Genomic DNA, 144,179 nt, shown 5'->3' with positions numbered 1-144,179 from the left:
GATGAATGCTGCTGCTACTGCTACATCAACATCTCCAGCCCCTGATGTATCAGTGTCATACACTGCTGGAGACCAAACACCACCACCCACATGTGAGGCACATGAAACATCAGAGGACCAAGATGAGGATAAATCAGCACTCATATCCGCCATATGGCTTGTTTCTGCTTGGTGCTGCCCTCTGCATCATGCCCTGGAGGAACACCTTCCACCGTCCCCCGATACACTCTGCGACACTAAACTTGGCCCTCGGCATAGACTGCCCTATTTTATTTGCTTAACAATGACACAGCAATCAGCCTGTGGACTGGACTCTTTCCCTTTCGAGCTACATCACAAAGGACTCTGGCCCTCCACGGGGCAACATTGTAAAGTGTTGTCTGCATGGCCCAATACAAAGACAGCTTCTACACACCACTGAAAGTGAACAATACATACTAATACACACATATGTGTCATGTCTATGATTAGTCAAGTATGAAAGCATGGAAAAATGTTGGGGCAGTGATTCCCCCTTAAGTCCATGTTGCTCACGTTGTGGGACTTGTGTCACAGGATGCATCCCTGCATCATGGTGGTAAATGTTGGACCCCAAAAGAAGACCTGTTGTCAATTCTAGTCACAAATGACAGCCTATATGTAAAGATTTGAGACATATGTGAAACGCTGATGAGTGAGATTCCGTACTATATTTGACACACAGAAATGGCATTTCGAATACGTGACACCCCAAACAACTTCTCTGTACAGAGGTGACACACCCACCATCTATTTTCAAATGATGAGACTGTTAGCACTACATGTTGCACTTACACTTGTCAGAGTGACATGCCTGTACAGAGGATTGACATGCAGTCAGAGAATGTGTGTTGGAATGAATACATGCACATGCTGTGCATGTGGTCATTTTGTACTGTCCCATGATTGATAAGGACTGTGACAATGTGACGTGCTCACGTGAAGAAATTGTCAATGATGGTGTTCCTACAGGCTATTCCTGCTGCGGCTGCAGTGGGGTGTGGTCCACCTGCCTCATCTTCTTCATCATCTTCCAGTGCATCTGGCACTTGTATACATGGGCCATTGGTACGTACACATATGTTGTGCAACACACAACATGCAACGATCACCTTGACCACAATGTATGGACTGTACAGGAGCCTTCCACCTGTGATGTTCAGGCACCTGAGATGTGTCTTCAACACGCCAAATGTGTGTTACACGATGCCCCTGGTGTATTTGTGGGCCGCATTGTACTGCCTCTGGGTGTGTTCGGGGCTCCGAGGGGTGTCATTATTTAATGGCAGAGTGCATATCCTTGATAACCTGTGACAGTGCAGAGAGACATGTGTCACTAGTTGGTTCCGCATGATGTGTTGGCAGGCTCACTGGTTCATTGGTGTGTGATATGTTTGACATAGTGAATCCTGTGTGACAAGTAATGCTTGAAGCAAATGAGCTGCATCAATGTGTATTACATAGCCTCACTGCTGCTCCTCCCTCCCTCGAGCCTATTTACTAGTGGGTGCAGCATGGTTGGATCACTTGCACTCCTACGGCACATCATTGCCCAACGACACTGTGATGATGTGCAGTGAAGGTGGGCAGCCACGTATATGTAGGCCTATGGTAAGGATAGGGTGCACACAGATGTAGAGTTCATGGAAGGCTGAACTCGCGATGGGGTTGGGGTAGACCTTTGGCTTATGCTGCGGTAATAGCGCCACACACAGCAGTTGGCATGTATGATCCCTGACCCAGCGCGGTCTTGAACTCCCTCATTTACACCTTCGTCTGAGCCTGCACTCTGGGGCATGCTACATTGCAACATTGTCCATTGCGGTACAGGTGGCGTCGACACTACAACAAAGAAACATGCATCAGGTACTTCCTTGGAAAGGCCAAAAATTAACCACGCCCAGAGTCCCGGTTTGATGAACCACACCCCTACTCTGGACTGCTATTCGTCAGTCCACTCCGCTTACGCTTACCGGGGGTACAACGGAGCTACATGTCCCAGGTCTGCCTAATGTGACATGGTTGCATCCACTGTACACAGCACAATGTTATGTGGTAGGACCCTCATGCATTTATAATGACCACACGGACACTCTAAGATAGTTTGTGGAACTGGCTAGGGGCACATGTTGCCAGGGTCACATGTACAGTGATACCTGTGCTGGATGGGTGTGGGGTGAGTGTAAGCCAGCCCTCAAGGAGTGGTTGGTGTTGGCAACAACTTGAACAGTGATCACTATTGAAGCGGACTCAGAAAACACCAACATAACACAAACAACTGTGCAGCAGCATGGTGGTAGCCGAAGCAAGTCCAGAGGTCACCCAATGTGCAATCTGAAGGGTCCATGAGTTGCAGTGCTCTGAGGTAGGGGCAACTGAGCTGAGTGTGCTCATGTGGGGAAATTGTCTAGGATTGTGTCCCTTCGGGATATTCCTGCTGCAGCTGCAGTGGGGTGTGTTAAACCTGCATCAGCTTACTCATCATTGTCCCAGGTCTTCCCCACTGCCTGGGGTGACTTGCTGCGTGGGCTATTCACAGCACAAAACTCAATCAGAAAAGGTCCATGAGTTGTGGTGCACTGAGTTGGGGGCACCTGAAGAGCTGAGCAGGTCATCAAGCTGTTGATGACATCCACGACAGTTGTGAGCAACTCCTATAGTCTGGCTGTAAGACTTTTTGTACTACGGCAGTTGTTGGTTGGAGGTGGTCCTGGCGGTGGTGGCATGTGCAGTCTGCAGTGATGCGTCATCCGAGCAGGTCAGGACTCGATTTGATGTGAAAGCCATGGTGGATCGCAGTTGAGGCTTGAGGCAGCTGTCTGTGCAGAGCCACTGACACATGGCGTTGATGACCCCTAGGCCATCGACCCAGAGGGCATCCAATATTCAACCAGACCTGGCCCATGATTTGTGCTGCTCAGAGTTAGGGCCCCCAGATGCACTGCTGTCGTCACAGGTACAGCGCCATGGGAAGGTGGCTTGCGGTGCACTGAGGTAGGGCCACAAGAGCTGAGCGGGTCCTCGTCGATGTCCAAGGTGAATGTCGCAGAGTGTTTCAGGAGACAGTGGAAGGTGTTCTTCCAGGGCATGATGCAGAGGGCAGAACCAAGAAGGAACAGGCAATATGGAGGAGATGAATGCTACAGACTCATTCTTAACACCAAGTCAGTATCAGCTACATGATGATGAAGACAACCCCCAGGCCATATACTCAGACACCACCAAAGTACAAGCAGAGAGTGTCCATGAATTTCGTGGCACAGAGTTAGTAGCACCAGAGCTGAAAGGGGATGCAGTCTGCGATGAGGACTGTACAATGATATAAACTCAGCAATAAATAAATATTTAGACTCGGTTCCAAATTAGTAACCTACTCAACCTCAGTGTAGGCCGGATGCAGAGGTCAGCACGGGCCCACAGTCATGTGTCCTTGGCTTGTGATGCACAGAGTTAGTGGCACCAGAGCAGTTAAAGGTAGTGTTCGAACACCTCTGTAACGATCATCCTTTTTTCCTCCGGACTGAACCGCGTCTTCCTTGTACTCCTCTCCTTGCGTACAATGATATAAACTCTGCCATAAATAAATGAATACTCAGTTCCAAATGTGTGACCTACTAGACTGCAGTGTAGGCCAAAGGGAGTAGTCAGCAAGGGACCACAAGCAGGTGTCGTTGGAATGCTATGCACAGAGTCGGTGGCACCACAACGAAGGGAGTATAGTGATATAAAAGCGGCCATTGACATATGAACTCGGCCATCATGATATCAAGACTCAGTTCCAAATGTGTGACCCACTAGACCACAGTATAGGCCGGATGCAGCGGTGGAGTATGTCAACGGGAAAGGAATACTACAGGCCTGTGTCGCGGAAGCCGTGATGGTTGAGGCGGCTGCCTAGGACACAGGCCTTAAGCTTGGAGCTTGCACCGGCACATGGTGGGCCCTGTTTGAAACACGCCAGTGTAGGACGGTGAGCAGTGAGGCCTATGTGTGCAGGGGTGGGCAAGACGGGTCTGGGGACCAGCGGCCTGGGGTGCAGCAGGAGCACAGGATCTCAGGCAAAACCTCTCACGGTGTCGGCCTCCTGTGCGGGTGAGAGGCGCCGCCCTGGCAGACACGTTGGCTATTCTGGAAGAAAGCCATGCCCAGAGCTACGTACTTTTAATTCACACTCATATGCTAGCCTGGCATACACTGGTCACGCTTACGGGGGGCGTAATAAGCTACTTTTTTGCAATCCTCCCCACTGCCTGAGGTAACATTGTTGCGTCCACTGTCCACTACACTCCAGACACCAGCAGTGTATGTCGACATGGATATGTCTGTGATCTGCATACTGCTGTCTGTCCAGCACATCCACGCCACAATTGGCATTGTGTATATTCTCATTCATGGGTCACTTGCCTCCTTCGCACATGCTGGTTCCCACCTCACCCCACAATCTGCTATTGTGTGGCTGAGGTGCCATGCCGTTAATGGCTTATGTACATGGCTAACCCAGTTTACCACAGTAAGGTGTGCTGAAGTGTCTGGTATGTGGGCATGTTCTTTGGCACATTGTGTGTGAGTTTGTAACGTGTGCATCCCCAGAGTTGTGAGTTGCATGATTGTGGAGTTGCGGTGTGTTCATTTGGTACTTACCAACGAGCAGTGCATTCCCATAGGTGCCGTCCTGGAAGCGCTGGTTGATGATGGACTGTTAGAAGATGTAGGAATCATGCACACTGCCTGGGTAGTTGGCGCAACATTAGTGAAGAGTCCCCGGTGGTCCACTATTGCCTGCACATTGATGGAATGCGTGTGCTTTCTGTTTCGGTAATTGTGTGCCATGTTGGCAGGGGGCACAAGTAGTACATGTGTGCAGTCAATTGCCCCAACACGTGTGGGAAGCCAGCTTTGGCATAGAGGCCTTGCTTGGTCTCCAGCTGTTCACGCACATAGTGGGGGAAGTGAAGGTGCTGGGGTACCAAGCTGATGATGGAATCCAAGACAGTTGTGATTAACTTTGATAGGGCTGGCTGTGAGACTACTCCGGCTCTGGTGGGTGTTGGTTGGAAGGTATCAGAGGCCAACAAGTGCAGCACAGCCAGCAGCTTTGTCTGAGGTAGGATGTTGGTTGTCCACTATGTTGCTACCGTCAGCCTGTGGGCAATGATGTTCAGGATGCGGAGGATGGTTGTCCTTTTGAGACTGACATCCTTTGGTGTTAAGTCTGTGAGACTGGTGTGTTTTCTGAAGGTCTGCTGTCTTTGTCTGTGCTGCCTCTGTGGTATTAATGGGGGGCATAGGGAGGGGTGTCGGGCCTGAGGGTGGTGGCGATGGGTGTTGTGGCCCTCTTGGGGCACCGAACCGCATGATCAGTAGCTCCATGGCATCTGTTGTTCTTCTGGTGTGGCTCTCGGCTGGGCTCCCTTTTATGGTGCAGGTTGTCGTCCGACTTGACCCCAGGTAATAGGAGGTATTCAATCCCTGCTGCTAACACGTCTTATCGCCTGTTTTGTGATCTTATCGCCGATCTGGCTGGTTGTTGAGAATGTTGTGAAGTGGTGTTGTTGCGTTTTTTTGCACGTGAACGCCTACTCTGTATCTCATTAGCGATAGTTGCCGGTGTCTGGCAATGTTTTTTACACCTGCTATCGCGTGAATACTGGTGATATCGGCTGTTAACACCAGCTTATGAATGGGGCGATACATATATCACCACTTTGGCTGAGATGAAGTGCTGATAACTCACTGATAAGTCCTTGAGTATATGCCCCTGAGTCTTCTATACATAATCAAATTATATGCATTAAAAAGTAGTAATTTACCTACGGTTTTCTTCCAATTCCAGTAGATGGTAACCTTTGTTCAGATCAAGGCGGGAGAAAACTTTGGAAAAACAAAAGAGGATAATGGACGGAGCGTTGACAATACAAACACTCACCCCCAGTCAACTGATCTGGGTTTAATCCATCATCGTTCTTTAGCTCACTCCGCCACCCCAGTGCAGACATGGCCATATGCAAATTAGTCTGACCCTGTGCCTCATGGGAACAGTCCAGCCCGAACTGCCAGTCATATCTTCCCTGGACTGGAATCAAGCTTCCCAGGACCGGTTTCTGGCATTACAGCCGTCTTCAGCCAGGCTTGCTTGAATACAGTGGCAAAGTGAGCAAGAAACTCACGTCTGAGCATACCCTGCCAACTTAGGGCGAACAAAGAAAATCCAAAGGGGATGATGGACGGAACGTTGACAATACAAACACTCACCCCCAGTCAACTGATCTGGGTTTAATCCATCACCGTTCTTTAGCTCACTGGCCACCCCAGTTCAGATATGGCCATATGCAAATCCGTCTGACCCTGTGCCTCATGGGAACAGTCCAGCCTGAACTGCCAAGCCATGTCTTCCCTGGACCAGAATCAAGCTTCCCAGGACCGGTTTCTGGCATTACAGCCGACTTCAGCCGGGCTTGCTTGAATCCAGTGGCAAAGTGAGCAAGGGACTCATGTCTGAGCATACCCTGCCAACTTAGGGCGAACAAAGAAAAACCAAAGGGGGTGATGGATTAAACCCAGATCAGTTGACTGGGGGTGAGTGTTTGATTGGCTCAAACGCTCCATCCATCATCCCCTTTTTTATCGCTTTGTTCGCCCTAAGTTGGCAGGGTATGCTCAGACGTGAGTTCCTTGCTCACTTGGCCACTGGATTCAAGATAGCCTGGCTAATGAGGATTATGAATCCGAAACTGGTCCCAGGATGCTTGTTTCCGGTCCAGGGAAGACATGGACTTCTTCCCTGGACTTAGCAGTTTTTCTAGTTCTTTCTAAATGGCTTTCTGTAAGGGAAAAGTAATATTGCAATGTCTCTGTGCAACTGCGCAAATATCTTCATTAATGTGAATCTGTAGTTTCATTGTTTTAATTGTACTAACTCCATGAGACAATTTCGGGAACTGACTCACTATTTCGGAACAGCCATTCAAATAATAATAATAGTTATACTCATAATAATCATAATATAATAATAAATCTTCATTGCATACAGTTAGTTAAAACCATTACAGTCATTTAAGGCAAAGAAAAAGAAGAACTTACTTACAATTATGAAATCGCAGATCACAACATAATGCTTTCTCCAAGATGCATGTTGAAAAAGTAAGGCCGACATTCATTTTTTTGTAACAAAATACAGATGTGAAGTTTAAGTTGACAACAATGCAAAATAATAACAATATAAAATCTCAAATCAAGACATAATACTTTCTCAAAAATGCAAGTTGCAAAAGTAAAAGGACAGGCATGTATTTGCTACAAAATATAAATTGAACTTTTGAGTTAACCCTTTCTGTGTACACGAGGACCAGGAGCTGTTGTGCGTCACACTGCTCGTTTGTGCAGGAAGGCTCCCAGCCGTCCTGGCACATAGGACCCGAAATACATCTGGTCCAGGCACCAGAGGGATTCCTTTTTCTCCCACAAATCCTTGGGAGATGGAGAAGAGCTTCCCCAGCTCCCGAGGCCCCGCCCCTGGTTTCTATTAAATCAAACTTCACACTGACGTCATTTCATAGAAACAGAAACTGGACCAGAAACTGAAGTGAGCCTTTAGGTTATCTTAGCCTCCTGAGCACTTAGAAAGACGGGAGGGGTATCATTGGAAAGGTTTCACCCCAGGAGGGTGATCCCCAAGCAGGGATCCACCCACTAGACACCAGGGAGGGGGGACCGACCCCTTGGTCAAGGGCTTTTGCTCCCCCAAAACAATTTGGCTAATGGCAGTCTTTCTGCCCCTCCTGGGGGGCAAAAGGGGGAAGAAAGACCACCAAACGCCAGGGACTTTTTTAGGCAATTTGAATTAGGGTGTGGCTGCCCAAAACGGGCATGTCAATGCCCCCACCCCACACACATTACAGCCTTTCTGTCCCCCCTGGGAGTCAGATGGGGGCAGTGGATCCTGATCTGCTCCCCAGGAGGGCAAAAAGCCCACTATATGCCAGGGATTTTTTTGCCAATTTGAAATAGGGATGGGGGCTGCCCAAGATGGGCATGCCAATGCCCCCACCCTGTAAAAATTCTAGTCTTCTGCCCCCCCTTGGGGGCAGACGGGGGCAAAAAGCCCACTAGAAACGAGGGATTTTTTTGTATTCATGTAGGGGGGGGGGGCTGGCCAAAATCGGCATGACAATACCCCCACACCCCCAGAGCAGATGTGGGCAGTGACCCTTGATCTGCCCCCCGTAGGCAGAAAGCCTACTAGGCGCCGGCGATTATGCAAGCTTTTATATGCGTTGGGGTGGGTAATACCCAGAATGTGCATACCAATGCCCCACCCCCCAAAAAATAGCCACCGTCATTCTACCCCCCTTGGGGGCATATCGGGTTAAACCCCCCCTATATTCCCCACTAGGGCGGCAGAAAGCCCACTAGGCACAGACTTGTTTTTAGCAATATGCCTACCTCTAGATTTTTGGCCCTAGCACAGCTGGCAAATAGGGAAACCTAGCAAACCTGTACATTTTTTAAAACGAGACACCAAGGGAAATCTAGTATTTTTTTTCAAGGTTCTGTGTGGGGAAGTTCTGTAATTTACATGGACCCACTAATATCCTACCACCCAGCATTTCCCCAGGTCTACCGAAAAAAATTATACCTCACTCGTGTGAATGGGTCAAGTACCCGCAATAGGTAAGTCCCAAAACGAATTGAGGAGACTTAAAAATTACCTATCACAATCTGGTTTTGCAAGGGGGTCACCTGGGATTTTGGCCCCGGGTTCGGTGGCCATTTTGGGAAACTACAAAACCTGCACATTTCTGATACCTAGACGCCCAGAGGAGTCCAGCGAGGAATGGCTTGCATGGATCCCCAAATGTTTTTCTAACCAGAATGCCTTGCAAACCTTAAATTTAGCTGAAAAAAACATATTTTCCAGATATTTTTGGGTGGAATCAATCTGCCAGCATAAATGTCCTACACCACAGCGTTCCCCTTCAGTCTACCGAGTATTATGATACATCACTTGTGTGGGTGGGGCAAGGGCCTGTGACTGGGAAGAGCCCAAAACATAGGGATTGAGGGTATAGCAATGAGAATTTTAAGCGGTATATTTTTTACAAATACGCTTTTAGCCGATTCTGCATAATACACCCATACATGTGAGGTATAATTTTACTCAGGACACTGAGGAGTATGCTGTGGGGTAGGACATTTGTGCCGGCACGGTGATTCCACACAAAAATATGTGGAAAATATGTTTTTTTTAGCTAAATTTGAGGTTTGCATGGGATTCTGGGTATGGAAATGTTGTGGGACCCACACAAGCCATACCTTGCTGGACTCCCCCGGGTATCTAACTTTCAGAAATGTGTGGGTTTGGTAGGTTTCCCTAGATTGCCACTGAGCCCGGGGCCAAAAACTCATGGGACCCTCCCTTGCAAAACCAGGTTCTTTTGTGATAGGTAATTTTGATGTAGCCTCAATAGGTTTTGGGGCCTTGCCTGTCACAGGTACTTGACCCACCCACGCGAGTAAGGTACCATTTATGTTGTGATACATGGGGTAATGCTGGGTAGGAGGAAATTTGTGGATCCATGCAGATTCCAGAACTTTCCACCACAGAAATGTGAGGAAAATTAGTTTTGTTGACAAATTGTGAGGTTTGCAAATGATTCTGGGTAACAGAACCTGGTGAGAGTCAGACAAGTCACCCCATCCTGGATTCTAATGGGTGTCTAGTTTTCAAAAAAAGGGTCAGTTTTCACTGCGAAAAGGTGGTTTGCCCACGTTGCGTTCTGGGCCGTTTCCTGTCGCGGGCACTAAGCCTACCCACACAAGTGAGGTACCATTTTTCTCGGAAGACATGTGGGGAATGCGGGGTGGGTGGAATTTTGTGGATCCATGCTGATTCCAGAACTTTGCACCACAGAAATGTGAGGAAAATGTGTTTTTTTAAACACATTTTAAGGTTTGCAAGGGATTTTGGGTAATAGAACCTGGTGAGAGCCAGACAGGTAACCCCATCCTGGATTTCCCTTGGTGTCTAGTTTTCAAAAATGTATAGGTTTGCTAGGTTTACCTATGTGCCAGCAGAGCTAGCATTCAAAATCTACAGCTAGGCACTTTGCAAAAAAAGGATCAGTTTTCACTGTCAAAATAAAGTGTGTCCTTGTTGCGTTTTGAGCCGTTTCCTGTCACGGGTACTAGCCCTACCCACACTAGTTAGGTACCATTTTTATCGGGAGACTTAGGGTAACACAGAATTGTAGAGCAACTGCTATTACCTACTGACGTTCTATGCTTTCTGCCTTCCAAATAAAAGACAATGTTTAAAAAAGTCTCTTTGAAAAATGTCCTATAAAAAATGCAAATATCTACTGTTTCTAAACTCTATATTTTGTTCCAATTTCAGAAATGCATAGGTGTCTTTCATACTGATTTTTCCATGTATATATTTTCCCAAATTAATTGCCATGGGCCAGATGTAGGTAAAATAGATTTACCGATTTTTATTTACCGAATCGATAATTAAAAATCGGTAAATCTAAGGGGTGGCTATGTAGGTATTACAGATGTGCTGGAATACCGATTCGGAAGATTTCACTTTGACACCCTCTATCACCCCCAAAACAGGCTCGGGTGCCATGTGGCAGGCATACATGCCCTAAGGGCAGGTCTGCCTGCCACATGGCATAGGTGTGCATGCACACATGTGCATGCACACCGGAATCGGTATTTTACCATCAAATTGGATTTGATGGTAAAATACCGATTCGGTAAGGCCTCTGGGGCTCTGAAGAGTCCCACCTACATCTGGGTGCCTCAGATTCGGTAAATTTACTGAATTTTTATTTTACCGAACCGGTAAAATTACCGATTCTGTAATTTTACCGATTCGGTAAAATAATGCCCCCTACATACCTGTCACCCATTTACCGATCGGTAACGGCCAAAATCAGCCGTTACCGCTCTGTAAATGGCCTCAAACGGCCACCTACATCTGGCCCCAAATAACTAGCACATAATAAAAAAACATTGCAAGACGCTGCTCAGTTATTGGCTCTGGGTTCGTCGGGATCTTGGAGAACCTACAAGTCCCCACAACCAGAAAGGTCCAGCGGATGTAATGGTATATTGCTTTCAAACAGTTGTCATAATTAAAAGAAATTACCGGTGAAAACGTAATGGCTGTTTTTTTTCAACTAATTTAAAAATGTTCCTATATTCAACTGTTACTTTCTATGAATAAACCTTGAAGGATCTACACAAATAACTCCATGCTGAAGTCATCATTTTCTCAACTTTTCTAAAATGTAAAGCTTTCCAAGATCCATTATTGCTTTCATACCCATTTCTACTAATAACTGGAAGAAGGTTGAAAGCACAAAAAATAGCAAAAATAGGCTATGTCCCAGTAAAATGTCAAAACACTGTAAAGAATGTTGGTTTTCTGAAAAAAGTCTGTCAGTTCCGAAAAGCTGGGAAGATGGTGATTTCAACCCCACAAACCCTTTGTTTATACTATTTACAGGGGAAAAAACAGATACTTTCATTTGCAGCATATTCTTTCCCATTTTTCCCCAAATAAACAAAATGCGGTTGTATTTTGTGTAATTTCTGGGCCCCCTCCAAGGGAATCCAAAAACCTAGGTACCTTCAGAATCCCCATGATGTTGGAAGAAAATGACTCAAATTTGACATGGATACATATGTGGTCAAAAAGTTACAGGGGCCTAAGCGCGAACTACCCCAAATAGCCAAAACAAGACTTAGGACAGGGAGGGGAAAAGGCCTAGCATTGAAGGCGTTAACAACAGTAAAGTGTCTGGTCAAATGAGATAATAGCAGCATTGTATTTTGTTTAAAAGAAGCTGTTGCACCTAAAAAGCACATATTGTGTTAGAAATGTTACAAATATTAAAAAGCCCAACCGATTAAAAGACACTCATTAGTGGATGTATTGCGTGATAGAGCTGTTATAAAAGCATAACAAGAAAAATTGTACAGGAGATACATTTATCTAAACTAAAAGACTTATGAATCTGCTATGGCTACGCGAGGTTCAGTTATAAGAACTAGCTAATAGTTTTTACTTGACACTGAGATTACTGACAGAGAGCAACGGCTTGAACGACTCACTATGTGTCAAAGTTCAGACTGAGTACACAGTTGTGAGTATGACAAGACTGAGGTTATAGTGTATAAAAAAGTGCTTGTGCAAACAGTTGTGTCTGAAAGTGGGCTTGACTAGTTTTTCAGTTTTGGGACTACAGAGATTACACTTATCTGATTTACAGAAAGTGCTAGTGCATTTATAAGAGATTGCCACCAATATGTGACTGACACAGAGGTCATTGACACATTTTAAACAGTGATCACTGGTTCTAAAGTGCTTGTGCAATTGTTGAATTCTGTGGGTGATTTGTTAGAGGCAACTATCCACCCCAGACACAAAATGCTGGAGACGCCTACCCATATTGCAAGGTGCTCTAAAAGCCTCAGGTCTCACTGTTTTTCAGATATCAGAGCAAGTGCAGAAAGAATTCGCCGATGGAGACTTTACAATAGGCTAATCTAAAATTTTGAAAGTGCAAATGCAAAAAGTTCTAGTGCGGTTGCTGATGGTAACAGAGTGATCATGTCATCTGCGCCAACTTATGACTGTATAGAGGAGGGTCAATGATGATAAGTTTGAGAAATTATCAGTGGCAAGGATATCAATTTCGCAAACCTGTTAGTATTCCAGTGTAAATTATGTATAATTGTACTATGCTCCAAAGGGAAAGGGTAGCCACCTATACCCTCAAAATGTGAAGTGGACAAGGTTCAGAAACAGAACAAATATATAAACCCCCTGAGTGACACCACATTCAAACAATAATGCAAAACAAATTTCGTGTTGTAGTCCTTTATCTTTTGATTCTTCCATCAACATAGTAAGTTGAAAGTCACATCTGGATTCCAGAATTCCCTCCAGTTACAATTGTAGCCAGCACTTTACCTAATGTATTAAGCTTTATTTTTCAATTACTTAAAATCGTTACAATATACTATCATTATTAAAACGAAAAGAGTTAAAATCCCACACCTGTTGCTACAAACTGGTAGGGCGTAAAACCTTAAAACTAATATCAAAACTAGTTATAAAGTGCAAGTGCAAATGCATTAGACTTAGAAGGGAGTTTTGTCGAAGTCTCTCTTGCTTGCTGGCCAACTGGTTTCTTTTTGCAACTCTATTTTTTGCGTCAGTGCGGCTCGGATTGATTCTGCAAATTTCCCCAGCTGCGCAACGGTTTGGGCTGTTTTAGCCGAGAAACACAAGTATTAGACTTCTCGGCTTCGTACAAGACCCTGGGCTCTGCAGATAGGAAGAACTAGTCTGTGCCTCTCGCTGGCTAACTGGGACAACAGCGCAGCAGATGGAGCCAGGATTCCTGATGGTACTTACAGGGACGAGATGCAGCTAAATAGTCCTGCCGGGCCCATCCTTGGTTAAAGTCCACAAGGGCAATGCAAGAAGTCTCATGTAGGTGATTTTGTCCCGGGCCAGGACTGTTAGTGCTTACTCTAAAGAAGGATGTGGTTTTTCTCACTATGTAGGAGGCGTCCAATGATGAGAGATTGGATTGATGGTGTAAGCTTTCCAGGTCTCTATGATTTGATATTTTCTTGGTATGTCTATTCACTGATCTTTTCCATGCAGCAACTGGAATGTTTGAGTTGTGCATATTTTTCACATTTATTTCTAACAATTTTGTGGCTGCTTTCAACTGCACCTGCCATGGGGATCCACCTTCTTCAAAAATTGTTTTAATATACACTTTCAAAGATGTTGCTGGAGCTCGCAAGGTACTAATGTAATATTTTAAAATGTCCCCTGAGCAGGTAATATCCGGACCGGTAAGCCCCAGCTCCAGCCTTACTCTTGCTCTTCTGACCTGTCGTGGGATGCCTAGTACTTTCTTGTACACCGAGGTTTGGTGGCTCATAAGGAAATTAGTGAGAGCACCAGGCAAGATTAGATGGCCATAGTTAATGGAAGGTACTACTTTTCCTTTTAAAACTTTCAGAATGGGTTCTGCAGTCGGGCTGTGTATTTATATTTCTTAAATGTTTCAAATGGGCTGATGGTTTGGCCCTTTCGAAAGCCTGAGACCCAAATAATTATAGCTTTTGCAGGTTCCATTTGCAGGTCACCTAGGCCCCATTGAGCTGTCTTCTATCGATGGTACTTCCCAGGTTGGGTGTATAGATATTAAAAATGAAAGGGGCAAGAACGCACCCTTGTTTGAAGCCATTGTTGGTTGGAACCTTAGTTGTTACTGACATTTGGCTGGTTTTAATACGCTCCCAGGGATCCTTCATAGAGAGCAATAAATGCCTTTAACAGCTTTTGAGGAATGCACCAGTTGATAAGTTATTTTCATAGCTTACCATGGTCGACTCAGTCAAAAGCTGCACTGTAATCCACGAAACTGCAAAACAAAGGTAGTTGTGATGGCTGGGTCGCACATAGTTACAAGTGTCCCAGTACCAGGATGTAGTCTATGTTGGATCTTATGATCTTTTGCCCATTTTTGTAGTTCCTTCAACAATACTCTGGCATATGCTTTTGCTTCTATATCTAATAGAGCGACAAGCCGATAATTTTCGGGTTTCATGCGGGCCCCTTTTTTGTTAATCGGGAAGAGTATTGAGCCTTTCCACGATGTTGGAACGGTGGAAGTTTCAAATGCATACTTAAAAAGTGGTGTTAACTGATCTGCCCAGAATCCATGAGTGACTTTAAACACTGCAACTGGGACTCCATTGGGGCCTGGCTCGCAGTCTGACCTCATTTTTTTAATCAGGTTGGTTATCTCAATCTTGGTGATAGCAGGAGTTTTGCCATTTTTATGGGTTACTGGAGGAGTTTGTTGTATTTGGGTGTCAGTAGTGTTCTGCTGTGTTCTATACAGTTGCTTTGCATATTTGACCCACTCGGAGGCTTCCACCCCGTTTTCCTTGCTCTGACCAGTGTGGCTCTGTGTTCTGATATATCTCCAAAGTTGTATGTGACCCTTTTCCTTGTAAAGATTAAATATTTTCAGTCACTCTGCCTCGATTTCCTTTAATCGTATTCCCATATTTACTTCATGTGTTCCCTGCGAAGCACTTTTATTTCTAATTTATGGGGATGTGTGGCTCCTATTCTGCTTGCCTTCAAGGCCTTTGAAAGACTCCACTTGGTTTGCGCTAGGGCCCTTGGTTTTAGTTGTGATTATAGGCTTTGTGGATAGGAGTCCTGTGCTTTAGGGCTTCCAGTGACACGCCCAAGAACATTTTTTAGTTAATCAAGTAATGCCTGCAGCGCTCCAAAGGGGATGCAAAGCTTCTGTCTGTTTGGCTCAACTCTTTGGGTGTGATCCACTCAAAGAGTTTTGGACCTAGATTTGTGGTCCATTTTATTGTGCTCAATTCTTCATGGTACTCTCCTCAAGTTGAAGCACCCAATGTTTCCGGTTGTTTTGCAAGTTTCCCATTTAGCTTAAGCGTTACCCTCAGTGGTGTGTGGTCACCCTCATCCCTGTTTCCCACTTTAAAGTTGTTAAACTATGTTTGCAGGTTCTCAGAGATAAAGATGAAATCGATTGTTGACTTATCCCTGAAGGTGGGAAGAGGATGCCAGAGAGGGTCCACCGCTTTTTTAATGGAGTGGGCAGAAACCATATTTCGCGAGAAAAGGAGCCATTGCAGAGGAGCCAATTCGGTGTTCATGTCCCCGATGATCATTGGAAGATGTGAACCATATTTGTATACAAGGTGGTCCATTTTTGTTATCAATGTTTTTAGTACTTGCTTTGTTTGCCAAGTGGTGGGGTTCACATAGCAATTACTTATCAAAAGACGGATTGAGATGTTGTTAATTTTAAATCCATAGATCACTACTGCTTGCAAGCTGGGAGTGTATGTCGTTGATGATATTGCCTCTATTTTACGAGCATGATTTATAAAAATTGAGAGCCCACCAGATGCTCTCCCAAAGATGTTGTGTTTTATAGCTGCACTGTGAAACTCTTAAAAACCAGGGTGAATTAGGAGTTAAATGGCCCATGTCTCTTGTAAGCACAGGATGTCATTTGCTCAAAGGTACATAAATACAGCGTTGCAGCTAAGCAATCTTTTTAGCCCTGCGACGTTCCAAGATATGATAGACATGTATGTGTTGTTACCCGATGTTCTATTCATGTTAGAAGTGCCGTCGTGGGGGCTGGCCTCCAGGAACGGTCCGAGTGCCTTGCGTGGCGTGGTGCTTTGGCCCGCTGTAGTGGACTGACCTTTGATCGAGTGAGCTTGTTATCCTGTAGGCATTATAAGGTCTAGGCTCCACAGCTGAGCTTTTCCCTGGTTGATTGCACGCTATCCCCCTTAACACCAAGTAAACCTCCTTTGTTGGTGATGATGCTACTAATACGTGTAGTTATTTCTCGGGTTTGGGGAAAGCTATGTCAATGCCTCAATCAGGTGTGAGTCTCACCTGGGAATGGAGACTCAGCCCTATCAAAGTTAATTCCCTGTGAGAGTCGCTGGAAAGGCTCAAGAACTTAACCCAGACTAGGTCGTTTGAGTGTGTTTTAGTGAGTGAAGGAATATGCTTGAATAGCCTGAGTATATTGACCCTATTTAGAATATAATGTTGACCTTTGATGTAGTATCTAGGGGTGAGAATCACCTCATGCATAGTTTTACTAACTTGGTTTGCTTTAGGCTGGGTGCTTAGATCCGTCTGCAGAATACTTAAATTGCGGCTTGGGCCAGAGTTCCGTTGGCGTGGTTCTGGTCGATGGATCGGGCTTTGGGATGGCTGAACTGCTTGATCACCGGGTCTTAGCGAGCCCGGGATTATGCGTCCCTGAAATGTGTTATCCCCGGTGCTGGGTCCTTGTTCCTTGATTGAACCTTCTCGTCTTCTTTGGTCTTCCTTCTTGATGTTTGCTGAATGAGGTAGTTGCGCTATTGTTGCCCGGGCCTGATGGACTATGCAAGACCCCCGCTCGGGGAATTGGCTGTGCAGGCCTGTCAGACTCTTTTGTAGCGACCAAAGAAGTTAGTGCTATGGGTACTGAATTGCTTGGGACGTGATTTTTGGTGAAGATAGTAAAGAGCTGTATTTTGTCTTTGTTAATTTGTGAAATTTGAGTATGAGTTGGTAGTAGGAGGGCGAGTTTTTTTGATGCCTTAGCTTTTTTTTCTTGTTTCTTTATTTTTTCTTAGCCCTCCTTGAAAGAGGTTCCTCCTTCCTTTTCTGGGTGGAGATGTTGCCCTCAAAGTGCCTCCCTGGATTTAAGATTCGAGAGCTGGAATTGCAACTGAGTGGACTGGTAAAAAGTTAAGTGGATACTAAAAGTTCTTGAGTATCGGACTTTGTTAGATGGTTACCCGTATTGATTCCAGCTGAGTTACCCAGAGGGATGTCGGGGTTTAATGTACCTGAGATACTTACTATTATTCATCGGGCCCGTCGTGCCTCCTGTTTAAACTTTTAATGAGTCTACCAAGCCTTTTAAGATTTCAGGAAGATTTGCCCATGTATCCATGAGAGCTGTGCTTGTTTTGTTATAGGTACATAAACCCAAAATGACTTCATTAAGTCTTCAAGAGAAATTAACCATATTGTTTCTCGCATAGATTACACCAAAACATAGTTTCACTAAAATACCGCAACATGTAATGCTCCATGTTGTTTATGCTACAAGATTATAAAAATAGAAACTACATGTCCAGACCTGTGGTGAGTTAGTTCTAAAAACACAAAGTTGCTCATTCGCAGATATCACCGACTCATTGTAGTCCCTCCGAAGTAAAAAGTAGTGCCTCATGTTACTGTTCAAATGCTGTTAGAGATTTAGTATAAAACCATCATCATATTCCATATGATTAGCAAAATATAAGTGCTACAGGACAAATAGTGCTCCCGAGATATATGCATACCAGCTCACCTGTATATACGTAATGTCACACTGAAATGCGTATCCAGTAAGTTCAATTACCCATCCTCATTCATCTGTTATTTAAGAAAAAGGGTATAGTCAATAAATGATGGTTGTTATATTAATAAGCTGCATAAGAATCTCTCTGAAAATCGCTCACCAATTGTATCTAGAAAAAGTGGCCTCCAAACTTGTCATAACGATCCAAATTCCATTTACGGGCAGAGTAGCACCCTGTATTTAAATATAGCAAGATGTGTTGTCGTGGTATGTCCGAACCCGAATATTCTGCCGCTTACTTTTAAATGCAGAAATTATCACCCTAAGGCAGACTATGTACACGTACCAAGATTATTATACTAAAACCATTTGGCTATCATTGTCTCTAATCCTCTCCTCTCTGTTCTTTACATTGGTTTGAATCACAACATCATAGTGCATAGTGCAACAGCAAGTACTAAAACTCCACATGACATCTTATTTCCCACATTATAAGTAAGTAAGGGCATCTTGTCAAACGCTCAGTAAATAATACTCCTACACTGTACCAGTTTCATTATTTTGTAATACATTATGCTAGATCTTTTGGACATTGGGAGAGTACTCATACAATTTGTGATGATCAGCTGTATGAGTGTTTGCCCTACACAAGGATGTGATATTTTCAACATAAAAGTGGACCTGTATAGCTTTGTCAGACACTTGAAATTGAAGACGTTTTTTGCCATTAAAACACAATAAAGCAATCTGAAATACACTATACAGCTATTGGAGAAGTCTCTATCCAGACATTACCTTGTTACTCTCGATTACTGAGACTGAGAATGATCCGATTGCTTTCTATGAGATGCTTAAGGATTTAGAGTTTAGCTCAGATTGGAGAGAGGATAGTGGTCTTAGACCTAAATTGAAGTGGACACCACAATTGCTTGATGGTAATAATTTGGATTTATTTTACATGGCTGTCTTGAATGATATTGATAGAGGGGACACAAAGCCACAGCAAAGTAGAGGTACACTCAGGAAACATAACATTACACCAGGAGAATGTGAAGCTCTGCGAACACTATCATCTGACCAGGACTTAATTGTTAGGAGGCAGACAAAGGGGTTGCATGGTAGTTATGGACATAATGGAATATTACAATGAAATACAAACACAGTTAAATGACACCAGGTGCTATCAGAAGTTACCACACAACCCTACCCCAGAGATAATTAAATCCAATATTGGTCAATTGAAGAAATGGCTAGGACTAAGACTGTTGAGTGAAGATGAATACCTTTACCTGACTATTGATCGCCCTAGGTACCCATGTATTTCCACCTTACCTAAGGTACATAAAAACTTGTCCTTCCCCCCGACCGACCGATTATATCAGGCAAAGGAGTCCCCACAGAGAGGCTTTCAGAATTCATTGACATCTTTCTCAGACCTTTTGTTTCCAACTTGCCAGCTTACATCAGAGACACAAAACATATAATTAATATTAACATATAATTAATATATTGAGTGATGTTAAGTGGGAGTCTGATATGACTCGAGTATCCCTTGATGTTGTATCTATATACACAAACATTACACACAGTGGCGCAGTTGGGGGTTTGAGACATTTCCTGTATAAAAAAACAGTCAAATATATGAAACAATAAGAAATTTCAATTGTAATATCAGACATGATCTTGAAGAACAATTGTTTTTTCTATTTAATGGTGATTGGTACAGGCAATCATACGGAACTGCAATGGGTTCCAGGTCCGCTCCCTCTTTTGCCAACGTTTTTATGGACTGGTTCGAGGGGGAGTGCATCTGGGGTACAGGTGAGGAAGGTATATTTACGATTGTTTGATGATATGAATAGGCACTAACTCTGGATTGATGGAATTTCTAGACTACATGAATAATAACACATACAAAAAGAAGTTCATGATGGAATTCAGTAAAGAAAAACTAGTGTTTCTAGATGTAGAACTGTATATCCAAAAGATAAGATACAGTATGTATAGGAAACCTACCTCATATAACTCAATACTAAATGCTGATAGATCACACCCAAGAAGCCAGATTAAATATATTCCATTAGGGGAAATGTTAAGAGCAGGGAGGAATTGTAGTGAGGATTGTGAGTATGATTCAAATTTGATTGATATAAGACAGAGATTTTTGCAGGGTGGCTATAATAAGGAAGTCATTGCATGAGCTGGAGAAAGGGCATGATGACTTAAATGACTGGAGACACTTAAGGATAAGACAACCAATACCAGGCAGGGACAATAAGAAACTGGTCCGACTGGTTACTAACTACCACTTACATGCCCACAGAATTTATAACATACTTAAGAAACACTGGTTCCCTCTGTGGGCGGATAAATCTTTACAGCCACACATTTAAGGTTGACCGAGCATTACATGTCGAAAGGGCAAGACCTTACGACATACGATAAGCCCTAGGTACCCCACACTACAAATATATGAGACATTTCTACATATGAGAGCCAAGGGCAAATACAAATGTGGGCACTGTAGTATGTGGATACTGGCCATCAATGGTATTACCAAATGTAAGTACACTGGCCCAAAGGAACATAAGATTAGAACACATATTGATTGCAGTACAAGATATGTTGTCAATGTACCTGGAATGGGTTGTTGGGGACAGAACCAGTCGGTGTATAACATATCACAAAAAGGTCTCTATGCCAGGTTGGGGTTTCTTGTGCATTGCATGGCAACGAGGGTGCATAGATAAGGTAAGTGCCCCTTGCGTACATCAACCAGATGATAGATGTTGGCTTGTAGCCTTATATTTAGTTAATCTAAGTCAGAGAGTTTATTATAAGTAGTTATGTCTGTGTACCTCCTCTCACTCTCTCTTTAGTATGTTAGCTACCTAAGTTGTACTTGTTTTGCATGTATAAGAGAATCGTCTGCCACCTGTCCTTTATGTAGCCTTTTTTGTTGCTGTCCATGTTGTACCTTTATTGTGTTCTGACGCTAGGTATAAATCTTTCCATTGCACAAAAAATAAATCTATCAGCATTGCCAATGTTTCTTTTAATGCATGGTGTGTCTGCATGAAAGAGTGAACACAGAATTTGTGAGCAAAGTAGACTTTTGACTTTAGGCACAAAGAAGCAGCTTTTTTAACGGAAGAGGCGACTTTGTAAAATGTTAAAAGATTGCTGAAAAGTGGCTCTATGTCATGTATAATATCTCAAGCCAGGTCTGCCATTTTAGGCATCAACACTTTGCACGTTGAGGTTTTAAGCCCATAATTTAACTGTTAAAAGCAAAACTATAAGCCCCACAAAGTAGCATGCTGTTGGCTGAACCCTCGCCAAAACAATAGTTGATGGTGTCCTGTGTTGTAGTGCCAAAGCTTAGAGTTATAAAAAGAAATTTAGTTCCACCATTTCTGCCTTTTTTAGGTCGAGCCTGGACAGCACATACACTGCTATGCCAGCTATGCTGTATTTGAGTATGGACTTGAAACCTTGCCCACTCTCCCCCCATATCTGTCATTGGCTTGTGTCATTGTCTTTCATAAATGCTAACTTTTGATCAGTTCATAGGCTTGTTAGTCCCTCCCTAGTACCGCCTCGTCTTCATTTGTAACCTCCCATGAGGACTGACCCTTTTACTTTGGTTGTTATATGATACGTCTTATTTAGTCTGTATCTATAGAACACAATGTCCCAATAGGTACCAATAAATAGGGCAATTTAAAGTATGCATGCACCAAGCATTACAGACGAAGGACAACAAGGAGTCTCAATTCATTAGTGAAAGGCTTATTAATCACCGTTTTTTCATATGGGAATACAGTTGTAAAGCAGCACTGTACATGAAAGCATTCATGTGACAACCCAAATGGCACTTGGTGACAAGGTGATAATAAAGTGAAAGTGACGACGCAAGTGAACGGGGTGAACAGCGTGGACGGCGCAGAGTGACAAAAAAATTATTATATACAGTGTAGGCTCAAAAATAAATTCAGATTATTTCAAATTGCAAGTAGGACACAGTTCTGAGACAAAAGTAGTGCGCCAGAGAATTGCGCTGCAGTGTCAACGGCGTTTCGATCCTCTGTTGTTTGGGATCCTCTTCAGGACAGGGTTGACAATTGATGGAGTGCTGCAAGGGGACAAAGTTCATTTAAAGAGATCGGGCAATGGGACAGGAAGGGCTTACTGTAAGGGCGGATATGTGAGCCGGTTGAAGAAACTTTCAAACACACGCGTAAGAGCCAAGTTATTAGGGAGCAAACCTATGTAGCAATCGTGAAGGTGGTAATTGGTCTCATGCATTTGTACAGCGCGTGAACTAAGGACAGGGGGCCTAAGGTTGGGGTGTGGGGAAGTTACATGGTTAAGATGCAGGCATGTAATGGCGGCATACCTGAGTGGACGGAAAAACGCTGGTACTGAGTAGTTGCCAGTCGTGAGGTAGCCTTGGATACAGGCGATCCTGAGAAATGGAGAGCAAGATTAGGCCACCGGGGGAGGTGGAGGCAGAGGGCGGGGTGGGAGCGGAAAGAACAACTTACAAAAGGATCAGCATACGGATGAGTCGTGACCCGTCATGGGGATAGTTCAGGTTTCTCTAAATGATGCCGGAACAGCGTCTGTGAGAAGAAACCATGTTTCAGAAGGAACGGAAATCCCGCGTGTACTTCAAGTAATACGGGCTTCGGGACACTTTTACGGATGTTCGGTGTTTCAGGAGATGAATTACCTGAGTTAATCTTGCGCTGTAGGAGAATAAATCAATAGTGCGGGTTCAGCCTTGCACGGAGGTTCGTGGTGGCCCGGGACTGCTGGCTCTAACCAGGAGTAAACTAGAGGAGGGGGCGGATGACGTGTGGGAGGGGGCGTGGAAAGTGGGAAGGGACATGGAAAGCGATGGGGTGACTACGCGTCAGTGAATGGAGCATAGTTCATGAGACAATGCATGAGATAGACAATGCATGGCATAACAATTGCAACATTAAAGGGTTTGGAAAACACAGATGTTGGTACAACGATTGTGATTAACGATTTAGTAAAACATTATACTCTTAACATATGATATATTGATATAAGCATTAATCAGGCTCAAAGTGGTCAGAAGAGGGAACAGACATTCACGAGGTCACAGTACTGTTCCACTCATCCAGAGTGTTTAAACCCCGGTTTACAGAGTCTACCAATGAAATCCATTTACACTCAGCTCGGTTCAGAAGCATTGTTATACTACCACCTCTAATTGGGAGTCTGAGATGTTCAATCACCTGCCACCGCAGGTCAATTTCTCGATGCCTGTTTTCAATGAAATGAGGTACAAGGGGTGCTGTAAGAACCTGGCAATTTATTCTACTTTTATGTTGAATAATGCGCTGTTTCACCATTTGGGTGGTTTGGCCAATGTATAGCAGATCGCAGGGGCAGCGAATGGCATAGATCACATTTGTAGATTTACAGTTAGTATGGCAATTTAGTTTGTGACTTTTTCCATTGTATAGAAACTCTTTGGTGTTAAAGGTAAGTTCACATACACTACAACTCTGGCATTTGTAATGTCCTCGAATCGGTGCATACCCCAAGCTGATGTGATGGTGTGTTTATCTTTGGAGGTATCTGGCCAAGTGATCGCATGTACCAAGTGATTGGCGATGTTATTCCCACGTTGGTATGAGAAAAGGGGGGGATCCTGGAATTGCTTATCAGACCGTAGCACTCCCCAGTTCTTTTTGATGATTGCACTTATTTTGTTACTGTCTGGACCAAAGGTTGAGACGAACGGGATCCTCGTCGTCGTCTTCTTGGTGTTGGGAACCAGTAGATTTTCCCGGTGGTTGTACCAGGCGCGCTTCTTGGCTCTGGTAACCAATCTTCGGGGATAGCCTCTGTGTATTAATTTGTTCACAAGAATGTCAGCTTCGCGGAAGTAGTCCTTCCTCCACTTACAATTACGTCTGCTACGTAAAAATTGTCCATATGGCAATCCATCTCTTAAGCCTCTTGGATGGTGGCTCAAGTAATGTAGAAGGGTGTTGCGTTCTGTGGGCTTCCGATAAAGTATCGTGCCCAAGGTGCCATCTTCAGCATGAATGGTCACGTCAAGGAAAGGCAAGTCATTCGTTTTGCACTCACTAGTAAATCTAAGATGTTCTTGGATGTTATTGAGCCATTCAATAAAAGGAGTCAAGTTATCAGTGGTGCCATGCCAAAGGAGGAGAATATCGTCAATATAACGTCGCCAGAGGTCAACATGATGAAGGTAGGGATTGACTGGATTGAGGATTAATGATTTTTCGAGCTCATGGACAAAGAGTATTGCGAAGTTAGGTGCAAAACAAGCTCCCATGGAGACACCTTTGATCTGTAGATAGAATGTCTCACGGTACAGAAAGTAGTTATTCTGTAAGGCGATACGGAGTAGGTCCATGATGAACTCCGTGGGGATTCTTGTGGGTTGAGGTCTGGATAGTTATAAGTCATTGATCACTTGTAGACCCTCCTTATGGGGTATATTGGTATATAGAGATTCTATATCCAAACTAACCATGAGTTGCGAAGTGGTATCGAAGGCCTTATCCTCAATGGTGGTCTTTCACTAATGAATTGAGACTCCTTGTTGTCCTTCGTCTGTAATGCTTGGTGCATGCATACTTTAAATTGCCCTATTTATTGGTACCTATTGGGACATTGTGTTCTATATATACCTTATACCCAGTCCCAGTTTGGTTTATGGGTTTCACTCCTGTTCTTTTTCGCTTATTTAGTCTGTAAGCACACTTTTTTCTTAATGAGTATCACCTTCTGCAGCCATGACATGCTTTCCTGCATCAATCAGTGCACCATGCTGCCTGGTATAATGGCAGCCTTTTTTTGAAATGCAATAGGTTTCACATTGACTAGAGTTTGAACTATTGGCATTGTAAATGACAATGCCATTTCTTTATATGTTCATTATCGAAACAGATAAATAAAAGGCATTGTCATTTATAATGCCAATAGCTTAAACTTTCACACATGTGAGACCTATTTCATTGCAAATGCATGTTACTCTTGCTTCACATCACCTCTGAATCTCTGCTTAATATGTAAAACTTAATGTATACTGTTAGGTCCTTTTGGACATTGTCTAGACTATTTCTTTCTTTCTTTCTTTCTTTCTTTCTTTCTTTCTTTCTTTCTTTCTTTCTTTCTTTCTTTCTTTCTTTCTTTCTTTCTTTCTTTCTTTCTTTCTGAGTTTTATATAGTGCTAGCCAGAACCAAAGGTATCGGAGTACTTCACAACACTTTGTAAAAAGGAAAACATATATTATAGCAGTGAAGCCTCCAGGTGCAGTGGAGGGCTTTGCCTGTTGCATAACAATAGAAGGACATTTTCATAGTCTTGTAATAGTGAACACAGTTGTTCTGGCCGCGCAGCCTTCCAATCCAGGGGGGTGGTGAGGAGAAGTCAGGCTAGGAGTGAGGTAGAGGATTTGGTTGTAAAGTGCCATGGTGCAGTGGTGTGCACGATTGTGAGTTTAGGTTTCAATCAATCTATTTGGGAAGGAACGATTACGGTAGAGTACTTGGAACTTGCTTTTGAATTTTAGAAAGGAGGGGATCGTCCTGATATTGCCTGGAAAAGAGTTCCATATTTTGGGTGCATTTCTAGAGAAGGATATGGCTGCAGTTTTTTGCTTGTGGGTTTTCGGCCGGATGAGTTGTAGAGTATTGGAGCTCCTGAGGCTCCTTGTCTGACTGTCCTTCGAGAGTTTGGTGGCCAGGTAAGCAGGTTTCCCTGTGTGGAGGGCTTTGTACGTGAGGCAAGCAGTTCTGAAACTGGCTTTTAATTCAACTGGGAGCCATTTCAACTCTCTGAGTGCCGGCGATATATGGTCGTATTTTTTTACTGCGGTGACCATTCTTGCAGCTACATTAAGAGTTGATCGTAGGGGAGCTAGGTGAGATTTTGCTGGGCCTGTGAGGGTAGCATTCCCATAGTCTAATCTGGAGTGTACCAGGGATTGAGTTGTTTGTTTGCGGTCGTTGGTCGGGATGAAGGGTTTTATCTTATTGAGTAGTTTCAGGTTGAGGAAAGCTCTCTTAGCAGTGTTCTTGATGTGTTTGACCATGCTTAGTTTAGGGTCCAGGGTGATTCCCAGCAATTTGACAGAGGCGGCCAGGGAGAGATTATTGTTGAGAGCATCAATTGCTTTTAGCCAATCTGCGACTTGGGGGTTCTCAGTTTTGTTGGAAATGAGGAGGATTTCTGTTTTGTCTTGATTCAATTTAAAGTGGTTTAGAGAGAGACAGTGTTGGACTACTCTAAGAGTGTCTGGATGTCTTCGATAAAAGGGGTTTCAATATAGATATGGGTGTCGTCCGCATAAAGGTGGCAGGACATTTTGGAGGATTTGGGTATAGTGGTGAGGGGTTCCATGTTTATATTGAAAAGTTGCGGGGAGAGGACTAATCCTTGGGGGACACCTCTGTTGAAAGGGTGAAGGTCTGACGAGAAGTTTTTGATTTTGACTCTTTGAGAGCGATTCTGGAGAAAGGAGCCGAACCAACGTAGGACCACCTCTTCTGTCCCTAGCCTTGCCTTTACTTAATGACCAAGCCAATATACAACAAGTGTGCATCACGAGTATGCAGTTTAAGGAAACTATACCATATCTCTTAGAATCGATGCCTGCTGATTACTTTATACAGCCCTCTAATGATATAATTATGTTTAAAATAATATGGAATATATAATATGGCCATCCAGTATTTACTATAGGAATTTACAATTTTTAGTGGTATATTAACACGTGTCCATTTTCACCCTACCCTACTCTTAGATTTTGTATTCATTACACATCACTCGTAGTCCGCGGAGTTGTGCCCCAATTTACTTATATATGATAGCAGACAGGTTGACTGACGGTGTTTCATACTAGCCCTCTATGCTATTTGTGCTAGGTTAATACATTCTTAGATGGATATATGTGATTACATTCCCCACTACATCTTGACAATGTTTTTTCTGAAATTTCGGTTCTCTATATCTTACCCTACTAATATTGATCTACTCCAAGATTGCTGCCGTCTTTTCAAGGATATAGTTGCCCAGTGACAGTGAATTTGACCACCATATTGGTGGAGTATTGGTTTTTGATTTAGGCATAATAGTGGCCACGCGGATAACGGATTGTTTTGAATACACAGTATCTCTTGGATACATGAGGATTAATGACACATATACAGGCGGTCAATGCATGGCGACATGTTAATTATAATTGAGTATAAATACCAGACACGAGATGGCGCCGAACAAACACGCTAACAATCACAAATCAAATGCGTACTCTCGGAATGGGCAAAGGTTCTTGAATAAGGTATTACAAAATAATGAAACCGGTACAGTGTTGGCATATTATTTACTACTCTTTTGGCAAGATGCCCTTAGTTACTTATAATGTGGGAATTAAGATGTCATGTGGAGTTTTAGTATTTGCTGTTGCACTATGCACTTCAATGTTTTGATTTGAATTGATGTAAAAAACAGAGGGGAGAGGGTTAGATACAATGATACCCAATTAGTTTTCATATAATAATCTTTGTACGTGTACATAGTCGACTCTAGGTTCGGATATTTCTGCATTTAAAAGTAAGAACAGAATTTCAAGTTCAGATATACCACGACCAAGCATCTTGCTATTTTTTAATTACAGGGTTGTACTCTGCCTGTAATTGGAATTTGGATTGGTATGGAAAGTTTGGAGAACAAATTTTCTAGATAAGATTGGTGAGCGACTTTAGAGAGATTCTTATGCAGCTTATTAATATAACAACTAGCATACATTGACTATACACATTTTGTCTTAAATACCAGATGAATGAGGATGGTTCATTGAACTAACTGGATACGTATTTTGATGTGACATTACCTATATATAGGTGAGCTGCTATGCATACATCTAGGTACACTACCAACTTTTAAGTCAATAAGGTGTGACCAAAGGTGGTTTCGCTCTGGAGCACTCTTTCTACTGTAGCACTTAGATTGTGCTAATCATATGGAATATTATAATACACTCAGGGCCCGATGTAGGTGGCCAATACCGGTCGGAAACGGCCGAATTCGGCCGTTTCTGACCGGTATTTGGCCTTTTGAGATGTAGAGGACCTTTTTTTCTCCAATTCGGTATGTAACTGATTCGGTAAAATTACCGAATCGGAAAAATACCGAATCGGTAAGTTTACCGATTTTAAAAAATCGGAATGTAGGTGGGACTACTTTCAGTCCCACAGGCCCTTCAGATTCGGTATTTTAACACCCAATCCAATTGGGTGTTAAAATACCGAATCCAGGTGTGCATGCACATGTGTGCATGCACACCTATGCCATGTGACAGACAGACATGCCCTTAGGGCATGTCTGTGTGCCACATGGCACACAAGCCAGTATTGGGGGTGCTAGAGGGTGTCAAAGTGACACCCCCTGCACCCTTGCAGAAATCGGTAATTACCGAATCGGTAAATACCGATTCGGTAATGCACATTGATTCCTATGGGCTTCAAGGCCCATAGGAATCAAAGGGGGATACTGATTCGGTATTTAATTAGTGGTAAATTGGAGTTTACATACATCGGGCCCCAAGTATCTAACAGCATGTGAATGGTAACATGAGGCACTACTTTTTACTTTGGAGGGACAACAATCTGTTGTCATAATTGTGATCAGGCAACTTTGTTTTTAGAAATAACTCACCAAAGGTCTGGACATGTAGTTTGTAGTTTTATAATCTTGAATCATAAACAACATAGAGCATGACGTGGTATTTTAGAGAAAATGGCTTTTGATGACAACAATATGGTTCATTTCTCTTGTCTCCCTGATGAAGTTATTTTGGGTTTATGTACCTATGATGAAACATGTGTTGGCTATAAATGTAACTGGAGTAAATATTGGAATCCAGAAGTGACTTGCAACTTACTATGATGGTGGCAGAACAAAAAGATACAGGACTACAATTGAAGAACACAAACAAAATTATATTATTGATTGAATGTGCTGCTGCTCAGGGTCTGTATATAAATGATCATATGTTCTTTGTACTCATGCTTGCCGATGGGGTCCTTTAGCACCATAGTCTGATGTGGGATTAGGAGACAAACTTTGTCAGCTGGATGTTTAAACAAGTGTTATCAAAGTTAAGTAAAGCGATTCTGGCTTGCCAGCAGATACGTACTCCCAGAGTGTTTCATTCATATTTAGCCAGGTTTTTAGTTTGGCCAGCAGTGCTGAACATAGGCACAAAACATGTTCGAGGGATTCCTCGTTCTGCCTGCAGCCCTTACAGATTGTACCTTCTGGGGGCCAACGCCAACTGGTGAAATCCTTCAAGAATGGGCACTCTCCCAGCCTCAGAGCCATGAATCTTACCTTCAGTTGATTGGAGTATGTATAGGCAAGTCAAGGAGTAAGCGATGCTGGTCTATAGGTGTTGATGACCACCCAAGAGTGTTTGCGTTTAGCAAGGACAGCCCTATCTGAATGGTATGACCAGGCATGGATGCGGTATTTAATGCCCAGCTTGATGGCTTGTTGGATGGATTTACTGTCCTAAAGGTCTTTCACATCTAGAAGCTGCTGGCAGTCCTCAAGGGACTGATGATGTACTCGACTGGGGCATCTAGTGCTTATTTTTGGCATTAGCAATACTTCTAGATGGTCGTCCTTGGCTGCACTCATCTTATGGGACATTTTAAGGTAGGCAGTGGCACTTACAGCCCACTGATCAAGTAGGCCCAATTCCAGCCTAATCTGGGCGCTGATGAAGATCTTGGCAAGTGGAGAACACTTTTGTATATTCCTTTGATGTATTTGTTGAGTTCACTGCTGTATTTTCCCAATATTATTTCACTGCCATAGGAGAGTGTGGGTGATATTTTGGCTCTCATACCTTCCGATGACGGGGATAAGGTTGGACCTAAAAGGATCTTTAAGGGTTTTGACTGGGCCATGTGTGGAATCAGGGCCCTAGCTTCTACTCCCTTCTGGTGTGGTACGAATGGGCCTCTAGCAACTATCAGTACCCCCAGGTACTTATATGTGAGACCCACACATAGTATGTGAAGAAAACCCTAGGCTGACCTCATGGACCTCAAGACATACAGCCCCATCACTCTGCTCCCCTTCCTAGCCAAAGTCATCAAGAAAGCTATCAACGTCTAACTCTCTGAATTCATTGAGACGAACCACATCCTGGACCTCTCACAATTGGGCTTCAGAAGCAACCACAGCACAGAGACCGCTCTCCTCGCAGCTAAAGACAACATCCACACCCTCCTTGACTGAGGCAAAACTGCTGCCCTCATCCTACTGGACCTCTCAACTGCCTTTGACACCATCTCCCACCCCACTCTCTGCGCAAGTCTCCACGACACTGACATCTGCGACACTACCCTAGAAAGGATCTGCTCCTTCTTTACTGGCTGAACACAGACAGTCAGACTTCCACCGTTGAGCTCAGAACCCACAGACGTCAGCGGTGGAGTGCCTCAGGGATCCTCCCTGAACGGCACCCTCTTCATCATCTACATGACCTGCTTGCAGCCATAATCAGAAGCCAGAGATTCAACTTTGTGTTCCTACGCCAATGACACACAGGTGATTCTATCCCTCACAGATAAACCCACGGCCTCCAATGAGCAACTTCCACAAAGGGACGAAGGCAGTCACCACCTGGAACTTAACTCAAACAAGACCGAAGTTTTCATCCTGGGATCCAACCCCTGCTGCCTGGGAAGACTCCTGGTGGCCCACATGGCTCAGAACCCCCCCATGCCCACGAACCATGCACAAAGCCTCAGCATCATCCTGGACTCCTCAATCTCAATGAACTGCCAAATCAATGCTGTCTCTTCCTCCTGATTCCACATGCTCCACCTGCTTTATAAATCTTCAAGTGAATCCCCACTCAGGCTACGAAAATAGTAACCCATGCACTTGTCAGCAGCAGACTTGACTACAGCAACTCTCTCTATGCCAGCACCACCCAAAAATTATAAAAGAAATTGTAGAACTTCTAGAGCGCCTCCACCAGACTCATCAGGAACATCCCATACCAAGGCCACCTGAGAGAACTTCCCTTGCTACCCATCAACAAAAGAATTACCTCCTCAAGCATGCATGCAAAGACCTCCATAACACCGGAGCTGCATACCTCAACCACCACCTCTCCTTCTACACTCCCACCAGACATCTTAGATCCGCCCAACTAGCCCTGGCCACCATCCCACAGATCTGCAAGACCCCAACTGGAGGAAGATCCTTCTCCTACCTCAATGCAAAGACCTGGAACAACCTGCCTCTACACATCAGGCAATCCCCATCGCTGCTGCTGGTCAGGAAGGGCCTCAAGACCTGGCTCTTCGACTGATCCGCAGATACTCCCCTTCACTCAGTGCCTTGAGACTCTCAAGGGTGATTACTCGCACTTTGTAAGACACCTGATTGATTGATCCACCATGGCTCTGTTATTGTTATAAAACCAGACTCTTCCAACATATTTTTTCCTCCTAGTGTTACTACATTAGTTTTCTTAAAGTTTACCTCCAGGATATTGGTAGTTGTCTAACTTTGGAATTGATTCAGCAGATGTTGTAACCCGATATGTGTGAAGTTAAACAGAACCAGTTCATCAGGGTATATAAGTTGCTGATTCTTTCACCACCTAACGTGCGGGGTGGCTATTGACTGTGTCAAGGGATTGCAATAGATAAGCAATAAACAAGATTAAGAGCAGGGGTCCAACACACACCGCTGCTTTACTCCTCAGGTTGTTTTTCTTTATACACATGCTCCGTCACCTAATTTAATGAAGACTCAAGTATTGGAGTGCCGCTGGATGATCAGCCCCAAGAGCTTTGGTGGGATTCCCCAGGCCTTTGATTTGTACCAGAGTGCCCGCCTTGGTACATGATCAAATGCTGCTTTAAAATTGACGAAGCAGCAGTGCAATGTAGAGTTTGAGGACATTGCTTTGTCCAGCAAGAGTGAAATTGTCAACAGTTTGGAGAGCATGCCAGATTTTGAGGTAAACCTAGTTTGGTTCTTTGGAATAAGATTCTTCGACTCCACCCATAGCCGTAGATACTCCAGGAGCAGTCTAGCACAAAATGTTGCTTCATTGCTGAGAAACGTTATTAATCTATAATTAAAAGATCTATCAGATCTAGAACCCACTTTATAACTGGGATGAATTATGCCCACGCCATGAGTTGGGTTTGTAGAACTCCCAAAGCAGTAGTCAAGGAGCAGAGAGAGACTTTCTGCCCAGAAAGGAACATGTTGTTCGAAAAGAGCTTAAGGGAGGCTGTTCGACCCAAGAGCCCCATCTGATATGGCCACACAATCCAGCCACTTAGTCTGAAGGACTGTGTCCATGGCTTTGTGAGACAAACAGTCTCAATCTTGAGAAACCTCGGAAATGGTGGATATTTCTAGGTTTTGAAATCCATTACGTGAACAAAAAAGACACATACACTGGTTCGGTGATGTTCACACAGCCAAACCTGCTGGATCCGTTCAGCTGCTTATTGACACGGGCCCAAAAGTTCCTAGAATTAGAGTCCTTACTCTCATATGGGAGGATTGTCCAGAAGTGATATAGACATTTTAGTTTTTCTGCGTGAATTACCTGCCGGAAAGTTTTCTAAGCTAGCTTAAAAACACCTGTTAGCTCTTTCAACCTGGGGTTTGTTTGGTCTCTCCTCATTGCCGTGTTGCGGCCTTTCTTTAGACACACAATTGTTAATGATACAATGGGTGTTTTGGGTTGGTAGTGTCAGCGGGCTGGACATGTAAATGTTTCAAGAAGCAGAGCAGTGGGGCTTATCCATGCGGTCATCAGTGATTCTGTACTTGGATCTGTTTCCTCAGTTAGTTTGTTACATTCAACCTTGATATCGTCACTGAAGCAGTCATTCCATTTTAAGGCACTTAAAATTGTGTGTTCCTTTGCAGGTCACAGTGGCCAAAGCGTGAAGAGACATGTCTGAATTTATTGTAATGATTGTAATGATTTGACAGCAATGGTTGCTTTCAGTGCGTTGATCGATGTTAAAACTTTGTACTGATGAAAACATCTCTATATTGCATATTGTGTAATTCAGGTAAGAATACGTTTTTTGTCGGTTCTTGACCAGTTTGGTGGAATATCTTGAGGCCGCTTGCCTTTCAGCACCTTAAAAACCACCCAGTTAAGTTGCATGATTAAGAACTCTCCGAGTGGGCAGCATTGGCAGTCACATGGTCTAATTTCGTCTGTGATGCTCATGTTAATACCCAAGGGGATCTCGTCTGGGTCCTCCTGATGGTCCTTGAAACAGATTTGTGTTGAAATCCCCAGTTATCATACAGTTGGCTTGGGGGTACTCCATAATTACATCACAAAAGGTCAAAATCAACTGGTTTAATTTTGACCTCTTCTCCTTTGCGCTGGGGCTGATATAAACATTGGCCAGTAAGAGAGGGTGCATTGACCTCCATTTGCTTATTTTTATACCTTGCAGCCAGCTGTCTTGAATTGTTATCAGTATGACGTTCCCTTGCATTTTAACTGAGACGTATAAGGACAAGCCTCCCCTTGGTCTACCGTACTAGCATTCTCTCTAAGCTGAATTCCAGTGTTCAATATATCCTATGATTGGGTTATTTTGCTCAGACCATGTTTCCTGCAGAACAATTCTATCATGAACTTTTAAGAAATCTAGGAGGGTCGAAGACTGCAGTTTCTTCAGGAGACCATTAATATTCCATAAACAGAGAGATAGCATACGTGGCTTGAAGTGTGTGGATGAAATCCAATTGGTTCAGTTGGAACTTCTGTTTGAGAGGACAGAGATCAGCTAGGTCCAGTGGTTTCCGGAGTGGTCAATTACTTCTGCTCTGGGTTTAGTGCTGGTTGTAATTGCGCGCCTAATACAATTTTTTTAGAGAGAGTATGTCTCTTTCCTGAGGGTCTCAATAGGCTGTTGGATAGTCTATCACTTTGAAGGGGCTGATCTTGATGCCCTATTGACGGAATGTGTCAGCTCTAGATAGAATTGTCTGCACAGAGGCCAGTGGGACAAAAGTAGCCAGTGTGGTTTCTGGTGTTTGGGAACCCTTTGGAGGGAGAAACTCAGTTGATGCAATGTCATGTAAATTCAGGCTGCATAGCTCCGCAGCTGCTTGCAGTAACCTCAAAATGTTCCCTCTATTTAGGATGTTATGAGGCCCTTGCAAAAGATATTCTGGAATAAACAAAAGTTTGGTATTTAGAGGTATACAAGGTTGCTTGTTGCTAGATGCAAGGGATCTTAGGGGGATCATTGATTGCCTGGGTGAGCATGAGAGAGCTGCCAAATGTGCCGGTAGGGAGGGACTCTCTGGTATTGGCTGGGTCCGAGTAAGGATTCGGAGATTGAAAACGCCTCGTCATCACCATGCAGAGGGTATCCATCTTTATCTGGCTGGATCACAGTTGACTGGAGCATGTGACCTGGATTGGTCAGCAGGAGAGCTGTGGTTTCTTAACAGCCCACTCTCACTCAGGCCTATATGGGGAGATGTTTTCATTGCTGCACTTGAGCTTGCACCAAGTGGACTGGAAGACTGGCCCTGCCCATTGCCAAGGAGACCTGCTGGAACTATGTGAGGGTTAGCTGGCACTTGACCCTCGTTAGATGGTGAGATGGATCATGCTGCGATGTGTGAGGGACACTTTCCAATTCATTGGATAGGGTGGGTTCTTTCCTTGACTTTCCAAATAGTGGAAACTGGTTGTGAGTGGCAGTGGGCATGCTGCTTGTCTTGTTTCATTTTTTGTGTGAAGGTTTTTCCTATCCCTCTGACTGAAGAGACTTGGCTGCTGGAGACCATCTGACCCAATGATTCCAGGGGCAACCTAGGTCACTGTCTTGAACTTATTTATTGCGGGAGTATACTTGTGGGTGAACCTGGGCGTGCCTGAGTGTTAGCAGTGACATTGACTCCAGAAGGACACGTTGCCGCTTGGAGGATCTCCGGTTCCGGACTGGAACTTATAGATACAATGTGCGTCTCTGCAGTATGGGTGTTAGGAGCACCATGGGTTTGGGGAGGACTTGATCAATTTGTTTGAAGGCATTGTCAAGGGACATCCACCAACTCCTTAATTTCCAACAGTATGGTGTTAAGGAAGGTTGGAAGCGATGCCAGACTGTCAATGATAAGGGAGCAAAAACAGATCGATTGTGTCAAGCTTGTTGTCCACCCTGGCTGTAAAGACAGCTAGCGAGTTCAAAAGATTGGCTTGGAGATCTAGCTTATCTGAGTGGGAAATGAGTGCAGAGACGGTTGATTGTAGTGTGTACAATAGTTGATACAAAATTGCCATGTGGTGGGGGCGTGTATATTTACAGAACATGTTTTCCTCGAAAAGGTGAACTGTGTATTGGGTGTGTAAGGTGAAGTGACAGTTCCGGGAGAGATCGGTCTTATCCATGCCACCGGATCTCAGGTTTGTGCTTTCTGAACACTCTAGGATGGTTGGTTTCATGGGATGAAGTGGGATTATATTCTCGGGTGAAGCCTAGATCTATTGGGCTGCTGCGGGACTAAAAAGCTACTCCTAGCATTACATTCAGGTTGAACCCAGTTAAGAATGAATTGCTAATTGTGAACAAACTCTGGATTGAAGGTCATGCTGCACACAATTAAGAAAGGGTGTATGTATGTTTTGAAACAACACAGAAGGATGGACTGCTCCAGCAGACTCCAGAGGTGTAGATATAAGTCTGGCAGCTAACGAAGGGCTGCGGGGTGGTGCTACCTTCCAAGGGGTCAATTGGAGACAGGTCCCCTGGTTGGAGGCCATTATGATTAAGTTGACATTGATTTTCTTAGGTTGAAGTGCCCAAACTGCAGCCTCTTCGGCCTCCGAGCTTGAGCCTGCATTACAATCCTAGGTGAGTCCTATTGATGGGACGGTGTGCACGGGGCCAGGAATTTTAGTTACATTGGCATTACTGTTGTCTGTGCCGGACTATCCGAAATGCCATGGTCACCTCTTCGTGCTGAGGCACTTAAGCTGTGTACCACGGGGGGGCTTTTTTAAGACATCCAATAGGGTGTGACGAGGAAGCCACCATGCCCAGCAGTTCTTTTTGTATCCAATGGGGCTGCCTTGGGGGATCAAGCATAGTCTGTAGGTCAGGGTGCTTACTGACCCATGTGGCAGTAGTGGGGCTGAATTTGGGAGCCACAAAAGATCCATTGAGAGGGCGAATTGTTGACTAGGCTCTGAGACAAGCGATTAAGGATCTCAGTTTGCCAGGGGTGAGCTAGCCCTGCTCACCATGTTCTTCCTGCAGCTTGTGGTTAGTACTTGATCTTTTGCATCTTGCCCGACCTCATCAGATTTCCTCCTGGGTGCTAACGCACAAGGGCAGAAACGCTATAATAGCGCTGCTTTGCCTGCCCCTTACTTTTGCTACAACTGTCATTCAACTGACCAGGCCCGGCCCGTGCAGGGCGTTATACCGGGGCGGTGATGTCAGGCAGGGGAGAGGCAGGGTGGGGGGGGGGTTTAAAATGCGGAATATGGACCATTAAAGGTAAGTAACGAAAAAAATAAATAAAACAAATTTCTTGCCAGCGCTGCATCGCCAAATGTGATGCAGCGTAGGCAACAAAATTAGTTTTTTTTTCGTTACTTACCTGTAAAGGTCCATATTCCGCATTTTAAACCCCCCACCCTGCCCCTCCCCCACCTGACGTCACCGCCCCGGTATAACGCCCTGCACGGGCCGGGCCTGCAACTGACCACAGGGGAGGGGCACAAGCACGCAGTGTTAATTGGCTTGCAATGCTTTAAAAATGCTTTAAAGGGCTTGTAAGAACTTTAAGACTATTTGCCTTTTGATGAGTGGATTTGGAGGAGGCAGTATTTCCTTGCAGAAATCTTTTCTGAAGTCCATGGCAGGCATTGTCATGTGCCCTCGACTCTGTGGTTGAAATCACAGGGTACTGTCGGGACACTGCAGAGCTGTTAAGGTTAAGGGCAGTGATGAGGCTGAGGTGAGGCAGAGAAGCAGGACACACAGGCATATAGGCGAGGAATTACCTGCTGATGGTTGCTGAATGATGAAACAGAGGGAGCAAACACGCACTGGCCACAAGCGGCACCCAATCTTGGGCGGGTTGCTTCCAGAGACCAGGGGCTTCATACCAGCTCTGGCAGGACCTAAACCTGCTACTCCTCAGCAGCCGACTGCTTCCTGCCCACTCCTCTTGAGGATGCAGTGAGGAACTTGAGGAACTTTAAGGAAACAATGGCACTGTGCTCATCAAATTCTTTTGCTGCCATGTCTCCATGATTACTGCCCAGAGGAGTGTAGGGCGTGAAAAAAATATGGGGGTAGCTAACGCCTTAGGGCTGCAAGGCTGTGATGCACCTGCGTTGCTTCAATGCCTCACTGTGCACTGTCCGGCGTGGTTCAGCACACTAGAACAAGGGGGCTGAGCTGCACGTACTAGATAGAGAGAGCAGGGTGCTGCTACCATTATGATAGACCTCCCCATTGCACAGGTCTCACCCACAGAGCTTACCGCTCATGCCCCTGCTCCGCTCCACACAGCAGCCCACTTGCCTGAGCGCTCCTCAGGCTCCTCCTCTCACATCTCACTCATTCAAATTGTAGTTAATAGAGCTCAGTCCCATGTCAGCAGCATTATTAAAACTTAGTAAGCATGCACTTACCGAAGTTTCTGGGAGGACATGAATTGGCACTTGCAATGTTGTTTTCTTGTGCGGCATGGTCATCACAGAGGATACTGTGCTCTGCAAGGGTGTCGAAGCTTCCCAGGTTACAGCTTTGTTCTCGACAGTGTGATACCTGGTATCTATGGGAATTCGTTGTACTTTTCTGCCAGCATGATGTTTGTCAATGCACCACTGTCTATAATGAAAGTTACAGGGCAACCATTCTCCTTGAGTGTGAATTAGAACAATGTCCAAATTAACGTTGGTGCTTCATGTGGCAATTCTGTTCAGATTTGTGTTTTGCCTTGCAATCAGATAATACTGCATGCATACATAAGTCAGTGACATTGCACACCCATTCTCTTCATCGTCACTTGATGATGACATCATCAAACGCCTGGAAGATGATTTTGATAATGATCAACGTCGTTTCCTCAGTAGATGTTGAAGTTTGGCCTTCTGAGAGTGGCTAGTCTGCTTCTGAAACTTACTGGCATCCCTATTTTCATCTCTTCCTGATGCACTTAGTTTCTCTTTTGCTTTGCAAACCATTATGATATGGTTTTACTTCCTACAGACTTTGCATATTTGTCCAGTGCAGGACATTTACCTTCATGTTGAAGGGAGGAGCCACAGGGGAAACACAATTTAATTTCCTTCTGAGACATAATTCGGTGGGCCTCTGCTTCGTGTTTCTGCTACTTTTTCATGCTCTAACACAAATGATGGGGCGACCCGTTGTCCCTCAGAATCTGGGAATTAACATTCAATAAAACAAATGCCTCTGTTGGGTTATCAACAATTACTTTGAGAACTGTTTTCTAGTGTAGAAATAACGTATTTATGATACACATATCAATATTATGCATGAGAGAAGAGGAAAACACACACCAAAACAGAATTCAATTTGTATATTTAAAGTAAGTACCAAATCCTTGAGGCTGTCACACATGCAAACTCAAGTGTAACAGACATAATAAGTGAAATGCAGAAACTCTCTATTTGGTGCCCTTCTAGGCAGCCATTGCGAAATGTCACTATTCTAAAGGTCTTTCGGTGATATTACCTGCCACTTTGAATTCATCGGCAGCTCAACTGGGCAAGGTCATCACACCAGAGTTGAGGTAATCTGGCACTTCTTTTGCCCATGCTGGTAAGTACATTTGTACTTTGTAAACCTGTCTGTCACTACCTTTAGCTCTCTCATACCTGGTTGTCATTGTCTTTAGCTCTTCTTTGCACCTGGCCATCTCTGCCTCTAGAGCTTTTGTGCACCTGGCTGTTGCTGCCTTTAGTGCTTGTTTGTACCTGGTTGTCACTGTCTTTATCAATTCTGCTTTGTATCAGTGCTAGCGCGTTGTTATGCTGTGGTGCAGCATCTCTGTTTTTGGCCTTACCAGTAGATTTTTGGTGGGGTTAATGACTTTGCTCGTCTGTAGGGCCTTCATCTTCTTCGAGGGCCTCTCAAAAGCAGGAGTTGCATTTTGACTCCTTATACGCCAACCATAGACCACTTCTTGAGGTGCATGCGGCACACACAAGCAGTTTGCTGGACTACTGCAAACTTTCGGGGAGAGCAGTCTTATATCTTTGGGTGAATGTATCCTCTATCTCGTTGCCTGTTGCAGCATCCTCCCCAGCCCAAGACCATGTAACGTCTTTATTCTTCAGCATGCAACCGTTAACTCCACACTGTATAAAAAATTCTATAAACTACACCCAGACACACCACCAGTTTACGTAATACTTATAAGGAGTCTACCAAGGACCATTAGAGGCAAACACACATTAAAATAGGACACATCACTGATGTTAAACCTTTCAATTAATCATAGAGAGGAAAAAGGCAGCTGAAAGAAAACATAGCATAGAATACTTTAGAAGCTGTGGCTTTTTCTGGCCCATTGCTGAGCTCTTTTAAGTCAGCCAACATATTTTGTTTTTCAAACAAAATCTAAAAAAACATGCATACAAACATGCATATGGGGGGTTTCAACTAATCCCATTCATCCATTGTAGTTTAGTTCCTATTTTCCCTATAGGCTCTGCGCATTGGAATAACACAAACAGCAGTGTAGACGTAGAACTGCGGTCTTCTAGGTCTCTACGTACTATGTTAGACTTAATTTAGGTTTGCGCCAGCTAGCTCAGAGGTCACTGGAAACTTTCTTGCCTGAATAGGAAGTGATCAGCTTCCCTGGCTCAGACAAGAAGGGATTCAGCTTCCGACAACCGCATAAACATGACAACTTTGCTCCTTAGAATAAGAGTCAATCTCTAGAGTCGTGTGAAACAAGAGACAGCTATTTCACTCAGTCAGTTGTGCAGATTTACTTTCACCAGAGTGCAGAGAATAGAGAGACGGGCGTTTTCAATAAAAGATAATCTTTATTGAGCAGTCTTCCTTCTCATGCAAGAGAAATGAATTGCCACAATTGCAAGACTTGTTATTATGAATAGTGCGTACAGTAAAAGGAGTATTACGAAATAATACTGTAAAAGCATTGATATGGTTTCTGAGCCATAAGATAGTTAAAATGAATAAAATATATACATTCATATATACATTGGCTAACGACCTCAACTGGTGCTTCTAACTAAGCCTACCCCGGTGTACCTGACCTAAGCCTAATACAAGGGAGGGAGTAAGTAGCAGTTTAAGTTAAGTTGGTTTTGCCAAGAGTTTGTTTCAAGAATTCGCTCCAAGGGTTTAGTCAGCACTGTACCTCTGGAATAGAATGCAGGAGGTCTGGTATCTCCTTCTTAGGACCCGATATCCCAGTCACCCGCAAGGGTAGGCTGGAAACGCCAGAGCTGAATTTTCTCGGCAGGAGAAAAGACAGCGTCTTTCTCAGCAGGAGGAGGGGCAGCGTCCGTGGGCTTCTCGCATCTGCTGGGCTCTCTGCAAGGGGACAGCTGTTCTGCTCCAGTATTCACCACCACTGTGTGCTCGCTTAAGGAAACGTTGGTATATTTATACCTGAAAGGTGCCGAGTTTGACGTACGTTTTTGGACATAAGACGTCAATAAAGATGTCACTAAGAACTGGTCGTTCTTACAGTGCTTGCAGGAGTTCTATTACTAATCAAAACAAAGCAAGTGGGGCTTTCCCAGGTTGCTGGGGGTTTGGTATGTCGAAAGAACTCGGTGTGCTATCTAGGAATCTAAGGAAGTGGCTTCTGCTGTGTCACGGACTGTCATGGACTGCAGAGGCGAGTTACTGAAATGTGGCTCTGATTGTTATGCCATTATAGGGATATGTATTGATTATAGCCGTATAGGGGCATGAGATCACAATATTGATCGGGGTCCTAGATAAAACACATCACCCACTCCACGAATTTATGTCCATCAAATTACTAAAAACTAAAGCAATAAGAAGCACTTGTATTCCTACCCACCCCAAAATACATTTTGCATTTGAAATGGTGTATATGAAATACATGTAAATGAATAGGTACTGTACGTTATCAAGCATAGTAATCATTAAAAAAAAATTGCATATGTATTCAGTTGAACGATTTTGCGAAGAATTACATATGAAATGTCTCTAAATACAGAAAAGAAGGGTGAGACTATTTCATCACATATAAATACAATTGCTGTAAAATGTGCTAGAGGCTGAGGTATTAATATGTCTCTAGATCTACTAAAAAAATAGAAGCTATGTTCTTTATGAATATTTATACTTTAATCAAAGTACGTGTGCCAGAAAAAAGGTAAATATATTGGAAATTTTGGAAAAAAATAATTGCATGGTGAGCGGGGAAAAATTAGTTCAAAACGCTTTTCAGTAGCTTTTGTTTATCAAAGCTGAAGGCCGAATTCAGAGTTCATGGGAACGCTGTGTGCCTGAATGTTTTTCCAAAAAGTTATTGTTTCTGTTCAGGGTAGAACATAATTTCAGACAGGCTCGCAAAGAATTGGTCTACATATTCAGTTGACAGTTCGACCAAGTTCGATAATGCTGTAACTTGGCAGTTGTGAGAATGATTGCTATCATCGATTTCAGGATCAGCAATGCTCACAGAAGGTCGTACCTGGGTGATGTTGCTTTCATTTCTTGCTTCACTGCCATCACCTAGTCGTAGCACAGGAGTTTCAACGAATGCCGTCTTCAGGATTGTTAACCGCTGGGGACAACACGATGCGTGAGCCGTTACTGGACTTAGCATAGTATTGACGTCCATTGGTACTGCTGATTGTAGTGCAAGACAGGTGTCTAACACGCATTCCTCTCCGCATAGCATACATCGAAGCATAGGTAAGATGCAGGTCTGCCATATAGGTCTAAATGAAAGAAACCAGGTCATATTCAGATCTCTTAGCCGGGCTAGTCCAAGGACTTTAGTTATGCGGTCCCGGTAGCGTATTGCTAGGGTCGTTTCTTCCATCCTTGCCGGAGTCATGTCTGCGTTTTGGTTTGCCATATCGGAGCAGGAGAGTCAAAAATAAAATACCTGCTACGAGTCCCAAAAGTAGTGGTAGGCCGCCAAAGATCGAATGGACAAAATTTGGAAAGATACCAAGGACTGCTTCAAATGGTGTTAACAGTCCCGAAAAAATTGTCTTAAATACATTCGAGATACCACTGGCATTCGACATATTTCGGATTTGGCTGAGAATTTCTGTGAAATGCACCGGGCAATTTGTTGATAAAAGTGTATGTATCTCTGCAGTTGTCCTTGCAACTTGGAGATCATACTTCTCTTTTGATGACGAGATGGGCACCGTTGTCTGCAAAAGCACAGACTTCATTCTGCTTAAAGTATCAATTCGTATAGAAGAGATATTCAAAGGAAGCCAAATCGGAGCCACTGAGTCTCCAGGGCTGTTCGTATACAATGCTTGCATACAGCAAGTGACCATGGAACTCACGCTTAAGAGATATGCTTTCCCTGGCACCAAGCCACAACAGCTGTGATCCGTTATTAGAACGTAACTCCCGTTAGAAAGTTGCCTAAAGAATGGCTCTATTTGTGCTGCAGGTGTGCCATGCTGGTGGCATGAAAGGTTGTTTGAAGTACCCTCACAGGCCCCATGTAAGTTAATACCTTGGCAAAAAAGTATACCTCTTAGTGAATGTTTACACTCATTACCACTAAGAAATACATTTTTGTTGTTGTCACTATAACATGTGTGTGTATAAGGTAATTTACATGATGACTTAATGTATCCTTTACCCAACTTTTCATACTGGCCTGCCGGTATATACTCCAGGCAATTTTTAAACTGGAAAGTTGTTATCGGAATTGTGATAATCCCCTGTATTATCCATTCAATGACAGGTCTTTCTGACATTGTCAATGGTAATCTCTCAAGTTTCTCGATGCTCAGGATTGTATAGTCTGCTCCTTTCTGTGCCAAACTGATTTGTTTATCAGTAAGGTTAAAAATGGAAAACAATGACGTTGTGTTGATTAAACGCCATGGCACATAGCCCTAACGGAGATTTTGCAACGTCCAGCCTAGCTGTACAATAGAACGCAATTGGGACTGGCCATGTTGTAACATTAGCAAGTCTTGGTCTATTATATCAATTGCAGATGATACAATATTGTCCAGTGAATATATTCTGGAGGGCAGAGTCAATAACCCATTGTCCACAACAGAAAGTGATTTTTCCAAATTTATACAATCAATTTCTTGGATTTTCTCGGCTGTTTCAATTTGAGTTTCTTTCCATGCCTCGTTGTATGCAGCATATATGCTGGCTGCTATGAAACGTTTTTAACGCTGTTTGCGTGGTCCCATAATGAAATTGCGCAAGTCAGCACAATCTTTATTTAAAGACAAGTGTTGCTTAATTTGTGCAAGTGTGGATGTTTGTAGCCATTCAAGGCATAGTTTCCCTACGCTGTACGTTGTTGCTATCCCAGGATGTTGTCTCTGGGAGTATCTAGGGTCTGGTCTGGACATTTTTAACCCCTGTATTTTGTTCAGGAATCTATCTTGACAGTTATTTGTGTCGGTAGGCCAGATTAACCACTTTTCCCAATCAGGATGAGTTCCATTTTCATTTAAAATTTGGGATACGTCTATTTCAATATCTGTGGTTGCATTATCAGGTATTGGCTTTGGAATCGACGGTTTGTTAAGGTCTTTAATCTTGGCTAGTCCAAGACAGGTTGTTTGTTGAATTGTGTCATTCAAGAACATTATTTGTTCTGGGATCATGCTGGCTCGAAATCATGCTTCTAGGCCTTGTACCTGCCAATCTTTTGTACCCCAGATGGTTTTTGTTTCAATGTTATTTTTCCAGAAATCAAAACCAAATGTAATCATTTTTTCATAAAATGCTTCTGAATTTATCAATTTAGTATTTGTCAGCATGGTTTTCGTCCCTGTTTTATCCAACAGTTAATAATAAAATGTTTCTGCATTACTCGTGTTAAACCCTGGGAAGTATTGGAAATTCTCATAGAATGTTTTTGTACTGCTTTTAGGTGGAGTAGCACAATGTTCCCATTGGTTATATTTAAAAACATTTCTAGGTTGAGTAGATTTATGTAAATAGTGGTCTGCGTAATGTGAAAAACAGTAAATCTGTTCATAATTAGATGAACCTTGCAAATAATCATGTTCTGCAAATTTTGCTGACAACACTAAATCCGACATCATATTATTTATACTTTCAAAATCCAATCATCAGAGAATGTACTTGGTTTTACAAAGTCACTTAATGAAACCTTAAACGGGTGAGGATATTTCAAGATCTCGACCGGTCCATATATTTCATAGTCTGTTTTGTCCCAAACTACCCCGCCGGGTATTGGAATGGCTGTGACATTCACTGAAGATAGTTCTCTTTTCTAGATGTGAGATGATTTGTGAGGCTTCAGAACTAAGTTGATGTTCTGACTTGCTGTGACCATTGAACTGTATTTTCCCTCAATTAATTTTCCCAAACAAAGTAGCATGATGAGCCAAAGCAGGAGGAAAAATACACCTAGCCCAATCCAAAATTCTAACCATGGAGAAATAAGATAGGTTTCTTTGACTTGATGAAAGAGTTCTGTTGCTTTTTCTTTAAAAGTCTTTGTTTCTGGCGTCACTTCAGGGTCACTTTGATCTTCAGAAAAGTTGTTGAAATTGATGAAGTAGCCAGATGCAGTTCTGTCGATTGATGGAATTGTTTTCTCAATTTGCCTTTCATTAGCACATTCTGATGCTACATCATTGTAGACTGGTGTTTCATGATGAACTGTTTCAATTTGTGTTTCAAGAGGCACAAGTTCCATGGCATTTCTGCATAGTCCTTTTTTATTCACTGCAGGTTTATCAAGTGTGATTAGTCTTTCAGTTTGAACCTCTTGAATACTTGGAAATTTGGGTATTCTGTAACTTCTTGGGAGTCCACTGGGCGTACTATTTATTATAGGCCACATGATTGTGGTTTTACCAGGTCGATGGATACAACTCTGTTCTCCTTTTTACCAGCAAGGGGCGGTAGTACTACTGATCTTGGTCTGTTGATTGCTAAGACAGGTACTGCTTTTCTGTAAGAAGGCCCAAATTCCTTCTTCAACGCTATTTTCTCTCTGACCAGATCCCCAATCTTTGGAATCCAGACAGGTCTTGCTGGGACAGGTGGTGTGTCTTCAGTGGTGGTTGGCTGTTGTTTTAACTTTATGTTGCTCAGGGCTTTGCTTGTTTCATTTAAGTCCTGTAAAACAGCCAAACGATCTTTGATGTCAAAGTCTTTATTTTTATCTTCTACCACTGAAGCAAGACTATCTAAGTCCTGAACATGCATTCTAGTTCCGAACAATAGTTTGTACGGGCTGAAACCTTTTAGAGAATTTCTTGGCAATTTGTTAAGACTACGTTGGACACTTATCAAATCCTTGACCCACCCATCACCCGAACTTAATACCTTTGCCGTTATAGATTGCTGTATGTCTCGGTTTTTTCTTTCCACTACCCCGTTTCCCTCAGGATGGAAGGGACAAGAGAATTGCAATCCAATGCCCATGCTGGCCAAGGCCCCCTTATAAGCTCGAGAGCTAAAAGCAGGACCTTGGTCAGAATGAAGCATTGCAATTGCGTATGTGCCGATAAAGACTCACAAATCTTTTATAACAGTTCTGGCGTCAGCCGAGCGCTGGGGCCACATTTTTTTTTAAGTAAATGTAGTCTTAAACAATTAATAGGACGCTGGATTGCATGTGTAGATAGCTCTATGCTACCTACAGAAATGTCCATGGCATTACTTCGCTTGACTCGTTACTGCGGTCTCTGTCGCAGTCTGGACAGTTCTTTACAAATTTATAATGGTGCAGGCTCATCCCCGGCCACCAGTATGCTGATTGTAATTCAGTCAGAGATTCCTTCATCTGTTTGTGCCTTGGACCGTCACCCATTTGTGCGTCTACTATTAATAAGATTCTCCGATACGTGTTTGGAGTTACCCTATCCCCCACTCCAAGGATTCGAGCAAAAGGAATGGAGTTTGCATCAATTACGTACGTATAATTGAGTGGATAGTTCACAGGTAGTGCTGCACAGTTGCCTTTTGAAGATGTTTTACCGCCAGCATGGTTTCCCCGTCTATATATTTTTCTGAACGTTTTTTTGTGGCTACGGAAGCCGGTTTAGTTGCTTCGTTGTGGCTGAACTAGCCAATGAATTCCCTGCAACGTGAACGCCATCAGGTTGATGACTCAGAGTGTGTATCATGTAAGTCTTTTGTAGTTCTTTCTGAAAAAGAACTACCTGTTTCCAGAGCATTTTATGCTTGATTGTGGCACCTGTGTCATCTTTGTAATCATTTTGAACCCAGTTCTGCAAGTCATTATTACAAGAATTGACGCAAAATGCAAATCGCACACGATTAGTGTCGGGAATTCACGTTCGGCATTTTCAAGCGCCATCTTCAAAGATCTGATTTTAGCTCGCTGAGCCGAACATTTTCTCAGTGATTCAGTTTTTGTTATTTTCGGTCTGAATTTACCGCCGAGCCAGCGACCTTTAACAATCGCGCAGGCTGCATCGTAGGTTTTGTTCTCTACATTGTAATGCTGTACAAATCTGTCTGTATAAATTATACAGGAGTACTGTTCTAGAGGGAGAATTTCGATTGGCAGAGGATATTCTTTTTCATATTTTAAATCATTCAGTTTTTTCATGTGCGGGGCGAAATAGTATTTCACGTCTTCTGCAGCAAGAGAGTTTTCCCACTATATCCATTTCGGATCCAGTGATACTGTAGGCAGGTTTACTGGGCTGAATAGTGCCTCGAAGGCTGATTCTGCTGTGAGAACAGTGATCCTTTTGCCTTGTGCTAGTGCTCGTTCTTTCGCTATAGCAGTTTGCACTGCCTTTACAGTATTTTCTGTGAGACTGAATGTTTTTTCTGCTTGTGTGTACAAATGTGATTTGTAAGCTATTGGTACCGTTTCTCCCTCATTAGAGGTCAGGTACGTGAATACGCATCTTCCTGGGATGACCCGGATTACAAGGTTACGTGTTTCTAATTTTGTTTTAGCTAACATGTCTGTTTGCAGTGATCTCAAAATTTTTGTGTGTTTTTGAGTCCAGTTGATTGGTTTAAAATCAGGTTTAATTAATTTGTAAAGAGGTTTAATCCTCTCTGCGTAGTTTAGAATGTAAGTTCTTCTGAAATTCAGGAAGCCTAGAATCGATTGTAAGTTCTTCAGCGTTTTCGGTGCTTGGAGTACTGCGCACTTCTCTAAAAAGTTGTCCGCTAGGATTTTCCCTTCACTTGATATTTCGTATCCTAAAAATAGGACTGTAAGATGGGCAATTCGTGACTTTTTAAAGTTGAATTTGTAACCCTTTGCTGCGAACCCAAGTATTATGGTGTTCACTCTTTTCAAGTGAGTATCCAAGTCGTCGTCAGTGATAGATGTCATCGACATAAGATAATGCCTCATCATCATACATTTGTAGTAACTCTGTTACTCTGGCTGAGAATAGTCCTGGGCTGTTCTTGAATCCCTGTTGGAGCCTACAGAAATTTTTCTGTGACCCCAATATTGAGAAAGCGGTCAAGTACCTGCTTTCTGGTGCAATATTTTGGCAAAAGAACCCATTAGATATGTCTAATGTCGTTTTGTACTTTATGCGAACTATGTTAATCATTAGTGCAGCACTATGCGAATGTTGTTCCTCAAATGTTTTGCAACATGAGTTAAGGTGTCTGTAGTCCAAGACTAGACAATATGAATCGTCCGGTTTGGAGACAGGAAACAAAGTATTGTTCATTTGAGAGTTGCATGTTTCAATTACCCCTTGGTATTTAAGTTGATCTAAAATCTCCCTGACCTGCTTTTTAGCTTCTTGCTTAATTGGGTACTGCCTGTGTGCAGTGGGTTGATTTTTTAACTGGATTTTGTGAGGAGGAGAGTCCTCATCCCATCCTACATGATTTTTATATAGTGCTGGTGCCTGGACTACTGCCCATTTCCTTGCATATATATATTTAGTGTGAATTGGAATGTGATTTAAGAAGGCAGGCATAATCATTTCTTCGCCATGAGGGCACTCCCTGACACACTCTGGGGGCCAATCTTTCTCGGCTAACAGGATGTCATAGCCTTTTGAGAGGTTATCCCAAAATAGATCCCTTATTTTTCTAGTCTTATCTCCCTCTATATGCAGTGTTTTTTCGTATATCTTATGAGGTTCGCTAGCTCTGGTGTCTGCAGTTTCTACCTGAATGTATTCATTTGTGTCCACTGTCTCCAGATGACTCATCAGGATCTTGCGAGCTATGCTGATTTCTGCTGCACTGTCTAGCATTGTCTGTGCCCACTCTCCGTTTTTCAGCTGTGTCCTCAGTATTCTCGGCATGTTCGATTACTCTAATACTGGCTACCTTCTTCCTCGGGAATTGAAATTTTTTACTTTGAGCAGGTTCTTTGTCTCTGGACTTGGTGTGCTCTTCCCTTGGGTCCGACCGTCCTCTTCTTTCCGATTTCTGCGAAAAAGATCGAGAGGGACGTGTATCAATACTTTGATATCTATCAGGCTTTTTCAAGTTATCCCTATTTCTAAGGTTATATCTTTTCTCAGAGTGTTCCCTCTGGGGAGACTAGTGTTCTCGAGCCGGAGTTCTTTCATTCTGCCGAGGAGACCTTCCTCTGGACTGGAAAACTTTTTCTTTGGGAGTGGATTGTTTATTTCCTTCCCAGCTCTTTTTAGGAGTGTTTAGATTATTTTTAATAAATATTTTTTCAGGATTTTCGTGTAGTTGGGATTTACAGGTTTCCCACCCAAACTATCTCTACTTAATTCTTCATAGCATTTTTCTATTATTCTGGCAAGCTCAATTGGTTAATCTGTTATATCTGTTTCTTTCAATTTCTGGCGGATCGCCACAGATGCTGCTTCTCCTTTTATATTGGCTAGTAATATAGCCGAGACCTGCTTGAAGTCTTTCAGTAATTTCATACCAAGAGTTAAAGCAGGTTCTGGACCGTATTCATTCTGAATTTGTTTTAGCACATCTAGTATCACCGCCATGGACGGAACATCATGTGATTTTGTGTAAATGGAAGCAAAGACTGTACCCGAAGTGTCACAGTCATCCACATGTGGTGAGACCCCCATTGGAAGGCAGATAGTCAGAATTCTGTGTTTCTCAATAGGGGTAGTATTTGGGAATACTGCCTCTATTTGAGTAATTTTCTGTGCTAACCAGAAAGGAATTTGATCACGTTTTGCAGGAGTTTTTCCAAGACATGATTGTATGTTCTGTGGTGTAATATTATTTGTGTTCCCCTGATGAGGGATCAGCTGTGGAATATTAACAGCTGTTTGGACTGTTGCAGTCCGCATTACATATTGGACTAACTGTCTGTGTATTTTAATTAATAATTTTAGCTGTACTAAAAGTTCTTCTTTTGACATTTTATCAATGTCTGGATGTGATGTGTAGCTGGCTAGAACCGGCCACGTTGCTCCTGGTCTACCTAGTGGACCGAGCCTGGTAAGGTGATCATTATGTTTTAGGGCGCCTTTAAACCAGAGCAGGTGCTCTTGGTATTTTAATGGTATTTCAATCTCCTCGAAAGGAGCGTACTCTTCCGGTGGTTCCTCTATTTTGTAATAGTGGAACTCGTGTGTTGTAGCGTTTGCCGGTGGAAAGTTTATCCAAGAATAGAATACCTCTGTCTGCCGATATTCGTGTGCCTCTATCACGATAATGACTGTACCACCTCGTGATGTCAGTCGTTTTCAATAAGTAGATTTTCTTATGTTTGCCGGGATGATAATCGCACCCGGTTCATTAATCCCTGTAACATCGGGTCCCTGTTGATTTGCGTCTGCTGCGACTTCATTGGTTCCGTTGTTATTGCCATTTTCTGAGATTGTATTAATGATGGTTTGCAGAGAAAGTTTCCAAGGAAACAAAGATTAGGTGCACAATATTTTGGAACACTGTATCCTTCAACATTGACTAAACCAGAAACTCTACATAGGAATCTCTTTCTACTAAGTTCCGGCGGATTTTAACCTTTCACCCACTCCAGACGTCTATTGGAGTATTTACTGGAGAAAGGGTCTGTGTGAAAAAGCACGACTGAGTTACTCTAACGTCTTGCGTTAGTTTTATCGCCTTACCAAACGTTGGGCGCCATGTAGTGTAGTTCCTATTTTCCCTCTAGGCTCTGTGCATTGGAATAACATAAACAGCAGTGTAGACGTAGGACTGCGGTCTTCTAGGTCTCTACTGACTATGTTAGACTTAATTTAGGTTTGCGCCAGCTAGCTCAGAGGTCACTGGAAACTTTCTTGACTGAATAGGAAGTGATCAGCTTCCCTGGCTCAGACAAGAAGGGATTCAGCTTCCGACAGCCGCATACACATGACAACTTTGCTCCTTAGAATAAGAGTCAATCTCTAGAGTTGTGTGAAACAATAGACAGCTATTTCACTGAGTCAGTTGTGCAGATTTACTTTTACCAGAGTGCAGAGAATAGAGAGACGGGTGTTTTCAATAAAAGATATTATTTATTGAGCAGTCTTCCTTCTCATGCAAGAGAAATGTATTGCCACAATTGCAAGACTTGTTATTATGAAAAGTGCGTACAGTAAAAGGAGTATTATGAAATAATACTGTAAAAGTATTGATATGGTTTCTGAGCCATAAGATAGTTAAAATTAATAAAATATATACATTCATATATACATTGGCTAACGACCTCAACTGGTGCTTCTAACTAAGCCTACCTCGGTGTACCTGACCTAAGCCTAATACAAGGGAGGGAGTAAGTAGCAGTTTAAGTTAAGTTGGTTTGCCAAGAGTTTGTTTCAAGAATTCTCTCCAAGGGTTTAGTCAGCACCGTACCTCTGGAATAGAATGCAGGAGGTCTGGTATCTCCTTCTTAGGACCCGATATCCCAGTCACCCGCAAGGGTAGGCTGGAAACGCCGGAGCTGGATTTTCTCGGCAGGAGAAAAGACAGCGTCTTTCTCAGCGCGTCAAGGAGGAGGGGCAGCGTCCGTGGGCTTCTCGCATCTGCTGGGCTCTCTGCAAGGGGACAGCTGTTCTGCTCCAGTATTCACCATGACCATGTGCTTGCTTAAGGCAATGTTGGTATATTTATACCTGAAAGGTGCCGAGTTTGACGTAAGTTTTTGGACATAAGACGTCAATAAAGATGTCACTAAGAACTGGTCTTTCTTACAGTGCTCGCAGGAGTTCTATTACTAATCAAAACAAAGCAAGCGGGGCTTTCCCAGGTTGCTGGGGGTTTGGTATTTTGAAAGAACTCAGTGTACTATCTAGGAATCTAAGGAAGTGGCTTCTGCTGTGTCATGGTCTGTCATGGACTGCAGAGGCGAGTTACTGAAATATGGCTCTGATTGTTATGCCATTATAGGGATATGTATTGATTATAGCCGTATAGGGGCATGAGGTCACAATATTGATCGGGGTCCTAGATAAAACACATCAGTCGTGGCATTCACATTTTGTTTCAGCCCATCACAGCCTACAGAATACGGAAACAGGTCAGCCCACTTCTCCAATTTGCTATGTCTTCTGTGAGTGGCTACATTTTGACTCTGCGCGTGCGCATTGCCACTCAAAAAATAATCCACTTCACTGGCAAGAGTGGTGAGTCAACATCTCCTTTCATTTCATTTTGAACTAATTTTCTTGGAGCTCACTTCAGTTTGTGAACTTCTGCTCTGGCCATCATTTCTTGTTTGTCCTTCCTTCAGTGCTCTGGTGTCCCTCTTCTTGATATGTCCCTCCCGCTCCTTCTTAGTTACTCACAGGCTTCTGCTTTGCCACACCCTCTTAGGCCTCTCCTCTAATATGCTTAAAAGCCCTTTCTCCAGTTTTTCAAATAACAACTAATTAAGTGCTAAACCAAATATGGATACATTTTTAAGAAAAAAGTATGTTTTCTTCAGTATTTTTCTATAGTTGCTCTTCATTCGATGATCCTATTTCTTTGCTTCTGTATTTAGCTAATTAGCAGTCCGCAAAGTGATACTCTTCCCTACTGTAAGGGGTGCCATTCAGTCTCTAAAGACAAAGGGCTAAAATGTGTAGTCTTTTTGTGATTCTGTTGCTGAAATGTACAGTCCTTCCTTTGTGTCACTGTTGTTCTCAGCACATGCCTGCTACTCCATACATTTATGCTTGCCGAGCTGCTTATCAATACAAGTATTAATACAAATGCGACTTTCCTTCAAAAAAAGAAACATTGTCTACAAAACCTTTATTTGAAAGATATTTACAAAATGGCAGTACTATTTAATGTTTGTATTTAGTATTATGTTTCACTCAAATGAAACTTGCCCCTTATAAGGTGGCTGCCATATCAAATATATAAGATGAAAGCTTACAGTGTTTGCCATTTTTAGGTTGAGTCTCAACAATGCTTACGCTGTCTGCAAGACCTATTGTATTTCTTCTGTGGGTCTTTGGCACACTCACCAATTGCCATAGACTGTTATCTGTAGCATTCAGAAATGCTATCTTATTATTTGTGCATGAGTGTAAATGTCCCTCTTTTGTTTGCTGAGTTCCGTGCCCTGGTGATTCACTAAGAAAATGTTTCTGTTGGCCATCACACTGTACAGCATGTGATGGCCCCTCCTCCTGTATGGGCATTACAGGTTTAGTGTTGTTTATAGCTCCGTCCTCCCATCAGGCCATTTCAGGTTTAGCTCCACCCTCCCCTCTGGCCATTGCAGGTTTAGTTTTTAGTGTATAGCTGGCATCAGCGACAGAAACAAAATCGGTCTTCTATGCTCCTTGTATGTGAGGGCTCAACAGAGCTTTTAGAAATGTGTGCGCACACTGCGTAAAAGTGCGGACTTATCACTAAATTGATTTTTTTTGTCACCTGCTCTGTATTGCTGTTTTTAACGGAAACTGACCAATTAAAGCAGTTGCTGGTGTTAACTGTATTCTTGGTGTTTTTCCATACCGATTTGTACAATTCCATTTTCTAAGTGGATTTCCCTTGTTTAGAGTGCTTTTCAGTTTAAATACAGACCACACACCCAGTACTATTTGCAGCCCTGCAGTGGTTAACAGGAAGTGCTAGGTTTTGGCAGATCTCCCTGGAAGAAGGAGTTGCACATTGGTTTTGTAGCCTGTGAGGTACAGTATTTTTGTATGATGGTGAATTAAAAAGAAGTTACTTGTTAGTGCATTCCTCACTGGTTTACGGATAGGGTACCAGATGTGTAACAATCTGGTTTGCTTTCTGGTTTGTGAAGGAGCCCAGCATCAGTTTGTTTACATTTTGCGTAACTGCTGTCTGAAGGGTTACAAACCATGTGTTTGGGCTTCAATATCCATACAGAGCATGGGTGGAATGGCTTGTTTAATTGTACGCAGCGCTCATATATTACTATGACTTGGGCAACAACAAGGGTTGTTTTCCCTTCAGCATCACTAAGCCTTTGCTCGCTATAAGACCTGCTACCAGTGCAAGCCGGGAGCTGAGAGGTGCTGGGGCTCCAGAGCCTGGACTGCAGGAGCAGTAGTGGGGGGAGACATCTGTGGGACATCTGTGGGTCATGGACCCGAGCCATAGGTAACACAGCGCACAAGACCCTGCCAGGTGAATGGCAGGGCTAGCAGAGTTGCACACATGGTTGCCTCTTAGTCACAGGAATACCAGATCCTGCGAGACATGAGCACAAGCGGGTCTGGGCAGGCCTATGCTACCCAGTGTATCGAAGTGCTAGCGATGGACCCTTCAGCTCTGCCAGCGACTCAGGATGTTGGAGGTCCTGCCAGTGTCCTCTTGGGCAGGGCTCATGCATGAGTTTCCGTTCTGCATGACTAGTTTGTGTTCACTGTGCTCAGATGTTGTGCTGAGTGTTGGTGAGTGGATGAAAGCTGTGTTTGCTGCACACACACGCATCCTTCTCTGCCTGAGCTGATGGATGTAGCGTTACTTTTACTAATACTGTAGTGCAAAGGCATGGGTTGTGTGGGTTGAGGATGCTTGAATTTTGTGCATGGGGTGTTGTTTATCAGCCTGGCGATGGAGTCGATGCATGAAGTATCTTAGATAAGCATTTCTAATCTGCTGGTGGACAGATAGTAGTGGTCTACTCGGTTTTCTGTACACCGTAACTTCCTCTCACTTGTGACACTTTCCACCAGTGGGCTGATTTATGTGAACATTTTTGGTGTGAGAGGGATTGGCTGTGTGGGGGGCTCTGTTAATCCAAGGTCCTCTGCGGCAAAAGACCCACGTCGAGTGACTGGATCCATGCAAAGCCTCAAGATCGCAGGTATGATGCCGGTGCTTTGTCTTTGTATTCTCTGAGCTCCTGATAAGAGGCATTGGAGTGCCCCGTTGCCTCTGTTCTCCCCTGCAGTGCTATTGTGTTTGTGAATCAGATGCTTTTGTTTGCCATCCTTGTGGCTTCACCAGGCAGGCGTGTTTTTATTGGATGGCGGGGGGGGGGGAGCTCTAGGGTGGCCTCGTCTTTCTTTCTTGATCAACAGGGGAAGGGAGCAAACGGTGACATTGAGAGACGTGTTTCAGACAGGGTTGCCAGTGTTTGTGTAGCGCTTCCCAATGCTGATTCTGTTTTTAAGTTGAGCCTAGCGCAGCACACATGTGTTGGTATATAGGAGGCTTCAGGTAATCACTACAAACTTCTCCATGTGGGTCAGACTCCTCCCGCACAACTGATTGGCCTTTGCGTGTGTCTTTCAGTAATGAACACGAGAAAATGGCCAAACGCGGATGCATGCCCCACCTTTTCTATAAAGGTTCCCTCCCACGGTGTTTGGGTCTCGGGAGCGAGCAGCGGCGCGCATTGTGCCAGCTGCATTCCTCCCTTATTGTGGCTCATGCTACTAATTAAACACAGCGTGGTCACTTTCGCTGTCGCGCTTGTTTAATGGTTTTTTGGGTGCTCAGCCTCCGCCCCCACCCGCTTCTACCAAGCCTTCACCAGATTCGCGTGCAGGAATATCCAGCCAATTTGGGTTTACCAACCTGCATTCCCACAGGCTCTTCTACGCAAGGTCACCCCGGTCTCATCAAAAGTGAAGCAGCCTCTTTTTCCGCAATGGCATCTCCCATCTCATGGTCACGAGAGGCACCACTTGCTTCCTTGCACCAGCGTGCTGAGCATGAAAGGTTTTTCATTGCTCTCTGTAAGTAAAAGTTCCCTCCCATAAGACTTGTGAAACCATGTAGCGCGACCAAACCAGATTCACAAATCTTTATAAATATGTTTTTTAATGTAAACTGCGTGCAGTCGGCGTGTTATTTCGAAGTCACAGATGAATCAGAAGATGTAATGCAGGTGTCCTTGGGCGCAGTCCTACTGATTGGAAGGGGGTCTGGAATTCCAGAATGAATGAGGGATGGGGGTTGAATTCCAACGCGCACATCCGGTAAACACTGGGAGTCAGGCGCGCAACACCCATTTAACTCACCGGGCTTCAGCCTCCCACGTCGTGTGTGGCAGGTCGGGATGAGACGGATCACGGGCACACACAGAGCCACTCCCGAACGTTTCACAGGTCTTTAAAAGACCATTTGAATGTTAATTAGGCCTTGCTGTTGTGTCACCCCCTATTGGAGGCCCTGCAGCTCCACTCTGCCTACTGATCAAAGGTTCAGCCCCCCCCCCCCGAACTTTTTTTTTAGCCCCCCCCCCCCGAAATTTGGCTCTAGGTGCGCCTCTGCTGGGAATGTCCGCTGGCGGCATCTGTTAAGATAATTAAAACACAGAAACTGCTTGCTGCCTGCGGAGCCCTCATCACCTCATGCCCTGCAATTTGCACTTACCCATGCTCACATATACTTATGTTGCCCGCCCGCCCCAGAGGCGAGACCTATTAGCTATGCCAATGCTTGTTGCACTTTGTTGCACATTTCTATTTATGTCTTGCAGTGAATAGAGACCGAATCCCTAATACTCAGTATGTGACGATCGCTGTTATGGACTTGCATGCCGTCTATAATTGGAATGACATTATCTGTTACATTTATTTAGTAGGATACAGATATGTAAATTATAAATTATAGGATCTGGAATATGTGGTTTGGTTTTTAATATAGCATGAAGCTGTAGCAAATCCCTATAGTGACAAGGGGGTTTGAAATTTGTGTTGTGGAGTGGACCACAATGCCCGACAGGCAATTTATTAATCAGGGACACTCTTGGACCAATCGCCTTGACATCTTTTTGCACATGTACCTTTGCTCTCGGTTTTTTTATGAAGCAAAAGGTTGGGAGACCATTTGTGGGTTTATTTTTTTAAGCTCTTTAAATTAACTGTGTCACCTGTTGCCTCTGAGCAGCTGAGAACATCACAGCCTGAGTCAAGTACCTCTCTGCTTGTTGCAATCAGTCAGACTTGTAGCCATCTTGTTGAGCTTTTGCTTGTTTTATTGCTGACACTGCTGCATGCATGCTCTTTTCGATGGGTAGAGGATGTGACATTACGTTTCTGTTTCCATACCAACCATCTGTAACTATCCTTCCCATGTACCATCTACCATCCTTTCATTAATCTAATCACCCAGACATCTAACCATTTATTCATACAGATATCCATTAATTCAATCATTCATACAAACATCTATCATTCAACCAACACACCCATCCTAAAGTACACCTCTGCTTCTTAAATGCTCACTTTATCTGGATGGGAATCACATAATTCCACTGCACACCACATACATCCACTCCATAACAGATAAGTAAAAAATATGTACAGATACAACGCAAATACCTCTAACTCTCATTGTTTAAATAATTACACCACTGCTAACAAAATAACATAAGTTAAAAACATTGTCATTTACAACGCCAATAGCTCTAACTTTCACAAATTTGAGACCAATTGCAATGCAAATGCTTGTTTTGAGTGAATTATAGTGCAGCATGTACCAGTCTTACAGCTCTGTCCTTTTTCACCATATCATCATTATGGTGTTGAAGAAGTGTCTGATAGATTTCCTTAAAGGTTGCTTAACAAATGTCACAGAAATGATCGAGTAGTGTGTGCTAGAGTCTGCTGAATGGGGCTGATTACCAGAGGCCTTTTGAAAATGCATGTTTCTGGTTCTTGTGTAATTTGAGAGCTGTGATGAATGTATATATTTGTCAGAGATAAGGAGATTAATCGTGTTTGCTTGGATTAAAGTAATACAAAGAAGTTGGAGGACCCATCACATAAACTAAGATTGATCATTTCAGCATTGATGATGTCTGCTAACTATTTTTAATTGTGTATATTTTTAAGGGGTGTGTTAGCATTTTCACAGAATCTGTAAAAATACACCTATAAAAGAGAATAATTTATTGTAAATGTGACAATGTGCTCAGACTCTTCATGTAGTGATTCCTCTATTACAATTGCTTACATGAACTATATCTTGAAAACTATCGCATTAATTACAGCGGATGTTGTCATCAGTTTTGCACTTCACCTTTATGCATTTTTTGAGCATTTGTGCTCTGCTTTCAGTTGTTCTAAGTCCTCATGAGGTAAATGTGTCCACAATCTGCCTTTTCTATGTCTGTGCAATGTGGCTTCTTTTCTAATAGCAAGCTAGCTTTTGGACCATTCCATGCACGATGTGTGCAAAACCAACAGTCCAGGAAAGACATGGCTTGGCAGTTCGGGCTGGACTGTTCCCATGAGGCACAGGGTCAAGGCTGATTTGCTTATGGCCATGTCTGAACTGGGGTGGTGTGGAGTGGAGTGCAAAAAACGATGGATTTAGGCCCAGATCTCTGTACTGGGTTGAATGTATGACATTGTTCTGCATTCTTTCCATCAACTGTTTTTTTGCATTTGTCACCCTGAGTGGGATGGGTATGCTCAGACGTGAGTCCCATGCTCTCCACACCACTGGAGTCAAGCTATCCTGGCTGAAGACGGCTGATAGACAGAAACCGATCCTAGGATGCTAGATTCCGGTCCAGGAAAGACATGGCTTGGCAGTTCGGGCTGGACTGTTCCTATGAGGCACAGGGTCAAGGCTGATTTGCATATGGCCATGTCTGAACTGGGGTGGTGTGGAGTGCAAAAAAACGATGGATTTAGGCCCAGATCTCTGTACTGGGGTGAATGTATGACATTTTTCTGCATTCTGTCGATCAACTGTTGTTTTTGCACGGTTTGTGCATCATCTGACAAGTATTAGTGTTGGTTGCCTTCGGAACTCTTTCACCGTTATTTTGCAGTCAAGAATAAACTGACCAGCCTTTTTCCGAAAACATACTTTTCTTCTTTTTTATTTTTCACTATCAACACCATGAAGAAAAGTTTGGCTATTTAACAATGGTGGTTGTTTTTTCTAACAGATCGCCAGAGCAAAAGCAGTTAAAAATATCCAAAGGTTCATTCTCATGCTGTCTGTTAACTGCAGAAGTTCACTGTCAAATACTTTTGTTTTCATGCTTGAAAAAGGATAGTAGGTACAGAAAGGACAGTGTCCTGCTTAAGTCACTAAGATGGCTGCCAATATAGTTGCCATTGTGCGTCAGGTAATGTTTCACTCAATCAGCCAGTCCTGGCTTCATGGTCAGCATCCGGGTCCAGGTATTTACTCAATCTTAACAAAGTAAAAGAGTCAGTGGGAAACTGTAAAAGTTGGTAATGCATTCACTGCTCTGAATTTCTCAAAACTGCCATTTTATGTGAATAGATTGTATGTTTTTAGTATGTGAAAACTTTCACTCACAGGTATGTGACTTTAATTTTTTACCTCATGCCATCATTGGGGGGTGGGTAAAGTTAAGATATGTTGTGTGTCTTTGCCAGTTTTTTTCAGTAATGACAATGTATTGCTTGAGTCCTTCTATCATTTCAGTGGCAGAAATTCTGCTTGAGTCTCGGACCGTTAGAGCAAACCATTTGTGCACGCAATTAATGATTCAACCTTTCATCCAGCCTTCATCCAAGCAAACATGTACGCATACAGTCACTCAATAAGGTCTTCTGAGGTTGGTAATGTTTGTTTATTTATGAATTTTTTTGATTGTATATGGGACTGACAAGATCTATTTTTGTAAGGCGTCACTTTTTCCTTTCTTTCAAACATATACTTGCCACCCACAGTTGGCAAGAGATTTACTTTTCATGAAAGTTTTGACGGCTATTATGAATGTTTACAAAATAAAAAAAAGGTCCGACAAGGCCAACGCTGTTGGCGTTGCACCTGCTTGTTTTGTTATGCTTGGGATGTTTCACCCTTAAGCTTTAATCTTTTTTTTACACAAAGGATATCCAGGACAAATTTTTCCCTACATCTTAGGAATTCTAAAAGTACCCTGGGTTTGTAAATTTCCCTTGAGAAAACCAAGAAAATAGGCACAATTTAGCAATATTTTGGGATGTTGTGGGAGGAAGTGCTCTGCAAGAAAAGGTATCAACAAAGCATTTACTCTGCTAACATCAACACTTCCTTGCTTTGAGTAACAGGCAGATTTGTAAAAGTAAGTCTTTTTTCCCAAAGCTTTTGTAATCTTCTAACTGATAGTCCATTTTTCCTACTTTTTGTGGTTTCAACGAACTTTTAGTTTGTGGTAGAAACATATGTGAAAACCATGGGTGTCCCAGTAAACTATACATTTCAGAAAACTGGACTACTTTCTGAATTCATCAAGTGGCCTCTTGTGAAGATTGCTTGTGGTTTTCCCCAAGAAACTAATGGTCGACATTTAACAAAAATAGTGAAGACAAGTAGGGAAAATGGCTGGTGACAACTTTTTTCATCTGTAATAATTGGCCTCTATGTCAGATTTTGCAAGAGTCATATACCATTGTCCATCACGGCCAAAATGCCTAGACTTTTGTGGTGTTATAAATGTCTTCTGATATAACAAAGCCATAGAAGTAAAAGCACTCGCTGTTTTTGAGACATCAGAAGTGCCATATGTATGCATGTATGTATGTATATATACATTCCAAAAGAGTCTGGCAGTTGCTGGCACACTGTCAAATCGTGGGAGGTGGCGCTGATTGGTGTGACTGCTACCAACACCTCCAATCCATAAGTCTTTACGAATGCAGTGAAAAGTAGCAATCTCATGATGTGAAAAGTGCAAATTATTAGGGCAAAGTTTATGTGCCATCGACACCTTTGGTCTTAAACAAGGGTGACAAGTGGCCTTCTGTAGAAGCCAACTGGTGTGATTTGGAGCACCTTGTGTGCCTATCTACACATTCCCATGATGAAGATTATGAATAGGTCTCCCGGTTTTATGGTATTTTTTTTTTTACATTTCCATCTGTATTTATCCAGGTTTATTTTTGGTCAACTTTATCTGTATTTATCCATATTTAATATGGATTTTGTGAGAAAGATAAAGCTGAAACTGGTATATTTCCACATTTATTTAACAAATAAATATGCAGTCATGCTTGAATGCATGGCAAGTTTCATTGATATGAACACACGCAGATGATAAATCAATGCACTTATATGAAAATATCAATAACATCCTTGCGTATATCTACTGCTGTGTAAGCCTCTTTACTAATATTTATTTTTTTAACCCCCTTACCTATCAATCCATACAGGTATTGGCCTGGCAGTCATGTCAAAGTGTATCTAGAATCACTCAAAAAGCACCCAATTTCCGTTTTTATCCACATTTAAAAATATACACAAACATGAAAGTACATGGTTTTCTGTTTGTATTTATCTGTAAAAATCAGTAAAAACAGAAAACAGGGAGCCTTAATTATGAATGACTTGACAGCTGCCACATCAGGGTCAGTTCCTAAGTAATTCATATTCTGCATTAATATGAAATGACAATAGCTTGGATGTTCATAGTCCTATGTGCTAAACCCAGACTGTTACAAACGGTGTAAAAGGCGTTTCGTCTACTGCCTACGTTTCCAATTTACATTAAAAAAAATTAGGCCCCTTTGCCTTAAAGATAAATAGTTTGCTAAGTCAGTTTAAGATAGCTTGTGCTAAAGCTCTCCACAGCATTCATTCTAGGGATTAGTTCACTAATTGGCTGTACGTCTACTGTAGAGATGTGTTCCAACAGCAATTTAAAATGAGACTAGTCACAAATAAATCTGCCTTTTTAGATCGATGCGATGCATGCAGTAGTGAAGTATGGCTCCGCACATATTTTAAATTGGCTTGTGTCATTGTCCTTCGTAAACTCTGGCTTCTGAGTCGTTATTAAGCTTGTTAGTACCTCCTCTGTACCGCCTTGTCTGCATATGTAACCTTCCATGGCGACTGGCCTTTTACTTCTGTTGCGACACAGTGTGTCTTATTTAGTCTGTAAGCACTATTTTCTTTAATGAGTTTTTCTTACTTTAGGCAGGACATGCTTTCCTCGCCAGGCCCGCTTTCACTATTAAGCAGCCCTGGCTAATGGCGACTGCTTCTTTGATGTGAAATAGGTCTCGCATTTACAAGAGTTTGAGCTATTGCCATTGTAAATGACAATAGCTTAAACCCTCGTAAATGCGATTCCTATTGCATTGTAAATGCTTGTTTGCATTTGAAGTAATTCAGAATGTTGCTTTCTTCATTACCTCGAAAGCCTTCGTTTTTCACATATTTGCATTTCTACTTTTCTTTTACGATCAAACGAGTCTTAGTAAGGATGCTGAGGGAGTATGAGGGTTCTCATGCGGTGGAGCGTCAGGGTTTCTTTGATGAGCCAAGCCAGAAACAATACAATATGTGCAAATGCCCTTTTTTTAAAAAAACATTCATGCCGTGGATGACAAAATATGATCAGGGTAAGAATTTTTAAAAGTGAATAAAAATAAAAACATGGTAGCATATTACCAAGGGGGGCGATAGGCAAATATTGCCGATTTAGCAGCCGTTTTCGGCCGCTAAGCGGCGATAATTCTATCGCCCTATTAGCAAGCTGTCGTTAACATCAGTTACCGACAGCTTTTAGGCGATAGCGAGCGGTTTGGGGCCCGCTTTGCATGTCTGCGATGTTTATCGCTAATGACATGCAAAGTGGGTGTACCCAACCAGTTAGCGACTTAAAGCAGTTGCTAATGTCGTTATCGCTATTAGCAAGGCATGCGTAGCGTTGGAAATATTCGCGCTAAGCGCAAATATCTCCAAATACTAACACCTGCTCAGACCAGTTCTTAGCCATGTTATCCAATGGGAGGTGGATAACATGGCTAAGAGCATTTCGTCGCTAATGCATGAATATCGCTGTATTCTCAGCAATATTCACGCATTTCGCCGCCAAACCCTGGATATTTTAGCACAATGGAGAAAAACGTTGCTAATAGCATGTTTTCTCCGCTAACATATCCAGTGATAGGCAGCGATAAATAAATCGTCGCTAAGCCTATTTAGCGATAAATATCGCTACTTGTTGGTAATATGCCCCATGGTAAGTTATTTTAAGCAAGAAAATATTAGAGGTGTGCAGAAGTTACATTTCTGTTAGAAGCACCATTTGTGGGTGAGATTTCCATAAATAAAAAAACTTTTTTCCACAGTAGATCTTTTACTCACACACATCCTTTTTTGCTGACTTGCACCCCATTTCCAGAAAAAACTTGAAAACATTGTGAAGTTCTAGAAACAGCTGTGGTTTCAAAATGTAAATTGCCTCGGGTGCTTTGGGTTTTATTAATAACTTTGCTTGAAAGAACTACTTTGCCCCAACTCCAATTCAACCAGATTTCCAAGTGATAAGCTCTCCTACTCCACCCAAAGTTCATGGACCAAAATGTGTGGAGGGCAAGGCAGAGGAAATCTGCATTTATTACCAAGTCCTGCAGTAAAAGTCCCCATGGGTCATAAAGTGCGGGTTGTGTATTGTGCTCCCTAAGCGATTACACGTTTTACAGCAGTGGGTGGGCATTGGTGACCCAGAAGATAGGTGGGGGTTTCCAGCCTGGACCTTTGATCAAAGATGGGTGGAATATGCGATGAATGATACCGAAAGTCATGGTGCCTTCATTTGCACATGGCTGTCCTGGCCTCGGGGGGTGCTGTGGAGGCCTAACTGCATCTATTGCCAGGAAGGTTTCAGTACCACTAGCATCATGTTTCTTCTGCTGAGCGTACGGCAATCTAATTGTTGTTCACCCAAAAGTAATTAAGGGAAACAAACCACCACTGTGTTGAACATTTTTTTACTCAAATGGACGAATATGGGATGAAAAACATTACGTCTTTTAAATATTCCAAGATACATGTATTGAATTTTCGTTACCTCATGTATTTGTTATATTCTGCCAGTCCATTCCTATGTTTATATTTATATTGTTTTTCTCATTATTTGGTCCCGTCTGTTTATTTTTGTTGGAATCCATGGTTTGTTAATGTTTTATGTAATTTTTTTCACACTATTATAAGTGAAAATGAAACAATGCACTATAGAGATCTATAAAATCCAATTAGATTACTTCTTCAGACTAGGTAAGTGTGCAACTTTAACCTCCTAAAGTTTCCAAGTACCCAGGTACCATTCAGTTTACACTCGCCATTAGTGATAGGAAAGCTCTTCTCAATTAATGAACAATTAGCAAGGGACTATAAAATCAAATCCATAATGTATTCCATTTTTACACATTCATAGTTATGATGACAAATCTGAACCCTACTTTTCTCTTTTTTCCCGTTATAAAACATACATCAATAACGTAATTATCCTCCACTTCAAACACAAATGCGAAGATGTGAATAAGACTGAAAAGTAAAATAGATAAAAAGGGAGTCAGAATTAGAGCATCTATTCCACCATCTGTGACACTGTAATATGTATTATTCAATGACTCCTCAGTACCAACAACCCACTATGATGCCATTGTTTCGTTTCAGCTTGCTTATTTTACCTGCCATCTTGAGGACAATAGATAAACCGACTGGTGACACTTATGTAAAAACGCAACACAGATATGTGACAAATACAAACCTCAACTAACACACACATTTCACCTGCAATGACCCTCACTTACACATTTCAACAGGACCTCACTTCAGTCTCAATCAAATCTATTTTTCTACATTTTTGGCATTAAAAAAGACTCCCATCATTGCTGAATTCCTTTCTAAAATTGCCCACGTAATCCTGATCTACAAAACATTTATACCCTAACAATGAGCTTTCTGAATACATCAGTTTCAGACAGAATTCTACTCAATTCTCCATCAAGAGTTGGTATATTCTGTACACTTAATATATAAAATTAAATATATACATTAAATGGACTTTAATCCCATATTTCTGAGGGTACCAACTCACAATGCTTGTCAAGCACTTTATTCACACACATCATTCCTTTCATGATAGAATCCAACATTTGTTCCTCATCTCAGAATAATCTTGATGCCCTCAATGGATCTTTAATTACCCCCACACTGCAAGCATTCAGGGAAAGCATCAAGTCCTGGCTTTTCAGATGACTCAGTGCTGGCTTTTATGCCGCCGCCTCAGGGCCTTGAGACCCTCACGGGTGAGTAGTGCACTTCATAAATCCCTGATTGATGAGTAAAGAGGGTGGAGAGCAAAGGTGGGGGCTGACTGACCGCTGAGGGAGAGCTTCCCCTATGCTTAGCCCTGAGGCGATGTTTGTTAAGTAGAATGACCAGGCTATGAAAAGGTGCAAATCTCCTTACCTTGTGAGCCCTGCGGATTCCGTGTGGCAAAGAGGCTTGCTGTGGCTGGAGCTGCGGGCATCTGTTGCCCTCCCTGGAGCTGTGGTTCTGGTGGGCATAGTCTGTGGAAGTCTGCTGCAGGCCGTGGATATGGCTCCAACGGCGAGTAGAGCGCCAAAAGACACTGCGAGGGAGGTAGTCGCACCAGGAACTGCAGCAGGAGCTGCGGCAGGATGTGAAGTGGATAATCCCCGATGTGGCAATGCAGCTGGATGGAAAGAGGAGGTTGATGTCTGTGCCGTTAGGGAGAGCGGGACAGAAGGTCGAGGCGGGCGACGCAGGACGGCCGGTGAGCGTGGAGCAAGGCAGACGCTCATCGCCAAGGCTTTTTCCCATGCCGCTGCCACTACAGCCACGTAGCCACTGCCCCGTCACGTGGGGCCAGGGTGGAGAATGTAGAGAACGCCTCTCCTGTCTCAGCTGTTCCTGTCTGGATGGAGGAAGCTGGAGGAGCTTTGCCATCTGCTCTGCCAGACCAGGCTGATCAGGATAATTTGCAAGCATAGCCCGCAGATATAGGACCACAACAGCTGTACACTATAGGTAGTGAGAATCCAACTCAGGCATGGTCTCTAAAGACAGGGTCAGTGTTTAACCTGTAAGGCAATGGTAACCACATCTCTGGATCTGTTAGCCCATTGAAGGAGAGAGAACTGAAGCCTCCAGTAGAAACATTGGTAAGGAATAACAATTCTATATTGCATATATTTATAAATACTCCTAATGTTGGGGCAGCAATGCAGGGGGTATCACTTGGACCCTGACATTGACTCTCCAGACATCGGGGGGATTATTCTACCTTACAGATCAATCTGAGTTGTCTACCTCAAGCCCAGGGCTCACGGAAGAAGACTCAGGGACAGAGGATTCTCTTGTTAGAAAAGGCCACGACAAAATATTCACTCAAAAACGTAGAACCAGATCTAAAGTAAGTAGGCAGCGACTATTAGACCTGACTACTCCGCTACCAGTCAGGTCTATAATGAGGAGATGAGTGATCAAACCACAATTGAGCCCAGAGACTCTACTGACCCCAAAACCCCTCCTTCGATAGATCTGGTCTATGCCATTCCTAATCAGATTCAAAGGGGAATCTCAGCAAGAAAATCTGATAGCACACCAAGCAACCAAGAAGCAACAAGGCTCAATCCGGAAGGTGAGCATAATCTGCTAGGAAATGAAAGAAAGGTTGACCCAGGTTGAGGAAAGGACAATGGTTTTAGACGGTGAAGTTGAGAAACTACAAATACACAAGGAGCTGTTGGACCAACAGGCAGCTGATGTGATGTGGAAGCTTGATGATTTTGAGAATCGACAACTTTGAAAAAATCTTAGATTCCTGGGGTTAGCTGAGAACATCGAAGGCAATGATATGAGAGCATGTATGGTAGGCCTCCTAAAAGGTGCTTTCCTCAAACAATCACACTGGAATTGGGATGTCGAGCTACAACTAGCGCACCGCTTCCACCTGACCCAAATGAAAAAAACACAGCATGACAATCTGAACGTCCCAGGGTGGTGCTAGTCTTCTTTGGCAACTTTCTTCTGTGGCAAGCTATATCAGACAATGCAAAACTGGATGCTAAACGCCCCTTTGACAGTCATGCATTCTTCGCTTGACCAGACTTTTGTCATATCACCAGAGAAAGGTGAGGGAAACTACACCAGCTAATCTCACCACTTCAGGCCTGTGAATACGAAGTGTATCTTGTGAGCCCAGTGTGACTTAAGGTTATATGCAGGGGAAGGGTGCGGATGCTAACATCAGAATTCAAGGCCCAAGACTACCTGATGGAGCTCCCATATGCAAAAGAAGGTGCAGCTGCAGCAAGATAGAGCAGTGAGAACTTGGAAGAGTAGATAGTTAATGTTATCTTTTTTAAATAATGGGAACAATTATGTTTTTCTGTATTTAAATAGACACTGTGGAATGATTTTGTTTTTTTCCTTTTTTTTGTGTGTGCACTTTTTGCTGAGGGGCCGGGACACAGGAGCATATCAAGGCGGGTGAAACAGGTGGGATCACATAGGTCACATGGTGACCTTTTTGCTCATATGTAGGGCTGGCCAGGCAGGGAGGGCAGGGGGGAGAAAAGGGAGGGGGTAAAAATGGTAATAACGGTGAATGAGGTGCACCTCGGATATTGGAGCTATAAGGCAAACATAGGTAATGTAAGAGGGAAAGTAAGAAGAAATTTGGACTCCACCGGTTATGCTCATATTTAGACCTTTTTTCTTTTTTACTAGATGATGAGCATCCAAATTGAGACAGTAAATATTTGTGGTCTGAATGATCAATGCAAAAGGCAAAAAGTAGCAATAGATTTGAAAACGCTTAGAGCAGCTATAATGTGCCTTCAAGGGACATAGATTGAGGGTACAAGGGGTAAATTAATGGAGCAACTTTGATATAATCTGGTCACTAATACTACACAGGGGGCTAGGACTAGAGGGGTTGCTATTGTAACCCGGAGGAGTGACATAATATTTAAGAAATGCCAGTCGGAAAAACTAGGGTAGGGTTATCAAAAACATACCTTTACTTTATGCTCTGTGTGCTTGTCCACTGGTGATGTCCCTGAGGTCTTGGAGTTTTTGAATGCTGAGATAGCATCATGGCTGTAACCAGTTATAATGTGTGGGGATCTGAACCTTAACGGCCTGGGAGGGATATTAGGGGTAAATATGAAAGCCAAAAAAGCAAGGTCTATAGGGCCCTGGTATCAGTAACCCAAGATAACGGGTTAGTAAACATTTGCACACTGATGAAACCCACTGATCCCAGGAGCACATACTATTCTGCAAGGTTAGACTACTTTTTTACCTCACGAGAACTGATATTAAGCTGCAGCATGGAAAAGTACTCCTGAGTCATGTTGGATCATAAGCCCTTGGTATGAACTTTTAACTTCACAGGGATGGGATGGAAAAAGACAATCTGGACGTTTGAGAGAGGCTTACTGAAGGATCTGGGATATATCTCACACATAAACAGCTGGATTAAGGTTTTTCTGGAGGTCAATAGGGATAGTGTAAATAGTGGGGTGGTCTGGGATGCATTCAAGGCAGGGGCTAAGGGGGAAAACTTAGCTACAGCATCCAACCCTAAAAGATCAAAGTCGGGCTGTTTAAAACATTATATAAAGCCTTGCCAGGTATTGAAGAAGAACTGACTAGAGCAATAGCACTGGGGGCACACCTTGAGAGCATAACACACAAATTAACATTAACTAAAGCAGAAATTGGGGACATGTTGGTATCTAAGGCAGCAGATAGATATCTCTCTTGGCAGCAGGGGTGTAAAGATCTCAACAAACGGGTAGGACATACGCTGGTAGTATGAGCAAGGCAAAAAAGGGTGATGGGGAGATACACGAGACCCAAGATGAAGGGGAGAGTCTGGTGACAGAGTCTCCAGGTATACAGGAGTATTTTCACAAATACTACAGAAAACGTTATCAGGAGGAGCAGAATGCAGCACAGAGTGCAATTAGGAATCATCTGGAAGAGGTTTAATTAGAACAATGTACCCCTGATGATGCAGACTAGCTGGAGACCTGCTTCTCAGATGAGGAATTAAATAATGCAAGGATCAATCTTCTATTGTAACTGCCTGTCGCTCTGTGTACCGGGTAGTGGTCGACCACTACCCAGTTCATAGAGTGACAGGCAGTTACAGACGCACCCGTCTGAAGATCCGAGGTGCTACCTTTCAGAAGATGGGATCCAACCTCATCCCGCAACATCGTGGATACACACACATCTAATACTTCTAGCGACTAATTGTACACACATTTTACAGACCTACTAGAGTGTCGCTCTGTGTGGAGAAACGGACACCTCCACTCTTCACAAGATTCTACATACCGCTACTCAACGCGCCCTGAAGTGTCCCACATTTCGACCCACCTTGCTAATTCCACACAACAGCCCACTTTGGCAAGATTTTCATACCTACATCTCCACGTCAACCCACACAGTCCAGGGCCCTGTTGGGTCGGAAGTATCACAGACGGAGCAACTTTCACTACCTTTCTCCAGTATCAATAGCCCTGAGGAGTCGCGGGAAGATTGTCCCACACGCGACGAAACACGTGTCGGCTGGTTTTCTTGTTAAGAACATTAAAGACACCACATACCAACGAGTGATTCTAAGAAAACATTTATTTATGTGCAAATGACAGGCTTTGTCTTCCTTGTTTAAGTATCTACACTGACATTACTGTTTATATATTATTAGAGTGTGCATGGGTATTCTGTTATTATAACGTACACAGTGTTAGCCTCGGTTGACACTTCATGGAGGGGTTGTAGGGCTTTCCCCTCACCCTTTTGCACCTCAAATTTCACGGAGAATCGCCCAATAATATTGCGCTAATACTTAGCAGTGCGCCTTTTCTTGATGCCTGACTAAAAACCCTTTTCAGACAATTAGATCTATTAAACCTATGAGATTCTGGGAATGAGAGACAAATATCCTAGAATATGCTGATGACCTGGCAGTCGTTACACCTGACCCTCAGACAGCAATTGCGGCAATATGGGAGGAAGCTCTAGCATTTGGTAGGATCTCTGTGTATCTGCTCACTCAACGGAAAACACAAATAGTTATCTACAACTTATCTGTTTTGGTAGGCCGTGGGGTGACCCAGGTGGCCACCAATTTAGGCATAAATATTACCTCTGAGCTTGATCAAATAGTGGAGATAAAAATAGCCCCAATAATCAGGAGAGGACAAAGAATTTTGATAGGTTACACAACCTTCACCTCTCTATTGTAGGTCAATGCAATTTAATCAAGATGATATTTCTCCCAAAATTCTATATCTTTTCAGGGCCATACCTTTGGAATTTGGGAAGCATTGGTTTAAGGAGTTGAAGAATATGTTTAATAGATGTATCTGAGCACATGGGAAGACTAGGAGAGCATTACAATTTCTGACACTTGCAAGAGAGAGGAGGATGGGGTTGCCTGATCTTAGACTCTATTATTGGGCTGCAGCTTTACAATATATGCGGGCTGATGGGAGGGAAAACAGAAGAACAATGGAACCAAACTGGGTCATCAGACCTTTATGAATTACTACTTGTCGAGGAGGCCCAGGGTTGCTTCTTGAAATATAGCGAGCCCAGCTACTGCAAAAAAAGTAACATTTATAACCTTATTAAGAGCTTTTCAGATTTGGGCAGACTTTAATAGAAAAATGGGGCATGGTAGAATTAATTATTACACACAACTTTTTAAGAACCAGATGGTCCCAGGGAATTTCCAGGACAACATCATGGAAAGATGGGAGGATGCGGGTATCTGGGTGTTAGGGGATCTCTTTGATACAAATGGGTTTCAACCTTTTAGTGCGATCCAAACTAAAGGGGTCATTACGATCGCGGACGGACTTGAGTCCGTCCGCGACCCCAGAGCATGAGGGAACGTCCGCATGGGCTGCGGCGTTCCCTCTGTGCAGATTAGGATGTGACAGCCAGGGTGGCGGTCACATCCTCTATTTTAACATTGCGGCGGGTGGAGCTTCAAGCTGCACCCGCAGCAATGTTAAAAATGCATGCACAGCATTTGCGTGCACAAAGCGGCAGGCACCGGTCGGTGCCTGCTGCATTGTGCACGCAAATGCAGGGGGGCCCTATGGTACCCCCCATGTGCACCCCGCAACGGGCCCCCGCAGTGTAGTTACACATGCCTTTCCACGGCGGAAAAGCCGCCGCGGAAAAGCATGTTCCCAAGCACATCCTAATCTGGCTGACGGTGTCTGAGAGACATCGTCACCATTTTAGTGCTTTTCCGCCGCGGTTGTAAGCCAGTCGCGGCGGAAAAGCTGCGGACCTAAACCATTACCCACCAGCCATCCTAATGTGGTGGTGGGTCCTGGTGGGTCCGCAAAGGATTTTCCGCTTCCGCCGGCCCGGGGGATGCGGAAAATCCTCCATCGTAATGACCCCCTATATTTGGAAAACATAGGAGGGATTTTTTTTAATACCTGCAAATCCGAAGCTTTGTAACTAAGAAAAAAGGTGGACTGAAGGGCTTCAGCTAATATAGTGTTATTGAGGTGGTCAGGTCCGACGCAGGCTGCACCATGAGGCATATTCACTTGAAACTGTCTTAGATTAACCTCGATGATTTGGAGAAGCATAGGCTAAATGGGAACAGATACATGGCACAGTCCATGGCAGATTTTTAAACTCCCTGGAACTTGGTAGGACTATTCTGTACTAGTCCCGGCTACAAGCTCAACACTATAAAACGCTGTTCTCACTGTGCTACAACCCGGCTAAAATAGCCCAATGTGGCGGGCAAGACTGTATTACCTGCCCCCACTGCAACAACACTGAAGCCAATTTAGAACATATGTTTGCAGCGTGTCCCAGGTTAGAAACTCGGAGAAGTGAAATAGAAATGTTTTTAAACCAATCATTGAAAATAAAAATGAATCTAACTGCACAACCTATGCTTCTTGGGGTTAGCAATAACGAAACACCAGAGGAACATTAATGTTTTCTCTTTTTGGCCATGGCAGTTGCCAGAAATTGCATATCAACAGCATGGCGGGGTCCTCGGGCACCAAGTTTTCAGCAATGGTTAGGGAGGCTACTAGCTATTTTCAACATAGAAAAAGGGGTATATAAAAAAAGGGCCAGCGAGCAAAAAGACTGGGGAAAAATATCTGGGCCCAATCTACAGGTGGAAGGAGGGTTAGTAAGTTATTAGACTGTAGTTGCTATTGGCAAATGCAGGTATCGAGATGTCATTTAAATCCCTCATGAATAATGAAATGACCTTCCATTCTTTTGCACTGGTATTTTTTAATATGCAATGTTGTATGCTATGTATTATCTCCATCTGTGGGGAAAAAAACTAATGAAATGTATGTACATTTAATGTTGGTGATGACATAAAAATATTTTTTTTTAAATTAAAAAAAATCCCTGATTGATTGATTGATTGCTCTTCACTGACTCTCTGGGACAATGCAATACAAGAATTGCATTCTGAAAACACAATGTAAAAATTGTTTATGCTCTGACCCAATGACTAAACCTACACTGTATACAATTCAATATTGACACAGCTCAGTATTTCTTACCTATCAATGGTCAACTCCCCACACCTGAAAAATGCTAGGTTCAAACAGTTTTCTCCTTTCTATTATGGAGAGACTATAGCCTTCATATACCAGCATGAGCCCATACAGTCATTCTATCAGCACAGTAACCAACATTACTATTCTGTCCCTTCATTATGCATGCTCGGTTTGTGAAATCTGGGGCTGATGCTGGACTACATCACCCACACTTCTGTGCTTCCTTGGAGGATAGACCAGTAGCTACTAATGTGCCCCATCTTGTCTGCAGTGCAGGACGCACTATTTGTGAAACCTGGGGCTGGACTACATTGCCCACACTTCTGTGTTTCCTTAGAGGAGGAGCAAGTAACTCATTCAATCAATGAAAAAATCTTTATTTAGGCCACTAGGGCCATAAAAGCACATAAGGTAAAAACAGTACATTGTGAAACCTGGGGCTGATGCTGGACTACATCACCCACACGACTGTGCTTCCTTAGAGGATGGACCAGTAGCTACTAATTTGCCACATCTTGTCTGCAGTGCAGGACACACTATTTGTGAAACCTGGGGCTGGACTACATCGCCCACACTTCTGTGTTTCCTTAGAGGAGGAGCAAGTAACTCAATCAATCAATCAAAATTTTTTATTTCAGCCACTAGGGCCATCAAAGCACATAAGGTAAACACAGTACATTATAAACAAAATATAGCACCATCGCATGAAATATTTATTTTTGAATAGCACTTTATGTGTACATTCATGTCTGAGATTTTAAATTAGCAAAGTCAACTCTTCTAAATGCCCTCAGATGGAGGGTTGTGGAATATACATACAATGCATGTCCTCTACATTAGCCGCGAGGGAGAGGACAATAAAATGCATATGGACAAAGGACAATTTCATTTAAGTAATTAAGGGAGCTCATAAATGATAGGTTATATAAGAAGCTGTCCAAATGTAAATAGCAGTAGCTATTTCTTTTAAAAAACAATGGCTGAACCAAAATAAACATGATGGAATAAAATTTTAAAAATTATAAAACGCCTTTAGCAATGAGTAATTTACAAAAATATTAATTCAGCGGGACAATGATTACATTAAATCAACTTAGGAGAGAGGGTACATGTCCCAGAGTGCCTAATAGATAGTGTTAGACTGTGGTTGGCCTATGTGGTCTTCTTTAAGATGGCCCTATGGGTACACCACGTAGAGTACAAGTAACCCGAGATGGAGAACACAATAGGCGTATCAGTGTTGTACTTAAAACCCCTGAAGACCTTTAGAGCAGTGTCTAGATCCCAGATTCCTACACAACTGTAACAACCAGTGAGACCTTGACCTCCTGTAAGCAGGGCTTAAGAAAAGTACATGCATTTCAGTTTCCTCGACGTGCTCACACACTGGACAATCCAGGTTTCGGATGCCCGACCACTTGTTGGTAAAAGATCGGAGTGAGATCACCCCATGTCTGAATTGGAGGAAGACCTTCTTCGCTAGAAGTGACTAGATGTAATCTAGCACCAGTTCTAGCCTGTATTGCAGTTTTACTTTCATGAACCTAAGTGTTAGGCACCCAGACTTGGTCCCCCTCCATAGCTGGGCCAGTTTTTGTTCTCTATATGTCTCAAGGAGTGCCTTTCTGGGGGTCATGGGACAGGTTTCTTTAGCAAAGTTCTGCAAGTTTGCCCTCCCCAGGGTCTGGCGGGAGTTCCTAATATAAGCCAGCCAAGGGAGTTTCCCCGCATCTTGTAGGCTCATACCATCTCTCAACTTGTCTCTGTATGAGGCTAATTCGGGAGTGCTTCAGAGGCGTCGAAAATATAGGAGGGGTCTAGAAGAAACTACGTCTGCAATAAAACTAATCCTGAGGTCTATTCTGAGGGGTATTAGGGGAGAAATAGAGGGGAGACCCAAGAGTTGCCTTACAAACAAATTCTCTATAAGTGATAGAGGAGTAGTTGGACAATGACCCCAAAGTTCTGCTCCATACAAGGTGGCACCTCTAGCCTGTACCTTGTATAGTTCAACCTCAGGACCTAGCACATTAGGAGTACAGCTCTTATATACCTTTGCAATGCCCCCTGTTGCCTGGGCCAACTTTAGGCTAGCTTTCTTTATTTGTGCCCCCCATTCCATTTTTTCAATTCAATTTTATTTATTATGTTTTGGCTCTCAAAGAGGGCCACATAAAGTATACAATATAAAACAACAAGACAAATACATGACAAAATCATAACATTTGAGGGACAAGGTTAAGTACAGAACAGACATGCGGAAACTAATCTACAGGAGGTCGGACAGTCAAAACATCTCCAGATACATGTTAATAAATAGCTAAAAACCTTTAAAAAAGTTAAAAATATGGAAACAGAACATTTCATTGGGAGGGCAATAAAGTGCATGAAGAAAGCCATTCAAAGTGACAATGCCAAGGCGGAGACAGATAACTTTTAACCATCGGGAGCGCAATTTACGGAGCGCGGGGTAAATCAGTAAAACATGCATACAGTCCTGGGTGCTCAATTTACATAAATTGCACAATGCAGAGGAGCCATACCATTTGGATAACAGTAGATTTAGAGGAATTAAGTCGTAACGTAAGAGAAACCAAAATCTACGAATGCCATGCGGTAGGTTCCAAATGACATAGGGTTGTGGCAACTTCAACACATAGGAGTTAAGGAGAAGGTCTACATTCCTTTTCTCACAGATTAACTTTTTATCAGAGTGAAAACATAGATCCCACAAGGCTTCCTTTAAAACGAGTTTTAACTGTAAGGGAGAATACAAAAACAAGGCGTTTTCATCTAACTTTAGAAGGGTTACCGCCCTTCTAAAGTTACTTACAAGTTTAGAAAACTCTTTAAAATTACCCAATAGTTCACTTCTGAGGAGAGCTCGCATAGTCCCTACTCCCGCTCTAGCCAAACAGGCCACCCATCATATTAGGGCACATAATCCCTGTACCCAGCTGCTCCTGAGTCCAAAGTCGAGCCTGCAGGCGGCCACGGAGCACGCAGTATTTAGGGAAGATAGAGATCTTAGGAGTTTCCCCTCAAGCTTATGGCAAAAGTCCCAGTTTTTCACCTCTATGAGTTCAATACCATACAGAATTGTTGCGGGAATTTTTGATCTATAAACTTCCAATAAACTCGAGAAGTGCCTTTTTCCCGTTGCCTGGTATAGAGAGTTTAAACCTTTGCCGTGGGCAAGAGCTTTGCGTGAACAATGCTCAATATGGAGCCTCTCACTCAAGTTAGCCGTGATTATTTTTCCCAGAAATGTATAGGAATTTACAACCTCTAATTTTTGGCCCCCAATAAACCAACCAAAATCTACAGAACGGCACTTCTTCTTACCGGCTATGCACATCACTTTACTTTTGGTAATGTTGATCTTCATGCAATGGCCTGCTGCAAAAGCGTGAAGAGCATGTTGCCGATTTGCAAGAGCTTTAGGGGTCAAGTCAAGAATAAGGACATCATCGGCATACATCAGGCAGGATATAGGGGTCCCCCCCACCACCGGGGCAATACCCTCACTGGCAGACAAGGCGGCGGGTAGGTCTGCCGTGTATAAGGAGAACAAAAGAGGAGCCAATAAACAGCCTTGTTTAAGGCCATTCGCAGATGGAATTTGAGAAGATAGCCCCCTTTCGCCCCCCAACAAGACCCTACACCAGGTCTCTGTATGGAGAGACCGAACCAGCTCCAACAGATAGGTTGGGGCACCAAGCGCCGCCAATTTTCTCCACAGCGTTCTACGATCTACTTTGTCGAACGCTGTGGAGAAGTTAATAAAGGCGGCATACACTACCCCTCCTCTCACCTGGACATATTTATCTGTGACCACATGGAGAGCGGTGAGGTTGTCTAGCGTACTGTGGTCCCTACGAAAGCCGGTCTGTTCAAACGGCAAGATGTTGCTCTCCTCGACCCAATCGGAGAGGGAATTAAGAAGACATTTCGCAAAGACCTTTCCGATGGAGTCGAGGAGAGCAATCAGGCTGTAATTGCTGGGGCTATCCCTTGTTCCCTTCTTGAAAATGGGGACCAAGATACTTCCCCTCCAGGATGCAGGTACCGCTTTGGACAGAAAACAGGCTTTATACAGAGGATACAGGATTTTACTCCACCTTAAAGCGTCTTGTTTAAGGACCGTCATGGGGAGTTCATCCGGGCCCATTGCCCCAGAGGGGCGCATGTTTTTTATAGCTATCTCAATTTCTTTTTCTGTGGGGTAATTAATGAGACCTTCAGGTGTAGCATTTATGGCAATATGATCACCTGTAATCCCGTTCCCTGCATAGAGATCCCGGATGTAAGAGATCCATACCTCTTCCGCTATAGGGATGGGAGAGGGACTTAGTCTCGTACCGCACCCCTTCCCAATTATTGCCCAAAAATCTCAGATTCTACCATGAACAACAGATTCCCTCAGATTAATCCAAACATTGTCCTCCCTTTCCTTTTTAATTTTTAGCTTAAGTCTGCATCTCTTTCTTCTTAACCTGGAAATTTCTTTTCCACGTTCCAAGACTCTATCTAAATATTGTTCACGGACTAGTTTAGGACTAGTTTATTTATTTCCCTATTCAGGGTACGCAGTATACTAGGGACCACTACCCCTTTTCTAGGGCGTACGGTTTTTTTGGCATAACGAATGATATTTCGCATGAATTCTTCAAAATAAACTATTTCGTTCCCACGCCACTCATTTAATACTATTAGGGTATCAGACAAGAAGTCCTGTACCCCGTTAATAGCGGAAGGATTCCAGAAACACCTTCCCGAGGAAGCGTGGAAGGCAGCATCACTGCCATTGATAGACCAAGACGCAGTGGTCATGGGATTTAAAGAAATAGTTATAAACAATATGCTATGGTCACTAAGGGATCTTAAGGTCCTGAATATAAGGAAACAAACCATATTCTGCGATTGCATAGTCTAAGATAGAAGACCCAAAAGGAGATTTGTGAGTAAATTTAGCAGGCATGTTAGACGGAAATCTCCCGTTTAGTATGAGACCGTCAACGGCCGCTAGTTCTTTTAGCAAAATCTTCCCTCTTTTATTTGTCACTAACTTATCAGGGAAGAGTGTTTGGGGAACAAAATGCGCCTCTTCTTTGGCTTTATTCCTGAAAAGTTTCAGACTAACATTGGAGATTTTGTAGTTCAAGTCTCCTACAAGCAAAATTTCCGGAGGGGATGGGACATTTTTAATCTGATCAATATATCGGAAAACCTGCTGCAGGGTAACGTTAAAACACTCTTCTGGAGGTATATACACATTAAGAATTACAATAGGTGACTTTATACCATTATGAAACAGATTTTCAATGGTTATAGCGTGGAAAAGTTTACTTGGGTCGATATAGTGGGAAAATCTCCATTGCAATTTATTTGATAGTAGGCAAGCGATTCCCCCCCTGGCATGACCTTTCTTGGAAGGAGCAGCAGGCACTTCCAGGACATAAAAATCCTTTGATGCCACTAGCATATTGATGCACCAAGTTTCCTGAATACACATCACATTGGCACCCAGAGAAAATAAGAAAGCAAATTTCTCTGGGCTACTGTGGATCCCTGCCGCATTCCAAGAAATAATTTTTAGTGAGGTGTTAAAGATGATGAAACAACTTTGGGATTATCTTTTGTTTTTGTAGATAAGGTACTATGCAGCCAATTCCACCGGTTATTATCCTCTATAAAGGAGGAATTCTGAGTTAGCGGGAGTGGCTTCACGTGCGAGACTGAGCGTTTTCCCCTAGAGACCCAAATTTTCAGGTCTCTAAGAGGAGAGGCTACCCCATTTTGCTCATCACCCCCAGACACCTTTCCAAACACAGGATTTGTATTACCAAGGTTAGAAATCGGGAGAATGTCGATACCTGTACGTTGAAAATTCTCGGCTTGCTCTAATATCAGATTTACTATGATAGGAGAATAGAATTTAACCCTTATACTCAATACCCTGACTCCACCCAACAGGGAGACTAACTCAATGTCCCTAGATTGAATATGGTGAAGACTTTCAATCTCGCTAAAGCGCTTAAGAAGCCAAGCTCTGTTTAAGGGTAGGTCAACATCGAATAAAGGTAAAAAGTCTAACACAAGAACGTCCACAGGAGCCTTAGAGTTTTTTAGAGGCCGGACAGGAGGGAAACAGTCTTCAGTCTCTAGAGCTACGGAGAAAGGAGGGGCCAAAGGGTTAAGGGCCCCAGATGGGTATAAGATTGGAGCTCCTGTCGCAGTCAGTGAAGAAGGGCATGGAAGAGAACCCCCCATTTGTGGCATAACTTCCAGAGACGGTGGACACCGATCACTTTCCACCTTTAAAGATGTCGAAGTGGATAAGTTCAATTCAATATCCGCCTTTAAGGAGGTGGAGGAGGGATCCACATCAGTTTCATCGTTCTCCAGTAGAGCCGAAGTATTTTGGAAGATTATCCGACGCTGCCTTTTCTTCCTGTATTTTCGAATTGGTTTCCTTTTATTCCCTTTATTGTTTTTATGTTTACCATTTTTTACCTTTACCTCCTGTTTATCGACCAAAGGATCTTTTTTATTTTCGGACATGAAGATAGGGTATAAATCTTGGACCACTTTGGGACCGGGAGTAGATTTGTTTTCTTCCTCGATCTCTAGAACTGAGTTCTTAATGCAATTGGGGACTGCGGTTAAAGGCATAGAGACGATGTGTGTTTCCAAAACGGCTGTTGCAGCCTTCATATCTGACTCTGCTATAGGCGCACTTATTTGCCCCTTAGGCAAGCTGTGTTCAGTCATAGAAGGGGAAACACTCCTCGTGTCTGGCGACAGTGTCTTCAATATTTGGGTAACTGAATCCAAGATACAATCCGAGCTGCCAACAAATTTCCCCAAGAGAAGTAAGATGGAGGCTAATAGTTGTTCCAGAGCAAACATGGATTCAGAGATCGGTTTTTCACATGCTTCCGCTGGACGACGGATACCAGATAGATTAAGATTCGGGCTCCTGGAAACATTTAACAAATCAGACATGTCCTGACCATTTAGCGAAGGGGTACTACTATACAACAATAACCCAGATGGGGTAGCACCCCCCGAGGGCTTAAATGGGTCCTGAGTCTCCACTTTAGCTGTGTTTACGTAGCGGCCACAGAGTTCCAGGTCGATGGATAGTGAGGACAAGTTGCCCCCCAGCCTATCATTCAGAGGGGTTTGAGGCATAGAAGGTTGATTCGCAGGTTCACTTACAGGTACCGGATGTTCGAAAATACTCTGCACCTTCCCTTCAGATAGAACAAGAGAAGGGGACACCGCTGCCGTTGATTGTGAGAACGCGGGCTGCACAGGAGGAGGCGGAGGGTCTGTAATACCTAGAGTATGAACGTCCTGGATTATGGCACAGGAAGCTTCTATAACAGCAAAATTAGATTTCTTAGCCGGAGGCAGGTCCCATAATTCAAAGAGTTGGCATTGACCCTTCAACGGGGGATTGTTCACAGATTTATTTCTTGTACGGGTAATGACTGTTTTTGCACCAGGTTTTTCTCCCACTACCCTTCCTGAACGTAATTTTTTAGACATCTTCAGTAAGATTTTTCCACGAAATAAAGTTTTTAAAGTGATTTTCCTCCAGAAGACTGAATACAAAAAAATGTTATGATTTCATAAAATAATAAATATAGTCCTGGAGATGCGACAATGGCTGACCGGCAGTAGTATAAGAGGTAGTAGTGTATAAGTGTCTATAAATGGATCTTCCTCAAACAGTCAAGCGCATTAACATGTACAAATATGATAATGTCAATGAAAAATAACCGGGCCCAGCCCAGCCTACCTCGGCCACTGAGGGCCACAGAGGGCCCGCCCTTTGCCCAGGCTTCGCTCCGGGCGTCCTGCTCGCGTCCCGCGTTGCGGGGGGACCCGGCTTTGATGATGACGCGCACAGCGTGCGCGAGAGCTGGGCCCCCTGGGGTACAGAGTCCGCTCTGCTGCCGCTGGTGACTCCAGGCGCGGCGGCGGCGGTATCTCGGCAAAAGGCGTGTGTCCCAAGGTACCTGGCGAGGTGAGGGATTTACCGCAATTGCTCTGCTCGAGGTATGGCAGCTACACTGGAAAGCACGGAAATTGACAGGAACACACCCTGGTCGGGGGGACCCGGCTTTTCAGGCGCCTCCTGGCGCAAGATGATGACGCGCACAGCGTACGCGAGAGCTGGGCCCCCTGGGGTACGGAGTCCGCTCTGCTGCCGCTGGTGACTCCAGGCACGGTGGCGGCGGTATCTCGGCAAAAGGCGTGTGTCCCAAGGTACCTGGCGAGGTGAGGGATTTACCGCAATTGCTCTGCTCGAGGTATGGCAGCTACACTGGAAAGCACGGAAATTGACAGGAACACACCCTGGTCGGGGGGACCCGGCTTTTCAGGCGCCTCCTGGCGCAAGATGATGACGCACACAGCGTGCGCGAGAGCTGGGCCCCCTGGGGTACCGAGTCCGCTCTGCTGCCGCTGGTGACTCCAGGCGCGGCGGCGGCGGTATCTCGGCAAAAGGCGTGTGTCCCAAGGTACCTGGCGAGGTGAGGGATTTACCGCAATTGCTCTGCTCGAGGTATGGCAGCTACACTGGAAAGCACGGAAATTGACAGGAACACACCCTGGTCGGTGGGACCCGGCTTTTCAGGCGCCTCCTGGCGCAAGATGATGACGCGCACAGCGTGCGCGAGAGCTGGACCCCCTGGGGTACCGAGTCCGCTCTGCTGCCACTGGTGACTCCAGGCGCGGCGGCGGCGGTATCTCGGCAAAAGGCGTGTGTCCCAAGGTACCTGGCGAGGTGAGGGATTTACCGCAATTGCTCTACTCGAGGTATGGCAGCTACACTGGAAAGCACGGAAATTGACAGGAACACACCCTGGTCGGGGGGACCCGGCTTTTCAGGCGCCTCCTGGCGCAAGATGATGACGCGCACAGCGTGCGCGAGAGCTGGGCCCCCTGGGGTACCGAGTCCGCTCTGCTGCCGCTGGTGACTCCAGGCGCGGCGGCGGCGGTATCTCGGCAAAAGGCGTGTGTCCCAAGGTACCTGGCGAGGTGAGGGATTTACCGCAATTGCTCTGCTTGAGGTATGGCAGCTACACTGGAAAGCACGGAAATTGACAGGAACACCATTTTTTCAGTTAATGTTATCCCCAAGTACTCGAAGATAGACAACCTCTCAAGGGCCCTTCTATCTAGACAGGGGTTTGAGCGATTGCTGGTGTTCGCATTAAAGACCATATACTTAGTTTCTTGGAGATTGATCTCCAAGCCCCTGCTTCCACAAAAGACACTGAATGCATTGAAAACCCTTTGCATACCCATGGGGGATTTTGAATGAACATCAGGGCAGGTATTTTACGGTTCACTAGCCTATGGGCAACAATATCTTTTCCAGCCAGCAAGGACTCTATTAGGCCAATAATAAAAAGGATGAAAGAGTCAGGCCAAGACGCAGCCTTGGCATACCCTTTTCTCTACAGGGAAGGTAGCAGAGAGTTCTCCATTTTTGCCATACCTTATTTCTGCAAAGTTATCTTGATGTAGGCAACTCAGCTGTTGGCAAAGATGCTCTGAAGCTCCCATATACAGTAGTATACCCCACAATGTATCCCTCGGAACTAGATCAAATGTGGATTTAAGGTCCACAAATGTGAGATAGAGGCTGCCACCCTCTAAGATCACAGTTTTCAAAAAGAGGATTTGTAATCTAGAGACTTGTTCAGTAGTAGAGGTCTTGGCCCTAAACCCAGCTTGGAGGGATGTGAATACATTACTCTCTTCTATCCAAGACTGAAGTCGCCCTAGAAGTGCATGTGCAATTACTATCGCGCTGTTTCACCCCTGAGGCGGAAGCCGGGGGCTCTACTGCTCTATCTGCTCTTGCGATCTTTTTTAACTGTGTGCAATTACGTAATTTTAATTTTGCCGTGTGTCTTACAAGTAGCTTACCTACTTGTGGGAATCCTAAGGACAGATTGTTCAGCTTGCTAAAAACCTCCAGCACCGATTCCTGCGCAGCCGAGTAGGGGCTGGCGCTGAGGGACAGAGACAGGGCTTGCAGCCAGTCATAGCCGCCATCTTGAGAGGGATAAGGGGTCTCCAGTCTAGCTGCAGGACGCCTCCTCCGGTATTTAAAATTGTCACAATCCATAGCACGCTGATTACTATCGTGCTGTTTCACCCCTGAGGCGGAAGCCGGGGGCTTTACTGCTCTATCTGCTCTTACGATCTTTTTTAACTGTGTGCAATTACGTAATTTTAATTTCGCTGTGTGTCTTACAAGTAGCTTACTTACTTGTGGGAATCCTAAGGACAGATTGTTCAGCTTGCTAAAAACCTCCAACAACGATTCCTGCGCAGCCGAGTAGGGGCTGGCGCTGAGGGACAGAGACAGGGCTTACAGCCAGTCATAGCCGCCATCTTGAGAGGGCTAAGGGGTTTGCAGTCTAGCTGCAGGACGCCTCCCACCCTCCTCAGCACCCCGTTAATTCCACATGTCTCCACGTCCGCGCAGCGAGCGAGTGCAGCGGGAACGCCGGCGGCGCGCCGAAGGCGCTCCAAAAGCAAGCCCGTCTGCGCCCGTCCACGCCCGACTGGGACCAGGGGCCACCCCCCCTGGTTGTTTTCAGCAACAGAGGCTAGTAAATAATAAGGACTCCCTGCTCCGATAATGTCCCTCCACACCATCATGCTGCCACCACCACCTCCACCCTTTGGAGATTCCTCATTCCTGCCCTCACTGAAAGCTTGAGCTAATTAATCCATCCACCCATCTGGGCTCTAAGGACTATCACATGCTTCTCCTTAACCGCCGATCTCTCCCTAAACATAGCTTAGAGATATCTTTGTTGTTGGAGGAACATATTCCGGATGTGATTTTTTTAACGGAAACTTGGCTCACTCAAGACTCCCAGTTCGATGTAGTACAAGCCCTTATTCCTGGCTATCAGATAGCCCGATTAAATCGTCTGCAGGGCAAAGGCGGAGGGCTGACAATCATTTATAAAGACATCTACGTATGTCGCTGCCTGACGGAGTCTATTGCAGACTGTGAAAGTCCCCCTTTTTCATTGAATTTTCACCCAACAATAGCCTTTCTGGCATTCTTATTTACCGTCCCCCTGGTCCTATAAAAAAAATTCAAACGGATCTTCCATCTGTTGTGGCAGAACTAGTTACTTCCCCCTCAAACTTTACATTACTGGGAGATTTTAACATTCATTTCGATAATATACTAGACACTACTGCCACAGGAGTGACAGCCAGCTTAGCCGCTATTCAATTAGAGCAACTGGTCTTCGGTTCAACACACATCAAAGGTCATCTCCTGGACCCAGTATTTAGTAATAGCAATCATCTAAAGGTGGGTAGTACCAGCCATCTTCCCTGGACGGATCATTTTCTGATCCCTTTAATTTGGTCCACTCCTAAATTCTCATCCTCTATTCCCCTTCCACGTACAACTCGAAATTGGTCGAAGCTCAATATAGACAAATGGACTAGCAGTCTTACTGCCACTAATCCTCTATTTTCTTGTGACCCTTGTGCCAATAACAGGCTATTCAACAACTGGATTATGAGTTCTTTGGACTCCGTACTTCCCTTCTGAGCCTTTGGCACAAAAAGGAAACAAAAAACAGCACCTTTGTATTCAGAAGAGCTCAGGGAAAAAAAACGTCTCTGCAAAAAATTAGAAAGGAAGTGGCGCCTGTCCTACGATTCTACGGACAAAGCGACTTATAGGGAAGCCATTAGGAACTATAAAAATGAAATAAGAATTAGACAGTCTACACACTACACAGAAAAGATTAAATTGGCCAAATCTAAGCCTAAAGAAATCTATCAGATTGTGAAGACATTGACCAGGCTGCCATCTCCATCGACAGGTAATGACTATTCATCCTCTTGATGTGATGAACTGGCTAATGCTTTCTTTCTGAAAGTAGATACAATTTATCTTTCCTTCTCTGATCCGGAAGCAGAATTGTCCGATTTATATATCAAGCTAGGGGCCTCCTCTCAAAACAATTATCTGGACCATTTTCCAATGTTACATCTCGACACTCTTGAGCCTTTAATAAATCAAATCAAATCAGGCTCACCCTGCGACCCTGCCCCCACTGACATGCTGATCCAAGCCAATAAAGTTATCCTTCCCACCCTTGTGGAGTTGTTGAACTCGTCCATAACAAGTGGGATAGTGCCACAGGCCTGGAAACTCTTGATCCGACAAATTTTAATAACTATCGTCCGATATCACTGCTTCCCTGGGCAACCAAGATCTTAGAGAAACATATTAACACCATTGTAACTCAGTTCTTCGAGCACAACCACCTGCTCGACATCTCCCAGACAAGCTTCCGCCCAAAACACGGCACATAGACAGCTTTGTTGGCTGTGACAGAAGAGACAAGGCGGATACTCGATCAGGGAGGGTCAGTGGCAGTGATCCTCCTTGATCTGAGCGCCGCCTTTGATACTGTTAATCATAAAATACTCTTAAACCGCCTCCTCGATATGGGAATTTCGGGAGAAGCCCTGGTCTGGTTCAGGTTTTTTTATCTGACCGAACCTTCCAGGTCTTTGAAGGCACATCGGTCTCTTCAAGCAAGCCACTGGGATGTGGGGTTCCGCAGGGCTCTTCACTGAGCCCTACGCTCTTTAATGCCTACATGAGACCGCTGGCTGGGATTGTGCGTCCGCATGGTATTAACATCATTACCTATGCGGAGGACACCCAGCTAGTGGTCTATCTTGTGCAAAAGAGCAACCCACTACCGCAGTCCAACTTAACAATATGCCTGGAACAGGTCAAGAGTTGGATGACTAAGTCATGTCTGAAGCTCAATGATGATAAAACGGAGCTAATGCTCCTAGGCCCTCCAACTCCCTCCACCTTAGAGTTGTTATGGCCTCTGAGCACGGGCACAGCCCCCACCCCTAGAGATAACATCAAAAGCCTGGGGGTGTGGATGGACAAAACATTGACCTTCGACACGCAGGCAACCAAAGTCTCTGCGACCTGTTTTGGCCTCTTGAGGATGGTTAAAAAAAACCCTTCCACTTCTTCCCTTTGAGGCCAGACAGATAGTCATACAAGGCTTAATTCAATCTTGCCTTGATTTTAACAATGCTCTGTACCTGGGGGCGCCGGAGTACACTTTACAAAAACTGCAGCGCATCCAAAACTGTGCAGCTCGCACATTGCTTGGCACCCCCCGTAGAAGCTCAATACAACCAGGCTTAAGAGCATTACACTGGCTCCCCATAAAAGAAAGAGTCAAATTTAAATCTTTGTGCATTGCACATCAGGCCTATTGGAAATCCGGCCCAGAGATCAGCCACTCATTGGTATCGCCATACCAACCTACCAAAGCCCTCCGCTCTTCACATGCCTTCCTAGCTCAAGTCCCAAGGATTTATAGAGCAAGGGCTGGAGGCCGATCCTTTGCTTATAAAGCCCCGAAAATATGGAATACCTTACCGCTTCATCTTACAGCGGACTCCAACTTGTCGAGTTTCCGCAAGCAGCTCAAAACCTTTCTTTTCAATCAATAGGGTCCCCCTGCACTTCTTCTTTTTCCTCTTAGAGTACTGATGGTAGTTTTTAGCACCTGGACGCCTCAGGGCAGCTGTTAGCGCTTAATAAAAATGGTTTTCATCTCATTTCATTTCATTTCATTATTTTTTTACTTACGTCTAGGAGACTAGTGGGGCAATAGTTGGCAGGATTGAGCGGTGAGCCTTTTTTAAATATTGGGAGAATTTCAGCCCTAGCCCAAGTGGAAGGGGTCACCATACCCTGCAGGATTGCATTGAACAGGGAACACAGGTAAGGGGCCCAAATTAGAGGCTCAGAGCGAAAAAGGTCGCCACGGATCTTGTCCAACCCTTGTGCCTTAGCTGGTAATGTCTTGTTGAGTGCTTCTATAATCTCCTTTAGGGAGAACAGGGCGTATCATGATGAGACGGCTCTGGGTAGGGAGGGACATTGTTACCCGCCCGACTTCCTCCTTAGCCATAGTGTATAAAGATTTGAAGTGGGCTTTCCAGACTTCCTCCCCTAGATTTGGTGATATGGCTGAATTACCTTCAAATGTGCATGTGTTGATCAAATTCCAGAATGCCCTCATATCATGATTAACCAGCACAATTTTAAGTACGTCCCATTATCCACATTCCCAGCTACTTTTTGCATTAGCTACAGGAGTTTTGTAAGTCACCCTGGCTTCCTTAATTTATTGCCTGTTGTTTGTTCTAATGGTAACTAGGACGCCTAACTTGGCTGCCTTACAATGTTCACTGCACCATGGATACCGTGGTTTGCAGTTCAACCTAGTCCTTTTACTGGTGTAAAAAAGTGATGCCAAAACAGAAAGCAAGTCATGGTGATTGTTTGAGATTCTAGTTTGGGAAGTTGGAGTGCCACTAGTCACAGAGGATTGAGATGCAACAGCAGGAAATGGAGTAATTTGTTGGTATAAGGAAGCCAACTTATCCTGTGATTGTGAAAATTCCCCCCAGCTGACTCATCTCCCTCCGTTAACCAATAATAGACTGTTACCAAGTTGTGATGGTATATTCTGGGAACCACGGCCAATCAGTGAGGTTACATCTAACACTAGAGCATTGGGATCACTCTCGTGGTGAGGAGTGATCTTAAAGTCAAGCACCATGATCTAATGTCAACCAAGATGTAATCTATGATCGAAACCTGCCCTGGTCTATTAAAGTGGACTTCCTGGGCTTTCGGATGCAGAGTGGCCATTGCATGCCCTTAATGAGAAACTCAATGCAAATACATGCATTTGTAAAGCCAGTGGAGTCATAGCCCGAATTGGCCAAATATTGCAGTCTGGAATAGCCCAGACAGAATCCTCCTCACTTGAAATACTTGTGGCCAAGCCATTAAGAGGTTCAAATTGGCAACTAAAATACCCACTAATTATCCGGGATTGTTGGAAGGAAGGAGGTCTAGTGGTTGTGGATGGGGAAGACTTGGCTATTACAAACCGGCTGTGAGTAAACATTAATCAGGGCCATTCTGATTTTTGTGGCAAAGGACAGAAAAATACAGAGAATGTCAGGTGATGAAGCCTCTATCTGTTTAACCTCACAGCCAAGGTGCATGCCAATCCAAATGCATAGTCTCCCGAATGGTCCTCCCCTAACCCCCTGAGCGGCTGGAAAACTGTATGATGTGTAGCCCACTCTGTGTATATCCACCCTTGCCCATGTTTCCTGAAACATACATAACTCATGTTGCTCTATAAATAGCCCCCAATCTGGAGAATCTAGTTTCAAGGCAAGTCCCTGCTATGTTCCAGGATAATAACTGCTTGCTCGATGGGCCTACTTCATTGGCTATAAAGGTTGGGGGGCAAGCCCTTGGGTAGACAAGCGCAAAAGGAATACTATAAAAAAATCCGTATTTCTAAAGCCATGCACTACAAGACGCGCATTGGGGAGGCAGAGAACTCCTCTAAAGAGCTTTTTAAAATTTTTAAAGAAATTTCTGTGCTCACTAATGATAATGTGCCTTGCAACAACTCAGTAGAAACTTGCAATAAGATTGCACTTTACTTTTCAGAAAAAATCACCAACATCTATGCCAGTTTTTCTGACAATTTGCCATCCGGCCGTGATTTTATAGAAAGTGCTGTTGCTAATTCTACTGAGTTTTGCCTTCAATACTTTTCGGTTCCCCCTCCTGATACTCTTATAAACATCTGCAAGAGCGTCAAATCGGGTTCCCCTCGTGACCCTGCCCCCCCGAAAGTACTCAGAGAGAGCTTACAGGTACTAGAACCCTATTTTAGGCACATAATTCAACTATCTTTCTCTTCAGCGCACCTACCGCTCGATTGGAAGAAGGCAATTGTATTGCCAATCAAAAAGAAACCTAATGTAAGTCAGGATACTTTGGAAAACCTGAGACCAATCTCTCTAGTACCTTATCTTGCAAAAGTGACCGAAAAAATTGCAAATAAACAACTCATGGCTCACTTTGAAGCTAATAAATCCCTGCATAGCTCCCAGTCCGGTTTCCGGACCAATTACTCCACCGAGACAGCCCTCCTGAGAGCAACTGAAACGCTTCGGGCAGGAGCTGATGAGGGTCATACGATGGCACTCATAATGCTGGACCTCAGTGCTGCGTTTGACACTGTAGCTCATTCCATCCTGCTACAGTGTCTAAACCAGGCTGGGGTCACCAAGGCGGCATTGGGATGGCTTAAATCCTTCCTCATAGACCGAAGCTTCCAGGTTCAGAGAGGCAATTCCCTCTCAGACAGCATTGCCCTAGAACAGGGGGTGCCTCAGGGCTCTGCCCTGAGCCCCACCCTGTTTAACCTTTATATGGCCCCGCTGGCGGAGGTGGTTCAATCGTACGGCATAAAATTAGTATCTTATGCCGACGATACCCAACTCCTCATCTCCCTATCCCAGGCACCCACCTTGGCTGCTGCTAATTTCAAAACGTGCATGCAGGAGCTTGCAGGCTGGATGAACCAACACTGCCTGAAGCTCAATGGCTCAAAAACAGAGGTGCTTGTGATAGGGGGTAACTCGGCTAGTTGGACCCTGGACTGGTGGCCTCCTTGTTTAGGTCCTATGCCTTCTCCGTGCAAGGAAGCAAAGAACCTGGGTGTATGGGTTGATCCCAGACTCTCCTTTGACAGCCACGTCCAGAAGCTAGCAGGGAAATGCTTTGGTGTATTGAAGACCTTAAATCGCACCCTGGACCTCCTTCCTTTAGAGGCCAGACGCACGATGACCCAAGCTTTAGTCACCTCCCGTATCGATTACGGTAATGTTCTACTCTTAGGGACTACCGAGAAGAACATTAAAAAACTACAGGTTCTCCAGAACACGGCGGCCCGATTGGTCCTTAGGCTTCCCAGAAGAGCTGCCTCCAAGCCTACACTGGAGGCCCTTCACTGGCTCCCTATAAAAAAGAGGATCTTGTTTAAAGCGCTCCTAATATGCTACAGGATTACCTCTCAGGTAGCCCCTGAATACCTGAAGGATCTTGCGATCCCTTACATGCCCAACAGAGAATTGCGCTCCAAGGGTACCGGGCTTCTGAGTGCCCCCCGGATAAACAAAGCCAGAATGGGAGGGCGCTCCTTTCGTGCGCTGGCGGCCAAAAATTGGAACCTTCTTCCTCTGCACATTAGATTGGCAGAGACAGAGACCTTATTTAGGAGACTTTTAAAAACCCACCTCTTTACCCTTTAGGTCGCTCACTTTCTCCTGCTACTCTCTCCACAGCGCGGGGACACGCCGAGATGGCGTCACCAGGCGCTTTATAAAATCCTTTATTATTATTATTATTATTAGACCTGTTGTGGGTCATTGGTCCCCACCCTTTCCGTCTGCCTTTGATCATTAACTACATTTTGATGAATCTGTGGATTAGGAGGGGATTTTCCCAGTGGTGATAAGATGGTCTTACTCACCTGTAGATCCAGTTGGAGTAGAAAGGGCAATAAATGGCCAGTGGATGCCTGCTCATGAATATTATTAGTTATGACTCTTGCACTTCCCACGTGAACCATCTCCTAGTCTCCTTTCTGCTTCATAAAACCTCCCTGTTGTGCTAGCTCATCCAGATGAGGTGTTCCCATTCTAGTCTCAAGTTCTCAATTGGGAGTTTGGTAAAGAGGCCCAGTACATGTTAGTCAGTCAATCGAATCTAATGGGCTGAATCTATTTGTAACAGGGAGGTTATACAGAAGTGATCTGGATGAGTCCTGGTTCATTCTAACCAGTGGCCTACTCTGATTGCACATCCCACAATCATTAACCGCTCTTCTCATGTTATGAGGCATAGTCCTTGGTGGGAAAATCCCAAGGGGAGGGAAGTAATGCCCCCAATCTCCCTATGGTAGCCACAATCTAAGATGAATTGCACAGCCCTTGTGTACCTAAAGTTAGTCACTATGCAATCCCCAGGGACACCTTTTGGCCTTTATCCCAGCCAACCTACCCTGCGCGTCAGGATAATTTCATTTGCATCTTTATAGGGAAATTGCCTGTTTTGGCCAACCAAAAAAAGCATTTATTTTTAAGCTCATAGTGAGATTCCCTACACCCCCTTTTCAACTCTGGTACCACTGATAGCACTATAACATAGGAAGTTGAAGCTAGGGGAAAGTTAAAACATGGCAGGGCAGTCTCTATATCTGTGGGTTCTGCCCCAAGTACAGACCTTGAGCAGGCCCGATAGGTTGAACTTTGTTGCTGGTTGTTTGGTAGTTGCGGTCTTGCCAGTGATGGCCTAGAGGTAATTTCTGCAGGTGGACCATGGGAGTGCCTCTGGTATAGGGTACTTGAGTCCAGACTCTGAGGCGGTGGAATTCTCAAGCATGGGTCTGCAACCTAAGGATTGGTTGGATTGATCCTAGTATGAATGGTCGGAACATTAAGTACTGGGGAGGCTGGTTTGTTGGAAAACTAGGCTAATTCTTTAACTAGGGTTTTGGTTGACTTGACCCTTTGTGAGTTAACTCTGCCTCGCCCACCCAATGATCTACCAATGTTGATAATTTTTCAATCCGGTCCATTAATATATTTTATTTGTCCTTTACAATAGCTCTGAAATGTGCTTTAAGGTCCATCACCAGGCTTGTCACCCAAGGTGGTCGCTCAGGGTTCACCTGCAGTATATCCCTGGATCCAGGTGGTCCCAAGTAGTCTGTAGTCTTAGCTTTATTTGTTGTTTGTTTTTTCCACCTTAATGCCCAGGTTTGTAGTGAGTTTATGTTTCTCCCCTTTCTTTTTTCTGACACTCTCAGGAAGGGTCTTAGCAGTATCAATCACACATGACTTTGCACGTGTCCTTGAGGGTTCTGGTGCTGAGTCCATCGTTTGAATTAAGGGCGAAGAGGGAGTGTCAGAATCGTGAGTGATGGAACATGGAGCTTAGTCTGGGGTTAGTGAAAGGTGGGTTTCTGTTTGCTCAATTTCTGCAGCAACAGCTCCAATTGCACTTCGTAGAATTTTGTCTATTGAGTTTGGATGTGGGGGACGAGCAGATTGCGGAGCGGCAGGATTTTTTACTGTGAGTGTGCGTTTACCCATAACTACTTGTAACGACAGCCATGGCTAGTGATTATCAAGAGGGAGAAAATGAAATGACGGTCAAGGTTTTCCAGTGGTAATAGCCACTAGGAATAATTGCTCTCTAGAATCTCTAGTGATGGCAAACGCACATCAGTTATTGAGGGCACTAACCTTGTGTAGACTGACTTCTTGATTTATTAGCCTGGTCAATCCGAAGTCAAAAGCCAAGAGGGGTGGCCCAGCCCGGTCTCCTCCGGGCTCTGATGGGTGCAGACGGGCGCCGCAGGACCCCTGAGCAGGAGTTATAGCGCCTCTTGGCACGTCTATGGACTCAAATGGCTCCTGCCATGAAGACAGCTGGGGGTTGGAGTCCCCATGACAGGCTGGTAGGGTGTCACAAGGGCGGTGTAGCAATGAAGGACCCTGAGCAGGATTTATAGTGCCTCCTGGTGCGTCATTGGTCTTGTGCGGCTCCTGCCGCAAAGACAGCTGGGGGTTGGAGTCCTTGTGATGGGTTGGTTGGGCGGCAGCAAGGGCGGTGTAGCAATGAAGGGTTCCCGCGTCGTGGGAGCCCTGAGCAGGATTTATAGCGCCTCCTGGCACGTCAATGGTCTTGCACGCCTCCTGCCGTGAGGACAGCTGTGGGTTTGAGTCCCCGTGATGGTAGGGTGGCAGCAAGGGCGGTGCAGCAATGAAGGACAAGTAACTACTTATTTGCGCCATCTTGACTGCAGCACAGGATGTGGTATTTGTGAAACTTGAGGCTAGGACTGGACTACATCGTCCACACTTCTGTGCTTTCTTGAAAGAGGGGCCAGTAACTACTTATTTGCCCCATATTGACCACTTCGTAGAGAGCACCGCAGTGCATGTCCGTGAGAAGACAGGCCAAGAGCGGATCCATCTTCACCCATCATCAACTGGAAGTGGCCGTGCTGGGCCATCCCCCATTGATCCCAAGCATTAGCAAGGAAAGACAGTTGATTAAACCTCTATCCAGCCTAAGCACCTTTTACATTTATATATTATGACCTGTTCTCTGAAGGTATAAAACCACTGAACCCAGCAATCATTTCTCAAATAAAGATAAGAGAAAAGCAGCTGATGAGCCGCCAGGGTCCATTCTGCCTAAAAAGCCAGCTAAAATTCTGGCCAAGACCAACACACTGAGGGAAATCAATGATTTAATTGAACATGTTGAGAATATTTTAAATCCTTCTATCAACACAAGTCCCACGACTAGCAATACACCCATGGCCAGAATATTCTGCTAAAAAGCCATGAAAGAGTATTGGCACAAAGAGCACTCTGCTACTTACAACAACAAATGGGAATGCTAACATAGAACATTTTGTGTGAAATCGGAGTGCAACCAGGGACCTCGCCTGGTTCGTTATGAACATACAGTGATATGTACGAATCGCCTCTCTATTTTTTGGCAGCAACAGAAGCAGAGGTCCAGTCTAAGACTAACTCAGCAGATATATGCCTCTCTCCAATAGGAAGTAAGTCTGTTTCTTTCCAGACACGACCTTCGCCAGGACCTAGATGACCTCAAAAAAGGTAGTCAATCTTAAATTCTAGTCAGGACATTAACTTCACCTCTTACCTCGATCTTCCCTCTCCCAAATACATCAGTACCAACTCTCCAGTCCATTAGATTTGCGGTATATAGAGGTTCGACGTGACAAGGCCTCACAGAAAAGTAGAGCCAATTGCCAGATAAGAGACAGAGTCATTTTGATGGCCCGAGGGAGCATCACAAAATTTTGAATCACCGGAATGATAATCCTGCAAATAGGAACACTAAGGCTTCATAAGAGCCATTTATAAAATCTTGCAATAGTTTTTTCCCAAACTGAAAGTTATAATTCGCACTCATATGCACGAACCCCAGTTAAGGGCTACTCAGTTGCATGTGCAGGAGAGAAATATTGGATCAAATGCCACTTTCTCAAACTCTGGCAATATGGGTCCAAGCAGAACCCGCAGGGAACGAATCAACAGCCCTGCAGGGATCATATGTAACCATAAAGTGGCCTCCCAGTGGTGCAAGAGAAGTGTAACAAATCACTAATAAGGTAATCCATTGGATTTGGACGACAATCAAATGCATGTCAGTGATGTGGTTGAATATTTTGAGTGCCACTCCAAATGCAGCACCTGGAGATAAGTTTGATTATTTAGAAATCTTATTTTTATCTTAAGAACTGGCAGATGAGCTGATAGCCCTGGAGATTTGGTGTACAGTTCCTTTACCATCAAACAAAAGCCTGAAATACAACCCACCTGCGTCAAGGAAAGTGAGACAGTATAATAACTTTCAAGAAACCTTAGTGGACTCAAGCCAAGTGGCTGTGTGATGAAACAACACATGCCTCAACAACGCATGCCTGAACCAGCAGTCTTAACCACGACCACGTCTTTACCACGCATGCCCTTTACCATGCATGTCTTTACCATGCAATTTGCTAATAAAGACATTAATATTAAAGGGACGTGTGTGGTAAAGATCAGACTCCTGCCCCTCTGCCCTGAGCCCTAAAATTCGGTCCACCTGCAGTCTATTCTACCAACACCAGCCCTGTAAACTACCCTGACCACCTACCCTGATCCTTAAAAACCAACCCCTAGCCCCAGAAAACTACTCGGACCCCAGCCATCCTCCCTGAGACATAAAACCAGGCATGAAATAAATCTTTCATGATAAAACCAGGCACACCTCCCTAAAACCTAACCCTACCTCCCCTCTGCCCGAGCCCATCTGCCCCCTTGGCCTGAAAACTGCTCCCACCCTCTTAAACCTAAACTCTACCTTTCCCTTGCTCAAGCCCAACTACCCCCTCAGGCTGAAATCTGCCCCTTTCCTGTCTCCTGACCTGAGCCCTAAAGCTCCCTACCCACCCCAGCCCTGAAAACCACCCCACAACCCAGTCATACGCATATGCATGGTAAAGGCATATGCGTGGTTACGGCATGCGTGGTTACACTTGCGATATTGGAACAAGCGTGGCTCAGGCCGCAGTGTTCCGGCTGTTTCCCAAGCCAAGCAGCTGAGAGAGTTGGGGGCATATTATCAAGCCTGTGCGCTAAAATTATCGCCGCTTTATCGGCCGAAAACGGCCGATAAAGCGGCGATAATGGGCTTGATAATATGCTCTATGGAATTCCAATCGAAGCACATGTTAGATGTGAAGACATCTAACATGGGCTTCGATTGGAATTCCACAGAGCTTATTATCAAGCCCATTATCGCCGTTTTATCGGCCGTTTTCGGCCGATAAAGCGGCGATAATTTTAGCGCACAGGCTTGTTGGTTTTTCTGCATGCAGGAAAGTCTGGGTCTCTCCCCCCTTGCTGTTAGCCAAATCGATTAAATCTCGGAACTTACCAACTTGGAACATCGCTTGCCTAATACACAGCTGCAGGAGGCGATTTAATAGACTCTTTTAACATGTGTCTATTTCAAGAGACCCAATGCACAGACTTAGTTGATAGATCAGGTATTTAACATTTTTCTATTGAGGTAGTCTCGCAAGGAAAAGGGAGACCTGCTGGTGGACTAAAGATTCGGGTAAAAGTTTCATTTGATTGTAGTATTTAAAGAATAGTAATCAATTTAATATATATTCTTGCGTTACTGATTAGTCCATGTAAAGGTTCCAATATTGCAATTTTTAATGTGTATGTCATGAATGACAGGAGGAATAAGGAGTCACAATTATTAGCCTGTCTAGAACCCTTTATAGAAAGTAATGCTAGAATTTGAGCAATATTACTAGCTAGTGAAATTAATACTGCCTTTGAGCCTCTTGATACCTCAGAATTGACCATTGCATGGGAGGAAGATGCCAAGTAGGAAATCCTGCAAATTGATCTCACTCCAGTGAGTAAGGGGTCAGCACTTTCAATCCTTTCAAACTATAGTCACTGTAAATAAATCTAGGTCTCAGGGCATGTAATGAGCGGTCTCCTTCAAATAGAACAGGTGTTCCTACCTTCAGTCATAAATCAGTCTAGGAGGATTGAATAAATCATGCTAATTCTGCGTTTAATGCTAGATATGACTATTTTTGAGAGGAATGATAGCGATCACAATGCCCTTCATTTGGAGATGAAAGGCACCTGAGTATCTAACTCAGCTTTTCATAGACCTCCATATTGTTGAGAGTTAAGTTTAACAAATGATAAGAGGGCACAAAAATGGAATTACGTCAAAGGCCAATAGCATTTTTTTGTAATAGGGGGGGGGCACAGAAGAATAAAGCACATGAAGGCCTTATTGAAAACCTAAATGAAACCCTTTCTAGTGAGCCGGAAGCTCAAACTGAGAAAATTCCTCCACGCCCTTGGTACGACAAACAGTGTGGAGTAGCTAGAGCAACCACATCGTTGTTCATTTCAGAGCCTTAGGCTTAGGGCCCTTATTTGAACAAGCTCGCTAGTTTTCTTTCGGAGGCAGTGCGCTCCCAAAATTATGTCTAGAAGAAATAATAACCCCCATTTACAAGAAGGGCAACAGAGAAGATCCCCGAAAATATAGGCGGATCAGTTTGATCCGTTGCCTGCGGAAGAATTTCTGCCAGCAAATACTCGGGAAACTCCTGGCGTGGACTAATTATAAAACCAGTGTATTTGAAATAGTGATCTGGTTACTACAAAATGTACTTCTCTGGGGTTTTAGTTTAAAAACAAAAGGGCAATGATAAGCAAGAAAGGCTGCTGCTAATTTTAAACTTGTATCAGTTGTTATCCAATTTAGTATGGGATGCTCTTCTGCAGAAATTTTAAATATAAACTATTGTGCATAGCGAGGCTATGGAATAACTGATTTTATTAGAATGTTGTGGGAGATTGTATGATACTGTTTATGAATAGTACACTTTTTAAATTCTTGTAATCACAATAAGTGTGTTCAGTTTGTGCGTGTTTTTTGGATTTCAATCCAAAATAAACAACTATTAATATTACGATAATAGGATTCTTTCTGATCTCCAGGCAGGGTTTCGATCGAAAATTAGCACAATCTTTCCGACTTGCAGACTATGCACAATATACTGGAAAACTGTCACATTGGGAAAGGGACACTTATATGTGACATTTTTTGATCTTACATTGGCTTTTGATTTAATCCCACACAATAAACTATGGGGAGTATTGAGTGCAATTGGAGTGCCTGATAATATCTCATTGATCTTAATAGGGTTACACTAGAGTACCTATGCCTAGATAAAATGACAGACGTATATAAGTTTATTCTAGCATTCAATCGCATAAAAAAGGGCATTGGTGAGGGGCTCCAGGCAAATCAGAAAAGAGCAAAGGCGGGCTATTGTGGCTGGTCTTATCCAGCTTGTACAAAAACTCATAGAAATTTAAAATGAGCCTTAGCTAAACAACCAAGATCTGTTAATGAGGTACTGGAATACAGACTAGCTTATAAACTAGTCATAAACCAATGGAAAAGAAACTTGAAGGAGGAAACGTGAAAAAGATTACTTGATTCTAGCCTGTCCAATGATATTACCATGTTTTGGCGTGTTAACAACTCTACCTCTTTTAATTCCCCAGGCTGCCCTCGAGAAGAGATAGCCATCACAGAGGCTGCATGAATAGCACACTTTACTAATTTGTACTCTCCTAAAGAAGACATTGAAATCCCCCTCCTACTTTTTCAGTCGAGACTGGGCCTTTGCCCTTCACCAACCTTTCCAATTCCATTGGATCTTTAACCAACTTGAGATATCCAGAATTCTCCTTGGATGAAGTTGCTTTGGCACTGAAAGCAAATAAAGGGGGGTAAAGCCCCGGGGCCTGATGAGATCCCTATTGATCTATTTAAATCTAAGACTGATCTTCGGGGCCCTATCCTTACCTTGCTCTTCAAAGCCTGTCGGGAAAAAGGTTTTCTATCCACCTAGCCTGAGTCGCTCATTGTCCCTATATTCAAGAAGGGTGGCCGTAACAACCCAGCACTATACAGGCCTTGTTCTCTTTTCGATTGTTTGGTAAAAGTGGCCGGTCATATTCTTTTAGGACGACTCCAGGTCTGGGCAGAAATTAACAATATCCTTTTGGACCTACAGTACAGTTTTAGGGTGGGGCATGGAACTGTAGAGGAGGCCATTAATTTCGGCTTAATAATTGGTAAATACGTGCACATAAAAGGTGGCAATTTGTTTTTAGTTTTTGTAGATTTGTCTTCTGAGATGATTTTGGGGCCCACAATAAGTTATGGTTAATCATGGCCAATATGGGCCTCGACTGCACTATTGTGAACTTTCTCAGAGATCTGTAAGCCCAAGGCAGGGGTAGAGTTCGCTATTGCATCACTGGTAATTGTACTAGGCCTTCTAAAATAGGAAGAGGGGTTAGCCTGGGATGCGTACTGGCCCGCTTCCTGTTCAATCTCGATCTTAAAAGCGCACGGGACATACTGGCAAGCAAATGTGCGTATCTACCTCAGGTGGGACATAGGCCAATACCAGCTCTTTTGTACGCCGATGTGGCAGTATTAACAGCCTTGTCAGGATCCTCCTGGAGGTCCTGACGCTCCCGACCTGATTGATGCTTTGGGTCCTTTTTTTCTTTCTCAGCTCCCGGACTCGGAGTTCTGCCTGCCCGAAACCGACCCGGCGGAAGGAACTTAATACTGGCCCTTTAAGGATCCTTCAGAAACCAACGTCAGCCACACTCCCTGGGGGTGGGAACCCATGACGTCGACCAGTACAAAGAAGCCATCCGCCAATGAAGGAGAAGACCCAACCAGGAAGCAAGGAGAGGAAGAGACCGCAATGTTTCCTGTAGTTATTGGGCCCTGATCTGAGGAGAAGACGCCAGTTGTCGAACCGCTTCGGAGACCTGAGGAACCGTGAGGAGACCAACGTTCCTGTGCTGCACCCCGCCACGGTCCCGGAGGAACATGGCTAGAGCAGGTACGTGCTCGTCTCCTGGGTCCTGGGAGGTCGTTACCTGCGCTGCCGGGACGCGGGAGAGAGCAGGGAACCTGATCAGGGAGAGCTTGGTGGTTCAAGTATGCGCTCAGCGTAAACAGATCCGTGCTCCCCATTCCTTTCCTCCGGTGACGGTTCCCCAGTCCTGCACAGTCCCAGCCTTAGGGCGAAACTTCCCACCACTTCCTTCCCCGATATACACCACAAGCTTTCAGCACTAACGGAGGGCTTTTTCCGCTTGTTTTTTTTGTTTCCTTCGGCCAGCGGAGCTCTGGCTAGCCTTCCCCCGCAAGACGCCAAGGAGGGAGACGGCATTCCCCTGCAGAAGACGTCGTGGGAGCTAGCACCGGCCCGACTCGCATTGGCTGAATGAACTTTCTTTTTTTTTGCTGAAAACCCCTGTAAAACAAATAAAGCCAGTTTATTTGAGCTAAACTATTGTGTGGAGTCACGTGAATACCTACCCCGGGTCACACGTGGTGGAGAATGCGGGCATTCTAAACTCCATTTGTGAGCTCAAAGATGGAGACCCTAATTCAACACATTGTGGAAGGACAAAAGAAACTGGAATGGGCAGTGGAGCAACAAATAATCTCCGCCCAAGCGGACAGAGATACTCTAAAGGAGTTCATGAAAACTCAAGTTGAGGCCATGCGTAGGGGACCAGAGGAACCTCTTGCAGACATTGCTGCACAAAGAGGTCACTGGGGTACCTTGGCCACACCTAACATTTCTCTTCAAAAATTAATACTTGTGGAGGATCCGGATACATTTTTACTCAATTTTGAGAGGGCAGCAAGGCCTGCAGGATGGCCTCTAGTCAAATGGCCTTTTTTTTTGGCCCCTTTGCTTACCGGGGAAGCACAGGCGGCCTATCAGGTCGCCAATTCCAGCGTAATCACTCCATATGAGGAGATAAAAACCGCAATTCTAGATCATCTTGGGATGGACGCTGAGGCCTATAGACTCCAATTCAGAAAAGAAAAGGGCACCCCCGGTGACAATCCCAAAAACCTTTTTCTGAAACTAAAAATGGCCGCTGATAAATGGCTGAGGCCAGAAGATCGGACCAAGGAGGATTCATGAAGTCCATATATCTTGAACAATTTGTGGACTCGTTGCCTTACAATACCCAGCGTTGGCTGTGTCAGCACGCCAATCTAACCGCTGAACAGGCAGTGGAGATGGCCACCTCTCTTCCAGGGCCCAACCCCGTCTCAATCCCTGGGAAGGGGATAAAACACCATGGTCTCTACAAACACCACGAAAGGCACTCTGTCCCATCAAGGATTTTGAGAAAATCCGCCCCCAAAAACCGGAGCCTTTTTTATCTATAAAGGCCCCCAATGCTTTGACTGCGGGGAATGGGGCCATATTGCAGGCCCTGCCCCAGGAAAAAAACAGAAGAACCAATGGATGTCAGTTACATTCCCAAAGGTTTCATGTACACTGAGGAAATGGGGACCTGCTTTTATGTAAGTCTTAAACTTAATGGCTCCTCATAGAAGCCCTTCTCGATTCTGGCTGTCGTCAGTCGGTGGTCAGGCATGAATTTGTCAAATCTAACCAGCTGCTCCCAGGGAGACGGGTTTTTATACGCTGTGTTCATGGAGACGTCCAACCATACCCTGTAGCCCAGATAAACCTCCCATATCCAGGTGTTCCCCCATCTGCAGTCACCGTAGGGGTTCTGTCTACCCTCCCAGAAGACCTCATTTTAGGCACTGACAACCCCAACTTCCTGTCTTTGTTCCACAGTCTCTTGATCAAAAATAAACCCCCAGTCCCTCATAAAACCTCAGTAAATGCCCCGGCCTTATTATCCCAAAGTCCTTGGCAAGTAGATAAGGATTTCCGTTGGGCCTAGAAAAATGATGCCACTCTCGCCAAGGTGTGGCAAGAGGCACTCCATCTACAAGGACGTCCTATAAAAACCTTTCCCCACTTTCAAATCACTGACGGTCTGCTGTACCGAGTGGCGGAAAAGGGTGCCGAACCCCAGTTGTTCGTCCCAAAAGATTTTCGTGAACATGTCCTGTTTTTCCCCCATTCTCATCTCCTAGCAGGACACTCAGGAGCCCAAAACACGAGTCAGAACCTTTTACGCATGTTTTATTGGCCAGGGATACACTCCCAAGTTAAACGGTATTGTCAAGAATGTCCAGTATGTCAGCGTAAGAAACCCTATAAACCACCTGCTGTCCCTCTACAGCCCTTACCTATCATCGGACGCCCCTTTTAGAGGGTTGGCATGGACCTTAGCGGACCCCTGCCTAATTCTAGTTGTTGCGTGCTTATCTAGGTTCCTGATCGATACTGTGACCTCATGCCCCTATTCGGCTATAAATCCATTTATTCCCTATATTGGCATAACCGTTCAAGTGCGATTTTCTGAAAAGTCATCTCTGGCCTCACACGAACAGAGCCACATTCCAGCATGACTCTCTGCTACTTCCTTTGCGACCAATTAGTGCAATGACAGAGCAGCAGTCACTATCTGATATTCCTAGATAACACTCCGAGTTCTTCAACAAGATAAAAACTTAGCAAACCTGGAAATCCCCGCTTGCTATGTTTTGATTAGTAATGGAACTCTAATGAGCAACTGATAACTGTCACTTCCTAGTGACATCTTTAATTGACGTCTTATGTCCAGCAAACTTGCGTCAAACCCGGCACCTGTCAGGTATAAATATTACCAACGTTGCCTTAAGCAATGTGAGTTCGTTGCCTGTTGCTGATGCCAGCTGCCTGCATGACCCTGTGTTGGTAAAAACTAGCACTCTGTCGCTGCAGCCTGCTATCCTGTGGTGGTGAAGCTGCTGATTACCATTATCGCCGCTAAAGCGCGACCTTTGGTGCAGTACGCTTAAGGAGCTGAACAGCCGTCCTCCGCGAAGACATCCAGCAGATTCCAGCTGCCCGCGGACGCTGTCACCCCTCCTTCCTCGACGCGCTGAAGAGAGCCGCTGCCTTTCTCGTGCAGAGAAATCCAGTCCCGGCGCTTCCGGTTTACCCTCGCGGGTGACTGGGATATCGAGAGAGACCCCTGAAGGAGATACCAATCCTCCATCATTCTATTCAGAGGTATGGTGTTGACTAAACCCTTAGACGAGAATTCTTGAAACAAACCTTGGCAAAACCAACTTAACTTAAAGCTACTTACTTACTCCCCTTTTCACGTGTTAGGCTTAGGTCAGGCACACTGGGGTAGGCTTAGTTAGAAGCACCAGTTGAGTATGTTAGCCTAATGTATATATGACTGTATATATGTTTTATTACTTTTAAACCATTGTATGGCTAAGAAACCATATCAATGCTTTTACAGTTCTATTTCGCAATACTTATCTTACTGTACGTACTTTTTATAATAACAGTTATTGCAATTGTGGCAATACATTTCTCTTGTACGAGAAGAAAGACTGTTCAATAAATGTTAACCCTTTATTGATAAACGCCCGTCTCTCTATTCTCTACATACCGTGAAAGTAAACTGCATAGACTGACTGAGTGAAATCTATGTCTATTGTTTCACACGACCCTAGAGATCGACTCTTGATCTGAGGAGCAAAGTTGTCATATTGCACGGTTGTTGGAAAACTGAATCCCTTCTTGTCTGTGCCAAGGAAGCTGATCACTTCCTATGCAGAGAAGAAAGTTTCCAGTGACCTCTGAGCTAGTTGGTAACACAACCCAATTAAGTTTAGCATAGTCAGTGGAGGCCTGGAATATAAGCAGTTCCATGTCGATACTACTGTTTATGTTATTCCAATGCGCAGGGCCTAGTGGGAAACTAGGAACTACACTACATGGCGCCCAACCGTTTGGTAAGGCGATAAACTAACGCAAGACTATTAGATTAACTCAGTCGTGCATATTTCACACCCCTTTCTCCCGTAAATACTCCAATAGACGTCTGGAGTGGGTGAAAGGTTAAAATCCGCCCGACCTTAGTAGGAAGAGATTCCTATATAAAGCTCTGGTTTATTCAACGTTGAAGGATACAGTGTTCCAAAATATTGTGCACCTAATCTTTGTCTCCTTGGAGACCTACTCTGCAAACCTCGCATTTTTACAATGCCAGAAAACGGAACCTCTGGGGCCGCAGCAGATGCGACTCAGCAAGGTCCCGAATACACAGACCCGGATGCTATTATCATCCCGGTCCAGTTAAGAAGATCTATAACTTTAAAACTTATAGAAAACGGACTGACACCTCAAGGTGGTACAGTAATTTTCGTGATAGAGGCTCACGAGTATCGGCAGACAGAGGTATTCTATTCATGGATAAACTTTCCAGCGGTAAACGCTATAACACAAGAGTTTCACTATTACAAAATAGAGAAACCTCCGGAAGAGTACGCTCCTTTCGAGGAGATTGAAATTCCACTTAAATTTCAAGAGCACCTGCTCTGGTTTAATGGCGCCCTAAAACATAATGATCACATAACTAGGCTCGGTCCACTAGGTAGACCAGGAGCCACGTGGCCGGTTCTAGCCAGCTACACACCACATCCTGACATTGCAAACATGTCTAAGGAAGAGCTGTTAGCACAGCTCAAAACATTAATTAAAATACATAGGCAATTAGTCCAATATGTAATGCGGACTGCAACAGTCTAGCCAGCTGTTAATTCACACCAGCTGACCCCTCACCAGGGGAACACAAATAAAATTACACCACAGAACATACAGTCATGTCTTGGTAAAACACCCGTAAAACGGGAACAAATTCCTTTCTGGTTAGCCCAGAAAATCACTCAAATAGAGGCAGTATTTCCTGATACTACCCCTATTGAGAAACACAGAATCTTGACCATCTGCCTTCCTATGGGAATCGCACCACACGTGGAGGACTGTGACACTTGGGGTACAGTCTTTGCTTCCATTTATACAAAAACACACGGTGTTCCGTCTATGGCGGTAATACCAGAAGTGCTAAAACAGATTCAAAATGAATTCGGTCCAGAGCCCGCTTTAAATCTAGGTATGAAATTACTGAAAGATTTCAAGCAGGTCACGGCTATATTATTAGCCAACATTAGAGGAGAAGCAGCATCTGTGGCGATCCGCCAGAAGTTGAGGGAAACAGATATAAAAGATCCTGTTGAACTTGCAAAAATCATAGAAAAATGCTATGAAGAATTAGGTAGAGACAGCTTGGGTGGAAAACCAGTTAAGCCCCAACTGCTCGAAAATCCTGAAAAATTATTTATTAAAAATAATTCAAACACTCCTAAAAAGAGCTGGGATGGAAATAAACAATCCACTCCCAAGGAAAAAGTTTTCCAGTCCAGAGGAAGGTCTCCTCGACGGAGGGAAAGAACTCCGACTCGAGAACGCCAGTCTCCCCAGCGGGAGCCCTCTGAGAAAAGATATAACCTTAGAAATAGGGATAATCTAAAAAAACCTGATAGATATCAAAGTATTGATACACGTCCCTCTCGATCTTCTCCACAGAATTCGGAAAGAAGAGGACGGTCAGACCCAGGAGAGCACACCAAGTCCAAAGACAAGGAACCTGCTCAAAATAAGAAATCTCAATTTCAGAAAAAGAAGGTAGCCAGTATTAGAGTAATCAACCATGCCGAGAATACTGAGGACACAGTTGAAAAACGGGGAGTGGGCATTGACAATGTTGGACAGTGCAGCAGAAATCAGTATAGCGCGCAAGATCTTGATGAGTCATCTGGAGACAGTGGACACGAATGAATACATTCAGGTTGAAACTGCTGACGCCAGACTTAGCGAGCCCCATAAAATATACGAAATAACATTGCGTATAGAGGGTGATAAGACTAGGAAAATTAAGGGTCTATTTTGGGATAAGCTCTCAAAAGGCTATGATATTCTGTTAGCTGAAAAAGATTGGCCCCCAGAGTTTGTCAGGGAGTGCCCTCGTGGCGAAGAAGTGATTATGCCTGCCTTCTCGAATCACATACCGATTCACAAAAAATATACATATGCAAGGAAATGGGCAGTAGCCCAGGCACCTGCATTATATAAAAATCATGTAGGATGGGATGAGGATTCACCGCCTCACAAAATCCAACTAAAAAGTGAACCAACTGCCCAACGGCAGTATCCCATAAAGCAAGAAGCTAAAAAACAAGTCAGGGAGATCTTAGATCAACTTGAGTACCAGGGGTTGATTGAAACATGCACCTCTCAAATGAACAATCCTTTGTTTCCTGTCTCCAAGCCAGACAATTCATATCGTCTAGTTTTGGACTACAGACATCTTAATACATGTTGCAAAATCTTTGCAGTACAAAACTCGCATAGTGCAGCCCTAATGAATAACATAGTTAGGAAAAAATACAAAACGACATTAGACATTTCTAATGGTTTCTTTTGTCAAAACATTGCACCAGAAAGCAGATATTTGACCGCTTTCTCAGCATTTGGGTCACAGAAAAAATTCTGTCGACTCCCACAGGGGTTCAAGAACAGCCCAGGACTATTCTCAGCTAGGGTAACAGAGTTACTACAAATCTATGATGATGAAGCATTATCTTACGTAGATGATATTTATCTCACAGACGACGACTTGGATACTCACTTGAAAAGAGTGAACACCATTATACTTGGGTTCGCAGCAGAGGGTTACAAATTCAACTTTAAAAAGTCCCGAATTGCCCATCTGACAGTACTGTTCTTAGGGTACGAATTATCAAGTGAAGGGAAAAGCCTAGCGGACAACTTCTTAGAGAAGTGCGCTGTACTCCAAGCTCCAAAAACGCTGAAGAATTTACAATCAATACTAGGTTTTCTGAATTTCGGAAGAACTTACATACTAAATTACACAGAGAGGGTTAAACCTCTCTACGAACTAATTAAACCTGATTTAAAACAAATCAATTGGACTCAAAAACACACAGAAATTTTGAGATCACTGCAAACAGACATGTTAGCAAAAACAAAAATTAGATACACGTGACAACACGATCGATCTTGTAATCCGAGTCATCCCAGGAAGATGCGGATTCACGTACCTAACCTCTAATGAGGGAGAAAAGGTACCAATTTCAATTAAATCTCACTTGTACACACAAGCAGAAAAAACATTCAGTCACACAGAAAGAACTGTGAACGCAGTGCAAATCGCATTAGCAAATGAACGAGAACTAGCACACGGCAAACGGATTAATATCCTTACAGCGGAATCCGCCTTCGAGGCGCTATTCAGCCCGGTAAACCTGCCTACAGTGTCACTGGATCCGAAATGGATACAGTACATAGATTCTCTAGGAGCGGAAGATGTGAAATACTATTTTGCTCCGCAATTTGAAGATCTGAATGATTTAGAATATGAAGAAGAATATCCTCTGCCAATCGAAATCCTGCCTCTCCCACAATACGCCTGTATAATCTATACAGATAGCTTTGTACAGCATTTTAATGTAGAGAGTAAATCCTACAATGCAGCATGTGCGATCATTAAAGGTCGTTGGCTGTGCGGTAAGTTCAGACCGAAAGTAACAAAAACTGAATCTGTAAGAAACTGTTCGGTTCAGAGAACTGAAATCAGATCTTTAAAGATGGCGCTCGAAAATGCAGAACGCGAATTCCCCACACTTATAGTGTGCGATTCTCATCTTTGCGTCAACTCTTACAACAATAAACTGCAGAGTTGGATCGAAAACGACTACAAAGATGACACAGGTGCCACAATAAAGCATAAATTGCTCTGGAACGAGGTAGCTCTTTTACACAAAGAACTACAAAAGACTCACGTGATTCACGCACAGAGTCTTCAGCGTGATGGCGTTCACGTTGCAGGGAATTCATTGGCTAATACAGCCAAAGCGGAAGCAACTAAACCGGCTTCCGTAGCCACAAAAAAGCGTACAGATAAATACATAGACGGGGAAACCATGCTGGCAGTAAAAACGACCGTAAAAGGTGACTGTGCAGCACTACCCGTAAACTATCCACTCAATTATGCATACATAATCGATGCAAACTCCGTTCCTTTTGCTCGAATCCCTGGAGTGGGGGATAGAGTAATTCCAAACATGAACAGGAGAATATTTTTAATAGCAGACGCACACATGGGTTTGGGTCTAAGGCACAGAAAGATCAAGGAATCACTGACTGAATTACAATCAGTATTCTGGTGGCCGGGAATGAGTGTAGAACACCAAATATGTGCAAACAACTGTGAAAACTGTAATAGGGATCGCAGTAGCGAACCTTGCTACCGGCTACCAGTCAGAAAGAGCGTAACGCTGCCTACACCCCATCCTGCGTCCTATTAACAGTTAAGGCGAAAAGCACTTAAAAAATGAGGTCCCCAGCGCTCGGCTGACGCTAGAACGGTTATAAAAGATTTGCGAGTCTTTATCGGCACATACGCAATTACCACGTTCCATTCTGACCAGGGTCCTGCTTTCAGCTCTCGAGCTTATAAGGAGGCCATGGCTAGCATGGGAATTGGGTTGCGGTATTCTTGTCCGTCGCACCCCGAAGGGAATAGTGTGGTAGAAAGAAAAAAACGGGACATAAAGCAATCTATAACAGCGAAGGTATTAGGTTCAGGCGCTGGGTGGGTCAAACATTTAATAAGTGTCCAGACTAGTCTTAACAACATGCCAAGAAATTCTCTAAAAGGTTTCAGCCCATACGAACTATTGTTCGGAATTAGAATGAACGTTCAGGACCTCGATAGTCAGATGTCAGTGGTACAAGAAGAAACAACGCAGTTTGATGTAAAAGACCGTTTGGCTGTTTTACAGGAACTGAATTAAACAAGAAAATAATTAAGCAACATAAAGTTAAAGCAACAGCCAAGTACCACTGACGAGGCACCACCCGCAACAGCTCCAGCAAGGCCTGTCTGGATTCCAAAGATTGGGGATCTAGTCAGAGAAAAGATCGCGGTTAAGAAGGAATTTGGGCCTTCTTACAGAAAAGCAGTACCTGTCTTAGCAGTCAACGGAACAAGATCAGTTGTGCTACCGCCCCTTGCTGGTAAAAAGGAGAACAGAGTTGTGTCTATCGATCTGGTAAAACCACAAGCATGTGGCCTATAATCAACAGTAGGCCCAGTGGACTCCCAAGAAACAACAGAATACCCAAACTTGCAACAATCCAAGAGGTTCAAACTGAAAGACTCATCACATTCGATCAGCCTGCAGTGCACAATGAAGGACTATGCAATAATGCCATGGAACTCGTGCCTCTTGAAACACAGATTGAAACAGTTCGTCAAGAAACAACACCAGTCTACAATGATGTGGCATCAGAAAGTGCTACCGAGAGACAGATTGAAAGAACAATCCCATCAATTGACAGAACTGCCTCTGGTTATTTCATCAACTTCGACAACTTCTCTGAAGATTTAAACGACCCCGAAGTGATGCCAGAAACAAAAAAGTCTTTTAAAGAAAAAGCAGCGGAACTCTTTCATCAACTGAAGGAAATCTACTTAATTTCCCCTTGGCTAGAGTTCTGGTTTGGTCTAGGTGTATTTTTCCTCCTGCTTTGGCTCATCATGGTACTGTGTTTGGGAAAATTCATTGAAGGAAAATATATTACAATGGACACAGCAAGTCAGAACATCAACCTAGTCCTGAAACCACACAGATCATCCCACGTGAAGAAAAGAGAACTGTCAACAGTAAACGTCACAGCAATTCCAATACCTGGTGGGGTAGTATGGGAGAAAACAGACTATGAGATCTATGGTCCGGTCGAAATCCTGAAGTATCCTCATCAACTAAAGGTTTCCTTAAGTGACTTTGTGACACCAAGTACATTCTCTGATGATTGGGACTTTAACAGTATTAATGACATGATGTCTGATTTAGTAATGTCAGCTAGATTCACAGATCATGATTATTTACAAGGTTCATCTAGTTATGAGCAGTTATTCTGTTACACCCACTATGGGGATCATTACTTGCATAAATCTGCACAGCCTAGAAATGTTTTTATGTATAATCAATGGGAACATTGTGCTACACCACCTAAAAGCAGTTCTAAAGCATTTTTTGAGAAATTCAAATACTTCTCAGGGTTTAACACCAGTGATGCAGAAATGTTTTATTACAAACTGTTAGATAAAACAGGAATGAAAACAATGCTGACAAATTCTAAATTGATATATTCAGAAGCATTTTATGACAAAATGATGACATTTGGTTTTGATTATTGGAAAAATAATATTGAAACGAAGACAATTTGGGGTACAAAAGATTGGCAGGTGCAAGGCATAGAAGCACTATTTAGAACCTACATGATACCTGAACAAATGTTGTTTTTAAATGACACAATACACCAAACATCTTGTCTTGGCCTAGCTAAGATCAAAGACCTTAAAACACCGTCTATACCAAAGCCAATACCTGAAAATGCAACCACAGATATTGAGTTAGACGTGTCACAAATTTTACATTTCAACAGAACACATCCTGATTGGATTTAGTGGTTAATCTGGCCTACAGACACAAATAGCTGTCAAGATAGGTTCCTGAATAAAACACAGGGGTTAAAAATGACCAGATTAGACCCTAGATATTCCCAGAGACAACATCCAGGGATTATAACAACATACAGTGTAGGGAAACTCTGCCTTGAATGGCTAACCTCGTCCACACTGGCTGAAATTAAGCAACACTTGTCTTTATTAAAGGGTGCTGATTTGCGCGATTTCATTCTTGGACCACGCAAACAGCGTCAAAAGCGTTTCATAGCGACCAGTATCTATGCTGCTTACAACGAGGCTTGGAAAGTAAAGCAAATTGAAACTGCTGAAAAAATACGAGAAATTGATCGTATTAATTTGGAGAAATCACTTTCTGTGGTAGACAATGGGTTAACGACTCTGTCTTCCAGAATATATTCTTTGGACAATATTGTATCCTCTGCCTTTGATGTGATAGACAGAGATTTGCTAATGTTACAACATGGCCAGTCTCAATTACGCTCTATTATAGAACTAGGCTGGACGCTGCAAAATCTTCGTTCAGGCTATGTGCCTTGGCGTTTAATCAACACGACGTCATTATTTTCCAGTTTTAACCTTACTGATAAACAGATCAGTTTGGCACAGAAAGGAGCAGACTATACAATCCTGAGCATCGAAAAACTCGAGAGATTACCATTGACAATGTCAGAGAGTCCTGTCATTGAATGGATAATACACGGAATTATCACAATTCCGATAACAACTTTCCGATTTAAAAAGTGCCTTGAGTACATACCTGCTGGCCAATATGAACAATTGGGTAAAGGATATGTAAAATCCGAATGGAAATTACCATACACTCATTCTTGCTATAGTGACAGTGACAAAAATGTATTTCTTAGTGGTAACAACTGTAAACATTCACTAAGCGGTATACTTTTGTGTCAGGGTATTAATTTTTACGGAGCATGTGATGGAAATTCAAACAACCTTTCATGCCACCAGATAGTCACACCTGCAACTCAGATAGAGCCCTTCTTTATGCAACTCGCAAACGGGAGTTACATTCTTAGAATGGATCACAGGTGTTGTGGCCTCGCGCCAGGGAAAAGTTATCTAGTACAAGTTACGTCCATGGTCAAATGTTGTATGCAAGCATTGTTTCCGAGCGGGCCTCCAGACATAGTGACTCCCCTCTGGCCTCGTCTGAATCTCTATTCTATACGAATTGATACATTAAGCAAAATGAAATCTGTGCTTTTACAGACAACAGTGCCTATAACGTCATCTAAAGAGACGTATGATCTTCTAGTCGCAAGGACGGCTACTGAAGTCCATGACCTTTTATCAACAAATTGCCCCGTGCATTTCGTAGAAATGTTCAGCCAACTCCTTAACATGTCTAGTGCAACAAGCATCCCAGGCATATTTAAGACAGTCTTTACGGGACTGCTAACACCCTTCCAGGCAATTTTGGGAATCTTTCCTAATTTTGTGCACTCCATTTTTGGTGGCATACCACTATTTTTGGGACTCGTTGCAGGGATTCTATTTTTGACCCTCCTGCTTCGTTATGGCAAGCCTCGGCTCAGACATAGCTCCCATGGGAATGGAAGAGACAATCCTAGCAATGCGCTACAGGGACAGGATAACTAACGTCCTTGGATTGGCCAGGCTGAGAGATCTAAACATGACCTGGTTCCTTTCATTCAGACCGATATGGCAAAATTGCATTTTACCTGTGCTAAGGTGTATGCTTTGCGGCGATGAATGCGTGTTGGACGTCTGTCTTTCACTTCCATCAGCAGTACCAATGGACGTCGATACTTTGCTCAGTCCAATAACGGCTCACGCATTGTGTTGTCCCCAGCGGCTACCAATCCTGATGACGGCATTTGTGGAGACTCCTGTACTACAGCCAAGTGGTAACAGTGGAGCGAGTGACAAAAGCAACATCATCCAGGTACAACGTTCTGTGAGCATTGCTGGTCCTGCCTTCGATGACAGCAATCATTCTCACACCTGCCAAGTTACAGCGCTATCTAATTTGGTTGAACTATCACCTGATTTTGTAGACCAATTCTTTGAGAGCCTGTCTGATACGATGTTCTCACCCATAGAGAAACAATAACTTTTGAGAAGCTTTCCGACACACAGCGTTCCCATGAACTCTGAATTCGGCCTTCAGTTTTGATCAACAAAAACTGCCAAGAGCTTTGGAAATCTATTTTCTTTGAATTGGACATTTTTTTTAATATTGACCCTTTTTGGCACGAACAATTCTTTGCTTAACGTAAAAACTATTCTTAGAGAACAGAAGCTTCGCACTTCTATTTCTAAACACATCTAGAGACATAACAACATAACACCAGCCTCTAGCACACATGTTATTACAATGCATTTTTATGTGATGATTTATCTCGCCTTTCTTCTGTCAGAGATACTTCATGTGTAATTCCTTTTGCATAATCGTTCATTGACTTCATATGCAATAATTTTTTGAATGATTAATATGCTTTAAAAAAAACGTACAGTACCTAAATTCCATGTATTACAAGTACGCCTATTTCGAATGCATTTATGTATTTTGGGGTGGGCAATGTTACACATGCATCTTATTGCCTAGTTTTAGTAATTTTGATGGACATGAAAACGTGGAGTGGGTGTTGCGTGCTTATCTAGGTTCCTGATCGATACTGTGAACTTATGGCCCTATTCGGCTATAAATCCATTTATTCCCTATATTGGCATAACCGTTCGAGTGCGATTTTCTGAAAAGTCATCTCTGGCCTCACACGAACAGAGCCACATTCCAGCATGACTCTCTGCTACTTCCTTTGCGACCAATTAGTGCAATGACAGAGCAGCAGTCACTATCTGATATTCCTAGATAACACTCCGAGTTCTTCAACAAGATAAAAACTTAGCAAACCTGGAAATCCCCGCTTGCTATGTTTTGATTAGTAATGGAACTCTAATGAGCAACTGATAACTGTCACTTCCTAGTGACATCTTTAATTGACGTCTTATGTCCAGCAAACTTGCGTCAAACCCGGCACCTGTCAGGTATAAATATTACCAACGTTGCCTTAAGCAATGTGAGTTCGTTGCCTGTTGCTGATGCCAGCTGCCTGCATGACCCTGTGTTGGTAAAAACTAGCACTCTGTCGCTGCAGCCTGCTATCCTGTGGTGGTGAAGCTGCTGATTACCATTATCGCCGCTAAAGCGCGACCTATGGTGCAGTACGCTTAAGGAGCTGAACAGCCGTCCTCCGCGAAGACATCCAGCAGATTCCAGCTGCCCGCGGACGCTGTCACCCCTCCTTCCTCGACGCGCTGAAGAGAGCCGCTGCCTTTCTCGTGCAGAGAAATCCAGTCCCGGCGCTTCCGGTTTACCCTCGCGGGTGACTGGGATATCGAGAGAGACCCCTGAAGGAGATACCAATCCTCCATCATTCTATTCAGAGGTATGGTGTTGACTAAACCCTTAGACGAGAATTCTTGAAACAAACCTTGGCAAAACCAACTTAACTTAAAGCTACTTACTTACTCCCCTTTTCACGTGTTAGGCTTAGGTCAGGCACACTGGGGTAGGCTTAGTTAGAAGCACCAGTTGAGTATGTTAGCCTAATGTATATATGACTGTATATATGTTTTATTACTTTTAAACCATTGTATGGCTAAGAAACCATATCAATGCTTTTACAGTTCTATTTCGCAATACTTATCTTACTGTACGTACTTTTTATAATAACAGTTATTGCAATTGTGGCAATACATTTCTCTTGTACGAGAAGAAAGACTGTTCAATAAATGTTAACCCTTTATTGATAAACGCCCGTCTCTCTATTCTCTACATACCGTGAAAGTAAACTGCACTAGACTGACTGAGTGAAATCTATGTCTATTGTTTCACACGACCCTAGAGATCGACTCTTGATCTGAGGAGCAAAGTTGTCATGTTGCACGGTTGTTGGAAAACTGAATCCCTTCTTGTCTGTGCCAAGGAAGCTGATCACTTCCTATGCAGAGAAGAAAGTTTCCAGTGACCTCTGAGCTAGTTGGTAACACAACCCAATTAAGTTTAGCATAGTCAGTGGAGGCCTGGAATATAAGCAGTTCCATGTCGATACTACTGTTTATGTTATTCCAATGCGCAGGGCCTAGTGGGAAACTAGGAACTACACTACATAGTAAAGGGTTCCAGTACGTCCTAGTCCTGGTGGACTATTGTACTCGTTTACCAGAGGCTTTTCCCCTCTGAGCCCCGACCACCACCAATATAGCCGATAAGCAGATAAAGTACTTCTCCCGCTTTGGTTTCCCTAGCCAAATACTCACTGATCAGGGCACTCCCTTTGTATCGCACCTTATGTCCAAGGCCTGTAAACTATTGGACGTAACACACCTGAAACCCTCGGTCTACCACCCCCAAACAGACGGTCTGGTAGAAAGGTACAATGGGACCCTGAAGTTAACTTTGAAAAAGATGCTGACAGGAGAAGGAAAGAACTAGGATCGCCTCTTGCCTCCCGCCCTTTTCGTCATACGAGGACAGGTTCAGAGTAAACCAGGGTGCTCTTCATTTGAGATGCTCTATGGCAGACAACCTCGAACCCTACTGAAAATGACGATGGAGACGTGGGAGACAGAGAGCTATAGATGTTCTGACCTCCTGGACTATTCTCACATAGGAAATTTAAGAGATATAGCTCACTCTAACCTAGAGACCAGTCAACAGAAACAAAAACACCTCTATGATAAAGGAAAAAAATGGAGGGTATTACGGGTAAACTATTGTGTCTTAGTCCTTCTTCCTTCCTCCATTTCCAAGATAAAGGCAGAGTGGAAAGGTCCTTACAGGGTAGCTGGTACCATAGGGAAAACCAGTTATCGAATCCAACTTGGGCCTAATAAATTTCAGACCTATCATATCATCCTTTTAAAAAAATGGATCGGACCACCCCCCCAAAGAGTGGCCTATTCACCCACAGAGAGCACCTCTGCCTCGACCCTAGACCAGTTGGTTGTCAATCCAGAACTAGTTCCAGTCCAACTCACAGATCTATTGGACGCCCTAGAACCCTTCTTGTCTCTGTTTTCTGACCTCCCAGGCAGGACTTCCCTTACGGTTTCAGTTTCAAAATGCTTTATTCGGTTTGTACCAGTACAACCATATAGCAACATACATAAGTACAGTTTCAAATCATATTTATGTAAGTTAGATAATGAAACAATTAAAATTACATCGATATCCATGCCAATCTTATTTTGGTTCAATAAGGTATGTCTCATTTGAGTACAAGTTAGATTTGGTCATTATATACGTTTTGGCAGCAGTTGTTATAGAAAAAGTTAGTGCAAAAAAACGCCAATCTAAAGTGCAAAATTGGAAAGACCTGTTATATGCATAAAGTGCTATTGACATGTGCAAATATGCAGTATTAAAGATAAAGTGCAACGTCTGTTTGATCGCTTTAAACATTTTAGCAACAATTTGTTTACAATAAAGGTTTGTGCAAAACGCCAGTGCAAAAATGCAAGAACCGGAAGACAGTCATTACCATAAGGTACTTTCGGCAGGTGCAAATATGCAGAATAAATATAAAGTGCATATAAATAGATACACGTGTAAACAATGTAACTCAAACAATAAGTCATTAGATAGAATAAGACACATTTGTGACATGAAATGTAACAGCCAAGGGGTAAACGGGCGGGAAAGGAGTCATATGATAATTGATTTCCTATGCCAGATACATTTTAAGATATAAGTGGCCACGCGATAACACACATCCGGGGAGGCCAAGTTAAACAACAATTGCATTGCGGCTCTTGTATTGCACATGTTATGTTCTGAAAATAATTGCTTCAGATAAAACTTTCTAAAACCAGTATAAAAATTACACAAAAGTAAAAAGTGGCAGATGCTCTGTTTGGATTTCCCATCACATGGACACAGACATAACCCGGGTTTTTTTACTGTAGGGAAAGCCACTAGATGGTGAACTATTCCCAGCCTCAGGCGAGCTAGAACAAAGCGATGGGAATTAATACTGACAAATGTAAGATAGGAGGGGAGACCTGCACTAAGGTTGTACTCCATGTATAATTTGAGCGTACTTTGCATTGCATACTCCTTCATTCTGGTCCCTTTTACATGGTCCAAGTAAGTGGATTTGAGGTCACGCTTTGTTAAAACTGATTCTGTTAATATATCTTTAAAAATGTCCTGACCAAAGAGGGTCTTATACCAGGATTGAATATGTTTTAGCCAGGGGATTTTCGAGTGACGATCAAGTTTAATACAATCCATGATTACTTCCTGGGTGAACCTGGTTTCTTCTTTGGCCCATATGGACCGCGATAGGGACAGGGGACGCAATGCAATCAGATCTGTAACATAATTTATGCCTGACTCTCTGTGAGTAATCTCGTTTGAGGCAGAAACAGGGAGGCATAATAGTCGTTTTAGGTACTTGTTTTCCTCCTGCTGGATGGACAGGGCAATCTGAGGATTATATCCCCATATCCCTGCTCCATACAGGGCAGAGGACATACACCTTGAATTATAGATGGAGATCATCTCCCGGATTCTACGTCCCCCCAGTTTAGAGGCAAATCTGAAGATGCAATTTACATTTCTAGTCATCTTCAGACCAACACAGGATTGCTTGTTTACCCATCTCCCATCTCCTGAAAAGGAATACCTAAATAGCAGAAATATTGGACAGCCTCGAGTTTATCCCCATATAAAAAGAATGTCTTGTTTTTCTTCATTTTCTTTCCACAGGTCATAGTCATTGTCTTGCCCTTGTTAATTTTGAGTTTTCTGCCCTGAATAAAAATATGGAACTTCTCAATGAACTTTTGCAGCCCGTTCGCGGTCCTGGAAATCAGGACCGCGTCGTCCGCGTATAGAAGGACGGGTATTTGCTTTCCATTGATGATAGGGGCATCAGCATGAGATTCTTGTAAAAATTGGTCAACCTGATTGATAAAGAGGGAGAATAAAAGAGGGGCAAGCACGCACCCTTGTCGGATCCCTCTGCCAATTTTAAAAAAGGGGGTACATTCACCGTCTGTTCCGAATCTGACCTTACTTGAGAGATTACTGTACATTCTAGCCAGGGGTGGATGATTTCGGGCGGTGCGCCCATGGCAAGTAGTGTTGGCCAGAGCAGTGCGTGTTCCACCAAATCAAATGCGGAACTTAGATCGGCGAAGCAAATAAACAAATTCCCTTCCTTGGCTTTTGTGTACTTGCCAATAATAAGTTCCAGGTTCATGCACTGCTCCATAGTACCTAAACCCCTTCGGAACCCGTACTGAATAGGCGAAAGAATATTATTGTCTTCTGCCCAGGACTCTAATCTCACCAAGAGTACTCGACTCAGAATCTTTAATGACGAGTCCAAAAGTGAAATTGGGCGATAATTTCGTGCTTCTGCCCTAGAGCCCTTTTTGAAGAGTGGCACTATAATAGATTGACCCCATGAAGTTGGTAACTTATCTTCAATTGCAGCATTAAAGTAGCGGGTCAAAATGGGGGCCCATAGGGTAATCTCATATTTGTAAAAGTCCACAGGGACCCCATCCGGTCCCGGGGCTTTCCCCCCCTTACTCTTCTCAATTGCCTCAATCACCTCGCTTAATGTCACAGAAAACAATAATTTCTCCCATTTAAAACAGGTTGATGTATCAGTTAAAACATTGGAATTAGAAACAGAAGTAAAACCAGAGGTAAAATCAGAGTTAAAAATCCCTGTGAAGTGTGCTATCCAAGCCCGGCAGCTGACATGCGAGGTTAGTTCAGGAATGTTGTCATTCTTCAAGAACGGACTATTAACAGTGTCCCAAAAAAGTTTATGATCTTTGGTATCTGCGGCCAGATCTAATTTTGCCCATGCCTCATCCTGCAATTCCTTCTTCCTGGTGGAGAGTGCAGTTTTGTAGTTGTGGCGCTCTTCCCTGATCTTACTAGCGTCTCTTGGTGTAGCATCAAGTGAAGTTTTCAGCCTTTTTAGTGACTGAGCACAATGGTCATCAAACCACACCGCCTTGACCTTCCTTAATTTCCGAGCTTTGTGTGTCAAGGATTTCTCGATGGTTTTTGTTATGGTTAGGAAGTTGGATAACAAGGTTCGTGGGCATGGTTTAGAGGATAAGCAGTACTCGACCTCTCTGCAACAATTTGTGATCACGTTGGCAACAAATTGAGTGGGGTCAACTTTTATCCATTTCACCCTCATCCCATTTGGTCTTTCTGCTGCGATGTCCTGGATTGGTTGACCATAGGTGTTCTTTTTGGTTCCCCAACCCAATAGTTCAACGGTTATACTGTTATGGTCACTAACCGTTTGTTCGATCACCCAGACATTGATATAAGCTACGGAGCAAGATATCATAATGTGATCAATGAATGATTGGCTGTTTCTCCCATGAAATGTCGGACACCTGACATTGTTTATGCTCTTGTTGCATTCTAGGAGGTCCAGGTCATATTTAGCAAGTAGATTATTTAAAGCACTGCCATAGTTATTGTGCGGGAAATGATTATAAACACTTGTTTCCCTTCCTGAGTACTCCTCCCTGTGGCCACATGCCCCCTTGAGTGCATAGTTACATGTTTTGATGTTGAAGTCTCCTACCCATAGGATTGCAGCTGGTTTGGATGTACTTGATAAGATCGCATCAATGGCCCGCTCTATGTCAGAAATGAACATTCCCCGTTTGTGGCCCGCAATATTATTGTAGAAATTCACTACTATTAAATCTCTACATCTGCTATGGGCCATGCGCAGAACGGAGGCGTGTTCTCCTAGGACAACATGATCACTAACACAAAACTCAGTTAATGCGGTGGATATCAGGGTCACAAGTCCGCCCTTGGCTCTACCAGCCTGGGATGCCACAGCCTGCACACTAAAGGAAGCATAACCCTCGACGTGTACTTCTTCCCTGTCCCAAGTTTCTTGCAGGCAGATTATGTTGTAACCCTGTTTAATAAAGTCAGCCCATATGGGGGTGTTTACCTTAGAGGCTATCCCAGCTATATTCCACGTGATAGCCCTCAGATTCTCTTCTAAAGCTACTTGGGGTGGGTCGGTAACTGTTATGACTGATGGTGTTATCGGGTTCTCCGGATGATTTTCACCGGTACATATGGTACATATGGTAGCGTCTATCAAGGTTGAATCATTAGAATTTGCTACAATGGTGTCTGTTGGAAGTTCCTCAACTGTATTAACGGCCATCGACCTAGGTTCCTCAGTTACAGATGACTCAACAGATGACTCAACGGCGAGAGTATCCCCGAGTCAGTCATTTTCATCTAGGGAGTTGAATATCTGGAATCACTTGGATGTTGGGACTGCATATTGACCATAGAAGCTCGTTCCCAGCCCGGGGACATTAAGGTTATTGAGGTAGTTGGGGTTTGGTGTTCTAAATAAGTTTAGTGGTTGCTGTGGTGCGTATTGGTTGTTTGGGTCATAAGGGATCATAGGGTGCCCGACTGGGTGCACTGGTGCCTGCTGTACAGGTGGATGAGGCATGTTTATTACTCTAGGGTGTTTGAAATTCTGCACGGGAATTTTAAATCCCACCTGGTTCCTGTAAAAGTAGTCCAGTGGGAACAAGGTGGTGTTGTAATCATTATCAGATGGGATCGGCGCATTCAAGATGGAATCTCTTGCCCATTCAGTGGTTTTATAATTTATGATTACGCAGTCCCCACTTATTTCCTTTTTACTGGGGCCCACCCACCCTACCCTTTGGGTTGAGAGAATCTGACTTGCCCCTCTTAGGGGGAATCCACAATTGTGGACAAGCCAGTGCAGAATTTTGTTTTTAAGTGTTTTGCTGTTTTCGAATTGGGAGGGTTTAAGTTTCGGGACGTTAGCAAGAATTGCCACATATGGTCTACTTTCTGGCGGGAGATTAATCACTGCAGGAATGATGTTATTATAGTAGCTGCGTGCTGGTGGATTCCCGTTTACTAAGGTATGACCCATTGGCTCTCCACCTCTTACCCCAGAGGGCCCACTTGTGGTGTTCCCTGGGGTATAGGTGTGTAAGTTAGTGGGCTTGCCGGGGGCTGCCGTGGGGGCCACATTTCTGGCGGGAGGAACCTGTGAGTTAGATGTATTAGTGGCAGTCATATTGTCCTTATTCCCGGGAGGTACATGCAAGGGAGTTGGAGTGACTTGTGGTCCCAGATGTTCAAGAATGTCTAATTTAGCTAGACCTAGTTTCTCCAAATTTTCCACCTTTTTACAGATCTGCTCAAGTTTGTCATTTAGGGGGGCAATGAGGAGCTACATAGCATCCACAATGTGACACATTATAGACTCCCCAATGAGTGTGGTAGGGTTAGTATTGCCTCTTGGTCCCAGATTTGAGCTTGACTTTGGTGGGGGTGGCTCTCTTCCGTTGGCCTGTTCTGATAATGATAGAGTTACCTTCTTTCTCCTGCCCCTTTGTTTCACGCACCCCCTACTTGGGGCCAATAATTTTCTATTGCGTGTGCGTCTGGATCTACGGTGGACAGAGCCGTGATCAGTCGTACTATCTACGCAGCTATTATTAGGTGAGTCAATTGTGGGGATGGGATCATCGTTATCGCAGGAAATCAGGATTGCACTGGAAAATTACGGAAAATTTTATTGAGACCGCTCCAGGACAAATAGTACGGCAAAAACCCTATAGAATCCCCGCAGCCAGGAGAGAAGATGTATCCCAGGAAGTAGCCAAGATGTTACAAATGGACGTTATCCGTCCTTCCGCAACTGGTCCTCTCCCATAGTCATGGTCCCAAAGCTGGACGGATCAGTACGGTTTTGTATCGACTTCCGCAGAGTGAACTCTATTTCCAAACTGGATGCTTATCCTCTACCCAGGGTGGATGAACTCAACGAACGTCTTGGGGATGCGGCGTACATCTCTACTCTTGACCTGACCAAGGGTTACTGCCAGGTGCCCCTTAGATGATCAGACCAAGAAAAGACCGCCTTCTCCACTCCTTATGGACTTTTTGAATTCAAGGTTCTTCCCTTTGGTCAACATGGAGCTCCCGCAACCTTCCAAAGGCTGATGAACCAGATTTTATGACCTCTTCAGGCATTTACATATGCCTATCTGGATGACATTGTCATCTTCAGCCCCTCCTGGGACAAACACCTGGAGCATTGCCAACTGTTTTCCAGGAATTGGAGAAGGCAGGGCTCCATGTAAACGCAAAGAAATGACGCATGTGGTTCAAAAAAGTCAAATATTTGGGCTATCTCTTGGGCAACGGCAGCATAGAACCCCAGGAAGAGAAGATCAAAGCCATAATCAAATCCTCTTTTCCTAGCTGCGTCCATTTCAACTTCAGGAAAACAACTACCCACCACCGACCCCAACAAGCCCCCCAAAGATGCTGGAGCAAGATCACCACCAACCAGCTCACGACCTCCCTGAGCTAAAACCGACCCACCAACTCCACGGACCCCAACGAAGCAGCCCGCAACCTCACACAGTGGATCACTGACTGCGCTGATGCGCTCGCACCACTGAAGAGCCCCCCAAGAAACCCTGACAGCAAAAAAGCCTCTTGGTTCACCAGCGATCTCAAAGACCCCAAGAAGTCCTGCCGTGCCTTCGAAAAAGGTCATCCTTCAAAGAACGGCTAGACAACAACGCCATTGATAAGTTGCGGTACTATCTGGAAGGCCGACATTTCACATTGTATACTGATCATGCCCCATTGACGTGGATGAGCAGAAACAAAGGCAATAAACCCCAAGTCATGCAATGGTTCCTTTCCCTCCAGCCCTTTAGTTTTGACGTGCAACACAGGAGAGGAAACCTTAATGACAATGCTGACATTCTCACCGCTTCCCCCTCATCCCCGATCAGGATGATTCTAGGGGAGGGGTATGTCGGGATCCTCCCGGAGGTCCTGACGCTCCCGACCTGATTGATGCTTTGGGTCCTTTTTTCTTTCTCAGCGACCGGACTCGGAGGTCTGCCTGCCCGAATGTGACCCGGCTGAAGAAACTTAGTACTGGCCCTTAAAGGATCCTTCAGAAACCACACCCCTGGGGGTGGGAACCCATGACGTCGACCAGTAGAAAGAAGCCATCCGCCAATGAAGGAGAAGACCCAACCAGGAAGCAAGGAGAGGAAGAGACCACAACGTTTCCTGTAGTTATCAAGCCTTGATCTGAGGAGAAGACGCCAGCTGTCGAACCGCTTCGGAGACCTGATGAACCGCAGGGAGACCAACATCCCTGTGCTATGCCTCACCACGGTCCCTGAGGAACGTGGCTAGAGCAGGCCCGTGCTCATCTCCTGGGTCCTGGGAGGTCGTTACCTGCGCTGCTGGGAGGCGGGAGAGGCAACCAACAAAGCCAGTGCCAATACTGATAATAAATTGCTATATTTTGTAATGAGTATGCAAAGATAGTGAAACAATTCACCTTTAGGCTTATTAATTGTCTTTATTACTATATCAAAAATGAATTTGTAAAAACCACCGCAATGGAGCGCACACCGCTAGCCCCTCCTCCGGATCGCCCCTCGGGATTCTGGTACTTGTATTTCAGTAGTGGATCACCCAGGTGGGTGCAAGTCGGTACTTGTTGGACTGATGAACCTCTAGACCCGATACATGTCCCGGGTTTTTGGGTATCGCCCGAGACATGGCTCGGGTTTCGGGATAACTTCCCTCATCAGTAGAGAAAATGGTTTAGGGGTGGAGGAGAAGGCCGCCAAACAACAGTCAATGGCCTCGATGCCCGAACCGGCACGCAGGGCAGCATCCAGGAGCCCGTCGGCTCAAAGCTCAAGGGAGCCAATTAGTAAAAACCACCGCAATGGAGCGCACACCGCTAGCCCCTCCTCCGGATCGCCCCTCGGGATTCTGGTACTTGTATTTCAGTAGTGGATCACCCAGGTGGGTGCAAGTCGGTACTTGTTGGACTGATGAATCTCTAGACCCGATACATGTCCCGGGTTTTTGGGTATCGCCCGAGACATGGCTCGGGTTTCGGGATAACTTCCCTCATCAGTAGAGAAAATGGTTTAGGGGTGGAGGAGAAGGCCGCCAAACAACAGTCAATGGCCTCGATGCCCGAACCGGCACGCAGGGCAGCATCCAGGAGCCCGTCGGCTCAAAGCTCAAGGGAGCCAATTAGTAAAAACCACCGCAATGGAGCGCACACCGCTAGCCCCTCCTCCGGATCGCCCCTCGGGATTCAAAAATGAATTTGGTTTGATATGTACAAACAGATCAGGGGAAAAACAATTCAAGGAAAAATACAAAAACAAGCAAAAAAAATCACATTATATTCATACAAACCATTCCATCATACTCATTCAGCATTTTCATTCATTCAGCACTCACACTATTAACAAACAAACAACAAAAGTCCTAAAGGCCACAAAGCCACGAAGCTTGTTTTTATGCAGTGGCTCACGCTCACACCAAAAAACCAAAAGTCAGTGAAAATCAATGAATTACCACTTATTGTTATGCATATGACATAAAAATCAATTAATTGAAGCAACAATGTTATGATTCATTAACAAACAGGCAACAAGCCTATGCAAATCAAACAAGCTTATTTTGGTGTTAGGAGCAAAAAAGGGTCTACGCGTTTCAAACCCCCACTGGTACGGGGTTCTCATCAGGACCGGACAAAACTGAAAAAAGAAAAAAAACGTGTGTAAGAATCTACAACAAGAAGCTTAGAACTACAAGAGCTGCCTACCACCTAGAACTCAACCTCAACTTACCTAACGCTTTGAGGACCACATCCGTGGATTTCCTAAAAGTTATGTTATACAAATGAATCTGCAAAAAATACATAAATACGGCAAAAAAAAACAAATTATAAACCATCAAGTCTTAGAAAGAAAATCGCAAAAAGCTGTGCCCAGTCAACAAGAAACGCTTACTGAATCTCTGCCACAAAGGGGGCATCTCCTGTAGATGTGATTCAAAGGCTTACCTGAAGCCGGGGTGTTCTGAACCTGTGTTAAAGGTAGAGGTGGGCGATGTTTAGCTCTTCAGTAACTGCAAAAGCCAAGGTGTACAATTGCTGGCTAGATACACTCGTGTTACACATACCTTAGTTGTCCTCAGAACGCGGGGAACTTACTCGCAGGACAGAACAATGGACACTGCGGTTAGCTGTAATAGGAAGGGGTTCCAGTATTAAATCTTGTTGTCAATACCTCAAAGCAAATGTCCATTTGATAAAGAGTTCCAAAACCTGGGCTTACCGGCACTTTAGTTAGGGCTTCCCTGAAAAATCACGCCGGCAAACATGTCCGGGAGTGAGGCTGCAATAATTGCGTCGCGTACAAATGCGCTCACATGACTGATGGGAAATGTAGCTCTCTACGAGCGTCTTAACCCTCGACATCATATAATAATTCGTGTTTCTGGGAAATGAAGTTCAGAATACGACGTGCTGTCATGTTTATAATTATCAAACGTTTGAATATGCACAACGTGAATATCGTCAATACAAATATTTTGTGCAGATGAGGCCAAACCCTCTGAAGGAGGTAAACCCCTCGGGAAATGGGTAAAATGACCGCCAGTGTGTTTTATTTGAATTCCATTAAGTATGTCCGCAATTGCTGGTCAGAGTAACTCACGTGTGCCAGTTTGTCAGGGCTTATAATCTGAATAACTCAAATGTTTCATTTAGCCCCGTGACTGCAGTATCAAATTTTAGTGTTAACATTGCCTCCCTCTGTGAGAGTTTCTGTTCAATGTCCCCTCCTCTGGGATCACGTTCTATTTTGGAGATTACTGTTCATCGAACGTCTCTTTCAGTGTGTGCCTTTTTCATCCAATGATGCACTAGGGGAGCTGTCTCAACAGATTTTCTGATGCGCGATTTGTGCTGGGTGATACTTTGGCGTATTTCTTGATTTGTTTTCCAATATATAATAGGTCACATGGGCATAGCATACCATACACAACCCATCTTGACTTACAATGTGTAAAGGCTTCATGTTTCCAATTTATGTTGTTATGTGAAAACAGTGTCCCTTCCATGGTTTGATTGCAACATATGCATGTACCACATTTGTGGTGTCCTCTGATGGGTTTGCAATCCCATCATTTCCCTTAATGTTTGGGAGGTGGGAGAGAACAGGGAACCTGATCAGGGAGAGCTTGGGGGTTCAAGTACGTGTGCAGAGTAAACAGATCCGTCCTCCCCATCCTTTCCTCCGGTGACAGTTCCCCAGTCCTGCACAGTCCCAGCCTTAGGGTGAAACTTCCCACCACTTCCTTCCCCGATATACCACACAAGCTTTCAGCACTAACGGAGGGCTATCCCCGCTTGTTTTTCTAGTTTCCTTCGGCTGGCGGAGCTCTGGCTAGCTTTCCCCCGCAAGACGCCAAGGAGGGAGATGGGAATCCCCCTGCAGAAGACGTCGTGGGAGCCAGCACCGGCCCGACTTGCATTGGCTGAATGAACTTTCTTGTTTTTGCTGAAAACCCCTGTAAAGCAAGTAAGGCCAGTTTATTTGAGCTAAACTATTGTGTGGAGTCACGTGGATACTTCCCCAGGTCACAGGCCTGTACTCCTATCTGCCTCTAGCGTTTAGTTGACGAACTTGCCCAGGTCATGCAAAATCTTGGGCTAAATAATAATATTAGGAAAACCTTTGCCGAAAAGATTGGGAAGAAGGCCACCTGCTCGTGACATTATCATTGAGGGTTCCAAAATTAAGTTGACAGCATCCTTCTCATATCTGGGTATTGTATGTAGTCAACCTGGGAACTACCAAGGGGCAAATAAATCAAGGCGGCTCCATTTTGTCAAAACAATAATGGCTCTACTGAATTTTGCTAGACAGCTTGGCATTTAACACCCGAAGGAACTGATGACAATTTATAAGGCCAGGTGCAGTTCCACTGCTATGTAAGGGGCTGAGCTCTGGGGGCATGGAAAGATTGATGCAATTCAGTGTGAAGAAAATGCTTTTTTAAGGACTCTCCTAGCTCTCACGAAAAGTAGTCCAACCTTTGTATGTCACACCAAGCTAGGAGCCACTTACATAGCAGATATAATCAGGATCCAGTCAGTCCTACTCTGGCATAAAATGTTGTCATCTGAACATACTACTCTTAATAGAGCTATATTTGTTTACTGTTTAAATTCCTCACATGTGTTTAACATCCCTTGGCTTACATTTTTTTACACCCTCCTGACAGACCTGGCCATCCTGAATACTTCAATCTTTCCAAGAGTCTGGCCAGTGTCCAAAGAAAAGCCTTGAAATTGAACTGCATGTCTTTATCTTTCTTTAACGCTGACAGCGGTCCCCCCGCCGAAGAGTTCACACCCAGTTGCAGCCCACCCCCTTCAAAAACAGTCGAACTGCGGCCTCACACGCATTGAAAGCCAACTCACCACCTAAATTCAGGGCCTGAATTTTATCCTATCCAACCTCTCGACCGGCCACAACCCGCCCCACATCTCCAACTCCAGCCCCATCTCCTCCCCTCACTCCAACCTTAGGCCGCCCAACCTCCTGCCCCCCAACAAGTCAGCTCACCCCCACTCTTCCCAGGCCCGAGACCAAAGAGGGCTATGGAGGCCATGTCCCCGGAGGAAGCGCTCGAGCTGGTCTCCACTTACTTCACCCCGCCAACCAGCGACCCACAATCTGCAATCCAGGTAATCACTGGGATCAGAAGCGAACACTCCGTCCAAAAACCCCCAGACCTCCAGCCTCCCTCATCACCATCCCCAAGGAACCAAAAAAAGAGTCTCACTGCACTAACTGCATGCTCATACACTGCGGGTCCGCCACGAAACACACGACAGAGCTGGCAGAATCCATTCTCAATCACAACGTCGACATAGCTATTATCACCGAGACCTGGCTCAATGACTCCTCTCCTCTGATCCTGGATATGCTTGTTCCCCGGGCTTCTCTATCATCAACAAAAACAGAAAAGACAAAAAAGGCGGAGGCGTAGCAATTATCCACAACAATAACCTATTAGTGTCCGAAACCGATAACACAAGTTACAACTCCTTCGAATGCCTAACCGCCAACATCAAAACCTCCAACAGCAATCTAGTGCGCTGCCACCTCCTGTACCACCCCCCAGGCAACACCGTCACGTTCATGGAACACCCATCAAACCTAATCGCTCGCTGCTCCCTCCGTGGTACCAACAACATCATTCTAGGCGACCTTAGCCTCCACTGGAATGATAAGAACAGTGTTCCAGTACAAAACCTAAATGAGTTGCTCCATACCAACAACCTCACCCAGCACTGCTCAAAAGAAACCCACTACAAAGGAGCAATCCTGGATGCCATCATCGCCCAACACAACACAATCTCTATAGATCACATCCTTCCGGTCGACTGGTCAGATCATCACCTTATCCTATTCCATCTCCCTCAACAGATCATGACTCTCCCCTCCATACCTGATTCACCCACATGGTCGAGAAACATATCGCAGATCAACACAGAGGAGTTAGAAGAGAAAATATCCTCCCTTCTGCCCATCTCCCCGGGAGGCCTCTCCACTGAAGAACTCACATCTCACTACAACGCTACCTTTTCCTCCATCCTAGACAAACTAGTCCCCTTGAAACTGAAAAAACCCAGAAACACCCACTCCAGATCCTAGTTCAACAAGGACGTTAATGAGGAAAGAAGACAACTCAGAGCCACAGAACGTCTCTGGAGAAAGAATCCCTCCTCCAGCCGTTACGAAGAACTCAGAACAGCAAGACGAAAATACAAACAACATATCAACAATGAAAAATCCAACTTTTTCCGCACTGCACTGAACAAGGCCAAAAACAGACCAAGAGAACTCTTTGACATCATCAAAAAACAAACATCCAAGCCAGTGACCTCCCACGTCCAGCCCCCTAAAGCCTTATAAGACAACTTCGCCAACTTCTTTATCAAAAAAATCTCCAAGATCGAACTTTCACTGGACATTAACCTCCATACCCCCGACATAGACTGCCCCACTTCAATCTAAACTACCGCGAGAATGCGACCAGCAACCACCTGGTCTTCCTTCGACCCCATCACAGAAGCCGAGATCCTTAACCTTATCGTCTCCTCCAAGCCATCTTCACACAACCTCAGCCCCATTCTCTCTCAAATGGCCAAAGAGCTAAAACTCACCCTGGCTCCACTCTGGAGCAAAATCATAAACAGCTCCCTAAAATCGGGCACCATACCAGACTGCCTTAAAGTCAGCCAAGTCACTCCTCTTCTGAAGAAATCTGGCTTGGACTCTACCGACCTGAATAACTTCAGACCTGTCTCCAATCTCCCTTTCTTAGCCAAAATCCTTGAAAAATGCGTTCTCCGTCAACTGAACAAACATATTGACAACATTAATTTGTTAGACCTTCACCAAACAGGCTTTAGAAAGGGCTACAGCACCGAAACTGCAATCCGCCACATCATGGACGACATTCTCTACTCCCTCGACTCAGACCACTGCTGTCTACTCATCCTCCTACACTTTTCAGCAGCCTTTGACACTGTAGACCATAGCCTTCTAATCAAAGCTCTCAAAGAGAGGGTCGGTGCAGACAAAGTGGTCCTTCAATGGTTCTCCTCCTTCTTCCAAAATCGCTCCAAAAGAGTAAAAATCAAATCCTTTGCTTCTGACCTCCTCCCCGTGATCAGAGATGTCCCTAAAGGATCCATTCTCTCCCCTCAACTGTTCAACATATACATGGAACCCCTCACCTCCATTCTGAAAAAAGAAAACATCCCTTTTCATCTATATGCAGATGATACTCAAATCTACTTGGAAACCTCCTCCATTAACAACATCCTAAGACTCAACAACACTCTCAGAGAAGTCCAAGAATGGCTATCAAAGAACCACCTCAAACTCAATCAGGGAAAAACCGAGATCCTCCTCATCTCAAACAAGGAAGAAAACCAGCAAATCGTCGAATGGTTGAAAGCAAATGATGCCCTCAACTGAAATCTCACTCTGGCATCCTCAGTCAATTCATTGGGAATCACCCTTGACCCCAAACTATCCATGACCAATCACATCAAGAACTCCACCAAGAGCGCCTTCCTCAATCTGAAGCTCCTCAACAAAATCAAACCCCACATCCCTCTGCTCGACCTCAAACAAGCCACCCAATCTCTGGTGCTGTCGAGACTGGACTATGGGAACGCAGTCCTCACCGGTACAGCTCGCACACACCTAGCCCCTCTAAAATCCACCCTCAATGCAGCAGCCAGAATGGTCACTGGAATCAAAAAATTTGACCATATATCTCCTGCTCTCAGAGATCTAAAATGGCTCCCTGTGGAATTGCGAGCCAGCTTCAGAACTGCCTGCCTCACACACAAAGCCCTGCACACAGGGAAACCGGAATACCTAGCCTCCAAACTCAAGAAATCCGGTCAATCAAGAAGCCTCAGGAGTTCCAACGCCTTCCTCCTCATCTCCCCGAAAACGCATAAACAAAAGACTGCAGCCCGCTCTTTTGCTGGCAACGCTCCAAAAATCTGGAACTCCATCCCAGTCGACATCAGAACCACCCCCTCCCATTCAAAATTAAAAATCCTCCTAAAAGCCCTTTACCTGGACCGCGCCTTCCCGAAGGCAATCACGTGACTCACACGGCCCCATCAGGCAGTCACCTGACATCACGCCCCCACCAGACAACCACCAGACTCCGCACAAACAATCACCCCTTGGGTCAGCACCTCTAAGAGAAAACTTCAGCACTAGACTTGCTTTCCCTAGTCTTTGAGACTTCCTTCGACCTCTTTACCTCAATCCTACTCCTCGGATCCCAAGACCTCCCTACCTCAACGATGCACCTCTGACGTTAAGCAGAACTGTATTGTCTTTCTCCACACTTCTGCATTTTCTACCATGCCATTATCCTGTATTTGTCTTCTCTAAATCATGTTGTAAAGCGCTCCAATACCCTCTGGTCTGGCTAGCGCTATAGAAAACCTTTAAATAATTAAAGAAATAAATAAATAAATATTGGAGGGCATAAGATTATCTTGTGAAATTTGGAAACCCTCTCTGTTGAGGAATCAAATTATTCTGACTAGCTATTATATGCAACCATATTTAGCCAATGTGTATAATTCACGCCACAAGTTCGTGTTGACCTGCTTTTGGTTGGATATTTCCCGCCATTTAATTCATTTTCCTATTGTTAACAACTGGTCACCTGACCTGGGTAATTGCCCGTTGGATGAGATCACCCCACAGAACACCATGCAAACTGTGCTTTTTTGCAAACATTTTTTCAGGGTTGAGAAAGAAATTCATCAAACCATTGTTATTACAGCTGGGTTTTACCCAATGTCAAACAGATTTTCTTTATTTGCAAATGTTACCGAATGTATACATGTGTAGTAATGTCACGATTTCTGCTGGCCGTTGATAATTACAGGAAGCAGCTGTAAACAGATATCGAGTGATCACGCAGTTGATGATTGTTTTATGTGTCTTTTTAAACTTGTATTCTGGTTTTAAAATTTTGTCATGGATGTATTTTTGTAGCTTTTATGATTCACTCTTTGATTTTGAATAAGGCTGATTTTGATTGATTGAGTAACTATGCCCAAGTGAGATGAGGTAGCAAGAGGGAGTTAATCGACACCACTGGATAAGAAAAGGGGGTTAGTGAGGGCTGCCTTTTAGCCCCAATGCTTTTCTCCCTATATATACACAATGTTTATTAATGTATTTATTTCTGGCAGTTTCTTTCTGCCTCATATAGGGAACCTGTAAGCCCTTGAGAGAAATCAGGTATTTTTATTTATCTGATTTTTTGGCTTCCTCCAATAGGGGCCACATGAGCCCTGAAGTGACACCAGCTATTTGATAATTTGTTAATTCAGTTGTAATTGTCCTGTGCCCCCATAGGGGCCCGTTACCCCTGGGAGAGCATTAACATTTTCTTAATAAATAAATACATTTATTTAAGCATGGGTGCAAAATCCGTTCCGCTCGCGGATTTTGCGGATTTTCGGCAAATTCGCGATCTGCAAATTTGCCAAAAATTCGCAAATCCGCGAGAGGAACGGATCCGGGGGGCAAAAGTTCACCCTCAGTGTTTGTAACTATTTTAGAATGGCGCCGGCAAGCTGCCAGTGCCATTCTAAAATAATTACTAAGTTAGCTCCAACAGGAAGCACTAATAGATAAAATGAAGGAGGTGCTCGAGTTTAACTGAATTTGAGCTCGAACTCGAGCACCTGCTTTATTTTATCTATTAGTGCTTCCTGATGAAGCTAACTTAGTAACTATTTTAGAATGGCGCTGGCAGCTTGCCAGCGCCATTCTAAAATAAAAGGCAAGGCGTGGGGCAGAGGGCAGAAGGGCGCAACAACGAGTGTGGCAGAGGGCAGAAGGGCACAACAACGAGTGGGGCAGAGGGCAGAAGGGCACAACAACGAGTGGGGCAGAGGGCAGAATGGCACAAAAACGAGTGGGACAGTGGGCAGAAGGGCACAAACACGAGTGGGGCAGAGGGCAGAATGGCACAACAACGAGTGGGGCAGAGGGCAAAAGGGCACAACAATGAGTGGGGCAGAGGGCAGAATGGCACAAAAACGAGTGGGGCAGAGGGTAGAAGGGCACAACAACGAGTGGGGCAGAGGGCAGAAGGGCACAAACACGAGTGGGACAGAGGGCAGAATGGCACAAAAACGAGTGGGGCAAGGGGCAGAATGGCACAACAACGAGTGGGGCAGATGGCAGAATGGCAAAAAAACGAGTGGGGCAGAGGGCAGAAGGGCACAAAAAAGAGTGGGGCAGAGGGCAGAAGGGCACAAACACGAGTGGGACAGAGGGCAGAATGGCACCAAAATGAGTGGGGCAAGGGGAAGAATGGCACAACAATGAGTGGGGCAGAGGGCAGAATGGCACAAAAACGAGTGGGGCAGAGGGCAGAAGGGCACAAAAAAGAGTGGGGCAGAGGGCAGAATGGCACAAAAAATGAGTGGGGCAGAGGGCAGAAAGGGCACAACAACGAGTGGGGTAGAGGGCAGAATGGCACAAAAACGAGTGGGGCAGAGGGCAGAAGGGCGCAACAACGAGTGGGGCAGAGGGCAGAATGGCACAAAAACGAGTGGGGCAGAGGGCAGAATGGCACAAAAACGAGTGGGACAGAGGGCAGAAGAGCACAAAAACGAGTGGGGCAGAGGGCAAAAGGGCACAAACACGAGTGGGACAGAGGGCAGAAAGGCACAAAAACGAGTGGTACAGAGGGCAGAAGGGCACAAAAAACGAGAGGGCGGCAGTGATGAACCAGAGGGCGCATCGCTGTCTCTCACAAAAAAACCCCGCGAACACGCAAAGTGCCCCACGAACACGCAAATCGCCCCCGAACACGCAAAAATAAAAAAATCCGCAAATTCGTGAATTTTGCGGATTGCGAAATCGCAAATCCGCAAATTCGCGGATCGCGAATTTGCAAATTTCGCCCATGCTTAATTTTTTTCTTGCCTTCCCTGCATGCCCTAAGGATAACATGGGCCCCTGGATGGATACCAGACAGTGTTATATTTTTATATGAATTATATTAGTTGTACACATGTCCGCCTTTTTAAATATCATTCACCCTGCCCTATAAACCTCCTTGGATTATGTCAGCTTTATACACATGTATAAGATAATCTCAAGCACTACATGCCTTTGCCCAGGAATGTAGAATTAATGTCAGCTGCTTTATACACATGTAATAGATTGTTTCAAACATTACATGTTTTGAGCTAGGAATGTACAATTCATGAATTACATTTTCAGGGTGTGTTTTTTCGAAATATCTATTTTTACAAACCAGCCACAGTCTACAATGTCAATGTTATTCTGCAATAAATATACCATGCATTATCTATTTCATTTGTATAGTGATATGTGCTGGTTACAGGCAGATTTTTATGGTCCCACTGTTGTGTTATGTTATCTTTGCACAATATTTCAGGATTATGGTGATGGGTATGCCAAATAATTTCTGACTGGTGATTGCTTTTTATTCAGTACTTGGAAGACATTTTGTCAATCAATTCCTTCTACACTCATTTAATTGTATTCCATTTCAGTTCACGCACAACTGCTAATAAATTACACTGCACGCATTATTTGGTCCTTAATTTGGCCTGCCTGTAATGACGTTCATTCCCCCTCCACTCGAGGTCTGGTGGCCATCCTTATTTTTGGAGAATCATGCACAGTGTATATAGTGCTAATTAGGTCTTTGTATCAGTCATAAGAATGTACAAGAGGTTCAGAGGAGTTGCTGTTCCTTGCACATTACTAGTTTTACTAGCACTATCGCGAGTGTAACTGACTCGGGTGGTCACCTTTCGAGACTCCATGAGATTTGCTATTTATTTTTCCATGGATGACCTCAATTTAATTTCATGTCCCCTTTTGCCTCCATATTGGGTTGGGCACAGTGTAGACAGTGCTACCCAACTGTCGATATTACCATGCAGACCTACACGGCGGCTGCTCCTTTTAATTGTTTTCAGCTGATTCTTACGAAATGCATTCCTGAACTGAGACATGCGCGCTTACATTGCAGCCATCTCTTATGCAACGTGTGTTTTTTCAGATGGCGGCTCTTGCTGACGTGCCACGAGGAAGTGCATTTCGTGCCAGACGATTGATCTAGCCGGTGATATTCCAACCGGATCCCTGTTATTACCAGGTTTTTTTCATTCTTGGATTGTCACAAGAACTAGGAGGCTTAAAGTTTCATTTTTCCCCCAATTTAATTTATCAAAGAAAGTAATTCAGTCAAACTATATCTATAAAAGGGTTAGGATATTATCCAGCTTTCTACTCTTTGGACATTACATTGGAGTACTAAAAGTACTCTGTTCTCCTCTCACAACTTACGGTGAGTATTTGTAACCCATTATTCCAATACTGATGTTGTTGCACTGCTTTACTCCACAGAATCATTACTTGATTGACAGTGAATATTTGCTCCATGACGAATGCCCTTAGGAGGAAACTATCCCTTCGGGTAAGGAGCGCCCTGGTTTGAATGCCACCTGGTGTTTCACCCAGACTCACCTATTTACACTAATTTCATCAGGTTAAACACCCCATTCTTTTTTAAGTTCGAAAACTTTATTCAATGCAATTTAATGATAAACAACAAGAGATATCAGCAGAAGTAAAAGATACAAGAAGAAATTCTAAAGCAATGTAAGTGCTAACATCATGACAGAATACAAAGCATTTTATGGGATTTTAAGATTAGGAGGGAGGAGGGGTAAAGAGGAGGGGAAAGGGGAGTAATGTTACAATAGTAAAATATAATATAAAAGAACAATAGATAGAAAAATAGTGGCAATTCAAATTCTAAAAAGAAACATGTGAACATATAACAGTATACATATGCAAAAAAGTAATATAAAATAGAAGAATCTCAAAAACATCAAATAGGCAAATAGGGAGGGAGCGTAAGTCCTTCAAGGAGGTTTGAAATTCTCTGAGGTGGTATGATTGGACAATGGACGAGCTAGTTGGCCTAAGTATGAAGTGAGGAGTAGCCAATAAAGGTCCACAATACGACGTGGTTTACAAGAAGAAGCAAAAGCCACATCAAGTCTGTGAAAAGGACATAAAGAGTTCCACCAGTATTGTACAGAAATCTTCGAAAGAGATTTCCAATTGAAGGAAATATGTTGGAATGCAAGTGCTAGCATGAGATCATAAAGACCATGTGAGTGTGGAGGGAGATCTAAAGAATCTGAGAGACTACCCAGAAAGAGTTGAATATTAGACCAAGGAGTTGAAAGTGAAAAAATGCAAGAAAGACAAGACCATATTTTATTCCAAAAAGAAAGGACAGGGGTACAGAGAAAAAATAGATGGAAAAGATCAGCATATAAAGAACCAAAGGTCCAGCATTTAGAGTCCGTAGAAGAAGAAAATTGAAATAAAGATAGAGGAGAAAGATAAAGCCTATGATATAGAAAAAATAAGGATTGGGTGAGAGATGCAGAGCGAGAAGTTCTTAAAGATCTAGACCAGAGCTTGTCCCAAAGTTGAACAGACCAAATACAATCAAAGTCATGTTCCAGAGAAAGCTCCACTTTAGTTTTGGGACGTTCCGGGTTAGGTGAGGAAAATAATCTATACATTAAAGAAGCTTTAGGAAGAGTAGAAAGAATAATCAGAAGAGGAGACTGAGTATATGATGAAGTGAAAGAAGAATAGGCCCGATTCACAGAATGAACTTACTACTTTTGGCATTCACAGAATGCACTTACTACTTTTGGTATTCACAGAATGAACTTACTCATTTCGGTATTCACAGAAGTTAGGACTACTAACTTTAGGACTCCTAAATGCCTTCTGTGAATACCGAAAGTCTTAAAATTAGGATTTTTCTCAATTTAGTAGTAGTAAAGTTAGGACTACTAACTTTAAGACGCCTAAATGCCTTCTGTGAATACCGAAAGTCTTAAAATTAGGATTTTTCTCAATTTAGTAGTAGTAAAGTTAGGACTACTAACTTTAGGAAGCCTAAATGCCTTCTGTGAATACCGAAAGTCTTAAAATTAGGATTTTTCTCAATTTAGTAGTAGTAAAGTTAGGACTACTAACTTTAGGACGCCTAAATGCCTTCTGTGAATACCGAAAGTCTTAAAATTAGGATTTTTCTCAATTTAGTAGTAGTAAAGTTAGGAGTCCTAACTTTACTACTACTAAATTGAGAAAAATCGTAATTTTAAGACTTTCGGTATTCACAGAAAGCATTTAGGTGTCTTAAAGTTAGTAGTCCTAACTTTACTACTACTAAATTGAGGAAAATCCTAATTTTAAGACTTTCGGTATTCACAGAAGGCATTTAGGAGTCCTAAAGTTAGTAGTCCTAACTTCTGTGAATACCGAAATGAGTAAGTTCATTCTGTGAATACCAAAAGTAGTAAGTGCATTCTGTGAATGCCAAAAGTAGTAAGTTCATTCTGTGAATCGGGCCCAAAGAGAATAATAACGGTCAAGAATTATCTCCATGAAAATAGTAAATTTATGCAAGAAAGAGTTAGGGCAACGGAACAAAAGTCAAAATTGGGGAAAAGAACAAGGTGAAATTCCATCAAAGAGATGATTGACCCACATGATACCTTTTAATCTCCAAGAAGACCAATAAATGGGTCTATTATCAAGAATATTAAGAGAATTATGCCAAATTGGAGTATTTAGAAAGGATTCCCGCAAAATATCACGTGGGAAGAGCAAAGGCTTTAGGAGAGAAGAGGTATGTTTAAATAGAGGAAGTGAAGAATAAGGAGTCTTAGCACAGAATCCCAACATGTCTGTAAAACAAAAGGGCAGCAGCAAAACACGTTCAATATCAAGCCAAAGAGGAGAAAAGGGAGAAGTATCGGGAGAAAGCCATCTGGAAACTTGTCGTAAAGAAAAAGATTTATAATAGAGACGAAAGTTTGGAAAATTAACACCACCATTTGATTTAGATTCACGAACAATAGACAAAGAAATTCTAGATTTTTTACCTTTCCAGACAAATTTGAAAAGAGAAGAATCAATGCGTTTAAAATAAAGAGCGGGGATGTAAACAGGTAACATGGAAAAAATGTAAATAAGAATAGGAGCAATCATCATCTTGATAGAATCAAGACGACCCCACCAGGAAAGGAAAAGGGAATTTCATGAGGAGAATAATTTCTCAATCTGGACTAAAACTGCAGACATATTTAATGTGATAGAGGAAGAAATGGACTTAGAAAATAAAATGCCAAGATATTTGATCTTTGTGGTACTCCAAGCAAAGCCAGTTGAAGAGAACATATGTGGAAGACAAGAAATGGTCAAGGGAAGAATTTCGGTTTTGTCAGAATTGATCTTATAGCCCGAGACAGAGGAAAAATTATCAAATTCGGTGAGTAAGGGGGGAAGAGAAGAGTCTGGGTTGGAGATAAATAGAAGTATATCATATGCATATGCAGAAAGCTTTAAGTGATCATCACCGTAAGGGAAGCCAGAGATAGATTTATTATTTCGTATAGAGGTAAGAAACGGTTCAAGCGCTAAATTAAAAAGAAGCAGGGAGAGTGGGCAACCTTGACGAACACCTCTCTGGAGGGTAAAGGAAGAGGAGAGTTGACCATTCACAAGAACAGAGGCTTTAGGGCCCGAATACAACAAAGAAATAAGAGAGATAAATTTGGGACCGAAACTATGCCAGCGTAACAAAGCAAATAAAAAGGACCGATCTACTCTATCAATGGCCTTCTCAGCGTCAACAGAAATAGCAGCTAAGGGAATGGAAAGAGAAGAAGCTTTATTCAGAACAATAAGAAAGAGCAGGGAATTGTCAGAAGTAAGTCTACCCTTAACAAAACCACACTGTTCTTTACCAATAAGATGAGGCAAAAGTGGGTCTGAACGCAAAGCAAGCAATTTAGCAAAAATGTTATAATCAACATTAACTAATGAATTTGGATGATAATTATTACAGTGCTGGGGGTCACAACCATCCTTTGGGATCAAGCAAATGGTAGCATCCTGAAATGAACCCTCAGCCTTGCCAGGGGACCAAAAAGATTGGAAGAGAGACAGAAGTTTGGGTAAAAAAGGTCAGTAAAGTGTAAATAAAACTCAACAGGAAAACCATCAGGACCCGGTGTTTTACCTGAGGTGAGGGAAGATAAAGCAGTAGAAATTTCTTGTAATTATAGATAAGATTCAAGAGCGGAAAATTAAGATGTGAAGTCAAAGGTTTGGGAAGTTTCTCAAAATAGGAATGAATAAGAGAAAGAGAAGGGGGAGATTCAGGAGTATAAAGCTGTTGATAAAAGAGTTGAAATTGTTCAAGTATGTCCTTGTCTTTATGAAGAAGGACATTGTCAGAAAAGTAGAGGGAGTATATAAGAGTAAGTTCCTTACGGGATTTAAGATAGTTGGCCAAAGGTTTACCAGATTTATTCCGACCACCATAACAACGAGCGCTGCTGGGGAGAAAAATAGAAGAGGCGTTATCAGTCGAGAGTTTATTAAAGTCAAGTTTAGCACAAAGAAGTTTTGGTGACATGCATTTGTCTGAAGAGGTATAAAATTGATGTTCCAATTGTTTTATATGCGCTAAAGAAAGTTTCTGTTTCTGAAGATATTGTTTCTTCTTCTTGGACACAAAAAAATAATGAAACCTCTAGCCTTAGTTTTAAATGAATCCCAAAGAATATAAGGAGAGGTATGAGGATCAGAATTAATTTGAAAGAAGTCATTAGTGAAAGAGCGAAAGGAGGATGTGAAGTTAGGATCAGAAAGGAGAGCACAGTTGAAACGCCAATGAGAAGATTTGGGATGAGGTGAGAGCAGTTCAAGGTCTGTTACAATAGGGGCATGATCAGAAATAACCATAGGTTCAATTGAGGAAGATAATAGGTTCTGAGATAAGGATTGAGAAAGAAAGATATAGTGCAGGCTGGAAAAAATGAATGAGGAGGAGAAAAGAAAGAGTAGTCCAAAGTGTCTGGATGTAAGAGTCTCCAAGAGTCAATGAGATGAGCTTGTGAGATGGTATCAAGAAATTGTTTATGTGGTTTGTGAGGAGTAAATCTAACTGTGGATTTGAGGTCAAGAAACGGGTCCATAATTTCATTACAGTCTCCACCTTAGAGGAATAAGTAATTTTTATGTTGAATGCATTTACTCTGGATTAAAGGCCAAAATGCACAATCAGGTTGGATAGGGCCATAAACATTGAAAATAGTTAGAGAAATTGAATTAACCAGTAAATTAACAAGTATCCATCTGCCATCGTCATCCTTTTCTTCAGACAGAACCGTACATTTCAACTTTTTATGAAGAAGAATGGCAACACCATTTTTCTTGTTAGTAGAGGGGGAAAACCATACCCACCCAACCACGTTTCAATTTAAGGGTTTCAAGTTCATTAAGATGAGTCTCTTGAAGGAGTACAATGTCAGGGGTATAGGAAGCTAAATGAGAGAGAACTCCCTGCCGTTTGATGGGATTAACAATTCCTTTTACATTTCAAGAGATAACTCTAAATATTAACTAGGGAGAAGTCAATGAGAACAATAAATGCAATACAATATGTATACATCATAAAATGGAAACAGACAAAATAAGTATGACAAATACAGCCGATGAAAAAGGAAGAAGAAGATTAGTAAAAACAGAAAAAAGAGAAATGGAAGAAACATCTGCAAGAGAAAGATAAGGTTGAAGGAAAGCGGAGAAAGGGAAAAAAGATAAAGTAAAAGGAGAGACAGTATAAATCCCGAAGGATGACTGAAGTGAACATACCTGAAGGGAAATACAAAAAGGGGAAATGGGGATATGGTGAGACTCAACAGGACGAACCACCCGAAGAACAGGAATCCAACCGCACCAGGACACAAAGGGTACCAAAGGATAGGAGCCAAATGGGTTAAGGGATCAGGGAAGACGAGTTTGCACCTGAGAACAAGATAAAAGAGAAAAACAATGTTCAAGGGAGCTCAATACAATGAAAGCAATATAGAAACAGATATAGTGAAATATATAAAATCCACATAATAGATATGAAAAAAACAGCAAACAGAAACCCTGTAATACGAAACAAGAAAACAGATTAATGAGAAAAACAAACGAGGATGCTGAATCAATTAGCTAGTGGGAGGAGCCGAGGTATCCATGCTGTTGTTAGATTGAATGTGAATAAAGTTCTTAAGTTCAACAGGATCCAGAAAAGTCCAAGTACGATTCTGATAAGTAACCTTGAAGGTACAGGGGTGGAACAAGCCATATCTAGACTAGCACCAATAGATCTCAAAGGAGCGCGAAGACTCAGTAATTACTTCGGTCTAGTTGCAGTAGCATTGGAGACATCTTGAGATATAAATACTCTCTGACCAAGCCAAGAAACTTGACGTTTGGCTTTTGCTGCAGATAGGACAGAGAGTAGGTCTGTAAATTTCAAGAAGAGGATTATGACTCCACGAGGTTTTGATGAAGTAGATGAACGAGGACCAAGCCTGTGAGCCCTCTGAATACTAAGAGAAGTGGTGGGAGGCATATCCAATAATTTTGGAAGAAAGGAAGTGAAGAAAGCCACAGGATCATCACTCTCCCAGGATTCTGGCAGACCGTAGAGACAAATGTTATTCCTCCTGTTCCTGTTTTCCAAATCCTCCGTATGCTGCTGGAGGGACAAGATTGACTTTTCCAAAGCAGAAATGTGCTGAGAATTAGATTGAATCTCCACAAGTTGTTGTTCCCCAGCGGCAATTCTATTATTCATAGATGACCATTTTTCTTTCAAGAGCTGCATATCACTGCTTGTCTCCTCTACAAAAGGACGTAGCGCACGGATTTCCTCCAAAATTAACTCCATAGAGATAGTAGAGGGTGATTTAACAGGAGAAGGAACATTGTGTTTAAAGCGCTTAGTCGAGGTAGTGGAGGTAGAGGACTTGGTAGACGTAGACGCATTTGAGGAAGAGCGATGAGGCGTTGCATCAGCCATTGAAGATCCTGTAGAAGGAGGATCTGAGATTGAGGAAGGTAACACTGGTGCACCGGTGGAGGGTGCAAAAACAAACTTTGGTTTGCGCAGTTTGCCCATAAACATGTAGAAAACAAAGAAGGTAAAGGCAACCGGCAAACTTGAGTAGCAATGTTGAATGGAGTAATGCAGCACAAAAAGAAGACTATGCAAGAGGAGGACACAGTAGATTTCTGATACGCAGAGTTTGAAATGCAGTAGATCGCCCACAAGTAGTTAATAAGCAACAGAGTGTGACATCAGCAGCATGTAAGAGGCAGAGGAAAAGCCAAGGAATTAAATGTTCTCCGTAATGTGACAAAAACGTTTGGAAAGGGCGTCTTATTAATCCAGTGAGCAGTTCAAAGAAGGAGAAAATCCATTGAAAGATGTGTAAGGCAATAAACAGCTGCTAGATGGTAACCATATGGAATAAGGGGTAAAAGGACAGGCAGCAAAGTTCACAACAAAGTCATAGGCATGAGGAATTGGTATTAGTGGCTGGAAAAGCAATTAAAGTGAAGAAGCTTAAAATGGTGGCATCTCTGAGGAAAACTTCAATCTGCATTCAAATTGTAGGCAAAGTATCCTGAGAGGCAATAAAAATAAGTCAGTGAAAAAAGAGGTGCAACACAGTAGGAGCAGAGGAGCCAGCAAACTGAAGGTACATCTTAAAACATGCAAATATCGTCATGAGTATTCGGGCAGTACAAGTTGACAAAATGGCGGGAAGAAGCGCTAAAGGAGACTTTGGAGAAGACGCTGTTGCATAGAGAAGGAGCGCTGTGCAGTGAAAGCTTCAAAACGGACTCACCCCGTACACCAGTTATGTCGATGCATCCCGCTGTGTAGACTCACAAGATGGCGGCAGTGAGTGCTGGGAGAGATTCTGAAGAATTAATAACAAGCGCAACGCTCAAAAGCTTCCAAAACAGTCCCAGTCCGAGCGTTAGGCATTCCAAAGCATAACGCTCTCCACAGGATCCCACAGCTACAGGAAACAGTTGTAAGAATGCCAGAAGAAGTTAACGGCGAGGCGGAGCCATTCCACTAGGCAGCCATCCCGTACGGCGCCAAAACCATGCCCCAAACCCACCATTCTTAATGTGAGATTCTGTCTTCCCATGTAGTCTGTCACCAAAACTCACAACCATCCTCAGGAAGACCTGCTGTGATGTGCACTTAGTAACACATACATCGAGGGTCGAAACGTCAACTATATTTTGCGCAGTCCATGTCCTTCGAACAACCATCCTGAAATTTAAACTAATGTCCTTAGAGGATGCAAGTTGAACCACTTGTTGATAAAAAAAAGAACGGACATTTGTATATATTCTGTTTAATTGTATTGTATTGTCTAAAACACTGTTGCATTTAGAAATAAGAGGAGCCCTTTAGACACCCAGTGGGACTGGGGCACTTAAACAATGAAAAACAGAAATCCCATGGGGTAGATTTCTACGTGGATAATTAGCATGATCCACTAGACTACAGCATATACGCTCCACACTTTACATTCGCATTCAATCAACATTGCACAATAGGTTGTGCCATATATAAAACTAGAGAACCACTAGATTTTACTAAATTGGTACAAAAATGTATTCGTTCCAAATTTATCGAGAAGCACAGATTAAGAAACGCTGAACAATCAGCTATAGTTATGCAGATTAAAAACAATACTTAAACATTACACTCAAAATTAATTAAAAAAGAAACATAAAATACTAGAGAGTTTCACAATCAGACCAATGCACTTAGTCTTGATAATCTACACATCCATTATCAAAATAATATTCTGTCATTGATCAATAACAATGGTGTTTCTTGCTATTCAAACCAATGTGAGGTACACGGATTGTATATTAGATTTGGGCGTTGACGCGTTTTGATGGTTCCTCAATTTACTTCATCTTTATCAAGACCAATTAATTTCTCTCTTAATGTACAGTTGTATCAAGTGTTCACCTATAAAAACATAATTTCTATTAAAACCATATAGGGTGACAGCAGTGAGAAAATTACAGTAGTTTACAATTTACTATTATGTTGTCTGTTTCGAATAGCAGAATCTGATCTTCCCCTTTCACCACATTTGTATTACCTATATACAGAGCCAAGTTTATCATTATTGTTTTATACCGTACATTACTGTTCGTCATAACAGAAACAACACATTGAAAACAGGGTTCCTATTATATATGGCTCAATCCTCACTATTACCTTAAACAAAATAGTCCCTATAGCAATTCATATGAAACACATTCCCTCATTTAATCCACACCTCACTCAGTCGTCCTCATTAAATTTTCCAGTGGACTATAAAATGTCCGCTGCGTTAAACACATAGTCTGGTGCATCTTGTACTTGAGAGTCTCTAGCAGCCAGTTTTGATAGCGGCCTGGGAATATAATGCAGACAGCATGTAAATGGTTATTTATAACACTTCTGTCGGCAAACAAAGTATGCGCATTCAAGGTGTATCTCCCCTTCCATTTACTAATTGGTTCCTTTATCTTCAGGGGTCACTCCAATCTGTGAGAGACTCTCAAGTACAACTTTTGACCGTACCGAGTGGTCCTTGAAGAATTTTTATTCCTATCTGGCAATTACCATTATAAATCGAAGGTGAGATGCACCAGACTATCTGTTTAACGCAGCGGACATTTTATATTCCACTGGAAAATTGAATGAGAACGACTGAGTGAGGTGTGGAGTAAATGAGCGAATGTGTTTCATATGAGTTGCTATAGGGACTACTTTGTTTAAAGTAATAGTGAGGATTGAGCCAAATATAATAGGAACCCTGTTTTCAATTTGTTGTTTCTGTTATGACGAACAGTAATGTACGGTATAAAACAATAATGATAAACTTGGGACTGTATATAGGTAATACTAATGTGGTGAAAGGGGAAGATCAGATTCTGCTATCCAAAACAGACAACATAATAGTGAATTGTAAACTACTTTATTTTCCCACTGCTTTCACCCTATATAGTTTTAATAGAAATTATGTTTTTATGGGTGAACACTTGATACAACTGTACATTAAGAGAGAAATTAATTGGTCTTGATAAAGATGGAATAAATTGAAGAACCATCGAAACGCATTGACGCCCAAATCTAATATACAATCCGTGTACCTCACATTGGTTTGAATAGCAAGAAACACCATTGTTATCGATCAATGTTTCTTTTTTAATTAATTTTGAGTGTAATGTTTAAGTATTGTTTTTAATCTGCTTAATTGAATGCGAATGTAAAGTGTGGAGCGTATATGCTGTAGTCTAGTGGATCATGCTAATTATCCACGTAGAAATCTACCCCATGGGATTTCTGTTTTTCACTGTTAAAACACTGTTGCACCTTATGTTACTTTTTTCACTAAGTCACGTTTTATGTGTTTTGTGTCTCTGACAGCATATATGAAGCAAATTATACCCATCAACTAAAGATATGATTTTGAATATACAAATCTCATGAATTTGAGTATGGTGTGTTTCCTTATATTCATTTTGCATTCATAGTATAACAGGTGTGCTAAATATTGGTCCATACAGACCACACACGTTTCATGTTTTATCTATTGGTAATTGAATGGCTCAGTTCTAAGATTAAACTGTGCAATATATACTTTGTGACAAATTATTGTGTTACCTAACAACAAATTGTAGCTCAAATTATATGGACCCAGGTTCTGATGGTCACAGGGTAACCCCATTATTTTTGATGATCTGACTATAAGGACAATATAATCCGCATAGAGTAGAATGGAGTTATATTGATTTCTCATTTTTGGGATAGCCAGCTTTTTTTGCAGAAAGTAAACTTCCAACACATTAAGATACATTAAAAAACAAAACTGACCAATATACATCCTTATCACATGCCCCGGTTACTGCTTAGAGCTGAGGTATGAGAAAGCAAATTACTTAACATAAAAGTTACTCAATCTAGTAGTTGAATGTACAATAATAAAGTGAAACCTATTGCTGAAGTAACACGTGTTTGAAATCTGCTGATTTGCAATTAACAGTCTTAGTTATCAGTATAGTTTAGTTTAGTTTTTGAATTTATAGTGCGCAACAGATACACAAAAAGGGTTTTCCAGCGCAGAGGACGGGTCGGGGATGGAGCCATGTAGTACTAGGGTCATTCAAATAGCCAAGTTGTCAAAGATTTACGAAACTGTGTGTAATTCGATTTGTTTCGAAGGGTTGTGGGTAAGGAATTCCAAGTGGGGGGACCAAGGAAGGCAAAAGACCTACCGCCCATCCGGGCACGGTTGAATTTGGGAACAATGAACCTTCCTTGCGTGGCGGAGAGCAAGTTCCGGGGAGGGAATACGGGCGGCTGACTAGGGATTGAAGATAGCAAGGGGCGCAGCCTGACTTAATCTTGTGCATAAGACTCAAGGCCTTGAATTTGATTCTGTTTTCTATTTTGAGCCAGTGCAGTTTACGTCTACATTTCGAGATGGGGAGAACTTTGGGGCTCCACATAGAAGTGTGACAGTGGCATTTTGAGCCATTTGTAATCTGTGGACTACAGTTTTGTTTGCTCCCAGGTAAAGAACATTGCCGTAGTCAAGTCTAGATGTTATTATAGCATTGACTACAGTTTTCCTGGTAGATTCCGGTAGCATCCAGCAAATTTTCCTTAGCCTGTTGCGTTCTAATCTAGGACCCTGATCGATACTGTGACCTTATACCCCTATACGGCTATAAATCCATTTATTCCCTATATTGGCATAACCGATCAAATGCAATATTCAGAAACTCGTCTCTGGCCTCACACGAACAGAGCCACATTTCAGAATCGCTTCCTCTGCCACTTCCTTTGCAGCTAATTAGTGCAATGACAAAGCAGAAGTTACTATCTAAGATTCCTAGATTAACACTCCCAGTTCTTCAACAAGATAAAAACTCAGCAACCTGGGAAAGCCCCGCTTGCTATGTTTTGATTAGTAATAGAACTCTAATGAGCACTGATGGACGATCACTTCCTAGTGACATCTTTATTGACGTCTTATGTCCAAAAACTTACGTCAAACAAGGCACCTTTCAGGTATAAATATTACCAACGTTGCCTTAAGCAAATGCTGTTTTCGCTGAAGCTGAAGCTGTCTCGCTGAAGTTGCTGCTGTTATGCTGATGATACCGTAGCTGCTATCGCTACTGCTATCGCTGCTAACGAGCGATCAATGGTGTGGTGAACTTAGGAGCTGAACAGCCGTCCCCTGCAAGAGCCCAGCAGATGCAAGCTGCCCGCGGACACTGCCCCTCCTCCTCC

The sequence above is a fragment of the Lissotriton vulgaris genome, chromosome 4_1 (assembly GCF_964263255.1).
Source record: "Lissotriton vulgaris chromosome 4_1, aLisVul1.2, whole genome shotgun sequence".
NCBI classification, from domain to species: domain Eukaryota; kingdom Metazoa; phylum Chordata; class Amphibia; order Caudata; family Salamandridae; genus Lissotriton; species Lissotriton vulgaris.
The sequence above is the reverse complement of the archived record's forward strand: the minus strand, read 5'-3'. Positions refer to the sequence as shown.